This window comes from Pagrus major, chromosome 13 (assembly GCF_040436345.1).
Source record: "Pagrus major chromosome 13, Pma_NU_1.0".
Taxonomy (NCBI): Eukaryota; Metazoa; Chordata; class Actinopteri; order Spariformes; family Sparidae; genus Pagrus; species Pagrus major.
The window spans coordinates 22,306,306-22,449,229 of NC_133227.1; the positions used below are offsets into that span (position 1 = coordinate 22,306,306).

At 40.8% G+C, this 142,924-nt stretch overlaps 7 protein-coding genes and 1 long non-coding RNA gene across 14 annotated transcripts; 7 read left to right on the forward strand and 1 right to left on the reverse strand.

Annotated features, from left to right (window-relative positions):
- Positions 1 to 9,902: 9,902 nt before the first annotated feature.
- Positions 9,903 to 23,957, forward strand: jakmip2 (janus kinase and microtubule interacting protein 2). Of its 3 annotated transcripts, none has more exons than XM_073479406.1 (22): positions 9,903 to 10,582; positions 11,670 to 11,924; positions 12,026 to 12,268; positions 12,444 to 12,680; positions 14,561 to 14,659; positions 14,743 to 14,889; positions 14,985 to 15,125; positions 15,828 to 15,884; positions 16,787 to 16,909; positions 17,002 to 17,130; positions 18,228 to 18,311; positions 19,027 to 19,089; positions 19,336 to 19,434; positions 20,583 to 20,684; positions 20,939 to 20,992; positions 21,078 to 21,143; positions 21,240 to 21,308; positions 22,422 to 22,499; positions 22,737 to 22,787; positions 23,199 to 23,351; positions 23,509 to 23,574; positions 23,801 to 23,957. In XM_073479406.1, the coding sequence occupies exons 1-22, from the start codon at positions 10,454 to 10,456 to the stop codon at positions 23,849 to 23,851; spliced, it is 2,496 nt and encodes an 831-aa protein (XP_073335507.1). In that variant the 5' UTR covers positions 9,903 to 10,453; the 3' UTR covers positions 23,852 to 23,957. The 3 variants fall into 3 exon arrangements, with proteins under 3 accessions (XP_073335507.1, XP_073335508.1, XP_073335509.1); XM_073479407.1 differs by having other exon boundaries at positions 12,444 to 12,653; XM_073479408.1 differs by lacking the exon at positions 19,027 to 19,089 and having other exon boundaries at positions 12,444 to 12,653.
- LOC141007080 (uncharacterized) lies at positions 10,544 to 21,299 on the reverse strand. Its single transcript, XR_012179997.1, has 3 exons — positions 21,216 to 21,299; positions 11,019 to 11,098; positions 10,544 to 10,585 (listed from the first exon to the last, which is right to left on the reverse strand). It is a non-coding gene; the product is annotated as an uncharacterized lncRNA (long non-coding RNA).
- Positions 23,958 to 36,814: 12,857 nt separating the features above from the next.
- On the forward strand, positions 36,815 to 85,744 carry dpysl3 (dihydropyrimidinase like 3). Of its 2 annotated transcripts, none has more exons than XM_073480107.1 (14): positions 36,815 to 37,185; positions 60,015 to 60,103; positions 62,583 to 62,767; positions 64,317 to 64,481; positions 64,831 to 64,892; positions 66,938 to 67,018; positions 68,603 to 68,671; positions 70,187 to 70,307; positions 71,977 to 72,133; positions 73,330 to 73,471; positions 74,517 to 74,687; positions 79,003 to 79,182; positions 81,259 to 81,430; positions 85,594 to 85,744. In XM_073480107.1, exons 1-14 carry the CDS (start codon positions 36,841 to 36,843, stop codon positions 85,686 to 85,688), a joined length of 2,034 nt encoding a protein of 677 aa, XP_073336208.1. In that variant the 5' UTR covers positions 36,815 to 36,840; the 3' UTR covers positions 85,689 to 85,744. The 2 variants fall into 2 exon arrangements, with proteins under 2 accessions (XP_073336208.1, XP_073336209.1); XM_073480108.1 differs by having other exon boundaries at positions 81,259 to 81,412.
- Positions 85,745 to 88,691: 2,947 nt separating this feature from the next.
- On the forward strand, positions 88,692 to 95,688 carry zw10 (zw10 kinetochore protein). 2 transcript variants are annotated; one of them, XM_073479917.1, is made up of 16 exons: positions 88,692 to 88,868; positions 89,668 to 89,802; positions 89,895 to 89,996; positions 90,143 to 90,220; positions 90,614 to 90,782; positions 90,996 to 91,151; positions 91,397 to 91,594; positions 91,696 to 91,832; positions 91,942 to 92,124; positions 92,257 to 92,480; positions 92,980 to 93,051; positions 93,157 to 93,326; positions 93,501 to 93,631; positions 93,744 to 93,875; positions 94,155 to 94,357; positions 94,967 to 95,688. In XM_073479917.1, exons 1-16 carry the CDS (start codon positions 88,764 to 88,766, stop codon positions 95,085 to 95,087), a joined length of 2,316 nt encoding a protein of 771 aa, XP_073336018.1. In that variant the 5' UTR covers positions 88,692 to 88,763; the 3' UTR covers positions 95,088 to 95,688. The 2 variants fall into 2 exon arrangements, with proteins under 2 accessions (XP_073336018.1, XP_073336019.1); XM_073479918.1 differs by having other exon boundaries at positions 90,614 to 90,773; positions 90,999 to 91,151.
- A 2,346-nt stretch (positions 95,689 to 98,034) lies between these two features.
- LOC141006658 (G protein-activated inward rectifier potassium channel 3-like) lies at positions 98,035 to 100,972 on the forward strand. The gene is made up of 3 exons (XM_073478884.1): positions 98,035 to 98,220; positions 98,391 to 99,591; positions 100,776 to 100,972. The coding sequence occupies exons 1-3, from the start codon at positions 98,035 to 98,037 to the stop codon at positions 100,970 to 100,972; spliced, it is 1,584 nt and encodes a 527-aa protein (XP_073334985.1).
- Positions 100,973 to 101,873: 901 nt separating this feature from the next.
- Positions 101,874 to 113,022, forward strand: pom121 (POM121 transmembrane nucleoporin). Its single transcript, XM_073479513.1, has 13 exons — positions 101,874 to 102,508; positions 103,498 to 103,707; positions 104,273 to 104,422; positions 104,770 to 104,850; positions 104,987 to 105,158; positions 105,254 to 105,342; positions 105,422 to 105,501; positions 106,075 to 106,196; positions 106,293 to 106,392; positions 107,826 to 108,101; positions 108,663 to 110,417; positions 110,840 to 110,938; positions 111,503 to 113,022. Exons 1-13 carry the CDS (start codon positions 101,934 to 101,936, stop codon positions 111,601 to 111,603), a joined length of 3,810 nt encoding a protein of 1,269 aa, XP_073335614.1. The 5' UTR covers positions 101,874 to 101,933; the 3' UTR covers positions 111,604 to 113,022.
- A 1,289-nt stretch (positions 113,023 to 114,311) lies between these two features.
- tbl2 (transducin beta like 2) lies at positions 114,312 to 119,642 on the forward strand. Of its 2 annotated transcripts, none has more exons than XM_073480055.1 (7): positions 114,312 to 114,500; positions 116,328 to 116,449; positions 116,650 to 116,834; positions 117,237 to 117,388; positions 117,803 to 117,929; positions 118,533 to 118,685; positions 119,028 to 119,642. In XM_073480055.1, exons 1-7 carry the CDS (start codon positions 114,374 to 114,376, stop codon positions 119,485 to 119,487), a joined length of 1,326 nt encoding a protein of 441 aa, XP_073336156.1. In that variant the 5' UTR covers positions 114,312 to 114,373; the 3' UTR covers positions 119,488 to 119,642. The 2 variants fall into 2 exon arrangements, with proteins under 2 accessions (XP_073336156.1, XP_073336157.1); XM_073480056.1 differs by lacking the exon at positions 114,312 to 114,500 and adding an exon at positions 114,980 to 115,037.
- A 2,401-nt stretch (positions 119,643 to 122,043) lies between these two features.
- mybbp1a (MYB binding protein (P160) 1a) lies at positions 122,044 to 135,722 on the forward strand. Of its 2 annotated transcripts, none has more exons than XM_073479446.1 (27): positions 122,044 to 122,276; positions 122,753 to 122,848; positions 123,348 to 123,431; positions 123,520 to 123,594; positions 124,364 to 124,471; positions 124,664 to 124,854; positions 125,362 to 125,529; positions 125,806 to 125,923; positions 126,516 to 126,805; positions 126,926 to 127,036; positions 127,125 to 127,250; positions 127,454 to 127,660; positions 127,824 to 127,932; positions 128,115 to 128,208; positions 128,622 to 128,782; positions 129,086 to 129,196; positions 129,402 to 129,590; positions 130,281 to 130,454; positions 130,619 to 130,776; positions 131,035 to 131,169; positions 131,258 to 131,336; positions 131,926 to 132,057; positions 132,168 to 132,236; positions 132,898 to 133,011; positions 134,618 to 134,719; positions 134,823 to 134,947; positions 135,148 to 135,722. In XM_073479446.1, exons 1-27 carry the CDS (start codon positions 122,100 to 122,102, stop codon positions 135,491 to 135,493), a joined length of 3,849 nt encoding a protein of 1,282 aa, XP_073335547.1. In that variant the 5' UTR covers positions 122,044 to 122,099; the 3' UTR covers positions 135,494 to 135,722. The 2 variants fall into 2 exon arrangements, with proteins under 2 accessions (XP_073335547.1, XP_073335548.1); XM_073479447.1 differs by having other exon boundaries at positions 122,062 to 122,276; positions 128,619 to 128,782.
- The last annotated feature ends 7,202 nt before the right edge of the window (positions 135,723 to 142,924 follow it).

Genomic DNA, 142,924 nt, shown 5'->3' on the forward strand with positions numbered 1-142,924 from the left:
TATTATTATATTGTAAATTTTTTGATAAAATGTAAGTCAAAGGTTAGTGGGTTTTTTTTTGTTTTGTCACGTAGAAGCCTCCATATATCTGACTTGCGATGACTCAAGGATGAAATGAAATGATCAGATGTTGGTGGTCAAAGGTCACTGTGGCTTTAAAAAAAACAACATTTTTGAACATAACTGCAGAAATACCGGATACTGAGTTGGTGACACAGAATTTTGGTGCCCAGCATGAAACTGTGGTGATTGCATAGATCTTCTGTGAAGCATCCATATTTAAGAATTTGTAGCATCCTTGTGTTCGATTAAAATCAGGCTTACTGGACAAGAATGTGAACACACAGAAGGAATTTGACTCTTTATTTATATATCTCTGTATTGTAGATCAAAAATTTGCCTGAAGGGGCTGACAGAACGACATCAGTCAGAATTCAGTCGTCCACCAAAAGCTCATTAGTTTTGCTGATATTGAGCTTCAGGTTATTGAAGCTCTCCATCATAGTACTCCTATGATCTATGATGTACTCCTCTGTAAAAATAGTGTCTAAGTAGAAAAGTATGTTTCTCATCGGAAATTATTCACATATACCCATCAGTATAGTAATAACTTCCATTTTGCTAAAAAATAAATTAAAAAAATACAGTCATTCACTTTGATTAAATTCCTTCAAAGTCTTTTCTGAAAATATTATGAGTCTGGACAGACATGAATATAAACTGCAACTCGACTGGTTGGTGGAGGCATAAAACTACAAGGGGGTAATTCTAGTTATGTAATAGATCAAAAGCATCAATCATAACCAGATTACATATTCAGAGATGCTTTGCCTCTGGGCTTTTCTCTCAACATTTTGCCATTTGACCGGATAGAATCCAACCCTCACTTTCCTAAAATTGTTCTACGGCCATATCTGCTGACATCAAAACGACTTCAAATGAATGATAGCCTTTGATAAACATATAAAATACACGTCACGACGACTCAGTACAGACTCATAACTCAATACTGAGGGTTCGTGTAGTTGCTTCCTACATTTTTTACCAGTAGCCGTGCTTGTTCTTCATCCCACATCTCAATTCTGACCTAAATTTTATCTACTGCTTCATTACAGTGCTACAGTGTCTTGCCTGGCTGGCTGCTATCCTCACACCGTTCTAGAGGGCTTATGGAGAATCCAAATATGATCCCAAAAAGCAACCGAAGCTGATCTTATTCTTTAATCCTAACCCTAACCCAAGGCAAAATATGGCTTGCACAGCAGTTTGACTGGGTAATGGATGACAGATGGTAGGTCCTGATATAGAGAATGTTGGCTCTACGTTGAAAGATTTATTTTGGGAAATGAAAGACTGCATAACTCAGTAGCCCTTTGTTTGTGAGCAGAAAGGAAATCACCCACTTCTGTTTAATCTCAGCCTTTACATGCTCCCAACTGAAAATTAAATGCCCATTTCTGAATGTTAATAACTTAATATAGATGTAAATTGCCCCTATGTACCCCATGAGCAAAATTTGGCAAAAACTGATGCAAAATATTCCTAAAGGCAGCATGAAAAAGATGTGAAGTCTTTCCCAGAAGAGCAGAAATGTGTGTCCTTAAATCCAATAAACCATGAAACATTTCCAGGCACTGAGTACCATCAGACTGAAGCAGACAGGCAGCAGCAGGGCACGCTTGCTTTTTCTGTTCCCATCCTGTGAGACTCTGGCTGGAAAATCCAGCGCTATCACCCAAAATTGATGTCTGAGGAGTCAAAAGTGGGTCATGGTGCCAGTGTGCTTCATGTGAAAGGCGAAGCAGCAGTCAAGCAACCCATCAGAGAAATGTAAAATATTCCCTCTCAGAAAGAGACTAAAACAAAAGGAAAAGAGAAAGTGAATATCCGACTTCCATTTTTAAAGAGGCCACAAACACGAGTCTCAATAAACGCTAACGTTTCAGTGTCAGCTTTGCTATCACGTTAGCAGAAACAACTTAGGTTTGCAGACTAATGATTTCAATGAAGAATAAACCCTCTGTATGCCAATGCTACCTGCCTGGCACAAAATGGCAGACAAAGTTAGCGGCTAGCTCGTGAACATGGTGGAGCATTTAGCTGCTAATATTTCTTGGGGGAGATGGTTAAAGGAAAAGTTCTCCCAAAAATGAAAATGTAGTCATTATCTACTCACCCTCATGCCAATGGAAAGTCAGGTAAAGTTTTCGTAGTAAAGAACAACTGAAAAGAATATAAAATGGCTCCATACAGCTTTGTGTATTCTTCTGAAGTCCTCAGATTATAAATTGATTTGTTAAGATATTATTTACACTCTTTTTCAGCCATAATCTCCACTGTAGCTGCTAAGCTACAAGGGCTAGCGTGCGCCCCTGTCTGGAGTGGGTGCACAAGCTCGACGCACATCAAGGATGGAAATAACATCTTTACAAATCAGTTTGGTAGATCTGAATTTTCTTTTTTCACTTTTACTTTCGCACAAAATAAATCCTTAAAAACAAAGGACTTTTGCTACAGCAGTAAAATGACATCAAATCAATGCTAATGTTGCTACATGTCTGGTTGATGTAGGCTAAGTAGGCAATGGTTTGCTAACTGGTTTGCTGTTTTCAAGTTTATAAGATGCTAACTGTGTTAAGAGTTAGCACCAAAGGAAAACTAAACAATGACTAAAGCTTCAAATAATCACCTTAATTCAACAAAGCATGTTTCTTTTCTTCATTTGACCAACTGTTCTGCTGAGCGTTCGCTAAGTGGTGCTTGGTGAGCTAGCAGCTGAATGGGTAAATCCTTGTTGTTGGACTGTTTTTATTTGATTTTTTAAAGCATAATTGGAAAATATGGTTGAGTTTTTCAAATGTAATTTTTTTTGGCGAATTTGTGTGCCAGAAAATGAATACCACTCAGCTCCCTGGCAGATGGTACCGGCATCCCTACGGCAGACATCTCCAGCTAACTCAAACAGCTTGCTAATAGTTATAGTTATACGACGCACTAAAAACACTGGCTGTGTCCGAATCACTCACTGCCCACTGTATAGCTGATAATATAGTGAGTCTGCCATTTTGTAGTGCCATCTGTATGTATAGTGGGAAATATTATACCCTATATAGTTGACTCAAAGTAAGTCTTAGTTCATACTGTGTTCACAAGTACACTGTTTATGTTGTTTGCCCATATAGTACAAGCATCAGGCTTTGTTCACTCAATGCCCACATTGTAGGGACAATGACAGTTCAAATCCAGTGTGTAAATAATAAAAAAAATCAACAAATTTATGCAATGATTGCATCATTTGGCACAAATTAGGGTAATTTTAGATGATTCTTCAAGTGATGACAGTGCGACTCGGTGTTATCTGTTTGATCTGCTCGCTGGTTCTTCGAGGAATTTGCAAGATCCAGATCAACTTAAATCCTTTCTGGCATGACAGTAGTAACTTCATTAACTTGTGTCGGTCCGTATAAAATGGTCTTCAGTTTTGTCAGATGGTGCCATTTCCTGTCTTGACGAGCTGTTGGGTGAGTGTTTTGTAATGTACTGACACTAACATATTTCTTATTTTTTGATATAGTTTCTTATTTGTTATTCTCTGTATTGATGTTGACTCATGATGTTGCTTTTAGGGAGATGCTGTATACGGTGACTAATGTTGTGGTAAATGCACAGTAATGGCAGTCTGTCTTTGTGCCAAGTTTGGAAAATGGCTTTCTTTTTTTTTTATGCTTTGTCTTTTGGTTCAGAGTGTGTTGTTATGTCATGTTAAAGTGAAATCAGTCTGCAAGTTGCTTAGACATTTGCTACAATATCAATATGCATGTAGTTTCTAAATGGCTTGCAAACACTAGGTTATTTCTTAAATGTGGAGGGAGAAATTAAAATAACACATATTGCTTTCTGTAGAGAAAAATGACGACAATTGCAAAGTACAAAACTGTGGGGCAACTAGGATTTCAATAGTTGACTTAACTTAAAAAAGTCCCCAAACCTCAGAATTACCAGGTAAACAGACAACAAGCTATAAAGTTTTAAGAAATTCACTTTGTCTCATTTTACAGTGTACGGTTAATCAAGCTCGGTTTGAAGCCTGTTATGTAAGAAATCAGTTGCTTTAAGTCCTTTAATTTAAACCAGAGATAGCACCTGCTTAAATATCCTGTGTTTAAATATTTAAGCTTTTCACATCTGAGTGCTGAGTAAAAATAGTCGGGGAGAAATAGATATTAAGAGGGATTTCTGCTTGGACAATGCAGTAAAACTGACCTTTCTCCTGACCTTAATATCAGTTAAGTATCCAGAGAGCAGAGTGATAAACAACAGTGAAAACAATTCCTTCAAAAATAGAAATGAAAGGTTTTAGAGTTGAGGCAACATCCGGTGCATGGCCCAGTGTCACCCGTGATGCCCATCTGTGGGTGTGTTATGTCCGTTTGACTAGCCAGAGGATTATTTCCCAGTGCAGTCTGAAAATGGAATAGGACAGTAATCAGATTACCTTGGGCTCACAGCAAATTCATATCTAGTCTAACCCTTCAGAACGGTATCTGGCTGCTGTGAATGGTTTGTAGGTTAATACAGTATTAGTAGTCATGGTGAGGTGAGGTTGTCTATGCATGACGGACCGAGATGAATATAGATGACTCAACAGTGAATCATCATCACCCCCAGTGTCTGTTTTTTCCCTTGTATTGTTTGAATAATTGTTTGTAAAATTACATTTTTGTATGTATCCAGTCCAGTCGGTCCAAAACACAAAGATATTCCCTCCTGCCTGGAGTGGAGAAGAAGTGTTATGAAATGTATAGAGTAGGTTGAAAAAGTGTCCACCGTCTGCTAAGAATAGCTTACTAGCCGAGGCAGTTATTGGGTAAACCTCCTCTTTCTGCTGCAGCTGTGTGTGATGAAATATTAAACAGTTGGAGAAGGGAGTGCTGCGTAAGGATGGAAAGAACAGGTTCTAACAAACTGACCGGGATGGGATGTATGTATCCAGCATTTAGAGTGGTGTACGTTATGTTATCACATGTGTTACAACACCTTCTGTAAATGTGCACAATATGTTAACATCTAAACCTCTGTAAACATCTTTAAACTGCTTTGCGCAGTGAATTTAGTACCATTTTGCATCTTAACAATAATAGAAGAAAAGGCAAAGTGTCACTGAGTGTGTTTAGATTTTTCAAAACAATCCATAATTAGGGATCCTACATATTTATATTATTATTTATACCTCAGGAAAATTAAACAGCATAGACAGTGATTTAAATGACCATTTTTTAAAGCTAATTTGACATTTTTTTGTGGGTAAAATCAAAAAGCTTACCATGCTGATGAAGTTAAGATTTCAGAAGCTATGACTTTGGTTGTACATTACAGGGGTCCCCGTGAGTTGAGTTGATTTCCAGTACATGGTAAGCCAATACTGTGTTCATACATGGGCAGTAATAGGCAGATTTGTTCCAAAGAGAATGCATGACTGTGTCAGTATTTCTTATCCTTTGGGCAATATCTAATTGAGCACTGGTCAGGTGTTGTAATGCAGACACAATGTGTCACTTAATGGTCACATGTTCAGAGAAAAGGCAGCCTGAGGGGCAGTGTGGTCCTGTTTCCAGCTTATCAAGATATAGGATGGAAGATCTGAGCACAAGTAAAGGAAATATAACTTTATGTCAACATTTTCACAAACTCCAAAAGTTAAAACAGAATAGGCTAATAGGTGTATGACAAACATTCAAAGAGTAACTCTATAACAGCATTTCATATTTGTTTACACTTTCTATATTTGCATGAGTTGTACTTAAATAACTCCTTTAAATATGCACAGCTGCCCCCTTTGTCTGCTCTCCCTTCATAACAACAGACACTAACACAGATAGGCCTACGCAGGTAGATAAAATGGTGTAAACAGGACTTAAAATGAAGGTCAAGAGACCCAGGTAAGGTCAGGGTGAGATGATTGAGGTGTTCAAGCCAGGTTGAGCCTCAGCAAACATTTCTATTGTCATAGTAGAGGAAGCAGATGTTATAATAGTAGTTTTTTCTTCTTATTGAGGACAAATTTGGTGTTAAATGCTGCTTACATTAAAAGATATGTTTGCTTTTCTGTCTTAAATATCATCATGAATTTAACACATTACAGTGGCAATTAATTTTTTTGTTTTGAAATTAAGAAATGTATTAGTTGCTGCTAAAATACTGTATATTTCAGTGTGTAAATGCAGCTGTACCGTGCCACAATGTTAGGACTAAACTTGCAGCACTTGGTTGCATATTCATCAAAAATGTTATTGATTAAAGGCATTAGAGTCTGTTTGTCACAGTCCATTACCACAGTGTTCCACATTGTAAATCATGTCTGAAATTGTTACTTTGCCCCTTTTACCCACATGATGTGCAGACACACACAGTACAGTATATACAGTTGCTGATCAAGTGCTTTACATCAGCTCTTCTCTGGACAACTTCCATAAGTGAGACTTAAAAAGAGCAGCAGCGCTGTTAGAAGGCCACGTAACACTGTGGACTAAACGTGGTGATGGTGACTGCTTCATCTCTAATCTGCATCTCAAAATCTTTTAAGCGATGTTATGTCATCCCTTCTCAGATTATGACGGGCAAGATCCGACTCCTCCCGAGTCACTGTGGCTATGCATCGTGGTGTGCACGATCACTTTCGTGTCAGTTTAACAGTAGAGTAAGGAGACCCCATTAATAACATCTGATTTTAATGTTTAAGCACATTCAAATTGAAATTTAAGAAATATATAATAAAGTGACAATTAAAATGAATGAGCAGGCACTGTAATTATCCTGTAGGTTCGATTGCAAACGATTGCAGTGAATTGTGTTCGAGCTTCAAGTATTGAATGAGGCCAGTTGTACCGCCAGCAAAATTATTTAGATCTGACATTGAGGCAGGCTGTCACCAGCGCTCACAGCATCACAGTCTCAGTGGCAATTTAATCAATTGACCGACCCTAATCAGCTTAATGCGCGTCATAATCTGCCAAAGTCAGATGTTTCCTGGAAAGAACTTTGGAAATAATATTTAGACGATACACATTATTAGCTATTGCATGTCTGTCCGTCCTGGGAGAGGGATCCCTCCTCTGTGGCTCTTCCTGAAGTTTCTTCCATCTTTTGATCATCATGCGATTGTGATTTTGGGCTATATAAATAAAGCTGATTTGATTTTGATTTGAAGTATCCACTCATATATTGGAGTTTTAAAGAAAGATCCAGGGGGTCTTTATATACCTAATATGCCCTTGTTGATTTCCAGTGGAACTTCTTTGAGATAAATTATAACATCTAGAAATCCTTTGCATCCCTCATGAAAAAAGTAAACTAATTATATAAAGTCTGAGAATACTTGACTATACTTGTAGCCAGACTGATCATCACTACACTTCAAGTATGTTAATGATTAGTTAACCTAAAGTTTGCTATTTTGAAACAACTAATTTTGTACTAAGTTTATTTTAGTTGTAATTAAATTGTAGAAAAGCACAATTTGAAGTGTATGTAGTGTACTTTTATGTGCTAACTTCAAGTAAACTTTGTACACTTTTAGTATATTGCTGTGTATGTACTTGTATACATGCTTGATTAGTTCACTTTAAGTCTTCCTTGTTGTAAGTGCACCGTATTTGTAGTATACTAAATTACTACCAAAGAATATGGTTACAATTTACAATATACTTACAACAAAAAACATGTTTTATAAGTGCACTAAAATACCACTTAAAGTATTGTTGAATTCATATATTTGTTTTTAGTACATTGAAGTTGAACTTAATATCTTTTTGAGGCACTTTCTAAATATATTTTAAGCACAAAAAGTAAAACTATGCTTGTAATAAGCTTTCTATACCAAATCTATATTTTTAGTACAATAACGTCTGCTGTTTTTTCAAAAGGGATCCAATTTGTGACAGTAAATATTCCATGTTCAGCGACCTATTAACTGGAGTTGACACCAACTGGACACAGTTTTCCTATAATCAGGATCACATTACACCTTCCTTTTCAGGAATCGTTCCAAGAAATTACACTTGCATATCAGTTCCTGTCTTGGAAAACATTAGTGTGAGCTCACATTATTCAGAAGTTCTAAGTTGCTCCACTTGATCTGTTCTGTTTTTCTGTCATTTTGTGTTTAATCAATAACAGACGAGCTCTGATTAGCTCTGATTAGCTCTGTCTAATTAGTTTACCCTACCAGTAATCAAAGGATTTCTGGTTCAGTTGAATATCGATGTCCAATTATATTCCAGCTGGAGGCTGGTTGGTAGAATATCTGCAATGACATTTCTTTTCAAAGTGCCCTGAAGCCTACACGCTGCACTTTGACTGGCTTAAGCGGGACAACAAAAAGCTTGTACTTCATGTTGGGACTGTTGAACCATATGTGGAGTTTGAAATGCTCTGTGGACTACAGCCAGACTTGAAATTACTGTGAATTTCTTCATTTGCACCTTTAAAACGCAATACTGCATTGAGCTCCTCCTCATTCATAATGCCGCTAGCTGTTACTCACTTTGCATTATTTACAATACATCACCCAATGAGCAGAGCCAACTAGTCGGCTATGTTCAATGGAAAGTTTAGTAACAGAAATAAGAGGACATAAAACACAGCAAGATAGGGAGGCCTATTGGAAAACAGACTCAGTTCAGTTGCTTGTGCAGCCAGATGATAAACATCTCACCTTCGTCTAGCAGGGTTTTGTGATCTGAGTCAACAGGTCGGACAAAATGTTTGTTCTGTGTCTCTTCTGTAGTACATGCATCCTTTCTTTTTCTGCCTCCATTTCACAGTTTAAACTCACCTATGAAGTATATTAAGGACACTTTCCTGGTGGGCCATACCATATCACTGCTGAATCAGTTAAACCTTATGTCGTGATTTTATTTTGAAAGTATAATGTTGATGAAGGGTATAAGTTTATAAAAAGTTCTTTCCATGACAACTAAAAGTCCTCATTTCCACACAGTGATTCTGGCTGGTTTGCGTCATTTACTCTCTCATAGTCTGTTCCATCCTGCTTATATAAGCTCCAAAGATGTCTGTCTGCAGTACTCAGCGGGTCGTTGGCTTTCATCTGACCTCAAGCTGTGGATGAGGAAAAGGCCAATAGTAGGGCAGGAAGGATTACCACTGACTTTGCATATATCCAGACAACTATTTGGTCCAAAAAACACTCTTCTGGTATTTTACGCATCCTTTTCGTTAAGCTTGGACGCAAACAAATGTCTTATCAAACCTTTACGTCAAAGCTCAGGAGTTAATCACTATGACCCGGGCACCGCACTGATACCTTTTTGCCATTTTTATTAATGGTTTACAGGGAATGCAACAAGGAGGGAGTCCACACAAGAGATTTACTTAAAGCAAAAGTGATTTATTAAGATGGTTAACACAAACCCTGATGCAGGCCGGATGTCAGCTGTAGGAAAGGAGAGAATGTGAACACATGGACCAGCTTTTAGAGCCTAGAAGGACAAGGGTGGGCCTAATCAGCTGTTGACCCTCCAGTGCATTTATGTTATGCCAACTGGAAATATTCTGGGTGGCGCCTGGGTGTTTTGTTTACAGCACAGTGAAGCTGGCCGATGATGCTTCTAACTCAATTGTTATGATGAGAGTTTTAGCGTTGATGTCACTCACAGCTGGTGTGAGCAGGGTAAAAGGAATACAGGCAAAGGGCCCAAATACAGAGGCTCAGTAAATTGTGGAAGTTGGCGCCTTGACACCGAGCAATATTCCCGGTTCAGACCAAACAATGCAGCCAGGTCAGGACTGTTGTATGTCAGCAGCTCCTCTCATAGATCACTCTGTTATTAAGTTGATTTTTAACCCCCCTGGTGTTTGCTTCAGAAACAAAAGGAACTGGAAATTCAGCTGTAGTTTATTAAAAAATGGCAGTCATTTTAAGATGGTATTAAAACCATAAGCCCTGATGTGACGACTCATGATTTATGTACAAGTTGCGTACAAATGCTGGCACGCTAACGAACATTTTGAAAAAGATACTTGTCATATGGAGCATGTTAGCATGCTGATATTAGCAGTTAGCTTCAAGCTTTCCAGAGCCTCTTGTGGCTGCTCTTTACTCTTTGTCTTGTTTAGATAAAGACTTGAGAATAAATGCCAGCAATCCTCTCGTCATCAGCCTGCATCTGTAATCTTTCACTGTCGCCACTCATCCTGCTCACACAGTGTTGGAGCATTGGCTCGTCCACATATACAGAAGGTCTCAATCATGCCACCTCTTCAGTGTGCACTATGTCTAAGTCTCTCTCTCCTTGTCTCTCCTCCATCCCCCAAGCCCTTTTGTCTGATAGGAGAATGAGGAAGAGGAGGAACTGGAAAACCTTGGGAGCGCCTTGGAAAGTTTCTGTGACGTCTCAATGAAAGCATCAGAAGAACCTCTCTAGTATTCGACTCAATGGCCAAGAAAGGGCGTACGAAGGGCGAGAAGCCCGAAGCGCTCATCTCTGCCCTGCAGGCAGCCAACGAAGATCTCAGGTCCAAGCTGACTGACATTCAGATCGAGCTACACCAGGAAAAATGCAAGGTACTGTACAACATAGAAACACATACATTTGCCCTGAATATTTCAAATATAGTGGGTCACATTTAATGTTAGCTTAGTGATTATTACTTTCACAAAGTCATAAGTCAAAGTGGCGAATGAATATTTTGAAAGTCAGTCAATAGATCATCAAATGGAAACTTTAGAGTGACCTTTGGATGTGTTGCATATGTCTAACCAGGGTCTCGGAGGTGCAAGTACATCTTGTGACATGTTACTATACATTGCATGTTTATGTTGTCATGCATATATTGTATGACATATGTCTAGTTAATGGAATAGTACACTGTGCATTCATATAGTAAGCTATTTTCTTTTACCTAAGCAGTTTACTTGTGCCCTTGTCCTTTACCCCCGGGATGATCAGGTTAAATATTGAAAAGCATGGTTGATGGTTGCTGACTGGCCACACACTCACCGGTTGAATCCAGCCAGCGACCTTTGTTGCATGTTGCACCCCTCTCTCTCCACATTTCTGGTCTGCATCTTCAGCTGTCGCTATAAATAAATAAATAAGACAAAAAGTGGTCGCCAAAATGTTTAAGATGGTGATATTCTTTAACCGACAGTAACATATCTCAATTATATTTGAGCTTATCATGATTTTGCGCTGTAAGTCACTGAGGGCATCACTCAGGCTACATGTTAACTGTTCTATCTCAAGCTGAATTCAAATGTCCACCAACCGTGACGTGTTCACTGTCATCATGTCAAGTCTGCGAGGCCGTGAGACTGTCATGTGATATTTGGATTCAGCTTTACTTGTGAGGGTTGTTGGAGCAATACATGACCTGAGAGTGAGACACATACAACTCAGGGGTGAAGAAAGCATGTTTTTGTGTTGAAACAATCATCTTATCTGTGTTTTATTTGCAGTTATGTGTGTCTGTCCTAAAAAGACATTAAAATTGCACGTCAAGGGCAGTAAATGAGGAGTGATCTCCTTCGTCCAATTAAATCAAAGAAAATAAAAACACTTTTAAAACATTTAAATCTCAAAAACAATGACCGAAGCCCTCTTGGAGTACAGTACGCCACTAATTCCTCTCCTCTGTCGCTCCTCTCAAAGGTGAGCAAACTGGAGCGCGACAAGGTGCAGGAGGTGAAGCGGGTGCGAGAGCAGGAGCAGCACCGTCACACTGCCATGTTAACGGAGCAACGGGCCAAGTGGCACGAGGAGAAGCAAAAGGAGCTCCAGGCTCTCAGGGAAAACCTGACACGGCAACACGAGCAGGAGCTGGCCCGCCACGCCAAAATCAAAGACCAGGAGAACCAGAGGCTCAAAGCTGCGCTGAGCGCCATGCGGGATGGCAGCGGAGAGAAGGTGAGGAGAAGATAGGGGAGTGAAGCTCTAGTAGTGTATAAAAAAAAAAAATTCTGCAAAGCCACGTCAATGGTCTTCCGCTTTCCTCCTCTCTTCTTCAGGTGCGCACTGCCTTGACCCTGGAAGCCAAGGAGGAGGCACGGCGCTTCTTTGACGTGGAGAGGGTGAGGCTCGTGCAGGAGATCACTGAGCTGAAGTCCACTAAGAAGCAGACAGACGAGGCTCTCAGCAACATGATTCAGGCCGACAAGATGAAGGCTGGAGACCTGCGTGTGGAGCACCAGCAGCACCAGGAGCAGATCTCCAAGATCAAGTGGGACTGTGAGAGGGACATCCGCAGACTGGTACGCACACGTCACTGCTGCTTAAGCTTACCTGACATGATCCAAAATGTTTGTGAGGCCCACTGCTCATGTTAGATGCAGCACAGGAAGTGGGACAGAGAATGTTTCTAATTTAATTTTTAACAGCAGAGTGACACAGAAATAATTAAAAAATGTCCTTCTGCTACCCTTCTAGGTGGATGAAATCAAATCTAAAGACCGCACCATCTTCTCTCTGGAGAAGGAGCTGGAGTCGACGTCGGGTTTCCTACAGAAGCTGCAGCTTCAGAAGGACGCCCTGGATGAACAGCTGTTCCTCGTCAAGGAGGCCGAGTGTGGCCTGGGAAGCCCGAAGAGAGAGATTCCAGGCAGAGCTGGTGACGGAGCGGAGCACTGTGGTAGCCCAGTAAGTAGAGAGGGATTACAAGAACGGGTTTCCTATCAAATATTAATATCAGCCTTTTTATTTGAGAGAGACTGGGAGCCTCCTTGCCTCCTTATATTTGATACATTTGAACAAATTTGAGCATTACTCAGTCTCCAAGTCAACCTTTAGGAGCGCACAGGCTCAGATTTGTGAAGCATAATTAGATTTGTGTGGACAGAGGGAGGGCAGTGTCATGAGCGTAACATGATTTGAGCATGCAAGAGTAATTGTGTAACCGCATCTGAGCCAACAAAATGGATTCTTGTACCTATTTTCCCTGTTAACATTCTTTTTTAGTCTTATTTCAGAACCAGATTGAAGGTTTTTATTTTCGTCTCTTTCAGTTTTAATGAATAAAATTAGAGAAATATAAAATTAGAGAAAAATATTTCTGAATGAGGCTCATTGTCACTCATCAGAAATTTAATGAGCCTGATATGTGTTTTGGTTTGCTGATCCAACTCCATGTAGGATCCAAAAAATGGCTCAAACAAATACAACTCCTACTAATAATGAAATGATCATAGGCTGTGGCTACAGCATTTTCTGGTGACGGTCAGGGGATCCGTTTGATCAGAATTTGGCTGATATTTGGTAGATAGTGCAGATCCACATGCCAAAACGATAAGGCACGTAGGCGTAAAACTCACATGTTGGCCTGAATAGTCCTATGTTGTACTTTCTTCCTTCTTAAGACTTTAATTTTAAATAAGATGTGACCCTGACATTCACATGCGAGTGTGTCCTGTTGCAGTTTGCTTGTCAAAAGTGGTTGGCAAGCAACATGTTGTTGTGTGTTTGCCGAGTGTTCAAAAGCTGGAAAAAAAACGGAGGCAGACTCAGAGAGTAAAAACTCAATCAAGACCGTACACTCCAAATTTGATTCTGCTCTTATGGTCTCTCAGAATTTTTTATGCTTTCTCAAAATCTTTTCTCGTAGGTCTACTTCCATAAAGTGAGGCAGCATTCATTCATGAATTGCCAGTCTCATGATCAGCTGAACAGAAACACAACAATCATCATGATTAAAGTGTGTCGGCTCGTGACCCAGTGTTACTGTGACAACTCATAAGATTTAGATTCAGTGTCCATGAGATACAAGCACATTAGATTCAATATGTCTTGACCTTCACAGATATGGTAATTCTATTGCTGTCTCATTTAATTTAATCTATTTGTTTTGTTGAAGTCAGCCTACTGCAACATGACACTAACACTGAATTCTAACTGGCTGTGGTCAGTTTGCTGTGACTAATAAAATTACTGAACAAAACATTTCATTGTTGTCTCGCCTATAGTAAGACAGTGATCATACATACATACATACATACATACATACATACATACATGTAAGGAAGTATTTCTGCACTGTAAAATCTGAAAAGTGACTTTACTTGAAAGAATCAAGGAAACCTATTACATCAAAATTACAAAATTAAAGTAAAATAGACTAATAATTTTATGCGATTAAAACGTTTTAGCTCGTTGGCTACCGGTATAGTGTAAAGATTTCAAGTTCATATCAAGCTACACAAGTTTCATGCCTAACAGGACCGAATATATTGGGAAAATATAAACATTTGTTTATGAAAAAGAGGTGGTGGTGTGCTCGAGGACTGTCTATATATTATCGAACTCAAGAAAAACGCCTGTGCTCTTGGAGAAAAGGGTCAGCACATGGACAAGGCTTAAAAAATAATTCAAGTGTTAGTGTTGATTAATGAAAATTCTGTGTTATATCGTATGCTTTGACACTGTGAAACCGTGATATTTTCTGAGATGGTGGTCCATTTTTGCATGGTTGAAAATCTACAAAGTTTCCCTTTAAATCATTACAATTTCTTTTTTTCTCTAATTACTGTTCTGTTTTTGTTTGTTTGTTTCAGGACCTGAGGAGAAACCAGAGGCGCCTTGCCGAACTCAACTCGACTATACGCAAATTAGAAGACCGAAACTCGCTGCTGGTCGATGAGAGGAATGAACTGGTATGACTTTCTTCTCTCGCTGTCTTTTTTCCCTCATGTGAGTTGCATTATAATACATCCCTGTGTCCATTTCTCCCCACCAGCTGAAGCGAGTTCGAGAGTCGGAGAAGCAGTGTAAACCCCTGCTGGACAAGAACAAGCTTCTGAGTAAGAGGAACGATGATTTGACTCAGAGTATCCAGAAGCTGGAGGACAAACTCAAGAGCCTGGTCAAGGAGAACCTTGAGATGGTCAGCACAAAGTCACATTGGCATCATATATTCATTTTGTACTTTTCTGGACAGGCTGATGGACAGGTGGATGTTGTGATCTTGTGTGTCCTCAGAAGGAGAAGATCAGCTCCCATCCTCCACTGAAGAAGCTGAAGTCTCTGAATGACCTGGACCAGGCTCACGATGACCAGGAAATAGCCTTTCTCAAGCTTCAAGTCCTGGAGCAACAAAGCATGATCGACGAACTGACAAGAGTATGTTTTTTCAGCATACTGGGTGTTCAAAATTTTCCATTTTTGCCTTGTGTCCTCTGATTTTTTTTCAATAATTTGCAGAGCAGGTACTTGGGGTCATGGGGGTTAATCCTGTAGAAACAGGATGGTACTTTACCCTTGTGAAAAAGAAAACTCTTGTAAAACATACACAGTAGAGTGTGAGGAATATAATTACTTGATTGTATGTTGTTATTTTCATGCCAGATGTTCTGCAGTCATCTTGTCTTTTAAGGACTAAATGTACTTGCAACCAGGCACTCTGTAGCTTTTTTACAAGTTCAGTAAAGTCATAATAAGTAATAAAGACTGCAGACACAGAGTTGGAAACCACATAATTACCACAAAACCACTTACATGTGAAATGAGAATTAGAAATGCTGAATTAGCAAACATAATAAGCTGTGACCAGGAGGCATTATGTGCATCATTTATTCGACGGTATGATGTTTTTAAAGATGGTAATAAACAAACTGCTGTGGTGGGAAAAAACATGACTCAACTCCATCGACATCTAATGATTCCTGACATCTGCTGTGAGCTGTATGAATGAGTTTGTTGTTTAGCAAATAGTTTTTTGATCAATTTTGGGGTCTTTTTTCTTTTATTTAATTTGAAAATAGGAGAAAGGAAAACTTGTTTTTTGTTAATCTTACAGTGGTGTGTCATCTTTTCTCTTTCCAGGACCGAGAAAAACTTCTAAGAAAGAAAAGGCATAAAAGAAGTTCAAGGCCGATAAAGGTACAAATGTGTAAATTTGTTTCCAGATATTTATCTTAAAGAGTTAGTTCTTAGTTCGGGAACTGTTTCTATATGAAACTAGTAAACACATTCTGTGACCGTGACATTTAGAAAACACAGAAAGAAATCTTTTTCTGTCAGATTGCCAATGAAATGAACTTATTTAAGAATTTGCTAATTTGGCACTGATGCAACATCCTCTCACACAATGTCCCGCCCACAACACTGTCTGATTGGTAACAATTACAATTAATAGCTTATAAACAATAAAATAATCTGAATCTGCAAAGCAACTAGAAAAAAAATGTATCAAATAAATGTAGTGGAGAGGAAGTGTAAAGTAGAAAATGGAAATACTCAAGTAAAGTACCACAAATTGTATTTAAGAACAGCACTTGAGTAAATCGTACTGAGGTTTATTCCATCACTGTCTGTTCGAAACTTTGACACCAAGATTTACATTTTTATTGCAAATGAATATCGGTCCCAAATATCGGTTTCCTTGGTTTTCTAATAATCGGTATCGGCCCTGAAAAAGTCATATCAGTCGACCCCTAATTTGTAACTTAATTATTAATTATTCTTCATAGTGCCTTAATCCTGCATTCTTTCTCATGGCCAGCAGGAGCGGCTCCACTGGTTTCAAAAATAAGTTCCAGTGTATGTAGGCTTATGAGAAAATGACCAAACTTCTCACTTGATTTATCACCTCAGTAAAAAAACATTCCTGATTAGTTTATCTTCTCAATTACTTTAATTAAGCAGGGTATGTTTCAGGTCATGGCTATGTTGTGATTAACACGTGGCTATAACGGCGTGTCCTCGGGTTCTCAGTCAAATCCAATCACCATCCTCCATCCTCTCCTTTAGATCTGTAAATCTTTCAACCTTCTTCTCTGCAGAGGCACATCGTAGTCGACACCGTCTTTGGGTACGATGAAGAGTCTATGGACTCGGAGACGTCCTCAGTGGCTTCGTTCCGCGTGGACAGAACTCCTGCTACTCCTGATGAGGATCTGGAAGAGGTGTGAACTTGTCTCGTGACTACATTTACAATTACGTCAATGTCCGCTCTGTTTTAATCCCTTTGACGTCTAAACTGTGTGTATCAAACAAGGGTCTAACCAACGAGGAATCGGAGCTGCGTTTCCGTCAGCTGACCAGGGAGTATCAGGCCTTACAGCGAGCCTACGCCCTGCTGCAGGAGCAGAAAGGAGGCATTCTAGATGCTGAGATGGAAGCAAGGGTATTTATTTAACCACTACTTGTATTTTAAAAAGATGCTAAAGGCTTTGAAACTGCTAGAACAGTTACATATTTTAAATTTACCACCACAGACACATCTAAAATATCTAAGTTTAGAAGTCCAGAGAAAGTAAATGTATAAAAAGTCTGAATAATCATCAGTTTTGTTGGCGGTAGGTCAAAGCGAGGTCAGAGTACATGCATCGTGTCATATGGCTGCCACAAGGCCGTGGAAATTGAGTTGTGCAGAATGCGATTATCTCGAGGCTGAAACATTCATCCTAACACATGATTTTAAAACAGCTTTGCCATTTATTCTATTACATAAGAGCAGTCTTTTCAGGACCATGTTGATTCTTATCATGTAGTTATCAGGGCAATGTTTCAGCTTAATGCTCAGTATTACAGAGGACGTCAGTGTTGAATCTTATATAAATTCTTTACCAAGGGTCAGAGTGGTGAAATACCCAAAAGTTGAGGCAACCAATCGTATACATCCATGCACATATCAGCCAATGGAGCACCTACAAAGGTGGGTTGGTTATGTTGTCGTGTAGCTTCAGGCCAGACTGACAGAGAGGTAAGGGGACCCCATTTAAGTCAAGCCAGTTGTTGTTCCTGAGTTTCCTGTAAGAACATAGAGGAGCTCTTGAACTTCGAGATGTGAAAGAGGGAGACACACTTCAGTTACGGGGGTATTTGCAGCCCAAACGTTAACAAAATACCCAAAGAGCTTCTAGCCGCCAGTGCACTTTGAGACATAACAGAATGCATTTCAACCGCCTGTCTCACACACATCAGATGAGCTTAAACCTAAATCAATACATCTGTCTACAATGGTCAGATAATGGTCCACTCTTTGCAAGGAATCCTTTCAGGCTTCCAGTGTATTTTCTTGCCACGTCTGTGCATAAACACATTGTGTATCGGGCTGTGAGTGCTGTCAGAACACTCTAACGTGCACCAGAGTGAACAGATCCAGAGTTACTTTCACGACATGAAGGCTTAGGTTACTAAAAGAAAAACAATAAAACTAAAAGATAAAAAACAAAGTAAAACATTGCGGCTAATAAATGTCTTGTTTCATTCATGTTTCAGGCCCAAGAGCAGCTCCAAGCAGACGTTCTCAGGTATAAAGCCAAAATAGAGGACTTGGAGAAGGAACTGACCCTGAAGGGACAGGTAAGGACACACAAGCAAATACGCATGAATGAAGGCAGATTGATGTACTTATAGGATGGAGCACAAAGCAACAGGAACAGCTAACAATATAATTCAATGCACTATATTCGTCATGCCATAAGGATTAGCTGCACAGAGGGAAGGTTAACTGTGTACATGCATGTTGGTTGATATCTACAGAGGTGAGAGACTTATTCAGATCCTTTACTTCAGTAATAATATGTAAAATCAATGTTATATAATGTAATCTGGAAAGTTACTAAGGCTGTCAGATGAATGTAGTCAAGTAGATTTGTATCAAATAGGGCTGCACAATATGTAGTTTCAGCATCGACATTACAATGTGCGCATGTGCAGTAGTCACATCGCAGGACGTTCAAGTAAGGCAAATCAGCTAAAACATGTTGTGCTGTAACTCACACGGTTCCCATTTTCTATGACTCATTTACAAGATACGTCTGTCTAATATTGCAGAATTTAGTCCGACTTAATGGATCATCAAGTATGTTATGTGAGATATGGTGTATTTCATTTTTTTAAAAAGCCTAATTATACCTCATTAGGATGGAAATATATAACAAATAAGGCTGAATTAAAAGTCAGCAAATCAATATATGGATAGATGTATCAATTATTCACTCCATCAACATCTCAGGATTCATACTGTCAGACCATCATGGGACAAGCTGTTTCATCTGTCTCTGTCCTCTATCAGGACTCCAAATGGGTGGAGGAGAAGCAACTCTTCTTACGAAGGAATCAGGAGCTTTTAGAGAAGGTTGGACTCAGCTTTATTTGTTTTCCGATAATCTTAACATGTTTGCGATTGTGTAGATTGCAATGTTAAAACAGAATCTGATTTGACAGCCTTGAAAATGTTTCCTTCAGTTTTGACTTCTCTAATTGCCACTTTATATCTGTCATATAGCATTAAAATATCATAGCTACAATCTACTGTATATATGTGAACAACAACTCCTTCATGTCTCTCTATTAATTCTTCATCTTCTCTATTGTGCTCCAGGTGGACAAGTTGGATTCAGAGTGCAGTCGGGCACACATGGAGCTACAAGACTCTAAAGACCAGAATGAACTGTTAGAGTTTAGGATATTGGAGCTGGAGGTGAGTCACGAAGAGTTTCCTACCAAGCCTTTGTTAAAGAGAAATCTCTATGAACGTTGTACTGTTTTTGTCTGCTAAAACAAGATCTTCTCGAAAATGAAGTCAACCAGAATCATCAGATCTTGGCCAAAAAACAAAAAGCTGCTGGTGTTGATATCTCTGAACTCATTTCCAGCTACAGTGAACTGTGAGTTCCCCTGAAGTGTCTCAGAGATTATGTAATTTTGAGAAAGAACAAACACTGAGCCATGTTATAGGATGAAGTAAAAACTGTACATTGTGGTGCTTGTTTCCTCCTACTTCCAATGAAAGCTAAAGAGCAAAATCAAGCTTCACAATGGGAGTAACGTCACGTGTAGCGGGATGACTTGTGGCTGACCCTTGCACACGCCTTGACAACCGACTGATAGTGGTGTTTGTGCTGCAGTGCAGCCACTGGCAGCAGCCTGAGGGCCTGAGTTGCCACCTAGTAAGCAGAGAGGAGAACAGATCTCTCTGATGTAGAGGAAGTACAGTAAATATGGGCGGTCAGCATTTTCATGGCTGAACAAAGCAAAGAGCACCACCTACTGAAACTTAAAGGAACAGTTCACCCAAAAATGAAAATTCAGTCAATATCGCCTCGCCCTCCTGCCGATGGAAAGTCAGGTGAGGTTTCACAGTCCACAAAACATTTCTGGAGCATTGCAGCATTCTCCTAAACAACTGAAGTAGATGGGGACTTGTTTTAAAAACATAAAAACAACATAAAATGGCTCCATACAGCTCACCCAGTGTAATCCAAGTCTCTGGAAGCCCAGAGATTCCAGATTGATTTACAGAGACGTCATTTACACCCGTTTTTACACTGAAATCTTCAACATAGCTGCTAAGCTTAAAGCCTCCCACATCCCGTCTGAAGTGGGTGTACAAGCTCGACCGCGTGTCAGGGTGTAAAAACTTCCAAATCAATTTGGGATCTGCAGCATTGGGATGAGTAGATGACTGATTTTTAAATTTTTCTTGAGTGAACTCATCCTTTCAACATCAGTGCTGAATGGATAAAATATATATATATTTTTGTAACCTATAAGGATATCTCAGTCCACTCGTGATGTCAGTCACAGTTCATTCTTTGTGTCATAAAATGTAAACTTCTGTCTTTGTAGGAGCGTGAGAGGAAGTCTCCTCCATTCAACCACCTGAGAATGCATCCCTTCTCTGAGGGAGTCAGTGCACTGCAGATCTACTGTATGAAGGAGGGGGTGAAGGTATGCAAGAGGAGAAGAACTCCTCTGATCTATCAGTCATTAATCATAACGTAGAGGATCACAGATCCCACAGTACTTATGATGACAGCAAACTGACAGCTGTGAAGTTCCTCGCTTTCATATTCCCTGTTTAAAGATCAAGCCGTGTCGTTTGTTTTTAGTTTACAAGCAATATTGATTTACACTGGACTTCTTAAAGAGGAGAAAAGTATTGAATAAAAAGTTATTTGTATGCTCCTCTGTTTTCTTTACAGGATGTGTGCGTACCAGATCTCATCAAACTTCTAGATATCCTCGGAGACAACGGGGTAATTCATTAGGAATTCAGCATATCAACATGTGATGCCAAAACATGCACTTTATTAAATCAAGGATTTTTTTTCTTTTCTACAGAACTTAAGAAATGAGGAGCAGGTTGCCATCATTCAGGCGAGCACTGTTTTGTCACTAGCAGAAAAGGTAAGTCGCACTCCCCAACGTGATGACATGTAACCATGAACAGACAGAATAGTTTGTGCTGTGCCGACTCACATTTTGCTGTTTGTTGCCCTTTAGTGGATTCAACAGATCGAGGGGACGGAGGCGGCGCTGCACCAGAAGATGATGGACCTGGAGATAGAGATGGTGAGCCACAACAATCCTGTCCAGAAAAATACATTTTGTTTACATGATTATGCCTTTTTGTTTACTTCTCTCCTGCTTGAATATACATACGTTCTTACTTTTAATGGCTCACAGCAGCTCTACTCCGGTGTGATTGTCACATGTAGCAAATACAGTGAGGACGATGGAAAGACACAGACGTAGGCACGGCAAAGAACAAAAAGCAAGCTTTAGTAGAATTAAATACAAACTAAACTAATGAGGGGATGAGGGGATGAGGTGATGACGCGAGACAGGAGTGGGGGGCAAATCAGGCTGGGCAGGAGCACAGGAACACAGGTGAGCAGGAAGTGGAAAGTGACTACAAGACACAAGATAATAAAGATAATAAAAAGAGAGTGAAGCTGCCATTAATGTTCATCAAGTAGCCTGTTGTGTTTTTTATTTTCTGTTTATAACAATAATCGAGTTCAAGGACTTGGACTAGAATTTCCACATTGATTTTTCATTGAAGTCTTATTGTGAGCTAATGACATTAAGCCTCATAACCAATGTTTCCTCAGATGTAATCTTCATCTTGCAGGATGAATCTTACATTTTTGCACTTCCCAAAGTATGACCTCTTTATGCAAAACAGATGTTACCCTGGTTAATCAAAAACTAAAGTGGAGAGATTAAATTCAGACCAGTACACAGGCAGGAACACAGGTAACAGGTTCAGATAGCAGAAACTCAAACACTTCAACAAGCAAAAATACAACGTGGCTATTTAGTATGAACTGGCAGAGTCTGAGTGGGAATGAGCTGGTTAAATACCTGCAGGGCTGATGAGGGAGAGTGGAAACAGGGGAGAGAGTGGGCAGATTTGGCTTGTTAACTGCAGAGTTGTTGAGGGCATTGAGTACAGGTGTGACGGTCAGGTGATCACATGAGGAGGGAAATTGGGGGACATCTGGTGGACAAGAGGAGAATGGCTATAAATGTGTTTGAGACCAAGAGGCAGACTGTGACCGAACCGATCTAAATGCCAGTGGTGTCACAGTTGTCTTTTTACATTTAAAGTTGCAAAATAATGATAATAATATTAAACGCTGTTTTCTCCTAACCGCTGTTTCTGACCTGTTCATCCTATAGGAGATGTTCTGTAAACAGAAAGGATATCTAGAAGAGGAGCTGGACTACAGAAAACAGGCCCTGGACCAGGCCTACATGGTACGTTTGTGTATGTGTATCATATATAATCACTCTGTGGGGCCGAAGTCAGAGTGTAAGGACTCATTTACCAACTGGAATCAAAGTCCCACCACTGTTTCTGATTAAATTTTGAGGTTGAGACTTAGTTTTATGGTTGTGGTTAGAATCAGGACATGATCATGTGAAGGATTGGGGGTTATTCAAGTAGCAGATTATATTAAAAGTACTATAATTCTTTTTTTCTCCTCCCGACAGCAAATCCAGGAGTTGGAAGCCACGTTATACAACGCCCTGCAGCAGGACAAGGTGATTCATATCACGAGATATTGCAGCCTTTTTTTTTTTTAAACTTAAACACAAAATTACAAGTTGTTGAAGTAGAGGGCTGAGGTTTTATCCAATTATGATATCAATTTAGAAAAAGGTCAAGAAATGCGTCACAAACAATCAATATTAATTTGTTTTTGATGTGCATACTTTCCACTCATCTGGAACATCTGCCTTAATTAAATGAAGTCTTCATGACTGATTTATACGGTTTCTTGGAAATGAATGTGGCTTCAAGGAAACATAAAATTCCTAGATATCTTGTGATTCCTTGATATAAAAAAGTGTATGTAAAAACAGTAAGACCAGAGACAATAGCATGTGTTGAGAAGTGTTTTTTTTTTTTTTTGTTAATGGTATCTGCTGTATCTGATGATCTTCTTCATCCAGGTGATAAAGTACGGCGAACCCCTGGATGAGCTTCAGAAGGACGAGCTGCGGACGGCGGTGGAGAAGCTGAGGAGGCAGATGCTGAGGAAGAGTCGAGAGTACGACTGCCAGATCCTCCAGGAGAGGATGGAGCTGCTGCACCAGGCGCACCAGGTCCGTCTATGTCTGTACCGTTGATAGATGTGTGTATGTGTCTGGAAATGAGAGACCTAATCACTCATTTTCAAAGGTGGTGTTGATGGTATTTTCCTCCGCCTGCCTCTCCTGAAGGAAACCCATTTTTATCTGTTTTCTTTCTGAATATTTGCAGAGAATTCGTGATCTTGAAGACAAGACAGAAATCCAGAGGAGGCAGATTAAAGACTTAGAGGAAAAGGTACGCTGTGTTTAATGTCTTTCTGTAAAAAAAAATAAAAAAATTCTCATGAAAGTAAAGAATGACACAGTAGATGCTTACAAAGGTAATATTAGGAAGTGTGGTTTCAGTGATATTGTTCCAGTTTCCCTGTACAGTGATCCCTCTGTCTGTTACTAACATAACGCGAGTGTTCCTCTAATTCTCTCACTTTCTTTGTCTCCTCTTCGTCTCTTTCTTTCTCCAGTTTTTGTTTCTGTTCTTGTTCTTTTCTCTTGCCTTTATCCTTTGGCCTTGAAGTCTGTGGCGTGTCCCGTAGCAGAGGTGAGTCCTGAGGGCTTTGAGTAGAAAGGTTCAACCCACTGTCGTCTCTCTTCTGGACCTCGGGTCAAATACATTTCTGTAAAAGCACAATCTGCACAGTGTTGTTAGTCAAGACTAGGAACACAGCCTCAACTGACCTTGAGTAGTGCTCAGTCAAGACGCATTTCTGTAGCATTGTTAAGACCTCTGACCTTCAGAATAAATGCAGGGAATTTCTGATTATTTTAAAGAATACTTTTAAAGTAATCTGGTTTGGTATTTCCAATTAAGAGAAAGCTAATTATGTTTCAAAAAGGAAACATCAGACCAACTACAAACTGTAAAATGGTGACACTTTGAGATAATTTTCCCTTTTTCCCCACAATGTGACCACTTTCCTGAGGCAAAACTTATTTGACCCGGGTCTGCTCACCCCATGCATTTACTTCCTTCATGTTGTCGTCACTTAAAAATATCTAACTGTCATTACTTCTTTCTCTCTGCATCTGTCCACTCAGGCATTTCTGTTAACATTCATGTGTTTTTCCATATTACATGAGCATATCAGTTTTACTTATTGAGGCAGAAATCTCAGAAAGCAAATAGTTGCATTAACATCATCATCCCCTTCTCTCTTGTGTACTTGTTTGTTGACACCTCTGTTTCTACATGTGTTTTTTCATATTATTCTGAGGTAATTGGTCTTACTGGAAAATGTTTACAGCCTGAGCGATATCTCGGAAATCAGGTCCTTCCCTAACTCTAACCTTGTGTTTTGATGCCTGAACCTAACAGGATTTAACCACAGCATTGTCACATTATAAATCATAATTAGATTGTACAATGTGCACAATAATGAAACAATGCACACCAAATCTTTTGCATTTATAGGTAATTCAGCCACTTGGGGGCAGCACAACAAGCTGTAAAAACACCACTGATAAACTGAAATACAACCTTACAAAGTTTCTGTATGTCGTGTCAGTTGCTTATTTGCACATAGCAGAATTAGTATTCACTGTGAGTCATGTTTCTGAAGAATTAAAGTCCAATAATCAATCGACTTGGTGCTGCGCAGGTAATGTACAGAGAGTTTTTTAAGCTTAGCTCTGGGAACTATGTGGTCGTCAGCCCTGTGAATGAACCGTAACAGTGAAGTTGGGAGCCATAAAACCAAAACAATGAGCTCAAAGATGCTAAAATGTTCACTAGAGATTAGAGAAAAAGATATGTCCAGTTGTGATTCTCTGTGGGACAGAAGGGCCACTCCCAAGTAAAAAAGAGAAACTAACAATAATCTAGTGATATTTTATATATATTTGTCTGAATTGAGCCATTATGTATTATAAGTACCTTTACTCTGGGTACTTTAAGTATATTTAGATGCTAATAATACTACTTTTACTTCAGTACGATTTTAAATGCAGGACTTTTTGTCATGCTGAGAGCAAAAAAGGTGGACCCACATACAAGAGACAGCAGGCAGACAGATCAGTTGTAGAACTTTATTTCATAATAAACCACGTGAAAAGGTAAACTGAACAGCAGCAACAGCTGAATACAACAGTCAGCTCAACAAAGGCTGAACTGATGGCTGGATTTAAATGCAAACTGAACTAACGAGGGGATGAGGTGTAGATGGAGAGAGGCGGAGAAGCAAAGGTGAGGGGAATCAGTATAGAGAGCAGGGAAGGAGCTGAAAAGCTGGGAAAAACACAGAGCAGGGCCAATGAGGCTGATGTGAGTCAGGTGTGGAGGAAAAATCATGATTTCTAAGTGTTACAAAATGTGCAGCGTATGTTATATTTGTTTGACACCGTCTCCTCTCTCTCTCTCTGTCTCTCAGGTGGTGTGTCAGCTTGGAGATCTTGTTTGTGATTGCAGTGTTATTTATTTTCTGGACAAGTGTGGAGCAACGTGCGTAGCGGTGGCTGTCATAACATCAGTGACTGGTGTCAGTATAGGTGGACGTGTCGTGTGTTGGGCCATGGACGTTCGCACTTCAGATTTTTATTCTTTGGTTATTTTAACCGGGTGGGAGGGGGTGGGGTTCTCAGGATGCTGCCCAGGAGGGCGGTGTTGGACACAGACACACAGTAGATGAAGACACACACACACACACAAGCATACAGACAGTTTACGCGTGCATGCAGATGCAAACACACACGTACACACAAACATGCTTTGACAAATCCAAACCAAAGCCTGGGAAATGTTCTCTCTGCCATGCAGGGTAATAATATGTCATTCACCACCTATAAACAGACAGAAAACTCAGAGACAATGAGGCAAACAAACAGCCACACCACAACTTCTCTTCTTTTTCTTTTCCAAACCTGAAAAGGACGTTCTTCACGAATGCAACCTCTCGGAGAACAGGAGCGAGCCAACTCAGGGCCCATGAGAGCAGAGGCCGTTTCAGGTCAGATTTTTAAGAAGGAACACTCGGGACGTGCTGTGTGTCCTCGCTGTTCCCAGAACGGTGCTTACACAAGACTGCTTGGACTCTCCACCTGGAAAAGGACACTGCAGAGACTAGTGTGTACAGACACTAAACGGGGGATACAGGACACTCAGGTTGACAGGTAACAGACTCGAGAGAAGAGAGAAAGAAAAGATTGCCGCTCTGGATCTCCACAGAAAAACCTTCGGATTGTTAAACCGCTTCTTAATTTGTCTTAAAAACCAGCAGACTGTAAGAGCTTTAGTCTCTGGTTATCTTTCTTTTTTACAGCTCCTGCCACTCAGATACTGTGTCCCAAGATTTCCACTGAGACAAAACATCCCGATCCTGTACTGTAATATATACATTTGTTGATATGTACATGTGTCTGAATTATTTCATGTAGTCTCCCCTTTTTATTTCTGTGAATAGATGCACTTTTATTTTACTCTGACGCAGCTTGAACAGTTGATGGCAGTTTATAAATGACTCAAAATGGTATAAATTGCATTGTTTTATTGTGGTGACGGCTGCGAACATGAACTTTATTTCCTTGAAAATTATATCTGGAATATGAATGTGGAATAATGGAATATTTGCCTCCCCGTTCCTCTTTTTTCCCCACCTTCTATCACACACAGTATACTCTATTTATTATTCTCCTGTCTCAAATGTGTTGCTCCGGGTGACCAGCAGGGGGTGCTGGTGTCGCCGGAGCGACCTTCAACTCGCCCTTTAAAGTCTTTTAACAAACTTGTAAATATTTTCAGAGTATCTTGCAAAATATCTTAAATCGGCTCTGGTTGGATGGTTTGAATTTGAAAACAATTAGGTCATCAGTATTTTCTTGTCACACAAAATATGGAGAAAAAAAGCTCAATTCATCATATGAGAAACATTAAAATACTGCAGGTTCTCTCTCTACCCCTCTTTTTTTACTAACAGAAAAAACAATGTCTTTGATACTAACAACCTTCTTTTGCTAATCTAACGTATCCACTTCCACAAAATGAAACGGGAGAAAGTGAACGCAACGCTACACCTGCCCCACTTCTCTCCACTCCCTGCAATATTTACTAGGTGACCGTGCTTGTTCCCCGTGTACCTGAGCTGGTGTATCTGCCATCATACCCACCCCTCCGGCTCCACTCACAGGTCTAGGGTATCCAAGCATCTCATTACATAGCAGCTCCGACCATCACTTTACCGAGGGGGAATGACTGAGACTATTTTTGTGCAAACTCAGCTAACTAGCAGTTGCCTTAAATGCACTTTCCCCCCCTCTTTTTATTTCCAGTTATTTTTTCAGGCGGTTGATATTATCATGTAATCTAATGTATATTCTTTTTGTTTTTATTTGACAGATGATTTTTTTTTTTTTTAATCTTTACCCCGTCCGTCTTCCAGCGAGAATTTAACCCCTCCTCCTACTTCTACGTCTAGATTATTAAATAAACTGAAAAAACGAGCAATGCTGTAAAAAATAAAAAAAACATTCATGGCCTTTGACCACAAAGGACAAGTTGTCTTCTTTTCCCATCTTTATTACAAGTATGTTTGGTAATCATTTCTGTTGAATGCAAGCATTTGTTACGCTTCTTATACATCTTCCATTAGTTCACACAATTTTCCATTTGTAGGTCGATACATTTGATTCTTTACAGCTGTCAAAGCTGCTAAAAAACATTAAATACGTTCATATATAACTTTTTTTTTTAAGAATTAATATTCAAAATGCTCTACATCATTCTGTTTAAAGTGATTAAAGGAACAGTCCCCACAAAAATGATTATAATCATCTACTCTACTTAAAGCATTAACTTGTTGTAAAGTACAGCAGATAGCCAACTTAATGCTTCGTGTAATAACTGATTACATGTGTGAGATTGTCCACTGATAGATGAGCAGTGTCCACAAAACATTTCTGGAGCTTCACAGCAAAACGGTGTTGCAGCATTCTCCAGAAAAAAAAACTGAAAAAGGGCTCCATACAGCTCATCTGGAGTAATCCAAGTCTCCAGAAGCCCAGAGATCCCAAATTGACTTGAAAAGACATAATCTAGACCCTCAACGTGCGGTCGACGTGCTAACACTTTTAGCTCAGCAGCTCCAGTGAAGATTTTTGCATCGAAAAGAGTGTAAATAACTTCTTCAGTTGTTCAGTAGAATGCTGCAACACTGTTTTGCTGTGAATCTCCAGAAATGTTTTGTGGACTACGACTTTCCATCAGCATGGGAGAGGATAGATAATGACTGAAATTTCATTTTGGGGTGAACTGTTCCTTTAAGATACAGTACGACAACTTTCATCTATCTTCATTATCTTCTGTGTCCTATTTCTTATCCGGCTTTCCAAAAAGTGTTGACATATTATTTTTTTGTTTAGAAGCTTTTCATCACACATTCTTGTTGCCCAATCGTCATGGAACTGCAGATTTTCCCATTTTATCTGTTGTCTGAGCACTTCAAGTATTTTACATCCACATTTATAAACTATGGCATAAAAGTTCATCCTAAAAGTTCATTCTTGACCTTGGAAAGAGGCAGTAATAGCGATTCTGGAGCTTTCTATCATTTTTAAGTGCTCTGAGACATGGATCTCTTTAGTCATCTTCTTTTTCCAAGGTCAAGAGTAAACTTTTAATCTCATCTGTCATTAATCTCAGTTAACCGGACATTACAATATGTGACCTATTATTGTTTGTGTTGCCCTTTATAGTCGTCTCCTGTCAGTGTCTGTTAGTATCTGTCGTCCGTTGTCCCGGATAATGGAGTTCTGCTCTGTTCAGGTCACGAAGAGGGAAATAGGTTCGGCGCTGTGGCTGGTATTGGTTATTCTTTCATCTGATGCACATGTTTCACTTAATGGACAGAAATAGCAGCAGGAGTAGCTACTGTACAGTCCATCCTTTGCTGTTACATGTCAGTATTATTCATCAATGCAGATATCGTTAAAGTTTTCACACAGCTTCATTCATAAAAACAGCTCAAACGTACAAGTGCTCAGTGTTATGGCACGGTTTTAAGACTTGTGGTGTATTACGAGAATCATGAAGGCTTCAGTTGTCTCAGGAGCTTGTAAACTAGTGGGCTTTTCCACATTTTTTTTTCTTTCAGTTATGCAGCACATAGAGCAGAGTCAGTCCAGGATAACAGTCTGTCTTTTCACTTTACTGTAGTCATGACTGTCCTCGCCAAGCCAGAAGAGAACCAGGGTCGAGTCAGGTTTTATTTTGTGGACCAGCCCTGCCAAAGGATGTTTGTTATAAAAGCACTTCTATCTGTCCTCCTCTCAGCCCCCACACAGAGGTCACTCAGTGATTATATTGTGCTCTGGCTGAATAACTGCCTTTTAAAACCGATTTAAAAATGTAAAAACATGCCATGAAAGACAATTTTTATCTGCAGATTCATTTCAGTCTCTGATGGCGTGTTTGTTGTGTGCACGTGGAAACAGCCTCCTGTGCAGGAAAATCTACCGGAGATGCTTTTTCAGCACAAACCTTCAGCTTAAACCCATTTGACACAAATCAGAAACATGCTTTAATGATGAGTCATTCTGCATGACATGAAGACTGCTGTGCCATTGTGTGTTAGATAGCCGGCCTCGCTGTAAGGGATACAAGATTGAAATGACTGACAACACATCCTTGGAGGCTCTTTAACCTTATTTCAGCAGCAGCTGGTCAGCAGCCAAACCGTCCTAGGCGGATGCAGCTGCCCGGTCTGCTCTGTTCAGCTGCTTAGCAACACTGACTTCATATCTTATACTCCTAATAATCATGTGTGGCTGGCAACTCACTTGTTAGCTTACTCATCTTTTTAACTATAATGAGGGGGGAGATTAATTTCCACAACAAGACAGCAAATGGATAAAAGCATTAACAAAATTGCCAGTTTGCAATGCAGAGTGTTAAAACAACTTGAAGGAGCAAAAATAAGGGACTTATTACAAGCTGAATCTGTTGGCAGTGCATCAGCATTGCGAGGTACGGTGCAAAGCAGCTGAGGTGTGTTTTCTCCCGCAGCTTTTCTTCCTTGCTCATCCGAGCATCCCAAAAGGGCCCTGAATGTAAGTCTTTGTCTTTCCTGATCATCCTGGGCATGCTGCCGAAGGTTCACTGCTCCACTACTGCTGTGAATAATGAGGGGAATTGTTTGCAGTCATTGTTTCTTAGTTTCTAAAAATATACAATAATAAATTAGTTTCATACAGGGGCTGGAGGGGAAAAAAGTTAGAATCAAATGAGTTTTTTATTTTTCATTTTATTTTAATTTCAGCTGTCAGTTCAGTTTAGTTTCAGTTGGTTGCTGGAGTGGGATTGCTTGTTTTAGTTTAGATTGTTATCCTCGCCAAGGAGGTTATTCATCAACAACACTTACAGCAGCTTTAAGAAAAGATATTACAACATAAAATGCAACACTTAATGAAAGTAATTGACTCAAAGTCATGTAGACATCAATCTCAATATGCACATGCATATTGAGATTGATGCCTCCACACGTGCGACTAAAATTAAAGACATTTCCTGTATTTATTTTTTAAAATGCTGTACAAAATATTGTTTCAGTTTTCTCTAAAGTCTAGATTTTATTTTTACTTCAATAAGCTAAAATGTTTTTCTTCCCACCTTAAACTTCATTTTCATTGTAGTTTAAGTAAATTATAATAACACTGAGCCAGAGCCACCAAATAAACTGTAGCTGTGAGGGCATTAAATTGTATCCTATCATTCAAGTGGCAGACTGGCTGACTTGGTACGTAGGCTCAAATACAGGTGTGCTGTGAGACTAAACCCACAAATCTCATGCAGGGTTGATCAAGAGTATCTGCGTACATTTCTTGTTTTGCAGTTTATACTTCATCACTCATTTTATGAAACAAGTTTGAACCAGTGCAGATCCCACTTGGAACTCGTCAGACATGGTGCATTACGGTTTGATTAACTCCTGCTGACTCGCCTGTGGAACAATGGCCCAGTTACCCATTTCTTTTAAGGTCTCACTCGCCGTGAGGCCCTTTGTGCCAGATCCATGAAGAGCATTCGGCGTGAATTTGCCAAACTGTCCTGTCTGCCATCACTCCATCATGCCTGGATGAACATGCACTTAGGCCAGTGGCAACATGAGAGCTATTGACTTATGGGGGACATTCATTTTAACTACCTACTGTACCTTACATCCATTTTTAATATGAAGATTGGCGATAGGCTCCTGCTTTGTTCCTGCACTGCTGCTGTCGTTGCTTTAAAAGCCTCATTAAGTCAGAGCCATATCCTGTTAGAGAGCTGCTTCCCTCATGCAACGGAAATATATTTATCATATATGTAGTTTTAATGTAGCAACGTTATGGGTTTTTATTTATTAGATATGTGTCAACTGCTGTCCATGTCTTTGCCCCGCTTTTACTGTACATGCCTGACATCATGTTTTAAACTTGTTTCTTGATTTTAGGTTTCTGGGAGCTACAGATGAAAACTATCCTGTGGGTTTATTCTGTCATAGTAACAGTAATCTTCATTAATGTGCACTGTCCCTGAGAAACAAGCTAGATAGATAAAAAATAAATAAATAAGTTAAACAAGTATTTCACCTTGTAATCACACAAATGAAGAGCTGACTATAGAGGCTAATGTTTGAATTTGATGTCATCTTCATAAAGTATGTATTGGAATTTATATTTGATAATGTACCTGCGATGAATTACTGAACATATAATATGATATATTATCTATATATTGACCATTATACCAATTATTTACATTTTTCATATACTTTAAAAAGGTGCTATACACAACATTAAGATATCTAGTGATTCCAACATTTGCTAAATACCCATCATCACACCTCATTTTGAGGTGGAAAAAAACAACCCATCTAATGATTTTTTGTTTCTTTATGATCAGACGGGCTTACTGTAACAATGAACAATTGAAAAACTCACCCAAAATGATTGTATTTATGGGCTGTAGGGGAGCGCTACAGCAACAGGTCAAGATTATTTTTATGTAATAGGCCAATTCCTTAAAGGGCAGTAATGTGATATTCTTATGATGAGCAGTGGTGGCAAAAGTACACACAAGCTTTACTCGAGTAAAAGTGTTAAAAACTGTAAGGAGTAGAAAGCACAGATATCTGTGTTTATATATAGGGAGTAAAAGTAAAAAGTTGTCAGAAAAATAAATACTCAAGAAAAGTGCAGATACCTGAAAAATCTAACAAAGTACTTGTACACCTCTGATGATGTGGGTGGGCTGACAGTAAAGGAATGAGCAAACTTGAGGTTAGTATGCGATTGAAGTACCTTTAAAGATATTTCTTAATCTTCTTGAGCAGGTACGGTGTGGAGACACTGTGAGGTGTATTATAAAGCAGGAGGATGAAAGAACCGGATGAGAGTGGAGAGGGTGAGTAATCCCTGATTTAGAGGTAAGTGCTCAAAACCAAGTGCAAAAAAACCAAAAGACATGCTGTATAAATGAGGACAGCTAACAAGTCAATTATTTTATCAATACAAAAAAATAGTATTGCGTTTTGTTTTTTTTAAGAAACGGCACACAGAGGGGAAAGAACGGCCATCATGACATCACCGACATTGAAAGCCAGACAGTGTGTGCTGATGGCTCCACTGCCCTCCAGTCAGTCTGCTCCGTCCAGACTACCGTTAAAGGGTACAAACATCTGCACCAGCCTCTGAGTGCTGTCCTTGATCTCTCATACAATATATCTGTCTTTTGAAGTTGCCTGACCTGGTTGGTGTCAGTGAGTGAAAATCTAAAGACTACTGTCAGCTTTTTTAGTTTGTCCCGTTTCTCTCAGCATTATTTACTGTCTAAACACAAGCAACATACTGGAGGGAAGGAGGACAGGACAGACGGAGACTCCTTAGGTCACCATACTGGAGAATAACAAAGGCGGGATATTTCAGTGGGATCTTTATGCTTTAATCACATTCATGTGATGTGGGGAAATTTGTGCTGGCCTGACAAGTCGCTGCGCTGGATGCCAGCAGAGCCACAGGAACAGCGACAGTGGTATTTGGAGAGGAATGTGTGGAAATAGAGCTGCTTATCATATTTTACACAGCTTTGGTACCACGAAAAATATCTGCACTCAGCCATCCTTAGAGAATAAAGTGCTCGGTCACTCTTTTTTTCCTCCTTGCCTGTGTATTTGAACTCACGGGCCTTCTCTTAGTGTCAGTAAAGAAATCTTCAAATCTGGCAACATTTTGAACTACAAGAAAAGATGCCTGATACTATTGATACATTTGCTAGTTAATTCTTCTCCTCTGTCTCACAAACTGACAAACAAAATCAGTCATTTAAAAGTTTATGTTTGGTTGCCGTTGCCTCTGAGCATAACAGAGAAATACTGGATGCTGGCTCGACTGCCGTGCCCCATGACGTGGCCTCCTCGGCAGCCAAGGCTTCATTTCAGTGATGACAACCTGTTAGATGAGACCTGAGGATGTCCCCTGTTTGATTTCACTGTAGCCTACAGTGTGGCTGACCTTGAAACTCCTTCTCATCTCTGTGGACTCTCTGTCACACTCATACACACACACACACACTTAGCACTTCAATGGGATCTGGAGGGCAGTTATTTCTAATCCAGTTGATGAAAACTCCCACCAAGCCTCAATCTCACAGTGAAACCTAAGGCTTCCTCATACTGTGTCAGGGATGATATGAAAAGTCATCACCAAAACAATTGCAATTCATGATATTATTCCAATAATCATCAAATATGCTTAAAACTCTGAAAATGGCACTAAAACATACTGGAGTCACGTTACTTTGTGGGGGGATACAAAGGGCAAACTGAGGCTTAAGCCGTGGTGACAGTGCCAAGAAACTGCAGGCTGCTCTTGTGACAATTCAAAATATATCAGGAAATTAATGTTGGACTTCAACTTATTGAGCTAGACAGCTTTTCGGGTCATTCGTGTTACAGTTGTGATTATCCCGATAAAAGAAATCTAAGAAGTTTTTCAATCCCTGTTAATGATAAGATCTTATCCTCACATCCCTACCAGGCACACGGTGAACAGGACAGAACTGAAATTATTCTTTCAACTTTTAATCCGTATCAACTTGAGCTGCAACAATTAGTCGATAAATGGTTTGAAAGAAACTTAATCATCAGCTGTTTTGACCGCTTCAGTAAATTTTTTAAGCAAAAATGTCAAAACATTTGCTGGTTCCAGGTTCTTAGATGTAAAATTTGCTGCTTTTCTTTGTCGTTTATCACAGTAAATAAAGAGTTTTGGGTTTGGAAATTGTCAGACATGGTGCATTGCATGATGGGAATAGTGAGTAAATTATATTGTTAATTAAGAATCTGTGTTCTTTTGTTGGACTGTTGATGTGACTAAAGACTGAGATCATAACCTACATGATAAATAGACACAAAGAACTCACCTTGAAGTCTTTCTCACTCAGTGTTTTCCAGTCTTGTTCCTGGAGGCCTCCTGCCCTGCATGTTTTAGGTGTTCCCCTGCCTCAACACACCTGATTCAAATGAATGGATCGTTATCAGGCATCAGCAGAGTTTGACGATGAGCTGATCAGGTTAATCAGGTGCGTTGGAGCAGTGAATCATCTAAAACATCCAGGAACAGGATTGGAAAACACTGTTCTCACTGGTTTGTAGAGGACAGAGAAGCTTCATTTCACCTCTTGTTCTTCTGGAGTATAAGAGGAGGGAACAGCCTACAAACAAACAGACTCAGTGTGACTTCTTTGACCCCCCTCATACTTGTGAAACATGCTGATACATGGCTGTTACATAATTGTATTCGAGTGACGGTGTTGACTCCTGTTTCCTTTTGTTACCCTCTCCACTCAGCAGTCTCTCAGTTTGAGTCCTGCTGCCCGAAAGCTGCTTGTCTCCTGCTGGCCATTGCTGACACGATCCTGTCTAATTTGTGCTTGTGTAAGTGAGTCATCACCCCGGGGTGTCGCTGCTGAAGGCCCAGATGAGCACTTGAAGACACATCAGCTGTAGCCTGCTTTGAGATGAGGTGTTATCGCCTGGCCGAGAGGTTTGAACACAGGTGTGGCGACATATCAAACGTCTTAAGTGGTGCTGAAAGGACAGCTCCGTCAGTACTTTGGCAGTGGTGTAATGTAACTAAGTATATTACCTTAAAGTACTGTACTTAAATACACATTCAAGGTACTTTTACTTTACTTTTTATGCAACTTCATACTTATATTCCACTACATCTCAGAGGCACATATTGTACTTTTGCTGCACTACATTTGTCTGACAGCTTTAGATACTTTTCTTCTTGTCCAGTGAAAACCATGTGTCTCCAAATGTGTTGTTATTGAATATTTGTGATAAACTGAATGATTAAAAGTTCCTTTTATGAGTTTGGAAAATTCTCCTACTTCTTAAGCTACATAAACTATTTAAAACCCTGCTGGATTTGCTGGAAAATGCATCAAAAGCTGCTTTGAAACAGCAGAAAACAACCAAACAACAAAATAGTAAATGAACCAAAAAATAAAGAGAATAAAAGGCAGAGGAGGCATTTTCTGTTTTTTTTAGCTCTTTGTTTTTGACATGGCTGATACCCATGGTGAACATTGATCCAAAAAAGTTGAAAACAGGCTGTTTTTCTTACACCATGGAAACTTGACGTCCCAAACCACATGCTGATCTTATAGTAGTAAGTAGCAAAAAGGGCACACATTGGAAACCTGCTGCACACACCTGTGTACACTTGATTCATATAAGGTCACAGACTATTGAAACAACTGAATATTAGGATCCATACAGCTCGTCCTAGTGTAATCCAACTCTCTGGAAGCCACGAGCTTCTGAACTGATTTGAAAAGATGTCAGTTAGAATATCTTTTAGCCAAAATCTTCATTTTAAAAGCCTCAGCATGCACCCTTTCTGAAGTGGGTTCATGAACATGACCGCTCGTCGTTGGTTTAAATAACATCTTTCAAAATCAGTTTGGACTATCGCGGCTTCTGGAGACTTGGTTCACACCGGATGAGCAGTATGGAGCCATCTTGTGTCTTTTTTGGTTGTTTTGTTTTTAGGTTTTAAAACAAGTCCCCATTTACTTCAGCTGTTTAGGAGAATGCTGCAACGCCGTTTTACCGTGACGCTCCAGAAATGTTTTATCGACTAAGAAACTTCACCTGACTTTCCATCGGCATGACGGTGAGCAGATGATGGCTGAATTTTCACTCTTGGCTTAACTTTTCCTTTAAATCAAATAGCCTACTTTACTGTATGTCCATGGGAGAGGGTCATCTGGCCCTCTGGTTTTCACTGGCTCATTTAAAGTACAAACTTAGCCAAACACATACAAACGTGTATTTTAATAAACTCATTTTAAACCTGAGATAAGCCACCTATGCACCACTACAGTGCCACCTCTGGCTTTAACTCAACTCCTGCCTGACTGTCAGCTCAGGCTTCCTCACAGCACGACACACACACACACACACAGGCACACACACCACTTCAGCACTAGTTTCCCCGTCTTTCTCGGTCACTTGTGCACGGCTCCAGCATGGCAGAGCGCAGAGGAAACCGGGACAAGGCAGAGGACGACCTGCCGGTTTATCTCGCCCGGCCCGGCACGGCCGACCAGGTGCCCCGGCAGAAATACGGCGGCTTGTTTTGCAGCGTCGAGGGCGCGTTTGAGAGTAAAACCATAGACTTTGATGCCCTGAGCGTCGGCCAGAGGGGCTCCCGCACCCCGAGGACCGCCAAGCGAGAGACCGGCCAGGAGGCGAGGAGCCCGGCCAGTGAGCACAGGAGCACCCCCGGTGCGGAGAGGCAGAGAGACACGGCTCAGGTTGAGATCCGGAGCAGCTGCGCGAAAGAAGTGTTGCAGAACCTGGGAGAGGAAAAGGTAAGAAGAAGAAGAGGAGGAAGAAGATTGTAACTTTAAGCTGCAGACTGATGCAGCATGTGTGAATGACAGGAGTGGTTCCTGCAGTGTGTGTGTGCATGCTTGTTGTACTTTTCCCCCTCTTTTGTTGTTTTAAAGAGTGATATTTAATAATGCAAAATCGTCCATTAGAATATCAAACAAAAAATATGTATGAGACGGTTAATAATCTGCAAGATTAACTGACTCACAACTGCCTAAAATGACAGTGATGCTGTCAAGCTGGGTGGGCCACACCTAAATAAAACCTGGAAATCCATTAATCCACATTCACATTCACGATTAACAGATAAAGAGGATGGATTGAAGCCCAATGCATTTGGGATATGTTATTAATGAAACCCTAAATTGTGCAGCCACATCACTGTATGGCGTGTTGGATTACGTATTGGGAAATATAAAGCTGCCAAAGGAAATTGTATGAGCAATTTAACTGCACCGAAGAATAGATACAACATCTTGCCAAGTAATAAGTGAATAATGCATGTCAAAGAGCAGGAAACTAAGAGTTAACAGCCATGAGTGGAGTTGGAGTGAAGCAAATGTAATTTCTCTGCTAACAGAATCAGTTTTTTAAGGTATGCCTGTTTGGCAAAAAATGGCTGGGAAATGAGAAAGACTTAGCCAACATCCAGTTACATTTGTTCATCGAGTATAATTCTTAAACCCCGGAGGAATAGTGCAGCCTGTGTGGCGAGACAGTAAGATTGAAGCAACCAAGGCCACAGAGGCACAGAACAAGGCTGGAAAACCTCAAGGCTGGACAAAGGAAAAGTTCTGTCATCGCTACAGGCTCCACTGCAGACATTATTTCCTTCTGTATTAGTGAAACCACAGAGCTGGCGACCGTGACGCTGAATATAGTACTGAAAACAAATGCAACAAGTGTTGACCACATATTTAGAAACATATCGGCCTGCCAGTATTGTGTGACAACTGTTGGTCCATCATCGAAGCAACAAGCTGAAATGAAAGCCATTGAGCTGATAGAGTCTGTGCATGCTTAGTGTAGGTGATGTTGTTTCACACAGGTTAGAAATGTAATACTCATGAAATGCAGCTGAGAAATTTGAGCATTTTGTTTGCTCAAAGCCTGCAGTGCATGAACTGGGAAAAAGAAATAAAACACCTTCTATAGCATCTCATTCAGAACAGCTTCACCTGGTACAACTGCCTGCTAAAGACATCCAATTAAACTTGTGCAGACACATGATACAGGTTAAAACAATTAAGCTGAAGGAATGAACATTAGAAACCATAGTGATTCCAGTGAAGAAGCAACAGTACGGCCCTCAGGTGGCGGTAGAGTAACACTGTACTTCAAATTATATGAAAATGAATCCGATCTGACTCCAAAATCAGACTCTTTTAAAGTAAGGTATGGTCAGAATTTTAGCTTAAAACTTTCAAAAGATGAACTAACATTAAGTGAAAGTTTGTCATAATGTCAAAGACGTCTTTGTTCTGTGTTACAGAGATTATCCACTGAAGTTAGCATGCTAACCAGCTAGCCCTGGCCCATCCTGTCTCCTAACATCACTTATAGTCCGATAGCCGCTGTAGTTTTAGCTCTTGCTACATTTCACAAGCTCTCTTAGCTTTAAGTGTAATAACTGAACAAAATAAACTCACAAAATGTCATGAAAGGAAAAACTTACTCTGTTTTCCTTACTAAACAGGAAAATACAACCGTACACCATCTGAACTAAGAAAAAATGTTTTGTCTTCCACAATCACCTCTGGTTAGGTTGAAACACATCCTGAATTCACTAAGTAAGATGTGAAAATATTCCGGTTCTACAAACCTTTTAGCCCGCTGATAATGGCTGACTCTTTTTTGCCTGGCTCCTCTGCGCACCTCTCCCATCCTGTCTTCTCGTCCCCAGAATTGAAGTCCCGGTCAGAGCTGCTGTAAATCACCTCCGTACTTTATACCCTTTCCTGAAAGTGGCATCTGTCGGTCTCGGATGTGTTCAGTCCCAGTTGGGTGTCCGTCCGTGTTCACCCTCAGGCTGCAAGAGATAGCTCACTTAGCTCCACAGCTAACTGAGCCAGGAGCTAATTAGCTAACAGTAGTTAACTACATCCAAAGGCAGCTAGCAAAGAGCAGCAGTTGACGATTATTCGGGTGATGGTGCCCCCATATTTTTGGAGCTACCTTAGAACTCTGACCATATTTTACAAATTAAACCTTTAACTTCACACAGTGCTTCCACTTTATTAGATATACTTAATTACATTCAGCGCAATGTAATAGAGCAGACCTGAAAAAATCCCACTTTAGGAAGAACTTTATGATTTTTGTTCTCTTTTTTGTTGAGGTAGAGGTGTTAATTTAGCTATGTAGTCTCTTTGGAGACTGAAGTATGAGGTTCTTGTAGTAAAGAAAAAAAAGAGTTTTCAGGTGGTTGCAATGACTGTTGCAGCGTACCAGCAACAGGCTGACCTTTGTCGTATGCTTGAAGTTAGGTCAGGTTTAGGTAAGAAAACTACTTTGTTAAGTTTAGGAAAGCATCTTGGTTTGGCTTAACATAGCTATGTTACTCATATTGCTTCAGTTACCAACATGCCGACATTACATAATATAATGTAAGTTACGTCATGAACATGACTTTCATACAACACACAAACAGCGGTCTGCTGGGTAAAAGTCCTGTGCTTGTTTGACTCAACCATTCCTCCTACATATGTGGACTTTGTTGTCTTTTCGCCTGACATCCTCCTTTGCTCCTTTCCTCCTGCTGTAATATGTACAACAGCCACTAGAGGTTGCTGCCAAACAAGAAATGTAAACAGGGGTCGTAATAAGCTGCTTTTGCTGTCGACCTTTATGGTCGCTTTTTTGATGAGGACAAGCTGTGGTTGTTTTTCGGTTGGTTCAGTTGATTATAATCAGCATGGTGGTGCATTGGTTAGTGCTGTTGCCTCACAGCAAGGTTTCAAATCCCACTGGGGCAGGGCCTTTCTGTGCGTAGTTTGCATGTTCTCCCCGGGCTTGCATGGTTTTCCTCCGGGTACTCTGGCTAAAATCTGGAATTGGTCCACGGGTGTTCAGGTTAACCCGTGCCCACTGCTCCCTCAGGATGGGTTAAATGCAGAGTACTGGGTTCACTACGTTGTACATTGTATGATATGTGATCGAAGAAAGATTCCTCCTTCCTTAATTATTATGCAGTTGAAGCTTAATAGAAGGAACTGAATGGTTTCTAGGGCGTGCATTTCAGAGTCACACAGTTAGAAATAATTGTAGAAGAAGTTGTAAGAAGTGGATGAGAGTAAAGTCATTGGTAGTAGTTAGAGTCCCATTATGCAAACCTATAATCAGTAGGTGATGTGAGGGAGGATGTACGTGTATATATGGCACCATAGAGAGGTTAAGAGAGATTTTTTCACCGCAGCCCCACTGAATGAAGCGGAGCAATGTGAAGCAAATTATAAGTCTCTGTTACCCTCCACCGACACATTCAGTAATTAGAGGAACTTTGACGAAGTCAGCAAACAAAACAATGCATGTTTTTTTTTTTTTTTAACTTTATTTGTTGTATTGTCTCCAAAAGGATATATCAACAAAACTGATTTCTGATAGTAAAGTCCAAATGTGGAAGCACTTTTAATCGAGTTTAAAGTTTAGAGTGTTTTCGAGTTGTATATAACTCAAAAAGTCAGGGCAAACAAAGTGTATGGAAGAAAAAGAGGGAGAAGTACGCGGTGATAACATCTGTATGTGTTACCAAGCAGGAGCACTAAATATTTACTACATCCACCCTGAAATAACACTTGTTTTGAATAGAGAAGTTGGTTCTTCACTTGACTGAGATCACTCTCTGGGCACCAAAAATGATGATTCATGTCTCTCACTCTCTCTCTCTCTTTCTCCCTTTGGCACACACACACTCTCATCAACTCACACACACACTCACCCACACACTCGCAATTATGGCTCAGCAGAGGAAAAGACACCATTAGACAAAGTGAGGTTGATTACTCGTTAGTCATTGCAGGGCTGGCCACATATTGGCACACACACACACGCACACACACACACACACATAAAGCATGAATGGAGCAAATTGATTTTTATAAGGAGCAGGAAAGAGTTAAACGCTGTGGAATGATCTGATGTAATACAATATGTCATAGATTACAGTCAAATAGAGTCCAATAAAATTTAATTGGCTGCTCGGATGCATAAATGTATCATCAGCCTGACGTCAGCTCTGGTCCGAAATCAGCAGCTGTGTTCGCTGTGATCATGTTTAGTGTGTGTTGCTTTAGAGGAAACCAATGACAACGCAGTGTCTTACGGTATATTAAAGGGTTATCAATGAAATTCTGTTTTTCTTCAGTGTGTTTGCACAATTTACCTTTTTTTTAAGTATTAGACAATATTTTAAAGCAACATTATGTAGTATTTTGTGCGATTTTGAAGCTTAACAAGCTGTTGGCAATGAGAATAAAAAGACAGTCTGAAGCTCTCTTACTTGGTCACTGTCTCTTTTTCTCTTCTTAGTTTCTTAGGTTCATCTGTAGAGGATGCTAGCTTTGGTTCCGGTACCTATTCTGGCCTTGGGCGGTGTAAAGCTATCACTAACTTGTAGCTATACTACGCAGCAATTGCAGGTTACTTTCAGGAAACTCAGTAAATCACTGTGAGTTGATGCAGAGCAGCTTGAGGACATGATGGGTAAACCAGACGACATCTTTTCATAGAATATGGTCCAGTTTCACCAAAATCTACCCACTCACCGAAGTAACATAGGGAGGAAACAAGCAATAGAGGGGTGGAGTGGCTGAGACAGAGACGCTGTTCACTTTATTACAAGTCACTCTGACAACATGATTCATTAAGCTATCATTTTAAGGTAAATTAATTACATAATGTTGCTTTTAGTAGTTCAACATCTTGTTCTCAAAAGTCCCACATCATCACTTAAAGTCTGCGTAATCATTTTCTGTGACTGTCAGAGTCCAAACACTTTTAGGCCATTTGATTTAAATCTCCCTTATTGTTCCTCAGACTTGAATACTGCTGCTGTTTCTGCTGTGGTGGCAGATCTCTTATCTGCCGTCTCCCAACATTGATTCAGCTTGCGGGCAGAAGAGGTACAGGCCAGTTTGGGGAATGACTCAAGCCACACAGCTCTGTTTATTTCCGGAAAAAGTTCACAGTGTAGTTTGAACTGTTTGTCCTTATAATGCACGCCTCGGTGATTCCTGTGCTCTTATTGATTCACAGTCTGACAGTTTGAGACTGGGCTGGTGCACGCACACTAACCATAACCTTGTTGAATCCTCACATCCTCATCACAACGTTTTACTTTCTCTTCTGAATCTTAAATGCAACCTTTAATAGCCTTGACAAAGTATAAAATGATGTCTTTCCTCTAAGCATGTATGTTCGGCAGACATCTTCTGTGTGGCAGACAGCCAGTTTCCCCCCATGTGGCCTCAGACTGAACTGCAGTATTGCACCTCCTGAGGGAGCAGATGATTCAGCACAAATCAGCATGCAGAGAGTCTGACTGTGTGCGGTTTTTTTTGTTTTGTTTGGAAACAGTTTGAAGACATCAGACTGACACCGGCGTCGGGACATGCTTACTCTTCTGACAGTCACGGTTAACATGAATGTTTTCATACCACTACTGACAAGTGGCAAAGCTGCCTGTTTATGCTGTTTGTCACTCTATAATGCTGGAGTTCTTACGTGGTAAAATCACTTAGATGTTCAATAAAGCTTGTGTTGATGTTGGAGTAAATGTAAACAAATACGATCATAATTATAGATTTTTTAGGTTTCCTCCCGTCTGGGGAGCTAATGAGTGCAATCAGCTGCTGTAATAGAGTAAAAAACGGGGAGTGGTCCGCCAGATGTCCAGAGGAGCTGCTTTGGGGATGAACCACCCCCCCCTTCTTTGTTATCCTGCAGGGTGGTGGTCAGACTGGGAGGAGCAAATAATACAGTGACGTTTAAGCTTATCCATATGCACACATTTCATATTTATTTATGTATTTTTAATTAACCCCTGTTAAACCAGGTCAGTGCATTAAGAATCTATTTTTTAAGGGAGATACATGAAAGAACAATAAATAAACAACAACCAAACATAAGCATAAGTTGCATTTAAACATAGAAATAAATGCACAACGTTGACATCCAAAAGAATATGCCTTTAATTCTCTCAATTTGGATTCAAAAGCTTTAAATGAGTTTAATTCTTTGGGTTTCAAGTCAATCTGAGATGTAGCAGAATACAGAATTACACATCTACCTACTGTATTTATGTGAGCCATAATTATATAAAGTAAATTATGAAGGCATCCTTCAGGGTAGTTATTAAAAATGTAGTTGGTAGAACATGATTAAAGACACTGGAAGAGAAAGAGAGCATCATTAAAGGAGTGAACCACCAGTTTTACACATAATTGTCAGTCATGGGGTGTATTACTCAGGCTTGTCCTTTTGGAAAATCTGTATCGCGAATATAACCCTGATGAGCTGGGCCAGATCGAGACACATGCAAGGATCTACGCTCACCTAAAATAACACAATCTCAAATCTAAGACTTAATTTAAATGTTCATAATTTTCTTTAATTCATTTATGTTTTCTTAGCTTAGCTTGAATGTGCAGGGGAAAGTAATAAGTAGTGAAAGTCAGTCCGTTCAAATATCTAGATTTGAATGAGCAAAGACACATTACAATGAAATGTAAAAAGCAAATCAATAAAATGTGTAATGTCGGGTAATATTTGTCCTATAAATACATGGGTAACCAATTGTGTATGAATACAGCAATGTAAAAAGACATGCTAAAATATGTATCTAACTAGATTAATGAGCATAATAGTAATAATCATGTGGCAGTTATCTTGTTTTCTAAATATGAAAAAGGTTATCTCAGATTGGGATTGGACACTTGGGCGGAACAATGAAAAGACACTGTTGCATTATGGGAAATGAAGGATTCAGTTATTGGAGGTTGGACTCTCAGCCTCTGTTGCTTCGATGTTGACCATCTTTATTTAATTTTGGAAAAGCATCACTAAAGTGCTTTAACTCCTGCCAGATTTATCCGACTACCCACGTCATTCTTGTGCTTGTGCGTGTGTTGACTTTTTCACCCAGAAAAACTCATAAATGAAATCTCCTGAGCATGAAATTCAAAACTTTCCTGCACTCGCCAGTTTCAAAAAAAGTAGATCTTTTGCCTTCCTAAGGTATAAAGTGATCACACATTAGCAAAGTTATTAAATAATCATAGTAATGTGTATTAAAGTGAACTTTTCCATTAAGGGTCACCAAGGCGCCCAGTGTGCTGGTGAAGCAGTGATGACCTGACAGAGTCTTTTCTGCATCGTTGATCTGTCTGAGTCCTGTCTGTCTGTCACTGTCAGCTGGTTAATGTGCTCTGCAGAGGTAGCAAGCCTGCAAACTTCAAGTGTGTTTGTTGACGCTTTCTCCACAGCCTGGGAATGCTGAGGTAATGCTTTACTGACTGACTGCCATGAAAGGACATGTCAGCATGCAGGCGCCGTGTCCTCTTGTAGCCAGAGGCAGGAGGGAAACAATCAGTACGCTATTGATTTGTATGAAAATATCTGTCTTTTTAAAGCGTATTTCCTCCGAATATAAACAGTTTTAGATTGCAGAGAAAGGTTGAGGGTGAGATGCTACATTGAGATGTTTATAAGAAAATATATTTGGTCATTATGTGCACTTGAAAACATTAACACAAGGTGAGCTAGGCATTGTGAACTCACATGTATGCACACACATGTAAAGCATCAACAAAAACAGATACCTGATGCAATGAAAATTAAAATACATACATGAAAAATATTAAATGATTGCCTTTTTGATCGCTCTAAAGCTTTACCCCTGTGTTATGAAGATATATGATGGTTGAAATGTCACAGGTAGGTTAATACTTCTGCATTCTGAAGATAAGACGGGGGAATTTTATTTTGTGTGTGACTGATTTCGGAAGCATCTTTATCCGAATTACATTTTTTGACAGTTTTTCCCCAAAATTTGAAAAAACAAACCATTGAAAGGTTTTACAATAAACATCTTGTTTAGGCCTAAAAAGATTAGATATGCAGCATGGATATTAATCAGATTTTTCAACATATTTTGCACATAAATATACCAAAACTTAACTAAAAAAGAGCGACTAGTACGAGTAAATCTCTGTCTCACTTTAAAACAATGATGAATGAGTGTATGATTTAACAGCTGATGGTCGTAGTGTATGTATTTTAATAATAACACACACACTCGGACATGCACAGGCACACCCTCAGTCACGTGCCTCCTCATTATGGGTGCATTAGCGTTGAGGAGGGGAGACGGTGGAGGAAACGACTAGTGGAGTGAGAGGAGGGGGGGATCCACTTTAGGTCCAAACAAAAGAGACACATGGCTGGGTGGGGACATGCAGAGACAGGGAGAGAGAGAGAGAGAGTGTGTGTGTGTGTGTGTGTGTCATGGTGAGTAGACATGTGGGGTGTGTAGTGTGGTGGGCAGGCTCTGTGACAGCTGCTACACCATTTTGCACCTCCTCTGTTTCCAGAAAAACAAAACACAGAAGTATTTAGGTAATAACTAGTAATGGTTTACTCTCCTAATTAAATCTCATATGTTTATGTTTATATTTTATCTGAACAGACTATCAGAGCAATATTATTATATTCTATTCTCTTCTATTTTTTTACATTTTAAAAGTCTATCGATACAGCGTATGTCTGTGGTGTCATTATATACCAGTGTTGACCATAATATTAAAGATGAAATATTGATATATTGTTAATAATACACATATCATGTGAATAATCCAGCGCAGAAGATCTTTTGTTTATTAGTTCATTTGGATGCATTTCCAATAATCATCATGTGTAACCAAGGGCGTTGAAAAGTGGCATAAGGGCTTAGATGAAAAGACATTTTTTAAATGATCTTTAACATATGCAGATTTAGGCGATGTAATGGGGGATCTGTATGAGGTCATAGTAGATAATTACAGCAGGAGAAACACTGCATGGCTGCGAATCAAAAGGGCATATCCTAGGCTTTTCATTGTCTACAAGATATTTAGCATAAAATGCACAATAACATTGATCAACCAAGTAGCATCATCCATATGCATGACATCCAAAACTCTTTGTGTTAGCTTTTTCGAACATTTTGGGGGAAAAAAAATGCTTTTAAAAAGTGATGGGGACAAAATCTGCCAATTAAAAAAATTGTGGGGACGTAAAGGACACCCATGAACGCACTATTCTTTTTGTACACTTTTTTTTTATAGTTATGGCCGTCCACTCTCTCTCCATCTCCCTACGCTCACATTTTGAGACAAAACACACAATTAAAGCTGATTATTTTTCTTCAGTTAATGCTATAATATCGTTATCATGAGTCTTTTTGGCCACAATAATCATGTAGCGAAAAATCTAGCCCTGTAGTGAACCGTATTTCAATGGTGGATTTTAAAGTAGCCGAATAATTTTTATACAATGACAGTAATTTCTACCTTGCACTGATTAGACACATTCTGTTGCATCTTTAAATCAATTTAAATGCAGCTGCTGTTGCTTCACAAATGCCTATATATTGTTTATTTGTTCACGCACTGTATTATGAAATGTATTCTCATACTTACTGCTGCTATTGTGATCTGATTTGATGACGTTGATGTCTTGTCATGTCCTTCATTCTGCTATTTTGACTCTATATTGTCTTGGTCTTACTTGTAAAAGAGACTATTATCTCAATGTGACTTCCTAGTGGAATGAAGGTTATATATTTTGCTCTTTCCTTTTGGTTAATGGTGCTACACCCTCTCTTCTAATCAATCAATCAATCAATACTGGCCTTCCACTCTCATCAGTGGCAGTGGCACGCAGACACAGAGCACAGTGGGTTGATTATAAACCAGATTACTTGCTACTGAGGCAATAAAAAAAAATCTCAGCTATGTCATCACTGACTTATATCTGATCATATGTATAAGAAAAATGTGTGACAGCTCAGTAATGCTGACAACTGGCCTGCCGTCTCCACTGCGCCCTCCGGTGGAAAGATTGCGCCACCGCACCCTCTTCCCCATTGAGGGAGGGGCCGGGCGGCTGAGGCTCAGACGCTCCTATAGCACTCTGCGAGGCACTTTACATCGCGCTGACAGAGGGGCGACCATTCCCTGAAGCTCCCATCCAGGCGAGGCCCGCTGCAGCATCCGTACAGAGGGAATAGCGCTTCTCCGAGCTTGATTTTTAAAGGTGGAACCGGACGAAACATGTCTTATCAAGGAAAAAAGAACATCCCAAAGATCACAGTGAGTAAAAAAAGGAGTTATTTATGCCTCACTGGCTGTGGGAACTTTGATGCGCGCTGTTGCAGATCTCTGCATCAGTGTTTCTCCGTGGTGGATCATGTATATAGAAATATATATATATTTACAGCTCCAGGCTTGCATTGTTTCCTCTCTTATTGTCACATTTGAGGGCTGGAAAAAATGCGCACTATGAAATGGCATGACTGTGCTGCCATAGTGACAGGCAGGCAGCGAGATGAGGCGTTTTCTTAAAGGTGTCCTGCATCTTCTTTGTTGAGGGGATCCATGCGTGCTGCGAGCCGGCTCGCCCAGAAAAAAAAAAAAAATCACTGTAATGCTCATGCAGCGCAAAATCTGAGAGTTTACACTCACCTGATTGTACTTTACAATCATTTTTAAACCTAATTTGCTCGCATATCATTAAAATAATGCATTAATGACATTCATAGGGTTTTAATTTCTCCTGTAGGTCACTTGCATTTTGCTAAAAGGAAGAAACAAAGAAAGAAAATTCCATTTCAGTGCGATTAAAATCACGTTTTAGCCATTTTGGAGAGCGTGTTCAGCCCTTTCTCTGATGGAGACTGTTTCAGGCCTTATTGATCACTCCCATTCAACAGTGATATATATCCAATCTTCAGTCAGACTTTCTTGCCATTTTGATGCCCATTTTTCCAGTCGCATGCCTTAAAGTATCCTCAATGATGCTATAACCTAATTACTCTATATTTTCATGTGGCTTTTATCTGGCCACCAATCAATCAAAAGTCAGCCATGTGAGATAATGTGCGGTTCTTGTACATCGGCTCTGTATTTTCCTCCGTTTTATTTCAAATGTTAAGAATGAAATGTGTCACCTGCAGACTACAGACATCCACGGGCTGCTGTTAATGTTGCAGCCTGGTGCAGAGGAGAGTGGAGGAGGAAGAGGAGGAGGAGGAGGAGGATAGGTGGGGAGGGGGACACACACGCCCATTTGTGATGAGCTGTTATAAGCCGGCCTTGTAATGGGTCGCTCGTACTGTAGTCCTGCATCAGGAGAAGGAGAAGGGAAAGATTCAGACTCCTGTCACAGCATCTCTCAAGCTGGTGGCTGGTGTGTGTTACAACTGCAGAGAAACCTCTCCCACTCCCTCTCTTTCTCTGTGTGTGTGTGTGTGTGAGTCTGAAATGCCTGCCTTCCAGTCTTCATTGTTGCAGCCAGGCTGCAGTCAGGGGTGTGTTGCTCGGCTGTAGGAGACTCAGCCTTTGTCTCGTCTCTTTAGGTGATATTATACCAAAAGGGTGATGTGGGGGAAGGCTGGGGTGGCTTTGGCCTGTAGAGGTTCATTAATGTCATTACCCTAAAAGTAGGGCATGTCTCTAAAATATGCTAAAGTGGGCCAGAATTTTCCATGGCATGTTTTACACTGTCATTGAATGGATGGAAATTTTAATTTAACCAGCCCCCTACGGAGAGAGGGGTGTTTTTCTTTTTTTACATTGAACTGTCTTTCAACCCAATCACCAGAATAAATGTTAGGAAAATGTACATTTCTGCAAGCCCCGGATATGTTGAAACTTTACATTTCTCAATGTTTTTCTATTTCATGTTGTGAAATTGCTTTTCCTTTGGTCTGGTTAGGTGTAAGCACAAAAACACTTGGTTAGGTTTAGGTAAAGATCATGTTTTGGCTTAAAATGCAATCGCCACAAACACGTCTGGAGATGTACGGAGATATACTGAGGTCTCGTCAGAAACAACTGGTTTTGTTGCCTGGAACATGGTTGGACATTTCCTGACTCCTCATCAGAAATTTCAAGTTTTGTTGCCAGAATCATGGCTAGAGATGTCCTGACTTCTCGTCAAATATTTCCAGTTTTGTTGCCAGAAGCATGGCTGGAGATGTCCTGACTTCTCATCAAATATTTCCAGTTTTGTTGCCAGAAGCATGGCTGGAGATGTCCTGACTTCTCATCAAATATTTCCAGTTTTGTTGCCAGAAGCATGGCTGGAGATGTCCTGACTTCTCATCAAATATTTCCAGTTTTGTTGCCAGAAGCATGGCTTGAGATGCCCCGACTTCTCATCAGCAATATCTGGTTTTGATTCCAGAAACTGGGCTGGACATGTCCTGACTTTTGCTGAAAAACGCCTGGTTTTGCTGCTAGAAATACAGCTTGAGATGTCCTGACTCCTCATCAGAAATATCTGGTTTTGATTCCAGAAACATGGCTGAAGATGTCCTGACTCTTCATCAAAAATATCCAGTTGTGTCATGCTTACAAGTGCTTGCAAAAAGGTTCACTGGTTTCACACCTTCTTGCCGATAACTCCACCATCATCCCCTCCACCTCCAGATGTCATATACATGCAATATGAACATGATATGGCATGTTTTGAGTAAAGTCATTATTGTACGTAGGCCTATAACATAAAAGTGACCATATCAGTGGTTTGCAGAAAACATTAACTGCCACCATTTTATCCTGGTGACTGGGCTGCTCTATAAGGGTAGAGTTTTGAGCTGTTAAACTTGCAGAAGGCGTCACATTTATGTCAAAACACCCACATCCACAGACAAAATCAGTAAGACTCCCAAGGATAAGATCCGTCTCCTCTCTTTGTAGTCTGATACTAAGGCAAGAAGTCACACTCTGGAAAAATGCACAACACGAGTGATTTTGTGCAATTTGATGCCCTCAAGATACATGTAATCTGGGCACTGAAGTTACATTTTTCAGCTGGAAGATTTGTGTTGCCCTGAAAGACAAGCTCCACCCAACATGTAACCAAGATGTTAACTTTACTGGCATTCAGCTGCTACCACAGCACAAAGTATCTCATTGATGTCCTTGACCAAGAGCAGAGATAAAATGGCTTCACATCCACACTGCTTTACCACTTTGATCAGTATTTGCTCACAACATATCATGAAAGCCGTCTTTTTTTCCCAGCAGATTGAAGTTATTATGATAACATAACACAATCTGGCGGACCTTTCTGAAATAATACCTGTATCAGCCACTGGGGGCAGCAAACATGGCTTGAGCTACTTTTCAGAAGTACAACAGAAAAACATGCAAACAAAACAACCTGAGAATGAGATTCAAAAATCAACGATCTGTATCAAAACTGTTTTAAGAGTTTCCCTACATTACATAGTGTTGCTTTAACTGTCCATCTTAATGGACACACATTTGCTTGCCTCGACTTTCTGTCTCTCTCTCCCTGCTCTGTTGACTTTCTTCATCAGCAGTACGTTTCATAAAGTTGCCCAAAAGTCTTTCAACTGCGATTCCGGACATCTATCTCTCAGACAGATAAAAAAGTAAAACATACTGAAATGGGTCGGCAGATAGCCTGGAGGTACGATCCAGCACTACAATAAAGTTTACTTTGTTTAATCATCGACTTATTACAGTTATTAATCTTACAGACACATTACCTCATCATCATGCATTCTGCAAACAGCTGTGTTTAAAAAAGAAAATAGTTTTAAAACTGCTATCACTTCCAAAAGAAGTGCACGCTCTTGCCAGATCATGAACAAGAGGCAATGGTTTTCATACCACTTTCTTCCACAGGGGCCGCCAGAATCAATAAAAATGAAATTAGCTCGTAGCTGCTTTAATTTACAAAGGAAAGTCACAGTTTTTAACAACCAGTTCAAAGTATTAAGGTAGTATTAAGTATTTATACTAAGTATGAAGGTACATAACCGTCCTCCCCTCTCAGACTTTCTGTATTTCCATGCCTGCCTGTTCTATTCCAGCTGTTTCCTTACGTCTACTCACTGCCAGAGTGGCTCTGTCAGATTTCTAGGTGTGGTTCTTCCCTTCTCCCTCTTACCCACTCACAGCAGCCTCAGTGTTGTTCCAGGCGGGTACATGTCATCAGTAATCCCCTCCAGCTGGAACGGGCATCTGTGGGCATGAAGCAGGGCCAGCAGACGGTGGCTCTGCCCTGGAAATGAAACCCGTTCCCCCCTGTTGTCGCGCCACAAAACAGTGGGCGCAAGTGGGCTCGAGTGCAAACAAAACACCCCGTTGCCACCCAGATGGCAGGAAAACACAACCCCTGTTTTGGTCTGTCGTTTGGGATGTGATTTGACACACTTAGATTCCGTCACGCACAAACTGACACTTCTCAGATCTTGACTGAGAGAGTTTATAATTTAACCTGTCTGGTTTAATCAGATCCATATCGGGTTGCTACCACCACTCCCGTCTATCACACGATCAACATTCCAGACGAGCACAGTTTCTCTTTGACCGTGGCTGGCAGGAGACGCCACAATTAATTTAGATTGATACATCTCATTGTTTTCACTTTTCCAGAATGTGAAAAAAAATCCTGTGCAGTTTTGGGTAAAGAGTAAATATTTGCGCGCGCTAGGCAACAGTGCTGAAGCAGAGGCCCTGGTGCACATTCAGGATGACTTCCCTCTTCCACTGGTTTCCCGCCTGCCTCCCCACTGCTGCCTCCACCCACACAAGGGCTTCCACTCATGTCCTCTCATCGGCCCCCTTTGGCCTGTTTTGTGGCCGGAGAGTTTTCCAGGACCATTCCCACTTATTAAGCACAAATGAGTCGCTATTAGTAATCTGCATCCCACTTTATGAGCGCTTCTCCCTCCAGTCTGGTGGAAATGGAAAAAAGTTGTCAGTGCATATCAGCGTAGTAGTACAAGAACAACATCCTGCCGTCTATTTTTGATTACTGCTGGCTTGTGTAACAGAAAATGACAGTTTCCTGTGCAGGGAGAAGTGGTTTATTTTTGGATCTTTATTATTTAGGAGTTGAAAGACAAGATATTCTTTCCACCTGAACTTTACTTAACCATAAATTCAATAGATGAGCCTGTCAGCACTAGAGTGAAGCTGCAGATGAGGAAGGTAAAAGGGCTTCATTACTTTTCCAATGACTTCAAATTATGGAAGAGTAAACCAGCACACAGCAGATCTACCACATTAAGTTAAACTCAATTATTATAATAAACTTGTTACAGACCTTTTATAAGCATGTGTGTTTGACCCGAGTTGTGTTGTTTGCGTGCTGTTTGTGTTAATCCTCCTACAACTGTCCCAATTTGTGGACAGCTGAAGGAAATCCTGCACTCTGTGACTTACTCTAGTAAAACACTAAATCCTCTAGTGTTTACCCACAGCCAAAGTCATAAGAGTGGGTCATACTGTGGTCAGGCACACACGCAAGCAGATACACAAATGGTTGTGAAGATGAGTAAGAAATATTTGTGATTGTTAAAGCCATAAAAATCTCTGGTTTCCCCCAAAATAAACACTCACACATATGTCAGATTAGTATTTATTATGGGCAATGGTGGCCTGAAGGTTAAAGAAGCGAGCTTATCTTGTCTCGGAGGTTCAAATCCCCAGACAGGCAGGATAAACCTGGGTGGGGGAAAGTGACAGACAGCGCTTGACTCTCCCTCAATACCACCACTTAGGTGCCCTCGAACAAGGCCCTTAACCCTAAATTACACTGTGGTAGTACTGGGCCGCTTCCAGGTGTGGATGTGTAACTGTGAATGTGATCAGGGCGTTCCTTGAAAACAAATCATTGCTCTCAGTGAACCATCGCTGAATAAATAAAACAAAAGATTATCCATAAAACAATACAGAGCTCTGACAAAAGTGTTGCATTTCCATGTTTAGATCAGCTGAAACATTTTGTGATTTCTTTGATTGGATGTTTGTTGAAATGTAATTTAATCTTTTTTAAAGGAGCTACAAGGAACTTTTTTTTTGCTTTGATTCTGGCGCCCCCTGTGGACAAAATTAGTATGCACCGCTGCTCGTGTCTTGAAGATCTTGATCTGGCTAATGTACAGACCACTGTCAACCTTTGCCTGGGAAAATGTAAACATAGGCTCTTTGGGTCTCCGTGCCGTAAATCATTTAATCTGAATTAAATCTGGTGGCAGGCACTAAGAATAACTCGCTGATGGTCTCTTTTGCTTATATAGGTCATATACAGATTCATATATAGATTCATTTAACTCCACAGCTGTGTAGGTTTTGGTGCCTCAGTTGGCCTGTGTAGTTTCTTTTGTTTTTATAGGCTTGTAAGGGCTTGGTGAATAAACACGGGCTGCACAAACATTTCAGTGGTCAAATTTCTGCTCCTTTTTCTGTCTGAACTATGCAGTTTATTGTTCCCAATATACAGCTCATCTAGTGAGTTTATTTTTCTCTTCCGAAAAAACTGGACGCTGTACTGGAGACATGATTGACAAATGAGGACATGGTCAGTGACCCTGGAAGGTCAGAGCAAATCAGGATCAACCTCAATATTGATGTCTTGTGTTGATATTCTAAACCAAGATCAAGTTGTGCACTGATACAAGATCTAAATTGTATGCTAGTATAATTCTTTGTGGCCTCATTATGCTTTATTTTCCATAATTTTTCATGTCTCAGTCCACTCTTCAGGGAAATACAGTTGGAAATGAGATCAGATCACAAAAACAGGGTCGATTCAAGCTGTTTCTGTCATACTTTTTTACAATGATAGCTTTCTGACTTGACATTAACAAAATCTAAAATTTGAATGAAACAAAGTACAGACTTCTGCCTATTTAAATGAACCTCTTTATCAAGAGATTGCCACAGACTCTTCAGTCTGACTGTACCTCTGCCTCTCCCACGTGGCTGCTCTTCAGTGCTGTCGCTGCTTATCCTGGGAGACAGAAAATCACTTTCACAAATTACATGTTTGGTCAATGTCTGGTCAATGGGTTTAAGTTTAAGAGTTGCCTCCTCCCATCCAATCCTGAATCATTCAATCTCTGAACACATTGAGGTACTTTTCAAAAATCCAAGTTTGCTTCGTAGTATAAATTACGCCAAAATACAACAACAGAGATGCTTTGTGATCTACAGTTCAGTGAACTCGGTGAATTAATATTGTGTCTTGATCAGGCGGACTATAACCGTATCCCTTATGATAGAGTAATTACTAAAACAAGGTAGAAAATACGAACAAAGCTGCAACCTCCAGGGCTGAAAAATGAAGCCAACATGGAAGTGCCAAATCCTGCAGTTTCTGAAATGGCCACTTGAGGTTGACTCCAAAAGTGAGTCAATCCCAATAACCCCCATATTAAAACGCCCAACTTTACCACATATATAAAGGGGTTTACAGCCTGGTACCAAAAACTGTTAAGGTTCTTTAAATGACTTCCCCTTTCACGACAACTCTCTTATTTAGATTATATTAAGACTTAAAGTAATTGCCAATTTTTGGATTAGCTGGCAGTTTAACAATTGCAGTAGCAGTTGGCAGGCGCCGCCAAGACGGTGACGGCAGTAGCCACAACACTAAGCCACAAAAAGACTCTTCAGAAACCCAGAAATGGGTGACGTCATGGAGACTTAATCTGTGTTTTTATAGTCTATGATATGATCTGGTCCAGATCAATGTCTAACAAGGATTCAGACGGAAGTGTGGGCAAGAATCAACTGAAATCAATAGCCATTATGGTTTAAAGCAGAGGACGTCGTAGCAAGTCATCGGTGTCTATGCTCAGATTTTACATCTGCCACTACATGCGCGAACAAAAGCAGGAGACATTCCTACAGAGTTGAATTTCACCACATTTAAGAGGTTATCATGTATCGTAGTAGCTCCTTAAAGCATTCCTTGGTCAGTACTAAGTTTCACATCACACATATGCACACGGTGATGTTACACTTATCAGATCCACCATCTTGAAACAGTGGTGGACATCCAGCCCCATCTCAGACTCAGGACTCATGTGAATACCACAAACAGCCACTGAGTGCCATTAAACAGTTCTTGCCAAAGCGAGGGCTGCAACAACAATCCAAACAGCATTATGACTGCGGTATCCTTTTATTATGTGGATGGTGCTGTCTCGTTAATGTTGTAACAAATGGTTAGGTTTACTTTCATAACCACATAATAGCACAGATGGTTTAACTCTGTCACTGTTACACAGGCACAAGAGTTTGAGTTCAGCTACATAAGGAAGAAAATTGCTATATAGTGAAGTTGTAAAAATGTACAGTGGCATTATTGGCGAAGGTACATATCCACAATTTTCCCACTTTCGGGAAAAATACATTTTGGCGTATGTGGTGTCTCCTTTTTTCTTGTGTAAATAGTGAAAATAATGTAGAAGTGCTGCGAAATCATTTTAGGAGAAAATTACAGAACCGTGCATACATTCTAAAACAATAAACAGTTTTGTGTGGCCGCATTGGGAAACAGTCTGCTGTCACTTGTTATAATTTCTCTTCGGTGTTGTAAGTGTAACATATTGCTGCGTGCGGTCAAATGAAATGAGTGTTGGCCAGCGTGGTGTCATAGTTTCCAGGAAAAAGCCAGAATAAATGCTGGGTCTGCAATTAGATTTATGAAGTGTGATAAACAAGTGTTAATGAAAAAACTCCTGTCTCAGATGAGGTGTCTTTGAGGGAGCTCGACAGTTTAGATTTCAGTCATGTGTTGTTGAGATTCTTTGACAGTTTTGCCACACTGGTTGCCATTCAGAAGATCTGTGCCGTTATACTTTATGAATGATGCTGGCATTAAACTTTTCAACATCTATTTTTCCACCGACCGGGAATGAGTCAGGTCTGGTTCTAAGCTCGTTATGTGTTTCACTGGCAGATGCACTAACTGAGGACTAAGCAGACTGACAGTTGTTGGGATGTAATGCAAATGGAAAACTATTGATTGTCAAATGATTGTGGTCTGTTGCTTTGTGTAATACGCCAGTGGGGAGAGTGGGTATGTGTGTATGTGTGTGTGAGAGAGAGAGAGGGAGAGAGTGGCAGCCATTCAGTTAGGCGCCCAAGCATGAGGGCACACCCCTCACTGCAGTATTATAAATCAGTTCAAAAGTCTTTACTCGTCTGATGCAGTTGATGAAAGCAGGTCTGTGCTGCTGACTTTCACTCTATTCCTAACGTATAAGGGCTACAACTAAGGATTTTTTTATTATTATTGATTAATCTGCAGATTATTTTCACAATTAATCATTTAGTCCATAAAATTGTGAAAAATGGTGAAAAATGCTCATCACAGTTTCATAGCCAAAATTGACGTCCTCAGATAACTTCCAACAGTCCAAAACCCAAAGACTCTTCATTTACTGTCATAAATGACACAGAAAAGCAGCATTTAAGGAGCTGGAACCAGCAAATGTTTTACATTTTTGCTTGAAATTTCTTAAAGAGATCATAGGGGTCCTAGTAGAATAGGTTTACATACTTTAATGTCCAAAAAACACATTATTTTTCTCATATGGTGCATTGCTGCAGCTTCCTTTTTCACACTGTGTCTTGAATGCTTCGTTTTAGCTACAGAGTGAGACATCTCGCCTCTGTTCAATCTTCGGTGAGAGTTGCACATGCGCATTACTTAACGGGCAGGATGTAGCCAATCAGAGTAGGGCGGGTCATGCTGAGCAAGGTAGTGTGATCTAAAATAACGCCGCTGCAGCAATAGCAACTGCGTGTCTGCTGACTTACTGGACCATATATACTCGCCAAAAACGGATGCTTTGAATTGCAGCCAACCAGACCTATAATCCCAAAGCATCAGTATTTGGCGAGTTGGGAATGAGACTCAAAAATCAACATTCTCGTAAATTTAAGCAGTTAATAGATTATGAAAGTAATTGTGAACTAATCAATTAGGAAGCAGCAAATCTTGGATAGTAGATCAGTTCTTCTAAGTATTGTCAGTGCTGGTAGTTTATGGATTTTGGAGTTAATCCACATCAGATTTAGAATCGTACTGCAGTATTTCCTTGAAAGAGGTGAAATGAAGTTATGATGAGAAGGTAAAAATGAGAGTAGGAAGGAATTGTCTGTGAGCTAATGAGTGACAGTTTCAGGGCAGCGTGCTCTGCAGGATGATCTATGCTGCTGCTGCGTTCCAGCTGCTGATGACTGTGTGTTGTAATGTGTTGCTTCAGGGTGTGGTTTCTTTCTCGGGAAGGCTCTGGGCACTGCTTCTCAATACTCCATCATCATCATCATCACATACACACAAACACTAAGACGCAAGAATATACACATTGCGTGCGCTCATGAGCTCAGCAGTTATTGAGCTTGTATCATTTGAGCCTCGTACAAAACTCTTTTATGCTTTTTGCTTTTTTTCTGAAGGAGTGGCTGCAGTTCATTAAAGTGATGAAACAATGGGGCCACAGCCAGGGCTGTTATACACTGCACACATGGGCTGATGAGAAAATATGGACGTCTGTCCTTCTTAGCAGGGCGAGTCCTGCTTTTTTATAGAGTGTGAATGATTTACTGAGGCTACACTAGTTAACTAGTTAAGCCATTAAGGGTGGACTCACATAGATACGTGTGTATCTTCAGAACAGTGCTTGGTTTATTTGGCCTTGAAGAAACCGTTTTCTTTCCTACACAGAATATAAAAACTATTCATGACGGGCTGTAACTACTGATTATATTCATTATCGATTCATTTTTCTTTCATTTAATATATAAGTATTGCTTGTTCTGTTCCAGAAACACCCAAAAACATTCAAATTCAATCAGGTACACCTGCATGAACATTTACATTTAAGTAATTGGTTTATCCCTGGAGTTATCATTATTGTATCGATTTACTGGCTGGTTTGCGAAATGCCAGAAAGCAGTGAAAAATGGTGTCTTCAAATAGCTTGGTTTGGCCCAAGCCCAGTCAAACACCGAGGCTATGTTACAGTTGAACGTATATCCATTAGTTTAAAAGGGCAATATGTAAGATAGCGGCCCTGACCTGTGTGTGTGAGGAGGGGGAGTTTTGGATCTTTACTCTGGTTATATTATCTATTTGAAATGAACTGATGCGACTGTCTTCTTGTGGAAAGCACTCGGCTGAGTAAAGACATTTTACAACCCGAGGTAGAAGCGATCCGATGGGACAATAGCTGGGTACTCGGCTCCCTAGTGGGAGTGGGAGGTCACTCTCTTAGTACCATTATTAACGCATTCTCTGCCACAGAGCCGTTCCTCTACTTCATCTTCACACAGCAAATAGTTGCTGCTATAATGTGTAAAATCACATATATAGAGCCTTTAAACAGTTCAGATCCCCAGAACTCAACCTGCACTAACAAATCCCCTTTGTCAACGCTGCCCTCCGCCCAGTTGGACAACCAGTTGTTCACTGAACTAGCTATCCAACAAGTCAGCAAAACCAGACGCCCAGTCTCCCCTCCTCTGTAGTCTCCCTGCAGTCAACCGGTCGCCATGACAACGGCCTGCTAGAGTCAGTCCTTGGTGCAACGCCCAGATCACACCATATTACGAGATGTGACGTCCCTCAGATGTGACAGTGCTCTGTAGTTGGGGATGTGTCTGAGGATTATTTTCTCATGCAGATTAAAAATATCCTGCCTCATGAAATGATCAATAATCAATATTGGCGACTGCACTCGGTCTGTTGGATAAATGGATTATACTGTGAAAATAACATCCGCAGTTTGTTGGATTGTTGCATAATTGCAAAATCTGGATGAACAGGGTTTAGATGTTAAGCCATGATCAGTCCTTAAAAGCAGCTTCAGTTCTGCCTCCAACAGCAAACTGTCATCCTCCCAAATGTTATCAGCATGTTCGGTCCGCTGCAGGGGATGGAAGTGACAGTGAAAACTGCTTTGTCTGTCTTTATGAATACGTTCCAGCTGCTGATTTTTTCATATGCATTATTATTCGATGGACTCATTAAAGGTGCACTGCGTAGTTTTGGGGAAGAAATGTTGATCAGAAGAGAAAGATCTTAAACAAACTAAATAAACAAACTGTCTTTGTTTTCATGACTGAATAAACTGAATAAACGGACCTTAAAGGACAACACAGTTTCATACTGTTTTACTTTGTTTATTTGGCGGACCCTGCCACCTTTCTAACTTCAATGTTCTGGACCTTATTTTCCTCTGAGAACAACTTGTTTATTTAGTTATGAAAAGAGTAAATGTTTCTGAGTTTGTATTATTACCTTATAAATATTTTAAATCTTACAATTTTGAATTTGAATTTCTTCCTCCTTTAACAGGGATATCAAGAAAACGTCAGTGCAAACACAGGGTTGCCTGCCAGGGGAATCAAACTCTTAACTGGGCAGGCAGATCTGCAGGGCGGTGCACAGCTAAACGGTCTGTGGTGTGTTTACATGGGACAAGACTGACAAACAAGCCCCGTCTCTTCCTCGCCAAGAATGACTAAATGAATGAATGAATGAAACATTGTTCATTTCCTCTGGGAGGGAAAAAAGAAGGACATAATCTTATAACAGAGAAATAGAGAAACATTGTCCCCCTCTAAATATAGAACAGAAATGGTCTGGCAAGGTAGATCGTCCTTCACTTGCACTTCACTTGACGGTGTTTCGAGCAAAACTGGGTCTTTGTTGGGAGGAAGTTGCACTGAATAATCTTCCCCTCTTCTTGTCCCTCCCATCTTTTTTTCTACAGAGCGACAGGCTTCTGATCAAAGGCGGGAGGATCGTGAACGATGACCAGTCCTTCCATGCCGATATCTACATGGAGGATGGCCTCATTAAGTAAGTCCTTCACTGTCCTCCTTTCTGCTCTGCTTTTATTCACTCCAATTTGCTTTCATTTCTCGAGCACCACTCAGGCTCATTGTCCATTTGCGATCTTTCATTAAGTCTCAGCTGTTACCTCTGCATCTTTCCTATGCAGATATTGAAATGTGTAATTCTTCTCCATGTGTGCCAAATGTAAAGTAAGACATCCTGGGTAGAGCTCAAGCTCATAATCAGACACACAGAGTCCTTGTTTTTAGGGTTCACCTTCACCTTCACCTTCGTCGGGTCAAAGATGAGGTATCGTCCCCAGTTTTATGTTCTAGTGTGAGCGAGTTCCCACCCCTTCCAGACAAGTTTGAATTCCTCTCTCTGTGTCTCTCTGAATCAGTCTGTCCTCTCCGTCACTCTCTTTCCCCCTGGTTCTGTTCCCACTTGATTTTCCAGTTACAGGCCCTTTGTCCCCCCTGCCACTTAGTGAGGCAGCTCAGAGAGTGGCACCCACAGAAAGTCTGGTGTTGCATAATAAACACCCAGATGCCTGCTGGACCATGGGGCTGCTGGCAGACTCACAGAGACACTGTGGCTTCTGCCTGTCGGTCTGGCCTCCTCTATAAAGTCTGAACAACAGGATTTTTGGGAACAACCGGGGTGAATGTTGATGTGTTGACATGGTGACAGTGTGCTGCCTCAAGCGTGACTGACTCTGTTTTAGGGTCAGTCTAAAGCCAAACAAACTTATTTTTGCTTGCAGTCTAAGTTAGAAAGATTTCTTTCTAGCCAGTAGTTTATTCACAGAACAACAATCCTATAAGACATAACGGAGATATGTGAAATGGGACACCCTGATAAGCTATCTGAAGTTTGAGAATAGGGGCCCAGACGCAACACATTGTCTAGATTTCAAAAAGTGCATGTATTATATGACATTCACTACCTACAAAACACCCTAGACTAGCCAAAGACTGGAGCCCTGACCTAAAAAAAAAACTACTAAATGATCCCAATAAATTGAATCCATCTGTCCAAACATTGGTTCATTAGGTGAGATACAGTACGTAGACACATATGGCAAGTGAAAATAACAAAGCAACTTAATTTAATCTTCTACATATTTTAGTAGTAACTGCCAAAATCAATGTTGAGATATTTGTTAGCAGCTGCTTTAAATTTAAATTTAATTTTTTTTTTTCAATTCTGACCACTTTACATATTTAGGGTTGACTGAGAAAGCGACCACCTCCTGCACATTAGTTGAGGAAATGCTTGCTGGTATCACTTGTTATCATCTTAGAGGGAATTCAGACCCGGTATTAACATCCGTCCTGAGTGATCCGATCACAAATGGACGGCATTGACATGCGTCTCGACATGCGTCTCGAGTGACCAATTGTGATCGGATCTCACTTCCCCACTCTATATGCAAATAAACTTGTACATCAATGGAACAAAATGGATGCAGTGATTATTCACACAAATAAAGAAATATCCTCATGCATAACATTTGCTGAATTAACAAGAAGGCCCAAATAGTTAAGAATTTGTCAGAGGCAGCATTTCTCAAAGTTATAAAGTTTCTCCAAACTCAACAACTCACAAAATTGAGTGATTTTTTAAGGGAGTCAAAGAAGTTACCTGTAATGGCTGTATTAGTCAAATTTGACATGTTTCAATAAAATATTGTATTCTTTTATAAGTTTTTTGTAAATGATGAAATCAATTGAAACAGCTTGGTCAAACAGCTGCATGTATGACGCACTGTAAACACAGAAGCTGACAGGCTTGCAACAAACCAACGGTTTTTATAAGAAAAGAAACAACTTAATGTATTGCATTTTAATGCCGAATCTATGAGAAGGCATGAATGGTTTTGAATTTGTCATAGCTGTTTTGCAATGTTTGTTAAGTTTCTCCTCATGCAACAACTCTTAAAATCTTAAAAATTGTAAGGGAGTCTGGGGATTTACGGTTACTAGTTCAACAATTAGTTGAAACAGTGTGTGTCACAAACATCTGCTGCTAACATTAGCAGGTTAATAGAGCCCAAACATGTAATTTACATTACAGAACCAGATGGAAATGAGTCAGTGAGTAATCCATTCTGCCTGTTGTCATGGCTTCTTCTTATTGTTTCACGGAGGATGTCAGTTGAGTAGGCGCTCTTTCAATGTGGCCCAGGAGACACGTGTATAAACACTGCTAAATGACTGTGGTCTGAGTGATCTGATTTCAAATGCATCCTCAGTGCATTTTTAGGATGTTCACACCTGTGCTTCTGCTGTCTAGTTGTGATCGGATCGCTCAGAATGTCTTAAGATGTCCGAACAGCCTCAAATTTACATGAAATGAGCTTAATTTGAACATGACAGTGACGTTCAAGATTCAGGTTCCAGCCTTTGCCACTGCATAGCACAAGTAGATTGTTGTAAACGTCATTTGTGGATGCAAGATCATATCATCATTCATTTATGAGAACATTATTTTCCCTCGACAGGCAGATCGGCGACAACCTGATCGTGCCCGGTGGTGTGAAGACCATCGAGGCCAACGGGAAGATGGTGATCCCCGGTGGCATCGACATCCACACCCACTTCCAGATGCCGTACCGTGGAACCACAACTGTGGATGACTTCTCCCAAGGAACAAAGGCTGCTCTTGCCGGGGGCACGACCATGATCGGTAAGGGCTGCAAGAAAAGGTCACTGAGTTTCAGACAGCATGTAAAGCTAAAAAGAGGGGAGACCAGGAGGGGAAGGAGGGGAAGGAGGGGAAGGAGGGCCCCAACAGAGGACAAGAGAAAGGGATGTGAAGCAGTTTTGGGCAGCTTTCCAAAAGAGGACCATACAAAAGAGTGAGTGTGAGGGGTGGGATCAGGAAGGGGGGGGAGGGCTCTGCTCCCACGGAAATACAACACCGGTGTGTGTCTGCATGCTCGTCTGTGTACAGTGTGGGTTTATATGTGGGCTTCATGTAGCTGAGAGACGCTATCACAGCCAACAGCTGGTGGGCACCACAGTCTCATTAATACCATTAACTTCTTTAAAGCTGGCTGCTACTCTGCTGCTTGTCTGCCAGTACGTTCAAACAGACACATTCACTAACAGGCGTGCTACTGTACTAAGCTCTATTCATAGGATCCATTCATGGAGGGATTATATTCTAGTGTCTGATGTGTGAGAGACTAGTTTGTATCTCTGTTAATTGTACATGTATTTGTCCGTTTCTACTAACTAACTTGCGTTTGTGCAACGCTGAACAAACAAGTAATTCAGATGGCTGATAGTAAACAGGAGTGGGGTTTTTTTATGTTGTTGTTGTTTTTCAGCTCTATCCTATTAACATGCAAAGTCCATATAAGCAGATTAGGTCATCCTTAATGAGATAAAGAAGACAGTCAGGTGGTGAGCCAGCAGGCAGCCTTATTGTATCGCAGCTGAGAAAGACGGAGCGGGATAGTTTGTGCACAGTGATAGCGTTGTGTACGATGAGGATTAACTGTCCATGAATAATTTCAGTGAAAAGAGACACAAAATACATACAAGGGAATATTCATCCTCCAGGCACAAAGGCAAAAGCTGTACTCTCTAGTCTTGAATATACACAGTAAATTATATATAACAAAAACGTTTAGCAATGTTTTTTGTTATATTTGTACTTTTATTTACTTGAGCAGTAATAATGCCTCATAATATGATTTCATGTGAGGACTTGCTCACTCTTTTGAATATCAATCAAACTTGCTTTGGGTTGTTTTGATAAGAGCACTCACAATTTCACAACGTGTGTTTTTATTGTGCACTTCGGGGGAATATTAATCAGATCTTTACAGTGTATGACATCCGCTGTCCTTAGACCCTCGATTCAAGTAAGGAAAACTTCCTAAATACTAAATAACCAAAAGCAAAAGTTGGAAAACATTCACAGTTGGAGTGGCCCCTAAATGTACCAAGGGCACCCACACCCTGACAAAGATGTTCACAATGTAATGTGACATCTGACAAGGTTGGTCCCCAACGGCTGAGCACTGCAGGAACTCAGGCAGACAGCTGATTATGCAAGATCAACAATACAGGCAGAAAGTGGAAACACCAGCAGACAGATCCTGACATCACCCTCTCTTCACCTCAACTCCACTCCGTTCCCTCTTTGTGACCTTTTCTTTCTGCAAACTTCCCCTCATCACTTCATCCCCTCTGTCCTCTCTCCTCTACCACCCGTCCCCCTCCAGTGGACCATGTGATCCCAGAGCCCGGCAGCAGCCTGATGGAGTCCTACGACCAGTGGAGGCAGTGGGCAGATGAGAAGGCCTGCTGCGACTACTCCCTCCACGTAGACATCACCCACTGGAACGACAGCGTAAAGCAGGAGGTGGATAACCTCATCAAGGAGAAAGGTGGGCAGTGATGGTGCAACATAACATCTAATTAAAGAAGGGATTGTGTAGTTTTCCACGTTACAACGTCTAATTGAAGACAGCATGAAAATAAAACTAAAATGCTTCCTTTTTCTATCGTTATATTTCAAAGTTGCTACCCTGGTTACCTTAGATAACAATGAAATTTGTACAAATTTGAATGAAGTTCAACTATTTCCTGTAATTAAATGATATGTTGCAGGGAAAGATAAACACAAACTTTGTAACTGATGAATAAAAGACTCAAATCCCACCTTAACATTTATTTTCATTTCCACCTTTTGGGGGCTTAAAGTAACATTTTTCACATTTTACTCCTTTGTTACAGGTGTGAACTCTTTCCAGGTCTACATGGCTTACAAGGACTACTACCAGATGACCAACAGTGAGGTACAATAACTGTGCACACTTTAAGGATAGGTTCTGTGTTTAAACAATACTCCCATTTCATATGTACATTTAATCAGTTTAGGAATCAGGCTTTGCTCACTTCAGTTAAGAGATGAGGAACATATGCCAGAAACCAATGGTTAACTTCCAAAGTCTTTAAAGTACAAAACTCCTAACTCCTAACCTTTTGTGTTATCATCCTTCCAATGAAGCTCAGCAAGGAAAGTGTGTCAGCGGAGACACAATGTTAGATTTTTTGTACTTAAAAGACTTTAATTTTGCTACGTCAGAGTTTTGCCTTAATATTTGCACAGAACGATAACCGTGGAGCCTCATCACTTAGATTGGAACTGCATCTCTTCATCACTCTTCAACAGAAGGGATGTTCAGAGTGACCAAAAACTCTTTCGATGTACATACGAATATAAGAAAACAGGTAGAAAACCGATAATAACCAGAATGCAGTGCGATGACTGAACTAACAAATGGTCCGTTTGATGGGTACCATGCTAGAGCTGGGCTGTGCTTGGTTTTGGTTTGTCTTTGTTTTAGACATACTGTAGAGGTTACATGAAAAAGGACCCAATCGTAAAAACACTGTGAGGCAGGTTGAAAAACTAAAAGGGAGCTGAAGTCAATAAACCAAAATCCAAAAATGCAACAAAGGCAGGCGACAAAAAGCTATCAGCAAAAGGCGGACAAAGGAGAGTCTAACAAAACTAAAGAGAAATACAAAAAACTCTCAGTCAACAAATCCGGATGAAGCTCGGGGGAACAGGAAAGGATTGCAAAAAACATGAGGCAGAAAAAGAGAAAGACAGACTTAAATACACAAGGGAGGAAGGACTAATAAGAGACAGATGAAACTAATAACTAATAAACATGACACATGAGGATAAATCTATCAAAATAAAACAGGAAATGACTCCGACTGTGACAATGAAGCGGCCAGCTGGTATCTCGTATTACAGCTAAACAGTACAATTGAATTAAGCCCAAACTTTATTTGAGACTCACAAGGGAGGCAATAGCAATGAAAAGAAAGTAAATTAAGAGATGCAAGATAAAACCACAACAAGTCATCACAACAGTCATAGACTAAAATATGTTTCTGAAAGCATTTTAGGCAAGAAAAAGGCAGCGCAGTTACAGAATGTTGGTTCATATTTGATCAGGGATGGTATAGAAGTCAGATCTTTCTCCATCTGACCTCTATACTCCTTGTGTCCCTGGAGGAGTGCACACAAAAATGCAGTAGTAAAATCTGTTTTTTTAATCAACATCCCCGGGGACAGCCATTAGTCGTCCCGCAGACGACAAATGCACTACAAATCCAGAATATGGGGAGGTTTTATCTCGGTTTCACTCAGTGTGTAATTTAACCATCATGATCTTATTTAAGCAATCAAATAAGAGCAATTTCAATCAATATAATCGATAAATGCTGACTTCTGAGAAACTGAGAAGCAAGAGAACATCGCAATGGCTTGGTTCTCAGACACAGTGTCTCAAAAAGTGTGGAAATTCTGTCCTTTGCAACTTAAACTGTAAAGTTCTTAATCTTTTTTTTTCTCCCTTAAAATACCCCGTCCTCATGTAACTTGTAGCCTGGGATGTAAAGTGTGAGTTCATTCTGTAAGTTAGCTGGTAAATGTAGGGAAACAACAGTAAGGACGGTGTGAGGCAGGACTTTTCTTGTTTCTCATGCAGCCGTGGCTAATTCGGTCGGTCAGAGGAGCACATGAGGAAACTGAAATAGTCCAGCTTGAAAAACTGATGTCATGCAGCTCACTGAGGAACTGTGGCGCAGCAACATAACAACAACTGCAGCTCATCCCACATGAGTTTAACCGTTTTCTGGAGACCACACACAATAATTGCAGCGTGTCGCGGTAGACATCATGTAAATTGTGGGCTTCTTTTAAATTGAGGCTTGAGGGCGACCCGTCAGATTAAAAGGAGCGTCTGATTCTTGTGTAAACAGCCGGGCAGGATTTTAAATATAAAAGCAGGGCCATTGTAATTTCTGTGTCTTCCTCCTCCAGCTCTACGAGGTCTTCACCTTCTTGGCAGAGAGGGGAGGCATCGCTCAGGTCCACGCTGAGAATGGCGAGATCATCGCTGAGGTAAGAATAAAGTTAAATAAACAGCCCTTTTTCTCTTCTTTCTCACATTCTTCACTACCCTCTCTCTTAAATTACTTGTCTTGTGTCCAACTCTGCGATCTGTTTTAGTTGAGTGTGATGTATTTCAGTTTTTTTCAGCCTTATCGCAGTGAATCTCCTCTACCTGCAGACTAAACACGCTGTCACCGCGGAGAGGGAGAATGTGTTTCCCCTAGGACAGTAATGTGGGGGTGTAGTATTCACAGGGCTATGCCGGATTGTGGTCGAATGAAAGTGAATGAAGCGTAATAGTTGGTGGATTGAGAGGGTTGGTATTAGTCAGAGCTCTGGAGTCTGTCACTGTGTGTGTGTTGGATCCGATTCATCACAAATCCCAGCTCTCCTCTCCAGTCTTCAACCAGCTCTTTGAGGGAGTCTGATTTCCATCAGCTTTAAGACCAAAAAACGTCTGAACTTCCCAGATTATGTCATGACCTGACTTTACTTCAGATCTCCTGAGACAGAGCGGCCTTGTTTGGACGTGTGTGTGATGGATGTTGTTAGCGCTGTAACTAAGTGACAACCATCAAGGAGGAGTGCTGAAACCACTGCGGAAGTTTCTAAAGCTGCAGTTCCTCTTGTACATAGGAGATGCTCGCTTAAGAAAAACTGACTTTAATCTCAATAGAGAGCCGAAGTCACAACCCTTTCGCTTTCCTCATGGGACGTTGTTTCAGAAAAAGACTTATCGTTTTATGCCATGAGCTACACTTGTGATGCATTTCAATTTAAAAGATCATTTTTCAATTTGAGATTGTCACAGTTTGTCAGAAAACTAATGAAATATAAGAAAATATGTAATTACCAAGACTACACATCTGTCAGTTGCGTTGGTGACGTTCACCAAAACCCGTTACTTAAACCTTGTAGAGCTGCTCCTGGATATTAGCAGCTCACAAAACTGACAAACTCTCCTCTCACGTGACTGCAGTTGTCAATATGGCCAGATTTATTGTGATTTTCACCTTTTTGTCTGCAGCCACCTGATGCCACTCGTTCTAGATACAGGTGGACCGTTTCAGTGGAACTACTTGAGTTGCTTCATAGGTGTCCGTATATCAGGAATTAATTGACACCCTGCAGCCAATCAGAATCAAGTATTCACCCAGATTGTGGTATAAGCATAGTTCATGAAGTCCACCTTTCCTTTATCTTAATGACGGCAAAGTTATCATTAGCCAAAGTCAAAACGGTCAAATTACGAGGGTAAACTCCAGGTTGAAAAATACTATAATCAGAGACGCTATGCTTGAGTGTCTCTGTGCATTTACTACAACCCAGGAGGTAGGTCTACATGTATACAAAGACCCTCGACAGCCCGTGGATTCCCACATCCCTCCTCCGTGTGTGGCCTGACCCAGATGACAAAACTGTTGCTCATAGTCTTCACACAGGCACAAAGAAGCAGAAACAGAATATCATTTGGAGTGTGACCAAAAACCTTACATCAGCCCGAGTACTCAAACCACTGAACACCAAAAACTCTACTGCGCATATCAATGAGCTAAGCAGCTAACGGCCTACTTTTCCATGTTTGTTTAACAGGAGCAGGCCCGCATGCTGCAGATGGGTATCACTGGACCAGAGGGACATGTGCTGAGCAGGCCAGAAGAGGTAGCATATTTGTTTTTATTGAAATATTGTGTGTTTCAATGTGTTTTAATGCCTTTTTTTAATCATTTCCCTTAAATGATTGTTATCTCTGTGTTGGTATGTGTAATATAAACATGCGGCCAGTTTTGGGAGGAACCTTGAAAATGAGATTTTGATCTCAAAACACAATCCTGAAGTCCAAATTTTATAAATAAGTGCAAACAGCACTACGAACATGTCCACATACCCTTACATCATCCACGATGGCGTTCTTGGACTGATCGTCACAAACACATTGTTCTCGTTACACACATGTGGTTTCCAACACATTAGAGGCGTTGGGTGAAAATTCTCCAGTTCCCCCGATTGTTGCCGCTAATGTTCCTTCAACAAACAGAAAAATGAGAGCCACACTCTCGTCTCAGCCACTTGTCTGTCTTTAGCCTAACTGGGTTTTTTCCACTCTGTGGTGCAGTGGAGCGAAGCTGCCCCAGCAGTCCCATAGTGTCACTTTTAGTGGAGTCTTAAGAATCAAAAGCTCGGTAACATCCGTTAATTGAGCCGAGGCTAAGTTGGATAAGTGTTTTATCAGCGTCTGGTGTCCCGTTTGGTTTTAATTTGTCAGTTATTGGACCCAGGTTGAGCTCGTGAAAGAAGAGAACACAATCAGCCGAGGTGTTTGCATCACCTTGCAAGTTACAAAACATATGCAGGAGACTATCATCCCATCTGGACACTTGGCTTCCAGCTGGCAACTTTTTCACCATTTCATACTGAGAGTTGTTTTTTTGTTCTTGTTTGCTGACTTAGAAATATGGAAACACAGAAATGGATATTTCACAATAAAATGCCAGGTGCTCTCTGGTGTTTGCTAACTTTATTGTGGTTATTTTCAAAGTCTTCCATTTAGGACTGCAGATACATGAGGTGTTCACATCTGAGTTTATTTTAGCTTTTGTTTGCTCAGGTCATGCATTTACTTTAACCCTCAAAGACATAAGAGGGGACATTGAAGCAAAAGTGACATTATTTCAGAGAAATGTATTAGCTGCTGAACATGGACAACAAAAGTAGCTTGGCTGCAGCCATTGCCCGTTGGCCAAGAAGAGGAAACTATGTGGTTTCCTTGATGAATCAATGCACTAGAACTTAATGGTATAATCATGTTTACTACGGAGCGTCTGAACGCCAAAACAAGACATATGGGATATCACTGAAATGCTGAGAAACTCTGCTTTATGTGAGTTATGTGAGCATATGGATAGAATTAGCGGTTCAAAGGTTTTTCAACATTTTAGAACAATAGCCATCTTTAGCTGCGGCCGTCTGTCTGGGTCTTTGAGGGTTAAACTACCAGATTATGATGTTAAAATTACAAGCTTCCACTTGTCGTTTTGGTTCAAAATGAATTATTCAAATAATACAGCTCCAAAAATACATAATTTGCAGTGGTTAAGATACTTGAAGTTTATTTGAGTAAAACTCTAATGGGAAAACCATTTCCAAGTCAACCACTGTGTCCTGTCCCTTCTGTAGCTGGAGGCAGAGGCGGTGTTTCGTGCCATCACCATCGCCAGCCAAACCAACTGTCCTCTCTATGTGACCCGGGTCATGAGCAAGAGTGCTGCTGACATCATCTCACAGGCCCGGAAAAAAGGTAAAGACTATGTGTTTGTATCCAATGAGCGTTTAATAAAAACAAAATCAGGCGGCTAGTAGCGATGAGTGAGTCCATTTTGAGGCGGATAAATGAGACTGCCTTGGGAGATGAACTCTCCCACCATGTGAATAACAGCATCACCAAGAGCAGATTGTGAAATAAGAAGTTGGAAATCGGATTAAAAGGAGCATCTTACCTCGGACAGAAAACCTCTTATTTCAGATACTTTGTGTTGACTGAGATTTATTTAATTTGTTTTATCTCTGAGCATTGAGCACGTTATTTTGTGGCGATTGCAGTGCCTTACTAAAGTAGTACCCAAAATGTTTTGCTTGTGACCCTTAAAGACAAACCAATGTCTACTTGCCTTGTCTTAGGCTGTTACAGTTACATAGTTTTATGGACCTGAAGTAGTGAAATATACAATATTTGACAAATAAAAGCACAGATTAGAGAAACTCTGATAAACAGATGACATTCTGTGTAGGAACACTGTTTTTTTTAACTTTCCCTTGATAATGAGCTCGTGGCCATCATGATGGGTGCCTTATTGCTAGAGCTCAGCGATATGGCCTTAAAATAATATCCCAGTATTTTTAGGCTATATAGGCGACATATATCGAAAAAAATCAAATATCATCATGTTTTTGACCAAGTATCTCAATAATGATATTATAGGGATGTTTGGTACCATCACAAAATATTAACACAATTAGCTTTTTGATCAATAATCAACAGTAATGTGGATATAATGATTTAGTGGGTAAAGTAAAGTATTATAACAAGTAGAACAGTCTGGTAAGTTCAGAAAATTACATCACTTTACTGTAATGCAGCCTCTAAAACCAGGAAAATGCAACAATTGTGCCATATCATAATGATATCCAAAATCTAAGACGCTGTATAGCCTCATGTTACGATGATCATATGATACGAATATGAAACTACCAGTACCACTGTCTGCACCTATGCCCTTATAAGATGATTTCCCTGTCTTTTCCTGAAGCTGCTGATGTACACAGTCGTTAGCTCTGCTTGACATAATGAAAAAAGATGCTACTCTCGGAGGAATTTCCAGTTTTGTCATTCAGGTCGTCTCTCTGGTTCTGCTGTCACACAGACCATCCCTCACCGTCCTAGAATAGAGCAGAAGTGAGCCGAGGGGCTGCCTGGTCGTGATGGATTGTGAAATATACAGTTTTTGAGAATGTACAGCAAAAAGAGAGAGGGCAGAAAAGAAGAATGTGCGTTTAGGTGTCTCTGGTGACCTCAAAATGGCTTCTTCTTGCAGTCATGTGCGCCTTTTAGGGTCATTAATGAGCTTGACACCTTTGTTTGGATCTGTTCACAAGCTTTTGGGGAGAGAGGAGGGATCCTGAAGAACAAAAGGGCAGACAAGAGTTAGTGACAGGAATCCAAAACTGGCTCATCGTGCACGGAAGAAAAGCTCAACTACAAACGAGCTGAAGGTGATGCTTGGCTTTTCAGAGATTAGGCGTGGTTCCTCTCCTGCACACACTCTGAAAGCTTTTAGAGAGATTAAACTGCCGACAGTTTAATCAGGCTTGATTGATGTGTTTTTGACAATGCCAAGAATCACTAAAAATAATTTGATGCGCTCTACACTGGATACTTCAACAGATTTCTGCTGTTATTTCTTTCCCAGGAAATGTTGTGTTTGGGGAGCCAATCACAGCCAGCCTGGGGACTGATGGGACACATTACTGGAGCAAGAACTGGGCCAAGGCGGCCTCCTTTGTAACATCACCTCCTCTCAGCCCTGATCCCACCACTCCAGACTATCTGAACACACTGCTGTCCAGGTACGTATCACAGCGCCTCCCTCTGGTTTGGTAGCTGACCTGTTTATCATCTTGTGCTTAGCTGGGACATGATACGACACAGTTCTATTAAATGTTTCACACGATATGATGTCATCTGTTATTACTATAGAGTGCATTAAAGCATTGCAAGGCAACGCAGGAAACAGCACATTTAAACAGTGTACTCAGTTGTCTCAAACTCATGAATTCTTCCAAGCCACAAACTGCTTGTTAGTGACCTACATTTAACAGTTAAAATTTTACGACTCAACAAATAAACCATGACTGATTTCATTACTTACTGAAGTCAAAAATAAGCCTCACTGACAGACACTGTGCCCAATAAAGATCTTAAGCTTGTAAATATGGCTTGTAATAAATGTGCCTGAAGTGCCAAGTGCCTATATATAGATATAGATATAGATATAGATATATAGATATAGATAATAACTTACCTGAAATTGAATTCAGGTCAACTCTCACTAAACTCAGCACTCACCAGAGCGCCGGTTCCCTCTCTTCTTTTTCCCCTCTCCTCCCTGCAACGTTACGTTCATCAAGTAAAGTACATTTCTCCTCCATCTCCAGTCGGCAGTCAAAATTAAAGTGCATAAACACCAACGGAGGTCACCTTCGTGGATCACTGCTGTGGTCAGGTTGATTAACAGGAGTGAAGATAAATACACTTTTGAATCCCAAAAGTTAAAAAGTCATCTCTGAGCTCTCTCCCCGTTTGTAAAGGACTCCAAATTAGAGCAGAATCCGATGTGAGTTCTGGTGTTTATTCCTCCAGAAGGTCTGACTCTGCATCTGACTCTCTCCACCATAGCCCTCCCCACACAACACTCGGCAAAAGTCTTTTGTTTTGTTTAGATGAGAGACCCCCTCGCGGCAGAAATGACGTATTATGCGGTTAAATGAATGCATGAAACTGGAGTTGTGGGTTTTTGAGTTGCTTATGATAAATCCTGGCGTACATCGTCTGGCAAGTGAGTTAGAGCGTCACATGGAAACTTGTACTGGAAGAAAAATCAATGGCTCAAGGCATTTTTAAATCACTAGCAGTCCTTGTTCTGATAATATCCCGTTCAAGAAAATAAACATTTTTCCTTGTGATTGCAGAACTTTGCTGGTGTACAAAGATTTGTGCTGATATAATTCCATCTTAATTTTATTTGTGTTTCTTTGTCCTCCAGTGGAGACCTGAGTGTGACTGGCAGTGCTCACTGTACCTTCAGTGTGTCCCAGAAGGCCATCGGCAAAGATGACTTCACTCAGATCCCAGAAGGTGTCAACGGGGTGGAGGAGAGGATGTCCCTCATCTGGGATAAGGCTGTGGTGAGGACTACTTCGGTTTATATTTTTCTTTCTCCTTTTTTAAACTTTAGAAGAAGGAGAACAGAAAGTAAACAAAAGAAGTGAGAGATTCATTCTAGTCTGTTATTTTCATCTTGATTCACTCGCTCTCTAACCTCTTCCCCTGAGCAAAATCATTATTTTTTTAAGCTTTGTTTTAAAACCAGTCAACTCGAGTCTCTGTTCTGTTTGCTGCTCAGCTGTCAAATCCACATCTCTCTCATCTCTGCGGTTTCTATTTTTATATTGTATTTTTATAACTTGTTCTCTGTCTGCCTCCTTTTATCTTGCTTTCACTACTTCTCCTGACATTTCTCTCCTCAGCTATCAGTCCCTCTTCTCTCCAGATTTATTTCACTGTCTTGTTGTCACTGTCTCTGCCTTTAACTTTTCCTTTTCTATCTCCACATCTGTCCTTTCCTTCACCCTTGGATACAGCACACTGCCCTCATTTATTCCCCTTCCTTCTCACTCGTTATCACAAGCATCGGTGTGCTGCTAGCAGACACAGAGCATGCAGGTCTGTACAGCTGAGGAGTGCTGAGCTGCCTGTAAAAATGTAGATAGGCTTTTAAAAAGTGAGGAAGTTACTTAAAAATTCCAAACTTGAAATGAACGCAGCCTTTTGAGATGCTAGTAGGCATATTTTTAAATTTTGTACAGAACCAGGGTAGCTATTTTCATCCCCTGTTTCTAGCCTTTATGCTAAGCTGAGCAAATCACCTCCCAACAGCCGCTCCACAAATAACGCGCAGACATGAAAATCGTCTCGATCTTCTCATCTAACTCATGACAAGAAACCAAAAATAAGACATTCCTTTACCTTCGTAGTATCTGACATCAAGGCATTTAAAATTGACATTTTTATCAGTGGGATTTGGAATGCACACCACAAGAAAACAAAATAAATCTAAATATAATCCAGTTAGAGCTACATACAGTATATACATATATATCATACTTTCCGTACAAGGTAAAAGAAAAATAAATTTTACTATCTCCTGTTTTGTGCCTGTTTCCCTCCCAGACTACAGGTAAGATGGATGAGAACATGTTCGTGGCCGTCACCAGCACCAATTCAGCCAAGATCCTGAACCTGTACCCTCGTAAGGGTCGGATCGCCGTGGGCTCTGATGCCGACCTGGTCATCTGGGACACAGACTCCATCCGCACCATCACTGCCAAGACACACAACTCGGTACGTACTGGTCAAATTTCACTTAGATTCAGCACACACAACTAATGGGGTTTCCCTTTCACTCTACTGAGGTGGACATTTAAAGAAACAATTCAACTTTCAACGACTGAAACTAGATTCTCTTACACCTTTAATCTTACTTGGTTAGATAATGCTGTTGTTGTTACACCAATCTGTATATTCTGTTGTGCAGAACAACAATATGATTGTCTTAATATAAGAGCTACTTTGAAAAAGAGAGATAAGCGTCTAAATCTGTGTGTGCATGTGTGCAAGAGACAGTGAGATAAAGAGAGAGAGAGCGAGAGAGAGGTTTACGGAGAGAGAGAGAGAGAGAGAGCACATTTTTGAGCAGCTTCCAGAGAGCTCTCAGTTCCTCCGAACGGAAATGAAGTCTCAGTGGATGTTCGCTACTAATACGACTCGCACTGCACATGCCACATGACCAGCCCTCGATGTAAAGTTGAGCCTCACTAAATCCAAAAAACCCTCAAATATGGATGATTCAGATGCAACATTCTGTCAGTGATGCAAACATTTTACAAAATGTTCCTGTTTGGACCAATCACAGGGAATCTATGTGCTGTATAATCAAGAGATATTTCCTTCCTCTGTATCATTTTCACTTGAATGATTCACTCAGAATGTTTTCATGATTGGACGACCATTGTGGGTTCAAAAGAATTATGCAACAGTAAATACTGATTCTTCAAATTCTTTCATAAACCCCAGAGATTTGGAACATCTGTATACGTTGCTTGTAGGAAAAACAGCTCATCTCAGACAGCTTTAGTCAGAATACATTTGATTTCATGGGAAACATCTCAACATGCATTCTGAGTCGGGATAGATGAGAGTAATGTGGTCACCGTTTACTCCATTGGCCTCCTTTGTAGTCCACTTCTTTGACTCAGATTGCGTTGCAATTTGGGGCCCAGTGATTTAAGGTCCTGATCGTGGATCACAGCCTGAAGACAACACAATTGTTATATTTTACAATTTGGAAAAATCTATCGACCTGGCTGCAATTTAAAGGGTAACTCTCAAGTCTTTGAAACCCCAAAACCACACTTTACCACAACAAACAAACCGATCGATGCAGCCTTGGACCAGCAACTACCATGTTCTCTAATGTAAAATTACTGTTTTTCTTTAAGGAGTCTGGTGGCTTTGAACAGAGCAATACACCAGCTTCAAAAAGGATCTTAATCTTTTACAAGAAGGTTTAGCTCCTTAAGGATCCTTTCCATACTGTTGTCTGACACATAGGAAAACTATCTGTGCCTGACAGTGGCAAAAACAAGCATTTTTGGTTGACATACTTTGATGGGCTCAGATGCATTCAAAGACTATATTGCAGGCAGACAGCCGAGGCAATCCACTGGACAAATTCCCAAACTTTTTGCACCTTTAAGTCAATCCAAAATATTTAAAAGATGTATCAGAGTTATCCTTCAACAACATGAGTAACAGACCAGCTTTTGTCTGCAAGTACTGCTTTCCTTTTATCCTCAAAGGTCTTTCTAGTTGTGTTACATACGTGATAGAACATTTCCACTGATTTTCTTTATTGACAGTCTAGACTAGATTTTTCTTGATATGTGATTCAATAACTTTCATTAATAACACTTAATGACTCTGAAACAAGGGAAATGACATTAGAAACACGTGAAACTGTATTATCCCCGTGCAGATGTTTTCTGTCCTCCCACTGAGGGTCAAGACAAAGGCCTTACTCACACACATTCTCTCTTACTCACACACATTTTACATAAACTGTGTGTACAATAGAGCACATCTGGCACATGTGAGTAATGAGCTTTCTGCCATTACACAGATATTAGAGGATCTCAGACAGACCAGTCAGCAGCAGAGGATGTGTCCACACAGGAAATGAAGGCTTGTACAGAAGTACAGAGTCAGGAAAGAATTTACAATGTATAAGTATATATAAGTTGTCCCAGGGCTGTAATTATAACATATATTGTGGGGGACATATACCCCCCAAATATTCAATCATGCTCAAAATATCTGGCCAAATATATTCATATTAATTTGTATTTTTTTTAAAGACCGCCATCAGAAATAATCATCAGCAAATGTAATCATAGTAATAACTAAACTTAACAAAATGCCATTTTTATAGCTACCGGTTCTAGTATTACAGTGTACTGTAGTTCTGGGTGTGGTTTGTCCAAGTGGTGTTGCCGTACCCCAACAGAAGCTGTTGTAAGACAGAAGTGTGTCTCTATTACAGGGATGGCCAAATCATCATTTATGCTGTTTTATTTTTTGTTAGGCTTATGTAGGATCCCTTTTTTTTCTTTATTATCTCAGCATATAACAAGCGACAAATTGTGCAGAGAGTCAGTCAATCAAAGAAACTTGGGATCCTTCTACAGAAGCACTGAGAGGCATGTGAAACAAAATTAAAAAGTTTATCCTTGCAAAGCATTTTTTCACCTTTTTATGTCATAAACACAGGAGAGACAAACATTTAGATTAGACTTACAAAATGCATCACTAGAAAAAAAAAATTCAGTTGCCCCTGTAGCCTTCCGTACAATTTTGCATCTTAACAATACAACACAGCACATACTTGCTTTTGGCTTGTCACTTTTGGCCCTATGTATATATGTATTACAAAGTGAAGCTAGTTGGTGGATTTTAGTAGAAATTGCCTTCTTAAAGGGCCTAATTGCAGCAGTTTAGCAGGAGAGAAATAACATGACTCTGTCTCCAAATGGAGGAATGGAAAAGAAAGAGAGACCTGGACTAATAATACGCCTTCTCCAAATGTGGAGTACATCCACTGAGGATCCGCGGGTTCTTACATAATGATGTCACCCTTTCATTTCCTGCCGGCCGCCCTTCCAGATAAAATAAAACAGAAGAGAGCAGAAGCCTTGAGCACGGCAGCTCCCACTTTCCAATAAATCTACCTTAATGGACAGTCTGACGGCAAGCCAAACAGCAGCGCCCCTGTTTACCAGCACACTTTGTTAAGGAATGCCTTCCCCAGTAGAGTAAATATGACTTAGACTGTGCTGCATCTTAGTTTGTTATCTGTGAGCCCACATCTGGTCTGGATTGCTTGTTGTTGTCAACGTAAAAAACACTTAGATGCACATAGACAAGAACAGGCAGCAACACACACACTCTTGAGACACACTCGGCTTAGTGATGACATCATGTTTGGCATGCAGTAGGTCTTAGTTATGTCCTGTTCTGGCCTGAATTTGGACGGCAGCAGAAAACAGGGCCGTGTGCAGAGGAAATCAGCAACAATGGAATGAGGGGAGGGGACCATCACAGATCACAAACATGGAGAGAAAAGAAAAGTTGGCACAAGGGGGAACTGGAGGAGGATGAAGAGGGCGAAAGGTTGAAAAAATGCGAGGGATTACATAAATCAAGCAAGAATGAGTGAAGGGGAGAAAATCAGATATAGAAAGAGGGGTAAATGAATGAAGGAGCGAACAACTGGAAAGAGAAACGTAAAGAGAGCGAGAGGAAGAGAAAGACAGCAGCTGGATGATGGCAGCTGTTTGTACATGCCAGACAGACAAGTGTAAGGAACAAGGTGATGAATGATAAAGAGAAGGAGAGTGTGGGATTAAGTTTATGCCTTTGCTCCTTTTCCCTTCATCCATTCTCCCACAGCTCCCCCTGTTGTTGTCTTCCTCTCCTCCTACATCTCTTCATCGGCCTTTCAAGAAAGGGTTCAGAGGGGGTTAATTTTGGTTTTCGTCTCCCCTCAGAATTCAATTTGATCGACCGATTACGATTTGATTTAATTTTCCAAATCAAAAGCCCCATGACAAATTAATTGAAAACGCCACTCTGTCAATTTGTTTGAACCTCTGCTCATCATTTGTACATTGAATTTGTTCCCTTTTGTTCCTCGTTCTGTTAATTTTATCCACCTTACGAACATTTATATGAGTCATGAGATGGCTTTAAAATGTCAGGCTTGTTTGGCAGGATGCTCTATGGAGGGCTTAACATGATTTGATGTTTTCTGTGGTGCAGTGTAACCGAGAACTGTACTTAGGCAGAAATTTGAGCTACTTGTACTATACTAGAGTATTTCCATTTTGTAGAACCTTTTACTCCTACTGCAGTACTTTTTACTCCACCATATTTGCCTGACAGCTTTAGTTACCCGCTGCTTTTCAGATTACAATTTCCTTCCTTTGTGATAAACTGAAGGATGAAGTGTTCCGTTATGGGTTGAGAAAATACTTCTTTAAAAATCCTCCTGAAAACATTAATCACAACATTAAACACTAATCATTTTGTATTTGTGTTTCAGGCTGCTGAGTACAACGTGTTTGAGGGCATGGAGCTGCGTGGAGCCCCACTCGTGGTGATCTGCCAGGGAAAGATCGTTCTGGAAGATGGAAACCTGCATGTGACCTCCGGTGTGGGGCGCTTCATCCCCTGCACTGGCTTCCCTGACTTTGCCTACAAGCGTGTTAAAGCCAGGAAGCAGGTAAATACAGGGTTACACAACAATTATTGTGTTTAGGCAGATGTCAAGCTTCCCTTGCAAATTTTTCACTACAAAATGAAGTTGAACTGCTGAATAGATACAGACAATCCACACAGGAACAGAAGGTTGATGTAAAACACCATCATAGTACCAAAGAAAAAGATGAATAACACAATGGAAGAAACAATATTTCTCGCTTAAGATACTCACACTTACCGAGTGACACACTTATTAAGAATAATGTAGGGTGGAAGGTAGTGGTCAAGTTTTTTTTGGATTGTAATCCAGGAAGTGTGGGAGTTTGGGCTGAAATAGAAGCTGCAATGGGGGGAGAGAAAGGAGGGTGGAGGCATTGAAGTGGGATGTGGGGGAGATACAGTCAGTCTGACATCAGCCTCCAAGGTTCAGCCACAGGGCGCTGGCTGCGCTTTTACACTGCAGTGTTAAAGGTCTATGCAGTGAGGGTGGTCGAGGCTTTGTCATCATGGTTTCTAAAAAGGATGTAGCAGGTTTTGGATTCGGATAACTTTCCAGAGAGACCTCACACACACAGCAAAGGATTTCCCAAAGATTCCCAAATTAACAATTTACTGTAGTCTCACAAGGCCGATCTGATTCTAAAAGCTACTGAGGAAGGTTGGTTCTTTATCTGGAAAGACCTTTACAGTCTCATTAACAGCCAAATGTCAACAGGAGACTAAAATATCAATGTAATTACAGTATAAAATCTATAGCTACACACATAATATTCCCAATTATGTCCTTATTAGTACATAATTGCCTGAAATCACTTCATATCTACAGAGAGAGTCCACTATGTTGCACCACCAAAAGATTAAACCAAAGACAAACCGAACACTGGCTCTAGGGAGGGCCCTTCACGTTTTAGCGCCATTAGCGTCCACCATAGCGGAGGGTAAGGCGAGGGATGTTCAGTTGGTTGCTGCCTTTAAAGGTCCATAGTGAAGGATTTAATAGCATCTAGCAGGGAGTTTACAAATTTCACACAACTGAGCACCCCTACACCCACCCTTCCGTGTTTGGTTTGGCCTTTCTGAGCTACCGTAGAAACATGGTGGACTCTGTGGAAGAGGACCTGCTCCCTCTGTAGATATACAAGTATAAAAGAAATAGTTTCAGGTGATCATGCGCAAATGAAAACACAAGTATGATTAGTATTATTTCTGCAAGTAGATCCTTCAAAACCCTACACACTGGACCTTTAAGTGTTAAATCAAAATGTTAGTGTTGCTTGTTGTAAAGTACACAAACCTGCATCTTCAGAACCACTTAAATAGATTTAATTGTTTGCTGTGAGACACAGCAGCTGTAACCTCGAGAAAAATAATTGAATGTAAACTAATGGAAGACTGCTGAGAAGATATTCATTGCACTCATATTCTTGTTAACCACAAATGCCTCTATGAGCTGGCTGTACCTCATCAGAAAAACAAAAACAAAACAAAACAAATCAAAGAGGATATACTCCTGTCTCCTCCAATCTATAAAGAGATGAGCACATTTAAGCTTTTTGATTTATAACAAACTCGTAGCAGACCCTGCTTTCTGCTCTCTTGCCGTCTTACTCGTGGGCCAAAAATCTCGTTGTCCAACCATTTCCTAATTTGCAGCTGGCTGGCGATGAGAAAATGGAGCTGTAGTAACAGTGTGCTGTTTATCTTGGTAGCAGTCGCTGTTATGCTTTCTTCATTCACAGATGTCTCTTTTTAACTCTTCCAAGATTCCACTGAGTCACGCCACTGACAGACACACAGACAGACAGACAGACAATGGCTTCTTCACTACGAGCATAAAGTTTCAACTCGCTTTGAAAACATACAAACATTCGATGATTTCTGCTCCAATCTGCTTACTTCTGTTTGTGTGTCTGTGATTGTGTAAATCTGAAACTGGTTCTTGGCAGGAAAATACGTCTCTGGAAAATGCATATGTAATTCAGACACCAACAGTTGCACAAACAACCGTATAATGCTTAACAGGTGTGGAGCTGGTTACATTTATTTCTCTCTCCACCACCTCTGTCTCCATCCTTTCTTCTGCTTCTTTGTCCTGTAGCTGGCCGTCCTGAGGGCAGTACCCAGAGGAATGTACGACGGCCCGGTGTCTGAATTCTCCATGTCCCGTGGCGGTACCCCCTCGGCCTCGGCACGTACCTCTCCCACCAAACAGCCCGTCAGAAACCTGCACCAGTCTGGATTTAGTCTAGCAGGTAACCCTGCACCCTGCGGTGAGCCCAGCTTCTTATTAAACCCCCACCCTTCTATCACCCAGTCCTTCGTTTCATCTGTTTTCGGTCTGTATGTAGAAACATCAAAGTATTATGCATGTGCATTAGTCGATCTACACGCCCCAGCCCTTTCATCTCAACACTTGATGCTGTGAAGGACAACAGTCATGTGATTTTTTAGCATGTTGTTGCTTCATGAATGATGCATTCACAGCCCATGGCATTAAGCATCAGGCCTGTGAAGAGTAATCCAATAATCTCTCATCATCCTGTTTCATACTTGATGATGTGCGCAGTATGGCAATCATTTATCTGCAGTATATCACGCTCCTTCATAAAAGGGTTTACACACAGTTTATGTAATATTCTGTCTATTTATGCATGTCATTAAGTTGGCTGACTTTGCTCATTTGAGTTTTAATAAGCCACACTTTGAACAACATTAAGTTAAAGTTGTCTGTTGTTCAGCTTTTGCTTTTAGTGTGGTCTGACATGAAAATGACCCCAAATTAAAACCATACAAACTGTACTTTTGAGCCATACTCATGATGTGAACTTTTACATTTTTGTAGATGAATCAGCATTCAAGACTTTTTAAGGCCTTTTGTGTATTCCAGTATTGTGCATTTGACTGAGCAAATGGTGCTTTCTCTTATCCTGCTCTCCTGCATGTGTTTTATACATGGATGCGGAAACTAGGGCTGCTGAGGGGGGCCTAAAATGAGGCATAATAAAAACCATCAATAGCTAAAAAAATACAGAGATTACTTTACTTGCCTTAATCAGATGACGGAGTCACATTTCACTCAAACATAAGAAGAGTACAGACAGTTGACTGACAAGACGATGCCGGAGGATTTGTCGTAGCAGTGAAAAGAAAAATTGCCTATTTGGCATTATTTTGGATTCTGGAGGTATGCGGCCTGCCGCCTGCAGCTCTTCATCAAACAGCTCCTTCTTGCTCCATAGACTAAATAAAATTACTCCCTCACATATTTGAAATTGATCTGCTGCCAACGAATGCAGAAATTGACCATTGTTTTGCCCTGTAGACGCATTTTTGATGAACGATAGCGGTAAGTGCTAAGTACAAAGCATTTCCTGTGACTAACCTACTTCAGAATAAAAGTCAGCTCGTGTTTCAACAGTTAAATTCTGGTAAAAAGCTGGTGTAGCGGGTTTTACCAGTGTTGTCACAGTCATGTAGATCATGAAAGTTGCTCTTCAGTTCCGTGGTTTATCAATCAAGTGTATAAACTACACAGCCGACTGGAGTCTCTGTTAACAGTGACAAACAGTCTCCTCTACGAAACATCTGTATCCTCATTAAACTATGAGGCTGTTTGTCCCTGGCATCAACAAGCGTCTTTGGCCTGTCAGTTCACACCTGGCACTAGGCGTCTGGACACGCAACTCGGGTGACCACTTGTGATCGGATCTCACTTCCCCGCTTTATATGCAAATAAACCTCGCTGGGACAAACTAACACGATGCCTTTTACACAAAGAAAGAAAGCACTTAATGTGTAACACATGCCAATTTCACAAGAAGGCCAAAATAGTTAAGGATTTGTCATAGATAGCCTTTCAAAATGTTTATAAAATTTCTCCCGATGAGAATTATTAAAATTGAGCAATTTGATAAGGGAGTCTGGGAACTTCTCTCTCCCTCGTCATCTCCTTGCTGTCGTTGACTGTAGTTTATGTGACTGTTGACGTTGGTGTTTTAGTTTGTTCCCTGCTGTTGTGCAAAACATTCTCAAATTGTTGTAAATTGTTGTTAATAACTGTTAGATATAAGTTTTTCTGCTCATTCTAATTGATATGAAAAAAACATGAATGTAACGCACCGTTTACAATGACGTCATTATTTAGACCGACCCCTCAGCACCCCAAACTTCCTGCATCCAATAAATATAAAAGTATATATGAAACATTTATTTTGCACCCGTCAACTTAATCTTGCTAGCTACTGACTCATGTCTAAAATGTGACACGGGACACTGTGACCTCTAACTGCAACCTCTCTAACATTTATTTCCACCATTGCACTTGTAAGTCACGCTAGATATGAATATTGGCTCATTGCCTAAACCGTACAGCATGCAAGATTTCAGTGCAGGCATCTGGACACGGTCTATTAAGAAAGCCTATCTAATGTGAGAGATCACAACGCCCTGTATTCACATTTAACATCTGTTCCATTATGCTGAGCTGCTGAGTGACACCCTGATTGTGCTCATATGTAAGGTCAGCATTGGATTATCTCAGATTTAGAAAAACCAATGTGAGAAATTGTTTTTGTCAGGAGACCAAACGGCGAAACTTTGCACATGTGGTAAAATAATGAACAAGATCAGTCAGTGTTTCCACTGTTTTATAATCAAACAGAGCAACCGTAGCTGTAACTATAGCTACCAGTCATTCTGCCCTCCCTGACAGACTAAATGTGACCATGTGTGTGTGTGACCTTATATCAGGAATAGCTACCCTGTCTAACTCAGCATGGTGTTGGCTGTCTTTGTGATTGCATGTTGTATTTTGTCACGGTGGTTAACTCAGAAAAGTGTTGAACAACTTATCTTTACAAGCGCAGCTGATGTGCGATACCTCATCGATGAAAAAAGAAGCTGACCTCCGCTGGAAAGAATTTCCATATTTGAGAACATGACTTTAGAGGGAGTGAGGCTACTCCTTGTTTCCCAGGCTTTGTAATGGCTATGTGTGTGTTTAAGAGTGTGAGTATTCTTGTGTGAGTCACTCTCTTATCTATTTTAGTTTTTCCACGGTCGCCACCTGCAGAGTTAATTTACTCGTCTGGAAGGAGATGCGAAGGATTGTTTGCTTAGAAACAGTGCATCATGCTCTGACATCATCTGACTTTCCATTTATATATTCAGTGATAATGTGTTGCAGCCCTGGCTCATCCTTGGGAAATGCTTTATGTCAAACTGTAGGCGCTTTTGTTAACGTTTTGGCAGCGCTCAAGCAGCAAACGGTCGGCTGAAATTTGCCCTCCCCTGTCATCTCAGTGACACATACTGTAAATCACAGGCAATAATGATGTGTCTTGAAAAACCTCTAGTGCCTGGAGAGTAATAATGTGTGCGCATGACAACAAGAATTTGTGTGCTATGACGGCATAAAAGCTATTCTGAGCGGAGTAAGTTTGGGAAGATTGACAAATGATGCTAGTTTCCAGAGGAGAGTGAAAGGAGTAAATCTTTAGTGTCCGTGTAGGTCTACAGGTCCGTTAAGGTGGATCCTTCTTATTGTGCTATTTGAAACATTTCATATCATTTTAAATAATACCATTACAGCTGAGGACATTGTTTTTTTCTTTGTGATAATTTCTCAGAGCAACATCAATGGAGCCAGACAGATACTTGATTTTTGGAGCCAATGCAAATATCAGGGAGTGAAAACTTCCAATATCGATATATTGGCCGAACCATATGTAACCAAGGCAGGATATTTTACAGTTAAACCAGTGCTTTAATTGGGCTGGTACAGTTTGCTCTTTGGCGTACTGTGACTTTTTCTTACTCCTTTTTGCTGTCTCAGCATATCATGCCAGGGAAGTGTGAAAACCTCTTCCCCGCGGATCATCACACAAGTCTACAGTCCTCTTGACTTAATTGTTGCAGAAGAAAACGACATCCTTCTCATCCAGGAACACATAAAAGGATACATGTTATAAATTTATAAGGTGTAATGATCAACTCTGTGTGTAGGACAAATAAACAAAGAGCGGAGGAGCAGGATTGTGCAGTGCGGAGAAAGCGTAGTAATTTAATAATCATGAATTACCCCAGACATCTTTTTCTGCAAAATAATCTTTTAAAAGTACGGTATCATATCGGTGCATATTAGACAACATATAGGTTGATACTGATTTATCTGTGATTGGCCAAAATCAGCCAATAATATCGACTTAACGATATATCGGTCGGGCTTTTAACATGAATACAAACTACAGTCTTTTAAATGTCTCTCTTTTTTCAAAAGCTTAGCTTTTGAATTTTGAAATTGTAGCTATACATTTTAAAAAACATTTGACATTTGACAACAACATCAAAACATTCAATTCACTCTTTTCTTCTTCCCCTTCATCCTTATGTGCTCTTTTAACATGTAACTCACTCCACCTTTCTCTCTCTGCAGGTCCCCCCACCCCAGATGACATCCCCATCAGGCCCGCTGGCCGGCGTATCGTAGTGCCCCCCGGTGGCCGTTCCAACATCACATCCCTCAGTTAAACAGCAGGAGGACGAGGGGACGCATCCACGAAAGGAGAGCAGCCAGAGTGCAGGATTGAGGGGGGGAGGGAGAGAGGGAGGGGAAGGGGAAGGGAGGGAGGAGGAGATGCATAGGACCATAATTAGTTAAAAGTTAAAAAGAGCAAAACACTGAATCCTCATGCCTTACCTGTCACAATGCTACCTTGCTCAGATGAGAACTGTATCCCTTTTCCTTTCCTACAAAAGAAAAAAAACACCACCAAAGCACAATACACATTAGTCGTCTTAGCCTCACTCCTTCTCAGTATGTAATACACCACAAATACAGTGAAAAACTCGTTCACCTGGTGCTTTGGTTAAGGGAAATAAAACTGCATATCACCACTTTCAACCGAGAAATAAAACTATGCTTCTAAAGGAAAAGAGATACGGCTTTGCTCAGAATGATGCTATGGTTCTTTCATCCTGTTCGGCTTTCAATGTCACCCCGTTTTCAGTAGCCTGCTTTATAACACTAGATCCCACATTAGCCATGTAATATCATGCAGTACCATTGGTTAGCTCTAGGTGGCATTGTATGTACGGTAAATGTAATGTAGCTTTGTGAATGATGTTGTTGCAGCCTGTTTGGGTTCACTGGACCAAGTAAAATGTATTTATCAAACCTCAGAGAGGGGAGCGCCGTCGGACGTGGAGCTGCATGGACCACACTAACACGGGTGACGTGATCCACGATCCTCTGGCCTCCCTCCTCTGAGCTGCTTGATAAATATCATCCCCATGATGTACTGACCGCATAATTATTGGTGTTAAAAAAAAGGAAGATAGACGCATCTGCTTTAGAAAAAGAGTTTGTGAAGAAAAAAAATACATATTTGAAAGGGTTTTTTACTATTCTTTATCCCCAAAAAGGTTTCTGTCAGTTTTTTTAGTTCCTGCACTCAATCATAGCTCTTTAAGAAATGAACATTGTAAGAATCCGTCCTTTGCATTTGCTTCTAGCTTATTGCCTGCTCCTGTCATCCTGAAGTCATCTTGTTGAGAAGGAGGAAAAAAACACACATAAAAACTTGTTCACAAGAAGCACGATTAAACTGTCCCTTGTAGCTCAACCGTAACTAGCTTTGCAATTGAGGGCAAAGATAAATAAAAAAAAAACATAAAAACAGATGCAATGAAATGAATAAGTAACAACAACCTGCTTTCAGATAACAGTACTTCACTTCTGGCTTTTTACTTTTTCATTGCTGACAAACTGAGCTCTCACTTTAAGGACGAGAAGATCGAACGCAGTCCTCTGACCAATAAATCAACATCAGCCTAAAAATAACAGTTGGTCCAATTCAGTGAAACACTCTGGATCTGATTGTGTTGGAGGTCTTTAGAGCTCTTTTTTTTACGTCTCTGCTGTTTTCTGACGAGGCAGGGGGTTTTGGTGCAGTAAGGGAAGCTTTTATTTCGTCGCTGTCCCACTGTGGGGGGAGGGAGGGAGCGAGGGAGGGAGGGAGGGAAGGAAGGAAGGAGATGGCGATTTTTATTTGGCAGTGGTGTGGCAGACTCTGATGAGGCAGGCACAAGTGGTGGTTTGTTGTATTTATGTTAGTTTGACGACCTTTGTTATTGTTTTTATGTTATTTCTTTTTTACTGTTGTATCAAAAACCCAGAGATGGCAGGTCAAAAATAAGGTGTGTTGTGGAGGTATGATTTGTTTCCTGAATAAACATGAGTTGCAACTGAAGGTTTGAAATCTCTTTTTTTATATTATTCAAGAGGAATGTCAACATTATGAAGAAGATTTAGGTTTATGTAAATAGTCTTTATTAAAGAATAGAGTGGTTCTTTTAAGAATGAGACATAATGTTACAGGCTGTATATGATCTTTCAATAAAAGAAGGCTACAAGTTATGTTGATATGATAATATATTGTAAATTATGATCAAAAATTCCCTGTTTCATGAGTTACCCGTAAACTCTTTTACATTTGCATGTGTGTAAGCATCACATCTACATTTTAAATAAAAATAAAATAAGGCTGCAGATATAATTTGCCTGAATAGCATTGTAAGCCAAACTGCATACACCATGTCTTCTTCATGTATCCATCCAGGCAGATGAACTTCACACATCAAATCTCTCTAATTTCTTCATAAACCAGAATTGCTTAAAACCAAAGAGCACCATAAGTCTGTATCAACATGTTTTCTGTGTGTTTATATGACTGCACTTACCACTTTAGTGAGCACTATATCTCTCTATTGATACAATGTATGAACAGCCCATTAATTTAGACAGTGGCTCACTATATGACTGACCATAGAAGCAAAAAAGATTATTACTGCATAGATACTATAAATAAGTATGCATAGGATACTCTACAGTGTAGACATACTATGTCCTGAGTAGCATTGAAATATACCCACAGTACAAAAAATATTGTTATATTATCATTTAATTATGTATTAAAATATAGCTTTCTTTGATGTTGCAGCTGGTAAAGGTTACTGGGCCTACATATACTGAGGGTAGCCTGTGGGATCCCTGGGGACCATCTGATATTACTTAATACATTACATCAGAATGTATTTGTTGATTATATTTTTGTAGGCCTACTATTAATGTCAATGCAAAGTATGTCTTCAAATACATGTAAAAGTACAATATATGCCTCTGAATGTAGACAGTAGCAGAAAATGGAAATACTCAAGTACAGTAAGTACTATAAGGACTAAATTACAGTCAGCCTACTTTCCACCACTGCTGTAGGAAAACATACTATTATATATTTTTATTATACGTGTAGTCGAGGTGCCAATAAATATATATTGTGTCAATATTTGCCAAAACTGCTCTAAACTTAGTCGCTGCTGTCTGAAAGCATTCAAACAAGTTGACAGCGCCGATGAACCACGTGATCTCAAGCTAACCAATCCAAACAACGGAGGCCACGTGTACTAGCCAATCAGAGGCAGAGGTGGGCGGGTCATGCCGTCTCCATAGTATGATTCGTAATTCAGGCGGCGGGTCTGCGTCCTCGGTTGTTGTTGTGCTGATGTGTCACAGTTCTGTACAACATTAAAACATTATTGTACAGCATGGCGTCGTTTGTGACCGAAGTGCTCGCCAGCTCTGGCAAGCTGGAGAAAGAGGACCTGTCCGGTAAAATCAGCAAAATGTCGCGCAAGGTGGAAGATACAAAGGTAATCCACTAGCTAGCATAGCATTAGCTATGCTTAGTAAAGTTTCAGCTAGCGTTAGCCGTTAGCGCTAACAGTGAAAGATATGAAACTTAAATGATCCTTTGATTAATATTAGCTAGACTTTAACAGGGCTCCCTTGAATAACACTTTGCTTTAAGTAAACTTTAGCCACAACATTAGCTTATATCGGACTATCAAGCTAGTTTGATTTAGTGCATTAGATGCATTTTCGTTAGCAAGACTGTTAGCGTTAGCTAGCCATATGTGGTGCAAAGTGGTGACAGCTGACTCCATGGCTCCATTGTATTCAGTATAACTACAACTGACGACGTTAGGGTATCTGAAACATTATGAAATTAGCTTTATATTGGCAGTACTAGCGCTGTCTTAAGTTTCATATTATTATATAAGTATATATTTTTTTAAAGCAGACACTAAATTACTTCCCAAAAAGACTAACTTACTGACTTGAGCTTTGTTGTGCAGGAATCCTGTGCATGACTGCTGTCTAAAAGACCTTTTAAGAAACAGTCAGAGGTGTTTGAGGGTCTAAATTAGTTTTATCATAGGTAAATGTATGGACAGTAGTGCTGCTGAAATGATTGACCACCAAAACATTGCCTGCAATTGTAAGAGCCATGAATCATCATCAAACAAAATTGTAATTATTCTCTGGGTCCATCCTCTCAAATGCGATGTTTTGTGGGTATTCTGTTTGATATTACTGTCAGTGGAATATCATTGATTGACCACATTACAACTGATAGAGTAACTCTGTTTTGTTGTGTTTTTTTAATAGGAAGAAGTATGTGAAATGATAAACAAGAAGTATTCAGACTTCCTACCTAGTCTTCAAGGAGCAGAGGAGCTGATGGTACAAGTTGATGAGGTCTCCAAAGAAATGGATGTCCTCAAAACCTACATTGACAATGAGGTATGTGTGAAACTGCTCCCAGAAAGAGCAGAACAGGTTGGCAGATTTACAGCAGTGCTGCAAGTTTTCACTGTTTGTGTTTGTGGACACAGGTGCAGCAGAATCTACACGTGGCTGTGACTGAGTATGCAAAGCTGAAGCAGCAGCTGGAGAAAAACACTATTGTCATACAAATGCTTGGACACCTAAAGGAGGTACATCATGCAATACATGGCATTTTTTCTCAAAAAGAAAGTCTAGCTCTCAGAAATGGATTAGCAGAGAAACAGTGGCATTTTGAGCATCCATAATTTACATGTTTGAATGTTTCTGAGGCTGTTGTATCTTCTTTGTGACTCAGTTTCACAGTGCAATGGAGGAGTTCAACAAATCTATACAGGACAAGAGGTTTGTCGATGCAGCCAAACAGCTGGAACGGGTAAGAGCTGCTCACATCATGTCCACACAACCTTACCTCCACACTGAACTAGAGCTGGGCAATTAAACAAAAAAATGACATCATGACACAGTAAACAAGCTAATTTCTAGATCCATCTGTATATTTGATACATTTCTTCAGACAAAAACTACCCCTGCAATACATTTAGTAACACAAAATATAACATCTCATCCTACAAACAACAAATCACTGTCAGTCAGTGTTGTGTGAGTTATTTCCAAAAAGCAGAAGTTATATCTGCACTTTTCACCTTCCGTTTTTTTGTTTAATTAAGTGCAAAGTGGCTTTAGCTTATTGCCTAATGTAAATACTGTCAGAAAACAGGCCACTATCCCTGCCACGCACTGATTGATAGGTAATTTTTTTTCCCAGGCGAGGGCCAGTGTGGATTCCCTAAAGGGCTGGAAGACTTCCCAGCTCCCGCTGCTCAGTGCTCTCAGTTCTGAGTTGACAGTGCAGAGAGAAAATTTAATTTACCACCTGGGAGATGAATGGAAGCGCCTCGTCATCTGGAGATTACCGTCTTCAAAGGGTAAGACTTCAGAAAACAGTTTTTGGATACATGTCAGATTTGCCAATACAACTTTCTAAACTATACTAGCCACATGTGGTGCATATGGTGTGTGAACCTTATGCTTAAAAAAATAGTTTCATCAAATAAGAAAAACGCAACAGTGTTATCTTATAGGCACATGGGACTTTACAAAATCTTGTTTTCGTGAGTCATTGGTAGTAACTGTTGGATGTTTATCACCAGAGCCTGCAGGCCTGAAGTCCTTCCTGAAGGTGGAGTTGAACTTGAGCCATGCTAGCAGTAAGGACGGTGAACCAAAACCTCCTGCTCTGCTGTGCTCTGTCCTACAAGCTTTGGCCATCCAGGGAGACCTTCAGCACAAGATCAAACTCTTCAGTAAGAGCAAGAAACACTACTGACTGTTAAAAACTGTTTTTCGTACCTCTCAGACACTTGATTCCAGTTAATATGAAATTAGCACTGCTTTTTTTAGAGAGCCGTGGCCAACAAATGCACTGAGCAGGATGTTTTCTAGTTAAAAACTATAATGGACACATTTTCTAAAGCATTTTTTTTTTTTTTTTTACATTTCTTCGCTGCAGTTTCTTGTCACTTACCGGCTTTCTGTCATTGTCATCCAGGTCAGGTGCTCTTGAAGAACATGTTGAAGCCGTTGGTGATGTACCCGTCGCTGTCAGTGAGTGTGACAGAGCAGCAGGATGAGGGAATCGTCCTGGCATTACAGTGCTTGGAAGAGAGCAACGAAGAGAGATCAGCTCCTTCACAGGTCTACAGCAAACTGCTACTGGTGCTCAAGACACTACACGCACACCTGCTAGGTACAGTGCGGCTGGGCTCATATAGAAATGATAAATCGTGCTTTAAGGTTGCTACACAATGAGTTTGAGAAAGGCAAGTCACATCTTCTGAAATTTTTCAGACGTGTCCATTGGGGACAAAAAGCTGTCGGCCATTTTGGGAGAGCTGATTTGGGAGGAAATTTCCCAATGCATCATCCACGAGTGTCTGCTCTACTCCATCCCCACCAACAGCAGCCAGCTGGAGAAATACAACAGTGTAAGAGCCTAACAGCAGTTTGTGCAGTGTGATGATATTGTTTTTGTCGTTGTTAGGTTACTGTCTGTTGATGACTTACATTTTTATTCAATATGTATTTGTGTTCAAGGTGATCAAAGAAACAGAGGAGTTTGAGAAGTCTTTGAAGGAGCTGGAGATTCTGCAGGGCGATTCCACAGACCTGCTCAAATATGCCAGAGATGTCAACTGTCACTTTGCCAGCAAGAAGTGCAAGGATGTCATCGTGGCAGCCCGCAAACTCATGACCTCCAAGATGCACAACACAGTAAAAGTATGTGTGAGCTGGGGCTGAGTCACTGCATTAATAAAGGTTCTGGTTACAGCAATCAAACGCTGCCAGAAAACCTTAAAAATACGATTATTTAAGTGCTTCTTTTTGTTTTTTCTGATCTTCCTCTGTTAGATCACACCAGACTACAAGCTGCGCCTTCCCAAGCTCCCAGCTCCAGGTCCAGACGTGAAGGTGAAGCAAGAGACCACAAAAGAGGAGATGACGATGGAGAACTCAAAGCAGCTGTCGGCATGGAGTCTGTGTTTGCCCGCATGTCGCATCAGTGAGTCGGTGCAGCAGCTGATGGAGCTGGCACTCAACACGCTGTGTGAAGCTGTTGGAAGCTCCACATATTGGTACGTTTCAGTGCACAGAGACCTAACTGAGCTACTATTGATCTACTGTGATGATCCTAACCTTTGAACTCCTGAGTAGGCTGCAACTAACAATTTATTTTGCTGTCGATTATTTTCCATGGTTCATTGTTTGTCTATATATCTATCTATGTTTTTCTATATAATGTCACAAAATTGTCCAACCAACAGTCCCAAACCCAAAGACTCTTCATTTACTATCACTAATGACAAAGAAAAGCAGTAAATCCTTAGATTTAGAGAGCAAATGTTTGATATTTTTGATGGAAAAATTACTGAAACCATTGATCAATTATCAAAATAAGTAGTTAGCAATTAATTTTCTTGGACTTGGATTAGTCTCAATGGACTAATCAATAAAATGACTAATCGTTGCAGCTCTACTCCTAAACAGAGTCCAACTTCACTGTATCATGTAGTTTACATACTAATGCATGATAAGTTTTGTAAATTGCAATCAATTTGCTGTCGTTCTTTTTAGTGCATTACAGCTATTCTTCACTGTGAGAAACATCTTCCAGCTGTTCTACGATGTTGTACCAACGTACCACAAGTAAGAATGCTTCCGTCATATATTAATAACACATAGCAGATCACACCAACACATTTCCCATGAAGGTGTAAATGGTTTCTCTTGTTCCTCTGCTACTCCATCCAGGGAGAACCTTCTCAAGTTCCCTCACCTGGCTGCCATCCAACACAACAACTGCATGTACCTGGCCCACCACCTGCTCACCCTGGGCCACCATTTCAGAGCTCACCTGCCAGAGCCTCACAGCGAGGGCATAGCAACATTTGTTGACATGGTGCCTGGATTCAGGAAACTGGGTAAACTAACAGTTCTACAACTGTCGGCAACATTGACATGAAATTTTGGTGCAGATATTAATTTCCAAAACTACTGACGTGATATTATTGGAAAAAAGTCACCATTCGTTTTCGTTTTCCAAACTTCAGATTGCCTTGGAGTATGCTGAGCACACTTTTGTGATTTTCCTCCAGGTGCCCGGTGCTTCTTAACACAGATGAACGTCCAGAGAGCCGAACTGTTGGAGAGGCTTTCCACCGCTCACAACTTCTGCAACCTGGACGACGAAGACAACTACATTGCAGCCAGCAAGGCAGTGAGACAGGTGAGAGAACAGGCCATGAAAATAAAATGTTAAGTTGTTGTGATGATATGATTCAGCTTGTCATCCAGTCATTTGTGATCAGCTTAGTGATCATCTGTTTGCTTGATTGCAGGTCATCCATCAGCTGAAGCAGCTGGGCACAGTGTGGCAGGATGTCCTACCAGTCAGCATCTATTGTAAAGCCATGGGCAACCTCCTCAACACTGCTATCACAGAAGTCATTGCCAAAATAATGATGCTGGAGGTTTGTATTTTTTCTTAAGTCATGATCCCTTTACTTAAACATGGAACTTGGCTCATAGATGACAAATTCAGCAGCACTCATTCCATCATTGTTTTATCTTTGTTGCAGTCCAAGGTTGATAAAATGCCCAAATTTGTTAATTTCAAACACAAACAAATGACAGAAAAGTCATATCATCTCGAAAATGATCTACTGTACACACACATTGTTCTTTATCTTTATTGATGACCAATAAGGATTTTATTTATATGTTTATTTTTATCACTTAACTATCTACAGGACATTTCCTCTGAGGATGGGGAGCACCTCCACACTCTGTGCCAAACCATCATCGAGGAGGGTCCGCTGGTCTTCATTCCTCTGGCTGAAGAAAACAAGAACAAGAAATATCAGGAGGAAGTCCCTCTCTATGTGAAGAAGTGGAGCACCTTCAAGGAGCTGGTCATCGTGCTGCGGGCCAACCTGCAGGAGATAGTCGACAGGTAAGAAGGAAAATTGACAATAAAGGAAAAAATATTCAACTGATGATGAATTATGTCAATTAATAAATAATTATGTTTAGGCTTTAAGTTATAAAATTGTATAAATGTGTTTTTTTATCATATTCATTCTGCCCTTTGCTTCTTTCCCAAAATGTACCTACAGCAGAATGAATGATGTTAAAGATACTGAAGAATCTGGACTTTAATTAACTCATTTAATGGATAATATATTGTTTTTACAATTATTATCTGTCTGAGTCAAACATCAAAAATACCACCAAACAAGAAGTATTATTATTACTAATTAAAACTCATTGTACAACTGTTTTGTGATGCTTAGATGTAGTCCTCATGACAAGTAGATGCACTTTTAGCATTGAAAGAAGAGCATCTGGCTACTATGGCTATTGGCTGTTGTGTTTTACACTTACGGGCCACCGTAGATCCCTTCAATCAAAATAATTTTCAAGTCTGTATCTATTACTTGATGAAAGATATCTACAACTAAATAATGACTTGTCCTTTATAAAACAAAATGTCTCTGTACAACATACTTTTCTTCCATCGATGTGTGTGATTGGCTGATGTATCTGTGACTCCTCTCCACAGGTGGGCTGATGGTAAAGGTCCGCTGGCGGTGGAGTTCTGCAGTTCAGAGGTGAAGAATCTGATCCGAGCCTTGTTTCAGAACACAGAGAGGAGAGCTGTAGCTCTGTCCAAAATCAAATAGAAACTGTAGCACTTTTTCCTCCTGAGGAAAATATAATTCATGCCTTTATTCATTTCCATAATCTGTTTCATTTAATATATACATTTAAATGTATGTAGGCAGAACAGTTTGTCAGAGAAGTGGTCGCCCGGTCCGATGGCGGTGCTGTCACTGAGGGTCTAAGCTGGTTGTAATCAATCTGTGGGATATGTTCCTTCTCAGACTTCAATTAGTCCTACAGAAGATTACATGAAGGCTTCTTTACATCAGCTATCAGTATAGCTTTGTGGGTTTACCACTACAAAGCCAACTGTGGTTGTGTAACCAGTGGCCCGCCATCTGTTGACATGTGATGTTGTACCCAGGGTTAACTTGGCTGCACATTGTTAATCAAACTTCATCTGTAGCTTGTTTCAGAGGTCTCAGCCTTTCTGTTCTGATGTCACTTCAGGAGACAGTTTGTTTGAACCTAACCGCCTTTAACTGACCATTTAGCTCTAACAAAGAAACCCTGGACCAACGTCTCTTGTTAATAATTTTCTTGTACAAGCCATGAAACTGAACTCTTCTGTATTGTATTTATTGCCTTTCCAAATAAACCAAAAGTTTCAACCTTTCAGAATCGTTTCCAAAGTGTTTGTTTTTAATGAATATGATTGTGGGTTTTTTTTTTTTTTTTGGGGGGAGTATGCCACCTTCCCAGTACTGTTTTTTTATGCTGTTTGGAACAAATTGCAACTGCTTATACTCTTACATTTCTGTGGTAAAATGGACATTGCAGAGAATTAAAAAAGCAGAACTAAGTTGAAAGTAAATTATGACATGTAATGTGAGCTTTGGAGATTCTGGACAGAAACATGCTTACTGTTTCCCTGTGTTTCCAGTCTTTATGCAAAGCTAAGTTGGCCCTCTCCAGGCCGAGCTTTCATACTGTACGCATAAAGCAATTAACGCTTTTCCAAAATTAAATATAAAAATTAAAATATTTCTTTAAAGGGACACTGAAAGTAATACTTAGTGTTAAAGCTTTGGCATGTGTTTGTGTGTATTTGGATGCAAATAAAGACCTGACTGGTTTGACGATTGATTCTTCAAGATGAGTAGAGAGACGACTGACATCCAAAAGGCAAACAGTTAATAAGCTTGTTGTTCATGCCGATTGCTGTTTAAATGTCACTTTGATAAGCTGACCTGATGTGATGGCACTTAAATAGATCCTCTGACCACAAAGCTGTCAGAGCCACCTGCAGTACTTTGAGTTGAGTGATGTCAGAATTTGCTCGGGGGAGGAGACAAACAGCTGGACGGTCACACAGCAGCTCCTCACACACTCCACGTCTTCTCCTTCATCTGATCAAACTTCACCCAGCAAGTAAAGTTCTGGCAGCTGTTTTCATCTTGAGTCATGATTAACAGAGGTATGTCATTACTTTCTGTTCATGTTGAGATAGATGTGTTATAATCAGTTGAAGAAATCTGAAAATAGAAGTTATTTTACTTTTGTAAGCGTTGGATTTATAACAATCATTTTAATACTTCTCAGCTGCAACAGTCCTATTGCAGCTTCAATGTTTTCAAGTTTCAACTATGAATATAGATCAGGAATATAGCCCTCTGATCTCACAACATTTCCATTTGTTTTATAAAATGTTACCATCATGACAGTAGTCATTTTATCTTGGTGTGTAATTTACAAATAATTCTAAGGTTACAGCTAAAGATTATTTTTATTAGATTAATCTGCAGATTAGTTTCTCAAAAAATTGATTAATCAGTTGGTAGGGAAGGTAGATGTCTTTTGTTCTGTCTGACCAACAGTCCAAAACTAAAAAAGATATGCATAAAACAGGCAGCAGATCCTCACACTTGAGAAGCAGAAATCAGGTAGTGCCGGGCATTTTTGATTTAAAAATAGTTGCCGATTGATTTTCCATAAATCCATTAAACAACTTGAATTTTCTGCAGCTGGAGAGGATTTTAGTCAGTGCACACTAAAAGGTCAGCTCAAGCATAAACATTAAATTTGTCGATAATAAATGTTTTGTAATGGGGCGTTTTTCTTAAGGAAGTTCCTATTTACCCAATAATTAGTATTTAATTACATAGTTCTTTCCCAGAAGCTTTGCTCAGTGGTTACTGTTTAAATTTTTATCACATCTATCTGTAAAAGGTTTGACATATTTCATCGTCCATATGTCAGATGATACAAAAACTAAACAAATCAATGCACCAATATATACATACATTCAGGTACTAAAACACACTAACATAGAGTAGTAGAGTAAAAGATAATAATTAAGTCTTTATTTCCTTGTTTGTCTTTTAATAACTAACTTTATAAAAAGCAGTAAACCCTGCCCAGCTGACCCCTTCTGGTGTTATGATAGAGTAAACACAGCACTGTTTAAACATCTTCACCAGACACAAGTGAATTTACCACAGTTCATTTGGCCACATCTGGACAATACTTTCTTTAAGCCTTCTAGCAAATACAGTCAGTAATCTTTTCAAATCCGTCCTGTTCCTTGGTGTTTCTCCGATTAATTTTGAGGATTACTGATAATCCCTACATGGGAAACAAACTGTGGCAGTGACCGAGACACTGATCAGCCCACTTCAGACTGATGAAACCTCATGCTATACTAATAAGGAAGTAAAGTAATATTTGCTTTGGGAACATCATCACTCAACGTCACAGCTTGGGCTGATACACAGATGTATCTCAGGGTTTTTTTCTTTGAAGGGCAGCAGAATATAAATAAGAAGTTCAGTGCCGTCACCAATTTCTTAATGATCATCACTGTATTTTTCTCCATTTCCACAAACCCAAGCAGCAAAACAAAAGAGATTTGGTTGCCTTGTGACTCTGTAGCTGCTGTTGAAAACTGAAATATTTGTTTTGATTTAATTCTATTGCCCAAACAGAAGCCAGGCTGGAAGGTTAATCAACATCTTGAGGACCTCAGCAATGATCTCCACTGTGACGTGCAGCAGAGAGACGCTACCAAACGTTCACCGCAGCGGTCACATCAGGAGCACCGTCGGGATCGAGCCTCGCAGGAACTCCATTCCCCCAACGCAGACTCTTACTGCTAAACATCTGCTGGCATACCTGCCCCGACCGCAGCAAGAGTCAGTCCCTTACACTTACAAGGTACAGCTCTCTATGTTAAAGTCCCCCTACACTCAAAAATATGTTGATGATGACGTGATGTGATCGTTAGAATTAGACAGCCTTCAATAGGACTCAGTTATGAATCTACTTGTTGTTTATTTGGTGGTTTTCACACTTTTGCATTCCCTGAATATTTTCCTTTATTTCAGGTTACAACTGAATCAATTAATGGTTCCACAATGACAGAAAGAACCTCTCTCATCAACAGTTTGAACAACGGCTCACCACTCCCACACACTCAGGAGGCCTCTCCCTCCCGGTCCCACGGTCCCTGGAGCGAGTCCTCTCCGGCTCTGACTTTGGCTAAGCAAGAGCCCCCCCAGCAGCAAACAATCCAAGTACCACCTCTGGAACCAGTGGAAGAGAACCCAAAACCTCAGCGTTCGCATCGCAGCAGACACCTCAAACGTTTCAGCTCCAGGTGGCAATCGAGAGGCTCCACTGGCAGCAGCAATGCTCCCGTCTCTGCATTAGAGAAGCTGCATGTTGCAAAGAGTCACAGGAAGCGCTGTAAGCTGTTGGGTGATGGGGACTTGCTGCATGTCGCTGCCAGCAATCAGCGCCAGCGTTATGTTACCAAGGATGGCAAGTGCAGGGTCAACCTTGGACCAATCACAGACAAGAGTCGCTTTCTCTCTGATATCTTCACCACATTAGTGGACCTCAAGTATCGCTGGTTCCTTCTTGTCTTCACTATGTGCTACATTCTCACATGGGTGGTCTTTGGTGGAATCTACTTCTTTGGTGCCTGGTTGCGTGACGACATTGCACACGTTGATGATCCAAAATGGAAGGCATGCTTTCAAAATGTGGACAGCTTTCTTTCAGCCCTGCTGCTGTCATTAGAGAGCCAGAGGACCATTGGGTACGGCTCCAGGATGGTGACAGCTAACTGCCCTGAGGGAACCATTATCCTGATGGTCCAGTCCATCCTCGGCTCCATTATCGATGCTCTGATGGTGGGCTGCATGTTTGTTAAAATCTCCCGGCCACAGCAGAGGGCCCAGACTCTGATCTTCAGCAAGCACTGTGTCATTTGTGAGCGTGATGAGAAGTTGTGCATGCTCTTCCGCATTGGGGACCTGAGAGCGAGCCACATGGTGGACGCCAAGATCCGGGCCAAGCTGATTAAGTCCAGGCAGACCAAGGAGGGCGAGTTCATCCCGCTGGAGCAATCAGAAATCAATCTGGGCTACGACACTGGGGGAGACAGGCTGCTCCTGGTGGAGCCCCAGACCATTACCCATTACATCAATGACAGCAGCCCCTTCTGGGAGGTGGGGTCCGAGCGTCTGAAGAGGGAGACCTTTGAGATCATTGTCATCCTGGAGGGCATCGTGGAAGCATCAGGTTTGTAGATGTATTTTTAAGTTTTGTGCTGTCCTCAAACTGAGCAGCTTTAAAAATATGCATTTTGAGGTCCTCGAAAAAAGAGTTGCCAAATGATGCATCAAGTAAGAGGTGTGGTTGGATGGAAAGACCATGGCTTCATGCTTCATCTTCAGGATACAGGTCTCTTCTAGCTACTCTGACTCTCTCCGATCACAAACACACAACACAGCTGCTGTCCTTGACATGTCTTTGTTTTGCATGACTGGGATAGCAGGTCTCGATGCTAACTGCTAACCAAAGCTAATGGTAATTTCTGGGATGCTACACTGGGACCCTCAGTTGGATTACTGTTTTCTACTCAGGCAGTGCTCTGAAAACACAAACAGTAAGAGATTTAAATGACAGTAAATTAATGTAGACTTTATTCCTGCAGACAGGGTGCTAAATGTAGAGTTCAGGATTGATCAAAACCTCACTGCTAATGAGTAACCCTGAGGAAGCTCGACGTGAAACGAGTTGTTCATCTCTTTGGGAGGGGAAGGGACTTGACTTGCCTTGACTCGGACCAAATGACTTGAGCCACAAGGCCAATAAACATGAAAATTATGGCAGGCTTAGCTAACTAATCATAAACATATATATTTGCAAGCTAAACTTGCCATGTTAATCATATCACATTACTTACTTTTTCTGTACAATCAGGGACATGGGAAGTCAGTCAAAGTTGGGGGGTGATGAAGGGTCAGTCTATATAATGATGTCATATTAAATGATGCGCTGCATTAATGTTTTTTGTATTAATTGAATGGCCAGGATAACATGTATCTAATAGTTATTAACTATAATTCACAATAATTGACAGAGGTTTTGTGCTACAGCAGGCAGCAAACTTTGTGTGAGGAGAAACTTCATAAACTTTGTGAAGTCTGAAAGTATCTTAAGTAAATGTTCTTGAAAAGCTTAGTTTTTCTAAGCAATACTGCCAAACAAGACCAAAGAGTATTCTTTGAAAAGTTCTGTTCTTATTGGCTGAAAATGTTGTTCAGCTGTGGATGGAAAGCCAGAAATACAGAGAAAATGTCCTATTTGAAATGAATTTGCTTTAAAGTGGACAAAGACAATTAAAAGTGTGTTACAATACATTTCTCCTGATATGAATGCTGCTGATTGTAACATTTACATGATGCTTTGTTGTGTTGCAGGTATGACATGTCAGGCAAGGACATCCTATACCGAGGATGAGGTCCTCTGGGGCCACCGATTTGAGTCGTGTATCTCCTTGGAGAAAGGGGCTTTTCGTGTGGACTACAGTGCATTTGACAAGATCTTTGAAGTCCAAATGTCGCGGCTCAGTGCAAAAGACAGGAGCACAACAAAAGAACAAGAAGATATGTTTTAGAAAATGTTGGCTAAACAAACAGTTCTTTCTTGTACAATAACATCATAATGAGCAACTTAAAGAGATTTTGATATTCCTTGATAAAATACAATCATACATCTTGAATATTAATCTCAGGGCTGCCAGAATTTCTGTTGTTCTGTCATATATAAAAGATTTGCTCTGTTTTCTTATAATATGCCTTTAAATCTGTGTTGCATTATGAAATGTTTGATGTTGTGTTTAAATAATATTTCAAAAATAAAAACCCTGAAGTGTCCTGCTGAACCCAATTATCCATGGTCATTTAAAGGCAAATGAAATAGTAGGTTGGTGAAATAATATTATCTCAAAGGTCCACTTACTTACTGGCTTTTCCTGGATCTTTCAACTCTTGAGGGTCAAACTTCACAGTCTTCATTCATCAAATGGAATTAGCTTGGTTGATATCATGTAACATAAAGATCAAGCTTCAGTCCTGTGGTTACGGTGGCCCTGAGGGTCAAAACACAACGCAATATTTGTGTTTTCTGAAATATTGTGCTTTCTGAAATTTTGTTGTGATGTGACCCTCAAGGCCACCGTATTTTGTGGTCATTATATTATTTAAAACATGCAATTGCATACTCAATATACAGCAGGCTGGTACCATGTTTTGTTATAACATATTTCATTATTTAATTAAATATTAGTGATGCATGAACATAGCAGGTAGAAGTGACCAAATACAGCTGTCAGATGAGTATATTGTTGTTGAAGTATGTAAAAAATAAAATTCTTGAGTAAAATAAAAATACCTAAAAAAGTACTGGCGTACCTCTGCAGCCACATTTTACCACTGAATATTGTTAATACATTTTGTGGAAACTGTTAAATTAATGCGACACAAACTCCAGCCCGCTAGGGGGCGCTGGTGCACCAAAACGCCGAGCGCTTTAATTCCACAGAAGAAGAAGAGACAAGACCAACAGCATGATGGGATATGAGAGTCCTCCGGCGGCGCGCTGCCGCCATGTCACCTAGAGAGAAACATTTAGCGCTTCTCTCTGCTTTAGGCATAGTTAGTTTTGCTTTCTATTATATTCCCACTTTTCTTTACGCGACTTTAATTATTGCAGTTTGTTGTATTCTGTGTTACTATCACAGCGGAGAACCGCTTCCCGCCAGGTTAGGCCTGAATCCGCGGGCTGGGCTGAACGTCCCCGCCGTTCTCCGGCGGTGGTTGGTGGGCTGGGGGCTTACCGGCGTGTCGGTGGCCGCACGGGGGAAAACCAAGAGTAGCAGAAACAAAAACCCCGGACTCCGGGAGTCAGAGGGACACTTAAGAGAAAGGTTCGTTGAACCTGGGATTTATCGGAGGGAAACCTTGGAAAGTGACTCTTTTCTTTTCAGCCCTCGGGATTTCCTCATGGGGAGTTACATCGGGAAGCCCGAAAGTCCATCCGCCGACCCTGGGAGGCCGAGAGCAGGGAGAAATCCCCGAGAGCAGCTGCGGGAAAAACTATCCAGACCCAACCATGCTGTCTGTACACCGAACAGGAGGCTGTCATTTGCTGGGTACGTTCATAATAAAATCACGCTACAACTACCAACGCAAGCGCTCAGTGTGTTTGGAGGCGGCGCGTTACCGTCAGTGGCGAAGAAGATAAAGGTTCAATTTCTTGGCGGGTTTTAATTATTAACTCCTGAGCCTTTGGAAAGATCATTGTCGGCACGATTAAATGAGGAAAACTATAATAACTTCTACTACTAACGTTATGGCAAGGTATTGTACATCATACATTTAGAAAAAGTAACTATCAAGTTCTGAACATTATACTTAATGGGAATTTGGCTTGAATTTGATCTGACCCCAGAAAAAGAGGCAACTATATCACTAATTTTAGTTAATAGCTTAACTTTTCTGTTTCCCAGAATGCCACTGATAGCCCCAGAAAAGGTCTAGCTTGTTTTTGTAAACTGCTGATACTACCGGGTATATTGGTCCTTTGAGGCCACTGTAAGGAGTAATACAAACATGCACAACTGGCAATTTGTGTCATGTATCCCCTCTGCATTTTACTCTGTGTTTTGGTCTCATACTCTTCCCTATGTTTGTTTTCGAAATATAATCCAGCAGCTGATTTTAGTTTCAAGGGATCTTTATGTGATCTGAAAGATGTCTACTGCCTGCCTGCAGAGATAAACTGTATACCTGTGGCAAAAAACAGCGTTTGAACCAAATATTTCCATAGACTAAATGGAAAAGTTGTTTTCAGCCCAGGCAAACTTTTGATCATTGCGATCAGACAATAGACATCTTTGGCATCACACAAGTATCTAAGACGCAACCATGTGCTGGATAACAGGGTTAGGGTTAGTAAAAAAATTAAGCTTTGCACTTTTGCTTTACCTCCTCAGGGTTTTGTAGGTAAGGCTACAGAGGGCTGATGTCACAAATGAGGCTCTGAATGATGTAGATGTGTGATCTTAATCTTGGCTGTTTATTACTAATTGGAGGCAAGTACGTGTATCTATCCTTGCATCATATTGTTTTTTCTCCTCAGGGAGCCACTGGGCACAGTGGGCAGGTTCACCATCACCCCCCAGCGTCACTACCCCCTGCAGCAGCCGGGTGCCTCATCAGTGGGAGTTCTACCTCCTGTCAATTGGGACGGCTTCAGGAAGAAAAATGTCCTGAGTCCTCGCAACTCTCCGGCTGTCCTGAGCCCCGTCACTGTGAAGATCGCCCGGCCCGACCACCACAGCACGCCCAGGTCTCTACATTTACACACACTTAGCCTGCCATCATGCCTGTGTTTTTATGAGTTTTTATAACATATATATATAGAAATAAATCGCACACATTGTATAAAATCATTGAATCAGCTTGAGTCATATTTATCTTTGTAGTCATCATGTTTTTTATGGCTGTGTGGCTGTTATAATTATGCAACCGCTGTGATCATTTGCCATCTTTCTCTTCTTCTGAAACTGTTGGTCACACAAAACAAGTATTTTTCAAACTTATCTGGCATTATTTGACTAAAGGATTAATTAATTAATCAATAAAATATTAATAGATATTTGACTATGAAAATAATGTATTTGTAGCCCTTTAGAAGTAACAGTAACGTAACTTTAACAACATTAACGGTTGACGTGATGTTCACTATAAGTAATTACCTCCACACCTAAGAGTTTATCTCGACCGTTGACAGGTCGTTTTAATCACTTTCTCAGGTCAAGCTCAGTAAAATCCTGGTTCGTGGGTTGTGCTCAACTGTATCTTTGCTGTTTGGAGTGTTAACACTCACCAATTGTAACCTGTTCTGTTTTTAGTTTTGACCACTTTAGTGCTGCAAGGCTCCCCAGGGCCCCTGTAGACCCCTGCTCCAGGGAAAGTGTCCTCAAGGTTTTGAAGGAAAGCCGCAAGAGAGACGTGGAGGATGACGACAGAAGCTTCATAACTGAGCAGAGAAGTAAAAGAAGGTACCTGGCTCAACTGAATTAAATCAACTGAACTGAATAACGAATATCCAATATACTTTGCATATATTAGTGAATCTCATGCTGGCTCTCTTTGAAATTGTGCTGTCATGTCTGACTGAAGCCTTTGGGAACATTAACGTTAAAGACACGTGCGTCTGAATGGGGAAACGCATCAATTTAACAGATAGATAAAGCCACACATTCCATGTCTGAAAAAGGCTTTAGATATTTTTTCAGCTTTTCTCTTGTAGCACAAAACAAGACGTAAGAGCATTATTTGGTTCATTCACCTAGTCAGTTATGTGTTAAGTGTTATGCATGTTTATAATCCATTTTCATTTCCCAAGGCGTAACGACAGTGGTGGTAGTGCACATTCTGCTTTTGGGCCTCTTTTACCAAATGGAACACCATCACAGCTGGTCCCTAAGTGAGTTTAACTTTGTGTTCTGCTCTGTTATTCATTACATTGTTAAAACTTGTCTTTGAGTTTTACTGACTGTAATTGATTCTATGATGCTCAGTGTAGGGCGGCTGTCTAAATGCTTTCCTTTTCCATTCTTTAGGCCAGGAAGCCTGAAAAGAGGGATGACTTCATTGGCGGAGGAGTCTATCATGAAGAGGTCTCGCACGTCCTCCATCAGTTCTGCCAGTGGTGCCCATGCCCCAAGAGGAACCCCAGGGAGCACAAGAAACCCTATCTTCAGCTCCTACAGCTCTACACTAGGCATCAGCCAGGTGACACTTACCTACTGCATGAGCAGTGCACCGTACATGTCTCAGCAGAGATCAAGTAGAGGTTTTAAGCTTAATCTCCATGTTTACTGTCACAGTGGAAGAAACGGTCAGCAGCCAGCTCCCCTCTGTCCAGCCCTGGATCATCTCGATCTCAGACTCCAGAAGGAGCATCAAAAAGACTCAGGTATGTCTCCACTGGTTTCCTGCTCATCGTCCATATTTATTTTAATGATACAGTTTTTAACTTGTGGTTTCATTACCAGAGAGGACGACGGGCAGTCTCCCAGCTCAGCATCCTCGGTGAGGTCAGACCAGGCAGCATCTGAAAAGGCACCTGTTACTTGTAAGTCTCATTAATCTCCAGTGGCTGTAGAAAAACAAAAAACTTAATGGCACAAAAACAAAGTATACAGACAGATGTGGACCACAGATGGTTTATGGTCATTGCTCTAACTTCTAATTTGTTTTTACGTTAGATAACATGAGGACAGGGATTTGACTGTGGCACTGTGACTGAATGAATGTAGCTGGCGGCAGAATAACTGAATTTTATAAAGACAAAAATGAAGGAACTACTTCACACCTGGCTGATAGTTCAGGGTTGGTATTTGCACAGTAGATGCTGATGCTTAATCCACTCAACAGAGTCAGTATTTAATGCTGATCCAGCGGATCAGATCAGTGCAAAAACCTTCCACAACTTCATCATGACAACAGATCTGATGATTGAAGGCGGGATCTAACTGTAAAAGAACACCAAGAACAATAATGGAAATATGTCCAGACTTCAACATTTTATCCCTGTAAAAGACTGATATGTTTTATCTTAAAAACGAATTACAATATTGTAAATAAAACAAATTGAGTCCAAATAGTCTGATTTAGATTAACTGTTCATTATGTGATGATGTTGCAGCCAAACTGACGCCAGTCCCCAGGGTCCCAGTCACTACCTCAACAGACTCTACTGGTAGTGGTGGGAAGAGGAAACGAAAGATCCAGCTGGTGTCCAGCCACCGGGACGATCAGATCTCTCTGGTAAGGAGTGCCACATTATCAGACTTCACGCTCCCAGATGCCCTTGTTCATATAGTCGATCACTCTAAATTACCATCTCTGTTTGTTGATTTGCAGCCCCCGCCTCCAGAGCTGGGCTACACCATCACTGTGAAGGACCTGGATGAAGAGAAAAAGGCTGCCATCAGTAAGATCCAGAAGGTCCTGGAGACACCTGGTGAGCAGAAGCAGCCATTAAACAATATAACTCGTCTTCTATTTAACTTCTACACTGTTCGATAAGTTTGGGTAGGTTTCCAGGTCTATGAGCTTCAACCGGTTTGAATTTGTGCCAGCTGACTTAACCAGCAGTTATAGGGTGGAGAGAACTAGCAGCATGTGGCCAGTTAGCAGGAGCCCCAGAATAGCCGATTAGCTCAGTTCTATTGGTGGTGTGGTGCTTATGTCTTGTTTTGTTGTATTGGAGTTTTGAGTTGTGCACACAGTGCCACTATACTACTAAATACGAGTTGATGCAGGTTATGCTGCAGCTAACTAGCACTGCATGCTGATTTTGTACCCTTCAGTGAGAGGCCTCCTTTTGAATCGCTGCTCCTGTATGCCCTTAAAGTCGGTGTTTAATGCTATGAATACAAACTCAACACTTCCTGTATCTGTTACAAATAAAAAGCCCTCTAACACCTCTTAACAAGGCTTTTATTGTGTAACATTTGCAGGAATGTGTTGCAGAAAACTCATTGACTTGCTTACTCACATACGTAGTGGTCTTTTCTCCAGTTTTACTCGCTTAAATACTACTTGCTGAAATCTTATTTTATTTATTATTTTGATGTTAATCTTTAGAACATGGAAAGTCGAAATTGTTGTGGGACATAAAAACATGATGTGTCACAACGACATGATGGACTGTAGTGCTGCTGTCATTCATGGACTCTCCTTATGTTGCTCTTGGCAGCAGCTGAGTCATGTGTGACAGCTACTTTGAAATTACCGGTCTGGTCAGGTATTAAACCTAATATTAATCTGGCTTGACATTTATTTAATTGGCCCAACCCTACTGTTTGATTCATGCTCTGCTGTTGCACTCCACTCACACGTACTGACTCAAACATTGTCAGAGTGACAGGCTGCCATTTATTGTTAATTAAACCTTTGAAAAATATCCTGCTGTTGCCCACCGCAACTCAAGACTCAAAAGTCAAATTAAGAAATGTTCAGCTTTCTGCAAATCTGTGTACATTCCCATTCTGATAGAAGCTTAACACACGACTGGGACATGGAAACGCATCGTTAGGGAATTTAAAAAGTGGCAACATGAGAAAATAACTGTCCAGTCTGAGCTGAGCATTAGAGGAAAGAGGCAGCCTGCCAGTGTGAGACCATATGTGTGAACAAGGTAAATCCACAGATTCAGCTGAGAACCTTTCCTGTTGAGTCATCTTCCTGGAGTGTTCAAACTTCATAATAGATTTATGCTTCTAAAAATTAGATGAGATTTCCATTTCTGCTCGTTTCTGAGATGGTGTTGGAGTGACTGCTCCTTTTAGGTAGAGTGTCAGGACAATTAGACTCGACTAGTCTCATGTAGCTGTTGCCTGGATAAGCCTCGACCCTGACCTCTAGACATTCTGTTAATTTTCCCTCTTTTAGCTCCAGAGCCAGAGAAGTCTGTCTCTCCCCCAGCCACCTCGTCCACCCAGCCTCCTTCCTCTACCAGCTCCACCACCACCCTGAGCAGCCTTCTAGCAGCTCCTCTGCCCACGTCCTCCAGCTCAGTTATTCCAGTCATCAACCTGGACCCCAGCCCAGGCAGCAGTGTCAGCACAGCGCCTGCAGCACCTGCAGCCTCCAACCCGCTGCTGGAGGCTCTGAAAATGAAGAGCAGCATTCCTGCTAGCTCCGCACCTGCTGCCAACACGACTACAGGTACGACCACTGAATTGAAGATATTTCCACAGGAAGTTCTGAAGTCTTACATTCATTTCCAGAAAATGTTCTCTAACTGAGATGTCTCTGATAGAAAGATGAGCACTAGGCTTTTGTTTCACAGTACTTACGGGTCATCACTTTCCTTCACAAAGTTTTGAGAGTGATTTAATTGTTACAGCACTGTCCAACATTAGACACACATATGTGCTTCCCTTAATGAAATGTGAAGACAACACACATGAGCTGAAAATTATGTGCCACAATAATTCATTTTAAAACGGAAGTGGTCAAACTACAGAATTGCAAATGGCATTTTTAAAATCACGTTTACACCCAAGATTTTTTACTACAGAATAATCTTTCTCTTTCCTAATTTATATTATAAACAAACAGATTTAAAAAAAAAACATCGAACTCACATAATTGTCAGTCTGTGTCACATTTTATATATCTTACATCCAGAATGTCCCAAATATCTCATAACATGTTTTGACCATCCACATTCTTCTTTGATTCTGACATGTTTTTCTCTCCATAACTGGCTTGTTGTGTCTGTAGTGTCTGCATCAACCACACTGGAACAACCAAGCGGCTTAACCCTGAAGATTTCAACCACAGTGGCCCCACAGCTCCCCCCTGCAGCCCAGCCTCAGTCCTCCTCTGCTGGGATGGAGCAGCCCTCTGCCTTCACTCAGGTGCTGAGTCAGGTCTCCAAAGCTCCCAGCAGCACTACACCTGTAGCAGGAGCAGGTCTGTTCGGACTGCCGAGCCAGATCAGCACCCCCACTGCTTCTTCAGCCTCTAACCTGGTCACTGCTACTGCTACTGCCCCATCCAGCATTTCAGGATCAGTCGGTAACACCAACCCTCTGCTGGCTTCAGGGTTCAAGCCCATCTTTGCTGTCACCACCACCACCTCTTCAGCTACATCAACCCCAGAGAGCAAACCCTCTGTCCAAAATTTCAAGTCCATTTTCGGAGACGCCACTGTAGCTGCTGCCTTTGCACAGCGTCCATCCAGCACAACCACCAACCCCACCTCTACAGCTTCTTCAATTAGTGCACCCTCACTCTTTGGATCCACAGGCAGCACCACAGTTGCTCCACCTGCCTATCCTGGTATGACCACAGCATCCACTGGTTCCATCACCGCCATGCAGCCCACAGCCCAGCCAGCTGTGACATCCCTCTTTGGAAACTGGTCAGCACCATCCTCAACAAGTACCAGCTCAGCCACAGTGCAGGCCCCTAATACAGGGAGCACATTTCAGTTTGGAGCTGCTACCACCACTACGTCAGCTGCAGCTCCTCCCGCTGCTGCTGCTCCCGCTGCTGCTACCACAACCTCCAGCAACGGCGCATTCACATTTGGTGCCACACAGCTAGACCCTCAAGCAGCCAGCCAGAAGATGTTCGCCTTCAGCCAGGCAGCACCCAGCCAGAACACAACCACTGCGTCATTTGGAGGCTTTGCCATGGCCAGCACAGCCTCCACCACTGCTGCCGCCACCACCCAGTCTACTTTCTCCTTTGGAAAGTCATCATTTCCAGCGCCAGCTGCACAGTCAACCTTCGGCTCATCTGCAGCACCGGCACCAACAGCTCAGTCAACATTCGGCTCGTCGGCAGCACCGGCACCAACAGCTCAGTCAACATTCGGCTCGTCAGCAGCACCGGCACCAACCGCTCAGTCAACATTCGGCTCATTGGCAGCACCGGCGCCAACAGCTCAGTCAACCTTTGGCTCGTCTGCAGCACCGGCGCCAACAGCTCAGTCAACATTTGGCTCATCTGCCACATCGGCGCCAACAGCTCAGTCAACCTTTGGCTCGTCTGCAGCACCAGCGCCAACAGCTCAGTCAACATTCGGCTCGTCAGCAGCAAAACCCTTCACCTTTGGAGGCGGTGGAGCATCAGCCACTCCTGCCTCTAACCCAGCCCCGGGCCCTTTCCCTTTTGGGGCAGCTGCTGTCACCTCAACTTCCAGCTTTGGGACCACAGCAAAACCAGCATTTGGAGCCAGCTCCACAGGTTTTGCTTTCGGTGGCACCACCGCTCCGTCAGCTGCACCCTCAGCTGTGCCAAACTTTGGTGCTGCAACTCAGACTCAGAGCTCCTCCTCAGCCACCTTCACATTCGGCAGTGCGGCTCCTCAGCCGGCTCCCTCCGGCCCTGCTCAGCCAGCACCTGGTGGATTTAACTTTGGTGCTGGTATGCCATGCCCCCAGTTTGGAACACCAGTCGCCAATAATCCTGCACCACAGATGGGAGGCTTCAACTTTGGAGCTGCTGCTACTGACAAACCAGCTTTTGGTAAGAAATGATGACAACTGTTTTGTTTGCCATTTAATATTTTACAGAGGATTTCTATAGTGAGATGTCTAAACAAGCCACAAACACAATTTTGGCTTTCGGTTATCGAATCTTGACATAGTCGGACATTTGCAGACAGACAATTCTGGGGCAACAGAGTTTGCTATTTACACAAAACCTGCATGTTCTAATGAACTTTCCTCTGATTCCCAAACACCTGTCAAGTCAAGTCCTGGTGGGAGATTTTTCTCATGGTCTCATTTTGATTCTTGGTTTTACACAAGAAAAGTGAGAGCCATTTACCATTCTCTTGGTTAGAAAGGTATTTTAATGTTGCTTCAGAAACAAACAAACTAGAATTAAATGGCTTAGCCACGGTTCTTATTTTAGTTTAATCAAGTTGTGCACTGGTTTCTCTGCAGGGACGTCTACCCCATCCTTCGGCCAGAGTGCTCCTGCAGGACCAATTCCCTTTGGAAGTCCTGGAACTCCAGTCCAAGGCTTCAACGCTGTTCCTTTTGGTAAGTTATTAATGCTGTTTTATGATTGTGGTGGTGATTCTTGAGTCCAGCTGAGCTTTGTGCAACCACGACTATTTCGTCCATGCTTGAGTGTTTATCCACAGCAAAATAAAAGTTCAGGGCTAAGATTTTTTTTTTTTTACTAGTAGCACTGGTGCCTGCTCCTTAAATTTTAGGAGTATCACTTAAATTGGCATGCAACGCAAAACATTCACATTCATATTTTTTTAGTGAAGTCGTACTTTAAGAGTAAACTGTGTTTAAATAGTGTTTATAATCACATGTATTAGTCAGTTATTGGATTCCTTGAGATGCGGACTCTATCAAACAATAACATTTAACAACATCTAAAGTCTTTTTCAACTGTCCCACTGAATTTTGCACCATTTTGCTCCCTTAATTTAATTGATTCACTCAGCTCACGTGCTGAACACTAGAGAAGTTGGCTTAATCGCCCACAAAATGGATAAGAAACTGGCACAGCTTACTACGCCTAAGATGAAGAAGTTAAAAGAAATTTAAATGTCCCGCCCTAACATGTTCTGTGTGTTTTTTTTATTTCAGGGTCTCCAGCGACTCCCTCCTTCTCGATTGGAGCCGGATCAAAGCCCTCTGGAGCACGGCAGAGGCTGCAGGCGCGGAGGCAACACAACAGGAAGAAGTAACCGGCTACATGTCCAGCACCGCTTTTCAGAGGACTTCAGCTGTTGCTGCTATGGCTAATCTGGCTAACGTTGCTCTCTTCTAAGCCCAACTTCCCCCACCCAGGCCGCCACATTGCCCTCTGCTTCCTGCCCCTCCTCCTGTGGGTTGTGCTGGCCCGAAACATTGTGTTTGCAGAGGAGTTAGAAAGAGCACAGCAGCTTGCTGAGTTCATGCTGCCTGGATGACTACATGACCCAGTGAGGGAATGTAGCAGTGAGGAGACAGAATACATAACAATGCACTATACTTGAAGAGGGAGAAAAGACAGTCGAATAGTTTCATTCTGAACAAAAGCATATCCAAAGTTCTCTTTCCTTTACAGTATGTGGACACTCCCATTGGTTTGTCTTAAGGAGAAAGCTGAGTCTGGCAAAGACGTGGAGCCTCGGCTCAAACATTTATTTTTTTACGTGAAGCGCTCACTGGTTTGTATGTTACCGAATATTTGAGTACATTATCTGAATGTGTCTGAATAGGGGGAAGTGCACAGTTGATTCAGATAAGGTACACAACATGGCAGTGTGTATGTAAAGTTATGAGACGTTTGCATTTTAAATTATTTTTTTAATTGGCTCTCTGACCCTGTAAATGAATGATGTGTTTCTGCACTTAAAGGGCAACTTTAGTCTTAATGTAGGTTGTGCAGACCCTTATGTTCTTGTTTCATACTCTGTCATTGCAAGCATTCCCAGAGTCCTCCTGTGGACGGCCTTTTTTTGATAGTGATTGCCAACACTGATGTAATTAGCAGGTCAGTATTTAGTTAGGATGACTGCTCTTGACTTGTGCTGACAAACCAAAGCCAATTCTTCAACTTCATGCCTGTGAAAAGAATCTGTGATCTTTATCTCATCTTTAAATCCTGAGATGTGTTTGTTTGTGCCAGACTACCTCTCTTTATTCCAGGCACTGAATCTGTGTTCATCCACTGAAAGATCAAGAAGATCAATTAGATTTTACCTTTAACTACTGTTATTACAGATTTACCTTAATAAATGGTGAGTTTTTGAACATCTGCACAGCAACACATTATCCCCACCTCTGAAATATCACTGTTACAATAGATTACACCACATCAATGTAACAACAGATTTACGAGAAATACAGTCTGTCAAATTGGAAACCCTTATCTGCTTGTTAATAACAGTTACAGTCACAATGTTGCAGGGATTTTTGTAGTCTCTAAGGTGTTTTGTCAAGGAAAGATGACAATAAATCCATTTATGTTGGCAGTCAGAGTTATTTTATCAGAATGATTTCTGTCCTCAGTAATGACCTCTTTTTGTGAAAAGTAAGCAAGTATCTGAATCAGTTTTTGATGGTTAATTTTGAATTAATAAAAAGTGAATTTTGGATGTGGATGTTCCAACTAAAACACATTCAACTCTTCAAGGTCTTATTCCTTTACTTTTCTCCCATAAGACCATGTCCCAACTTCTTAACAGTATACTGTAATAACAAAACTAAACTTAAAACCTGCTTAGAATTAGTACGTAGTCTGGATTTGGGACACAGCTCATCTAATTTGTATTGTATCTCAGTTTTTTCTTGTTTAGATAACATATTTTTGAATAGTGAGCACACGGGGGCAACACATTTGGTTAATTAATTGATTGACAGAAAATATATCTGAGTTTACTTTGATAATATGATAATTAGCCATTTCTTATTTTTCAAGCAAAATTACAAAACATGCACAGATTCCAGCTGCTCAAAGAAGACAATTTGATGTTTTTCTTCTTCACATTGTATGAAAAGGGGGAAGAAGGCAAGTAATTTAAGGCCAACTTCTTGTTAATTGTATTGACAAAACAATAGATTAATCGAGAAATTAAAGCACAGATTAATCGATAATGAAATAACTTGGTCACAGTCCGACTGTGAAATCTACCTTTGCAGATTCATGTGGGGAATAAAAAACAAAACATTGCTAAAAGGGGTTAAGAGCTATAATGTAATTGACTGAACACACAAACTCAGGTGATTTAAAGGGGCACTAGTTTTGGAGAGGGAATTCAAAGTCAGAATTTCAATATTTACAATATTAATGAGGTAATAATAGAAAAACATATATTAGTATATATTTATTACATAACTGAATAAACAAGCTGTTCTCAGAGGAAAATATGGTCCCCAGAACACTGTTTGAAACTAGAAAGGTGGCAGGGTCTGCCACATATAAATACGGTAAAAGTATGAAATTGTGTTGTCCTTTAAGGTCAGTTTGTTTATTCAGTTTATTAAGTCATGAAAACAAAAAGTATTTGTTTATTTGTTCAGGCATTTAAAAAAGCAAATTAAGATATTTCTCTGCTGATTAAAATTTCTTCGCTGAAACTACTATCCACTCCTCCTGGTCGATGACCTTTGACCTCTCCCCAGTCCTTGTTATGATTGATTTGGTCTGATGTTCACAGACTGCCTGGTGTCAGTTTCTGTTGTTCATTCAGTCCCTTCTCCATGAACCTTTGCTGTTTCCTAAAAGATGAAAAAACTAGCGAGTAGACATCGAGTTAAGATTAATTTTTAAACTACTATTAACAATGATGCTGTGCGGCTCCAGTCCTTTAGGTGGCGGTAATGGCGGTCGTCTCGGTTTGCCGCACAATTTAAGCGAAGAAGAAGGAAAAAGGTCGCGAAGAAGAATCGAACGCATGCGCAGTGCCCCAGTAGTGAGTAACAGCCAAGTGGACGCTAGCGGTGCAAAGTACGTGGCAGAAAGCTTTCGATATGGAGTTAGTCGCACTGGTCGCCCTCACTTTGCTACTGGGTGCGCTGGTTGTTCTGGTTGCAGTAGCGGTGGGCAAACGGAAAGAAGAAATACGAGAGGAACTAGAGCAGGCAGCGGAGTTTGCCGGTAAGAGCCACACTAGCTAACGTAACTCTAGCCGAAGCGGTGACTGACGGGGAGGGCGGTGAGTCACCAACTATCTCCGTGGTCTTTGACACGCGCGTTGCTCCTGCTGTGTTCATTCATAACGAGAGGGAGCAGGAGAGCGGCGTGTGTGACAGGCCACTATATCCACTATAACACTACGGGCTTTATGAAGCGAGTAACGAAAGCTAATGCAACTTTGAGCGACTGTCGTGTGTCGTTGGCCAGTCGTCAGATGCTACATGTGACTGACCAGTGGGGGGTGACTGCTCCATGCACTACCTGTTAATTATGCAAACATTAGATAAGCGCTCCTTTTGTCGCTAATCGTCTTCTGAAGTTGAAAGCTAACTATTTACACTACTAAAAACACATATCCATTTAGAGTTTGACAAAATGCAGAAGGGATTTTTTAAGAGAAGGAAAAATAGTAATTGATAATATTGTTATTACCTTTCAGAGCCTCGGTTTGCTGTCTGTTACCAGATGCTACAAGCTAATGTTTGTTGTCTTGTAAGGGTGGGTATCACAGAGTAACTCACGATACGATTCACAATACGTTGCCCACGATAAAGAGAGTATCACGATACAGCGACTGTGGCCCTGGCCGATAATTGGTGCCGATATACAGAATTTTCTGAAATCGGTGTCTGATTTTTCTGTCGGGTTGCCGATAAAATAAACTAATTTAAAAATGTGCTACTTTGGCTCTGATGCAACCTCCTCTCACACAATGTCCTGCCCAAAACAATATCAGATCGGTAAACACGTCACAATTGATAGCCTATAAAAATAATAATCTCAATCTGGAAAGTAACTAGTAACTAAATGTATCAAATAAATAAAGTAGCAGAAAATAGGAATACTCAAGTAAAGTACCTCGAAATTGGACTTAAGGACAGTACTTGAGTAAATTGTACTTGGGTTTATTTCATCACTGGTTGTTCAAAATTCTAACAAAAAGATATTCATTTTTACTGCAAATAAATATCGTTCTCTAAAAAAGCCATATCAGTCGACTACAAATACTTCTGAAAAAAGGCTAGAGAGTCTTAGCATAGTGCCTTGACTGCAACCTGTCTTTGTCCGTGTTAGCCATTATTCCAATGTAAAATTAGACCCCTGCACTACCAGATTTTTGGGGCCAATGCCGATATTAGGGAGTCAAAAATTCCAATATCTGCCGAAATACACACATTTTTTGCAATGATCCTTAAAACAGGGTCTTCAAATGCTTGTAACAAATATATGTAATGATGGCAGGATGTTTTATAGTTTAACAAAACACTTCACTGCCTAAAATGACATCAGAGCATTGATAAAGTAAACTTCATTGGGAATTTAGTAGTTCCAAATTACCTCAAGTATCTTTTTCTGCATTATGATCTATTAAACAGAAGTTTTTATACTGCCGTGTAAAGGACAGCATATGGGCCGATACCAATATATCCATGATACGTCAATATTGGCCAACCAATATATCGGTCAGGCCCTATGTAAAATAGTCATAAACTATCAGAAAGCAAAACAGGTCTGGAGTTAAACAGATAGGATTCCTCAATAAATTGTTTTTTAATCTGTGTAAATTATATTCACAGAAGTTTACACCACATAATAAAACATATACATAATTTGTCGCCACTGTATCGATATTTTGTCCCACTCATATTGTCCTGTATGTCAGAGACCTTCTACAACAGTGACAAATACAGAATCTTTGAGACTGTAGTTAGTCTTGGACATGCTTGGCCTGTGCTGCAGTATCATAAATTCAAATGTTCTTCAGTGACACTGTGTATTGTCTCTCAGCTGAAGGTAGTGTTGCGAAGGGCCCTGCATCCAAGAAACCAAAGCAGGAGAAGCAGCGCAGCCGCAAGGACAAACCATCACAGCACACGTTCAGCCATCCACTGTTGGCAGCGTCACTGAAGGTAAGCTAAGACACACAATGAGAATGAATACGTACGCTTTGTAAGAGCTGAGGACTGCTGTTGTTCAGGGACATGTCCGTTTGTTAAGAACACCTCAGGCCCTGTCTCTATTCAGTGTTGCTACTTGAACATACTAGATACTAGGCTCTTTCTCTAACCTCCATTGAGCATGTGTGTATTTGTGTCCATGTACATTTCAGAACCACAGTGCGAACGTGACATGCCTTGATTTCAGCAGTAACGGGAAGTACCTTGCGTCATGCGCTGACGATCGCACTGTCCGGATCTGGAGCACAAAAGACTTTCTGGAGCGGGAACACAAGTGTCTGAGGGCCAATGTGGAACTGGATCACGCCACACTGGTCCGCTTCAGCCCAGACTCCAGGTCTCTTCTTCTCTACTACTGAACTTACGCAGACCCTCACTGACATAAAGCATTCTGACTTCCCCCAAACAAACCTTGTTTAGTTTAACTAAGACCAACTTGAAGCAGCACTGAGAGATAAAGGATAAAGTGAGGACAGAATGACCTAATTTGACAAAATTTGTACAAACATCAACACAACATTAGCTTCTGAACCTCCACATCAGAAATTTTAGCTATGAACTATTACTTTTTGATATTGATTCATTTGTTATTTCTCTGTGTTTAATATGCACAGCACACACCAGTAATTGGTTTGTTTGTCAAGCCAAAATGGCACTGGTTCATCTTGAGGTCATTTTTGGATACAGGCACATGTAAGTCCCACCACCTCCTTCACTGACTCTCACCTTTTCACTGCAGGGCATTTATCACCTGGTTGGCGAATGGAGATGCTATTCGAATCTTCAAAATGGTGAAAAAGGAGGACGGTACTTTAAGCTTCAAAGCGGCTCCTGAGGACTTTCCACAGAAACACAAGGCCCCCATCCTCAACATTGGCATTGCAGAGACAGGTATAGAACACACAAGATGTCTTAAAGTCATGCATGAATTCTTAGTTCTTGCTTTTTTATTGATACAGTATGTTTTTAGGGTGAATGGTATCAGCAGCACGTAAACACACAAAAAAATAATTAATTTATCGCTCTGAATGACACCTCTACACCCAGTGCTTGCTCACTGTGAGAATGAGGCTGTGAACAATCGTAGCAGCCTTGAGGTGTGTATTTAAATAACTGCAAACAAGAAAAACAGGATGTCTTTGAACTGAGATCCTGTCTGCCCAAATCCCAAAGTGAGAATCACATGAGCAGAATTACTGAAAATATCTTCTATCGTTATCTGTATTATCCATTATTAATTATCTTCGTATCTAAAATCAGTTTGTTTGATGATCGACAGGCTGATTCTGTTTCTCCTCTCCGCAGGCAAGTTCATCATGAGTGCCTCCACTGACACCACCATTCACATCTGGGACCTGAAAGGAGATGTACTGGCCTCTATCAACACTAACCAGATAACCAATTCTTATGCTGCCATCTCCCCATGTGGCAGGTCAGTCCCACCCCTCCATCACCACAGATCTTCCACTTAAAAGATCAAATACGGATCTCTCAAAATGATTTTATTTTTTTCAATGTCATACAATAATGAATCAAAGCAGATTTAATGTTCCTTTTAAGACTGTAATAAACAGAAAAATAATCTTTAATGTCTTTTAAGTGAAAACCGGTATCATGATGAGAACATGATGTGTTTTAAGACACTGTGGGTTTTCCCCTCTTGAAGTATCATCCAGACATTTAATCAGATCTATTGATGGATCTATTTTCATGTCCGAACTCTGTGATTCTTTTAGCCAACATACATTCAGAAGGTGTTCAAGACTTATATGCTTTTTTTTTTTACATTTTGTTTTAAAGTAAAAATATCCCTTTTATTTTTCAGGCCAAAAGTCCAAGTATTATAATCATTACTCTTCAAAATAAGAGCTTAGTTATAGTGAAGGCCATCTCTGCAGTATTTCCAGTTATTTTTTTAGCATACTGTATTAAACATCCTCATCACTCAGTAAAAAACTTCTCCAAAAACAGGAAAACAAACGACATAATCTTTTGTATGTAATTGTACGCACGCGCTTTTTGTCCCTGTGCTCAGATTCGTTGCTTCATGTGGCTTCACTCCTGACGTGAAGGTGTGGGAGGTTTGCTTCGGGAAGGGAGGAGAGTTCAGAGAGGTGGCGAGAGCTTTTGACCTGAAGGGCCACTCTGCAGGAGTTCATGCATTCGCCTTTTCCAATGACTCTCACAGGTAACAAAAGCTTTTCTGATTAAAATACAAAGCCAAACAGGTGGTTAACACTGTTGTAACTGTCCTGAAGGTCTGGAAACAGGAGGAAACAAAATTCAAAAAATGGATCTACCTTGAAATTACCATGTCACAACAAACACCAAAGTATAACACCCATATGTTTTGGTTTACTGGGGGTTATGTGCAGCCTTCGGTGGTTGCCTGGCAGCATTAGTGATGACAAGACTCCAGAAAGTTACTGCCCTTGGCCAAGAAATGGTTGTAGTAAAATGACAAAAAGTCAGTTTTGCACTCTGTTACACTTCATGTAATTATATTCTTATCTTTCTTTTAACTTATCAGAATGGTGACTGTCTCCAAAGACGGCACGTGGAAGCTGTGGAATACAGATGTGGAGTACAAGAAGCAGCAGGATCCATACCTCCTGAAGACAGTCCCTTGTACATCATCAGAGGGTAGCCGGGTTGCCTTGTCTCCAGACGGCCGGGTGGTGGCCATCAGTGACGGCTGTAACATAGCCATGTTCAACGCTACCAGCGGCGAGCTGGAGGAGGAGTTGCACGGCATCCACAGCGAGGAGATCACCGACCTTAGATTTGATATTAACGGACGCTTCTTGGTGTGCAGCGGCGACAAGGCTATCCGAGTGTTTCACAATGCCCCGGGCTACCGGGCAGCCATCAGAGACATGCAGGACATGCTGAAGAAGGCCCAGAATGAGGGCATGAAGCAGAGACTGCAGCAGCAGATCAAAGAGGCTCAGAGCACCCTGGACACTGTGCTGGCTGGTCCCGTCGACTAAAAGAGCCCCAAGAAACTACACTCTGATTGTGATGTCTGACTCTTGACTGCTAATCCTTTTTGCAACCTCAGCTCTCTCTCTGCCACTAAATCTGGTCTGGAGTAATGGAATCTGCATGCAGTTTTAATAAAGAATCTTTTTATGCAAAGATAAAATAGTTTGAGTTCAGAAGTTTTTATTTTTCCTGCTTCATGTTCAGTCATATCTCGTGTATAGATAGATATTTTATTGATCCTGAGGGAAATTTAGATTTAGAAAACTATATGTTCCCTGACCTGGCCTTTTAAGTCCCCCTCCAATCAAAAATGTGTTTTGCTTATTGTGATTTGGGGTTTGAGCTTTAGGGTGGAGAATTGTGTTTGTGTAAATTTTCTAACTAGAAGTCTGTTTTCACATTCATCTGCTGAAGGGGGAAAGAGCTGAACATGTGTATGTCATAGCTGATTTGTGATGTCACAACTTGTGTGGAAGCCAATTTTGGACCAGTATGACACACAAGTTTGATGTGGAAACTTCCTCCAGTGCACATTCACTGAGAATGGACTTTACAGTGAAGTTGTAGAGATGTTGTTCCACTAGTTAAATTTGTTAAAGTACAAAATATTAAACTCATAAAGGGATTTTCCAATGAGAAAGAATGAAACCATATCAGACACAAATCATTCAAGAAGTAATTTTTGTGTCTTAAAAATGTCTGGAGGGGATATATAAGTCTAAATTCAATTTAGTTTTCTCATGACCATTAAAATGTCGTGTATACAGCGCTGTAACATGCACTTTACAGGATGATTACTAGGTGGAATAGACAACATCATGACTCCTTAAAGAAAGAACAAAACATTTGATTTCAGCACTCCTGTATCTGAAAATATAAGTTTAAGGCATAACAAGTAATTTCTGCATCTGATGGGTTCTACCTCTCACTCACTGGAGTCACTCTGCTAATATCTTCAGTAACTTTACTCTTTGAGTTGTGCAGTCAAGCAAAATCATATCAAATTGTGACAAACAAAGTCTAGCATCAATTAAACAACAGTTAATGATCCTATGTGTTTAATTAAGAGGGATCTTTTGGCAGAAATAGAATAATAAAAATCAAAAGGATGTCTTCATTATTGTATAATCGCCTGAGACTATGATTGGTGTGTTGGGGTTTTCAGGTGGCTGCAATCAGCAACCTCACCACTAGATGCCACTAAATCTTACTGATCTTTTTAACACAGTAGTTCCCAAATGGTGTGCCAAAAGGCAAGTCCAGGTGTGCTGTGGGATTTTGTTACAACCATAGATTATTATTGCAATATACAAGCATACAACAGGTAATGAAGAAGTGTTTTGATTTTCTATATCAGTCCTTTGTACATAGACGTATATTTTATACACTAAAAAAAATCTTTAAAAACCAAACATAAGCGTGTACAGACTGATTAGATCACATGTTATAGAGGCTATTTTGCACTACAGATATGAATACAAGGTACAAGGTAGATTTATTTATCATTTTTTAAACAGCATTTAAAAAATTAAATTAATACAGGTGTACCTTAGGATTTTGGCTTTCCCTTGTTGGTGGGGGAAAGTTTTAAAACAACTTTAACGCTTTGAATGTCTCAGTGGTTCTCAACCTGGGGAGCGGGCCCTCAGGGTGGATCTACTGTAGGGGGGAGGCATTGATGAACAGGGGAAAAATAAAAACAGGAGTAAAACCAAGTTGAATTAATATAATTCATGAAAGGCAAATAAATAATTCACTGATGCTCTTCATTCTGACCTGTGTTTCACTAAAATAAAACTTGGATCTGTGGATCTAATAAATAGTTTCTTCCCTGATCATTGTTCAAGATAAATTAAAAGGTAACACTTTATAAAAAACATTACTGAATAGTAAATTCACTGTAGTTAATTGCTATGTTTTTGTTGTTAACAAACTAAATGCTTCATAAACCATTCATTAAAGGTGCACTATGTAGCTTTGGGGAAGAACTTATAATAAGAAGAGAAAGATCTTAATTGACTGAATTATTTTATCCCTAAACAAACGAAATAAACAAACTTTTGTTTCATAACTGAATAAACAAACTGACCTGAAAGGACAACCAAATTTAATACTGCTGTACTTTGTTTATATGTGGCGGACCCTGCCACCTTTCTAGCCTCAAACAGTGATCTGGGGACCTTATCTTCCTCTGAGAACAGCTTGTTTATTCAGTTATGGAAAAAAATAAATATTTCTAAGTTTGTATTATTATTATTATTATTATTATTATTATTATTATTATTATTACAATTCTGATTTTGAATTTCCTCTCCAACACTACATAGTGTCCCTTTAAACAATTGCAAAGGTTTATAAATATCAGTAGCAACTTCATAATGGCCATCCAAATAATGTTTATAGATGAACTACACAATATGTATCAACCACTAGCCTAACATTAGCTTTTTACTTTCCCCGTCAGTTTTGTTCATTTGTGTTGTTCAATAAAGTTTTTTGTGTCTGACGAAAAAAAAACCCAAAGCGGAAGTGTTGACCCGGAAGCAGTAGCTGCGCAACGAGGCACGTTTTTCCTCCCGCAGCAGCATGGACAGCGGTTGTGTGGCTGTGTGATGAGATGTCTGTAGAGATGGTGGAGGTATCAGTGAAAGCAGCCGTGCCGGTCCGGCCCGCCGGGGTCCTGCAACAGAACCGCGTCTTCCTCGACTTCTTCTGGGACTTGGCTAAACCGGATCAGGAGGTCCGGTTGAAGGCGATAGAAGACCTCATTAAGTACCTGAAAACCAACAACAAGGTGAGGCAGGCTCAGATCAGTGTCTGTCACTGAGAGTATGTAAACCCAGCATGGTTGTCTTATGGAGTCAGGATAGTAACAGTAGTAGGAGCAGCTGTGGTAGTTGTAGTCGTTTGTTAGCTTAAATACAAGCAGCAAAACTACACTAGACACTTACTGCTGTAGCTCATTGAGTCACGTTTTAGTTTCATGTATAACAATCAATCATACCAGCTCATTGAGATGATGAAATGATTTAGAAAGTAACATTTGTGAACTAAGAAGTGTTTACCTCTGGAATATAATCTTAAAGTAGCATTAAAGGGAAATTAATGACACATGAAAGCATCAAACATGCATTTCAGATGAATTAGATGTAAAGAATTTGAAATAACATCATCAAATATTACAATTAAATTGAATGTAAGCTAATGTGTTTTACTGTACGCAGCAGTGTCTGTGCATCAATTCGTGGTCTTTCTCTCTGTGAACTGCAGGCAGATGAGTTGGAATACACCTTTAAAAGGCTGGTGGATGGACTGGCTCACATCCGAGAGGCTGCCAGGCCCGGATTCAGCCTGGCTCTGGGACAGGTGAGTGGAGACGACTACCAACACCAGTTTAACCCAATCTAAGCATCATTACATTTCTTGCTGACTTGTATTTATACAGTGGGGTCTAAAAGTCTGACACCACATTGAAAATGTCTGATATTTGTCACGTAACCCTGGAAATAATCAGAGTAAATGAATGTCTGAGAAGTCAAATTGTTACTCATGTACGTGTTTTGTGCTGGTGATTGGCAGGCAGGAAAAAGACTAGGTTACACCCACATGTATGTAACATCATCTTTTGTTATCGTATCGTTAACGGTATCAACATTTTTGTAACAATACCCAGCCCTGCTCTTCCTTTCAGGCTAACAACTTTAAGAACATGTCACAGATATTGTCATGTGATTTATCACACACCCCGAATGACGATCGACACTTAAATAATAAGGATTTAATCAGTGAAACTTATACGCTTAGATGAGGTCTGGATTCTGAGTGGAGTGTTGGCTTTAGCATGACTTGAGTTTTTGTTTTTCAGGTCTTAAGTGCCTTCGAAGACGTCTCTTTGCAGAGTGTACTCAACAGAATCAAAGAAAAGCACAATCTGCAGACGGTGAAAAAGGTGAGTGTGTGTGATGTTTTTCTCTCTCAGCTCTGAAAGCTTTACGAATGAGCTGTGCGAATGTCGAGGTTTTCTCTTGTTTTTTCAGAAACTGGTCAGAAGTGCTTTGTTTGGAAACTTGTTTGGCGTCCTCGCCCTTCATCAGTCTGGCCGCATCTCTACAGTGAGTATAAAAATACATCTCTGGGCTGTCTGCTGTTAAATTGCTTTGTGGGTAATGTTATGTGTGCTCTTGGCTTTGAGAAGGAAGAAGAATGTGTGGAATAAAAAAGGCAATATCTCTGTTTCTGCTTCATCTTGTTTAATTAAACTTTCCATTGGGAGTCTGACGGTGATATAGAAGTGGGGTGACAAAATGACATTTCTCATTCTTTGTAAAAATGTATTTTTAAGTTATGCTCAAGCTAATATGAGCCTTCAGCAGTGTGAGTTCAGGGAAATCCTCAAAAATATAATAATAGCATCATTAACGTGTTAATGTTAGACTATAAGACGTTTATGAGCGCTTAAAAGAAACTTGTTATCAGTTTATTGACTGCTTAAGAATATTAATAAAGGATCAAGCCTAGTTAACTGTTAAAAAGTGAATTATTGACTCCTAATAACTGCATAATAAAGTATGTATCTTAATAAAGCAACAAAGATCATAGTAAAGGTTTAATAATAATGACACAATGGGTAAGTTAGTTAAACTTATTAAGTTAGTTTCTTACAAGTGCTTATAAATGACTTATAATCAGTTAATAAACATGATGCTATTATTCACTTCATTATTCGTATTCATGCTAATAAGCATTTTAGAAGGACTTATTACCGATTAATTCATGTTTATTACAAGGACCGTAATATAAAGTGTAATAGAAGGTCGCTGTGAGTGTGAGAGGAGTCTTGTGTCTTGTGATCTCTGAGCACTGTCTTGTCTGTTTCTCCAGGAGCCGCAGGTGGTGTTGGGATGTGTGCAGCTCCTCCAGAGCCTCAGCCAGCACAGACAACACCTGAAGGACCTGCCCACCAAGACCATGACAGACATCCTCAATGAGGTGACACCTGCTGCACAGATACACCTTTAATCTTACAGGGGCCATATATCTGTCATAATAATACATACACATACAGTTTTAATTTAAACTGTTCCCTATATCCTGAATTTCACTTTTTATCTCTGCAAAAATTAAAAACACATCCAGCCATTTCTTTCTCAAACTAATGCATGTGTATGTCTTGTCCGTCAGATCTCAGAGGAGGTGTTTGAGGAGGTCCTTCTCAGTGCCCTGCAAACTGACCTGGCATCAGCCTTCAACACTCCCGAGCAGCTGCAGCTGCTGCTGGTGGCGCTGCAGCGCTTCCCACAAACCCTCAAACCCAAGAAACTCAAGAAGCTGCTGGGCTCCTCGACCATCATCAACGCAGACAACATCCCCAAGTAAGAACACTGGGATTGGCTTGTTTGTGGGCTGGGAGTATGCTTGGATTCAAAAATTTCAATATTTTAAAAGAAAAAAATCTTTGGTCACATATGTTTGTCTCCTGGCGTTGAAATGGGCAAGAATGAAATAGCCATGATCAAAACATATAATCAAAGTTGATTAAATCAGCTGGTAAACTGAAGATAGTGATGATATAAATTGCATTTATAGTAACAATCTCGATGTGATGTGGTGAATTTTGGTCTAGATACCTTGAAAGTGCTTGAAAAGTGCTTGAATTTTGCTCTTAAAAAGCTGCACCAGCACAGGCTTTCTCCCACACACATTCTTTTACTTTAGCTTTTTGAATATACCCTTAACTTTTAATATTAGCTTCTATTCATCTACATGATCTCAGCTCTTCCTACACTTATGCAAACTATATGTGCCAGTTTTCTTGCTACATCTCTTAATTAACAGCTCCAGTGTTGAAAATCTAAGCGACATGTGCTGTTGTGTGGCAGGTTGACAGAGGTATTGAAGATGGCCGCCCAGTCAGTGAAGAAGGAGTGTGTCCTTCCAGCGGTGGTCCTGGACCTCCTGAAGCTTTCTCTCAAGGAGGACAGCTTCCAGCTTTTCTGGAATAACGCCATCATCAACGGCATGTTGAAGGAGCAGCCGGGGCCAGCACAGTGAGTACTCAGGCCTTCATAGAGGGAACAGGGGGGCTGAGAAACACTGATTGTAACACCCAGAGCTCAGAGTTCAAATGGTTGTTATAGTCCTTGTTGCAATCATTATTTGGAGTTATGTACGACGGCAGAACTCAGGTTTTTATTTTGATTCTTTCACTCGTAATGGCAACGGCTGCTGTCTTTTTCCTTTGATTCAGCACACTATTTTATATCTCATCCAGTCTTGTTTCCAGTTGACTACATTGTGCTAACATGTTCCCCTCACTGTCTCAGTTACCTGAGCTTCCGTCTGCTGGGAAGCGCCCTGCCTCTCCTGTCTGTAGCCCAGCTGAAGACGGTGTTGTCTGGAGATGTGATGATGCACTACGGGGAGCACGTGGTGTCTGCTCAGGTCAGTGTCTAGTCGTCTGTAAACATCAGGTTACACTCTTCAACAGGGATGATCTAAGGCAGCTTTAGCATAGGTAAACATGCAACCAGTTGTGTTTGTTTGTTTACAAAATGGACCAGTGGAGAAGCCATGACGTCCTGATGAATGAGCTCAAAAACAAATGAAATGTCTTCACATATATTTTTCACGGCCTGGCAACCAAAAAGTTCCTCCTATAAATGGCTTATAATGGCTTTCTAAAACATTTGTAATGACAGCTCATTAATAAAGGGTTACTTATTAGAAAGTGGTATCAAAAAGTTGCAGTCTTAGAATGTATCTGCAGAGAATTTGGATTGCTGAGGTCAGTGTTTTTTATTTCTAAATTAACTTTTTAAGGTAAGTGTGGTGATTGGTCAAGTCTGCCAGTTTTATGGAAACACTGTGGGTATTGAACAAAATTACGAGCTCTCAGTAGAGCGTTAATTGTCTCTTATTGGGCCTGTATCAGTAGTATAAGTACTTGAGTTGTCTGTTTATAGGGGTATTGTCCCATCCCTGATCTGTCTGTATTCATTTTGAATGGGTCTCATCCATCGTTTTTCTCTTCCAGAAACCGGACCGCTTCAAACTAGCCCCAGAGATGGACACCTACGTGTCGGACTTCTTGCAGGGCTGCCAGGATCCCGACAAACAGCTGGCAGTGATGGTGGGCTTCTCCTCACTGACCAACCAGGGCTACCCCGTGGTGCCGTCGGTGTGGAGGGTGGTGCAGCACCTTCAGCCCGCAGCTCTGCAGCACTACGTGGAATGGCTGAAGAAGATGTTCCTGCAGCCTGAGCTGGACAAACTGCTGGACTTCAGCACTCGCAAGCAGAAGGACAATCAGGAAGGAAAGGAACAGTGAGTGTCTATGATTTGTCTGATAATCTCAACTCTGGTCCTATCTGGTCTGCTGACCCAGAACAGGAAGATGATGGAATGGAAACTAGATGACTGTAACTGTTGATTGTCTTTTCTCAGGAAGGAGAACTCCATATTCCGCCTGAGGAAGTGGATTGTTTCTCGGCTCTCCTCCATCATTGATAACCACCAAGTGAAGAGGCAGGAGGATGTCATCATGGATATAGCCAGGTGAGATCTGCCGTAGTTGAGCAATGTCAAAGTCTTAGTGTTTGATGATTAGACGGCCATCAGCTGGTGTTGTTTGTTTCTCTTCCAGGTTTGTCTTCTTCCACGCTTTCTTCAGTGCCAAGAAGGCTTCAGCCGACATCCCAGAGACGATGGAGAAGCTTTCTGTCCCACTGGATGATAGAACAAGAGGAGTGCTCGTCAATTCTTTCTTTGGGTGAGAGATTAAATCTTTTCTATTCTGGCTCCAGCTGGCTCCTAAATATCAGCCGATGATTACTGTTATTTCTCTTAGCCTTGGTTAAAAACAAGTGTAAAGATGACATTAGAAGACAGAGGCAAGTCTGGAACCCTGTTTTGTCCAAAAGGCTGTTTAGTTGTCTTGTTGCATCACTATTTGTCTTTCTGTCCTCTCTCCAGACTCCTCCTGTCCATGCACCACCTGCCGCAGACTGAAGACTCGTCCGAAGACGCCGCCGCCAACCAAAAGCGGCCGCTGGGTGTAACGGCCGATGGCACCATGTGGATCTACCACCTGGTCCAGTACGCTCAAGTCCTGCTTAGCCAGCCAAAACACGCCCAGAGCAGCAAGCCCTTCAGCCCTGAGCAGAAACAGGCCTGGGACAGGTAGGACGACAGACTCTCCTCCAGCCACTCTCACAGAGATAGCAATATAGGTTTAAGAAATAATTCAGTTTATTACAACTTACACCCTTGTATCTGTTTAAGAAGTGCCACTAAATGAGGTAGTAACATTTTTGATAACTCCTTTACACACGTATTCCTACAGTATGCTGGAGTCGGTGTCAAACCTGAAGAAAAAGGCAAAGAAAGGCCCTACTGCAGAAAACACCGCCTTCCAGCAGCTCTTCCTGTTGGTCGGCATGCACTTCTTCAAGGTACAGCATACCTGAAGAGCCGTGATATACAGTAGTAGCACTGTTTCTATGTTAAAATTGCTGCCTTGATGTTGCTGTAAACTGTAGTTTAATCTCAAATTACAAAAACACCATCTGCTGACCCAATGAAACATTGCCATGGACTTAAGATGAATAATCAACAACTGTATTTTCTCCTGAAGGCCCCTGAAGAGCTGCTGGACATCATGAAGGACCTGCAGAGCTGTGTGGACAAAGCTCAGGAGAAGAAGGCCAAGAAGAAAAAGAAGAAAACAGGTGAGGCCTCTCACACGATGGTGACGATTCTGTCTCCATCATCCTTTTATGGCTTAATATTCCATAAGGACTTGATAAACCTTGAATCTAGGAGCTCAAATTTTGATTTTAGCTATTAATTTACGCACATTTTCATAGAATTAGAAATAGAGATAGTTAAAGTTGAACTAATCAGTATTTTTAGATTATCATTAGAGCAGTTTCCCTCAGATCTAGAGAGTTTTTTTAGCATCTTTCAGCTCATTGATTTGATTTTATATCTCCCAAATGTACTGTTTCGGTTCACTCTCATCGCCCTTATCAGCTTGTTTCCAGACACAGCTGTCCGTAAAAGTTTATACGGTGATATTATGCCAAAAACATTAAATGCTGCCTTAAAGTGTGTGAATGTGTTTGTCTTTTGCTTGAAGCAGTCACAGAGCAGGGGGAGGAGCCTGAGTGGGTGGAGGTGATGGTGGACATCTTGTTGTCCCTGCTGTCCCAGCCGAGCCGACATATCCGACAGGTCTGCAAAACGGTCTTCTCCTCCGTCTGCCCCAACGTTACTGCAGCAGCCCTCACCGCCATCTTAGATGTAAGTAACACTTACAAGGTCATTCATTGTCCGACAGTAAAGCAAAGTCAATTTCAGCACTGTGAAGTGGATTAAGATAAACCTGTGATCTTAAAACATAATTTTAGTCAGAAATTGGCCCAAGTACAAATCCAATTACTTCACATTTCTCCCCTACACAACCAGATCACATTAGAAAATGGAAGGATGGATGCATCTCTTGCACTAACAACTTCTAATTGTATTCAAAGTCACTTGGGACATGTATGGTGCAGTGGAAGCTTTGTAAGTGATTGTAATGATGGTGTTTCGGGCTCTGTGTAGGTCCTGGACCCAGAGAAGGATGAGGAGGACAGTGCTGTGGTCGTCACTGACGACAACAAAACCCAGAAGAAACCAAATGAGGAAGATGACGAAGACGATGAGGAGATGGAGGTCAGTTCTTCTTTTACATATTTATTTTGTCATCTTAACAACAACATCCTCTTATACATTGTGTGACATTCTACCCAGACCCCATTTGTTCAGCCTTTTATTTACTGATTCCACAATAAGTCTTTACTGTTAAAGTCGAGCTTTTGTTGTTTCAGAAGAAACTTTTGATTCTGAAATCCTCAAACGTGTGTTTTTTCTCTGCCAGGAGGAAAAGTCTGATGGATCAGACGATGAGGATGAGGACGACGACGATGAGGACGATGAGGACGAAGATGATGAAGATGGCGACGATGATGACGCAATGGAGGAGGAAGAGGAGGCAATGGAAGAGGGAGAGGTGGACCAAAGTTTCCGTTTGGAGCTGATGAAGGTCTTGCAGCAGCAGAACGCTCTGGTGTGTTTCCCGGTTTTCAGCAGTTTGCGTGTACAATAATAAGCATCACTGCTTGTGAGAGCATAAACTCATTAGGAAACCATTTGCTAAGGTAATAAATCAAGTGAGAAGAAGGGTAATTTTCTCATAAGCTTTCGTACCTTAAGAATTCTATTTGAAACCAATTGAGAATCAGAATCAGAATCAGAATCAGCTTTATTGGCCAAGTATGTGAAACACAAACAAGGAATTTGACTTGGTTTTTCTTCGCACACAATGTACATAGACATAGACATGAACATAAACAAACATAACAACATTCAACTAGAAGGAACAAGAACAACAAAGAACAGTGAGTTAAAAAGTGTTCAGAAGTCCGGACTATTATAAATATATAAATATATATTTAAGTATATTTATATTATATTATTTACAGTGTGGATATGTGTTGTTCAGTTATGTACAGGTAGAAATATATAAATATATATATACATATAAAGTCGCCCCCTGTTGGCCATTAGAAAGAATGCAGCGTTGTAGCACTTCACTTTTATTTATTTATATTATAACACTGTTAGAATCATCATTAATTAATCATGAGGTAACAGAAGCATGTATGTCAGACCCCAGTTCACCAGCCGTGATCAGGCCACAGCAGAAACGCAGTGTCACATTGTGGTTAAGTCCTCTGTTGTGCTGTCCATTATTCAGGCCACAGAGGAGGACGGCAGCGATGATGAAGACATGGATGATGAAGCCATGATGGAGCTGGATAAGAGCCTGGCAGCGCTGTTCTCAGAGCAGAAGAAAAAGACTCAGGCCAAGAAGGATGAAAAGACAAAAATACAGAAAGAGAAGATGCTGGTCCGAGACTTTAAGATCAAGGTACCTTATCCTCAGTCTGTTCTCTGAACCCGTAAACACTGTGGAAAATATGCTAGTTTGCTTAGTTCAGAGTATAAACACATGGAAAAGCCCAGCTCCATCAAAAGTTGAAAACATACACCTTCTACTGCCCACAAAGATGTCTCACTCCCTTGTTGTTGTAGGTGTTGGACCTGGTCGAGGTGTTCGTGGCCCGGCAGGCTGGCAGTCCTCTTGTGCTGGGTTTGGTGGAGCCTCTGCTCACCATCATCGACAGAGGAATGAGCTCCGACAGCGACCAGCAGGAGCAGGACTTCCTCCGCCGAGCTGCCGACATCTTCAGGTAATGCATTTTAACAGATGTACTTTGTTTGAAACACTCATTCCAGATTGGGTCCAGCACTGTGATGTCCCCTGCAACAGACCCTTTCTGTAACTCTCCTCAACCAACAATCTGACATTTGCACCCATCATACAAATCTTCCAACAGGGTCTGGTGCTGTCGGACTCAACTACAGCCTACACTTATAAATGGTGTTGGCATCTATTGATTAAAACTTGGAATTAATGTTTACGTTGCCTGTTTGTGTGATTTCTCCAGGAACCAGCTGTGCAGGTCTAAGGTTTACTGCAGGACTGTTGGTGACAGACAGGGGGAGCTCCATGACCTGCTGGACAAACTGATGACTAAAACCCAGAAACTATCAGACTCCTCAGTCGCCCTCTACTACTTCAGGTACAACTCACTTTCATAGGATTTATATCAACAGAGGAAACAGAGGGTAATATTCATAACATGACTGATAATTGAACTGTCCTTGCAGTGCTTCTCTGTACGTGGTGAAAGTGCTGCGAGGAGCTCCACCTGCTGAGACCAAGGACGACAAAGCGGAAGCAAATGATGTACGTTTACACACACTGATTCATTTGTCACCTGTTAAGATCATTGGTAGTTAGTCAGGAGAGAGTAAAACACCAGAAAGTCAATGTGTTAATGTCCTAATGAGGCGATGTGTGAGGTGACGCTGCCACAGATGGTAGAAATGACATTTAAAATAACATTTACTGAAAACGGATCATGTACAGCACTTTGGTCAACTTTGGTTGTGTTAAAGTGCTTAACAAATAAAGTTGGATTGGATTGGATTGGATACACAGGTCAGACCAAACTTTTCTGTTTTCATTTACATTGTCCTGCTCTGCACCAGATAAATTCCAGGTCTGTCCCTGTCTTTTACTGGGTCAGGAAGTGGGTCAGACCTGAAAACTTGGCCCCCTTTCAGCCAGAGTGTCTTTCGCACAAAAATGTATTGCTTTTTGATAGTTGATGTTTCATTTAAGTTGTTTTCTGAGCAAAATTGCCAAACATTTGTGGTTCTAGTTCCTTTAATGTGAATGTTTGCTGTTTTGTTAGTCTTCTATGCTTTTCTTACATTCACTCTGTGACTGCTCCCTGATCTGTTGTTTGATCTTTCACCGTGTGCACGTGCAGTTGAGTTTCATGGGCAACTTGGATGTGGATCGAGTCTCCGCTGTCTTCAGAGAGGCTCTGAGCACCTTCATGAGCAAGAGGAAGAGCCCTCTGACCACACAGATGTTCACAGACTTGTTCAACAGATTCCCGGTGAGTACAACGACACATCTCCGAGGTACAGAAGTTAGTTCAGGTCATCATGCAGACAGAAGCTATGTCTCTACTGGCAGTATCTCATTGAGCTTGTGTGTTATTTCTAGGTTTTGTGTGTGAACCTGTTGGAAGCAGCGATACAGCACATCACATCTGCGGTCCGAGTGCACCAACAGGTAAAGATCTATCACCCTTTTCTACAGCAGGAACCTTTAAATCTAGACTGTCTCCTAATACACTTAGCCTATTAAATGTAAAACTCTCTTTCCTTGACATAGCTCTCAGTCTCAAAGGTTGGGGACCCCTGCAGTACGGTATTGTTTATAGGACAAAACATAACCTTACTGGTCATTTTTGGGCAACTGTATAAAAGGCATACTACTGACTGAGTCCCTCTTCTGTCAGTATTATGCACCAAACTACCAGAATCACAACTAAGCCCCTCATCTTGCATTAAGTCAAACAGCTGTGTAGAATCAGCTTTGCCTTGTAAGTGGGGAGATTTATCCACCATTAGTCACAAAGGAGGCTTTTGGTATATGGTGAAAATATATGACATTACATGGCCAAAACATTAATATATTTGATATAGTCCTAACACGCTCCACCGAATCAAATCTCGGTAAAACATTTCTAACCGTCCACCCAAACTGCACAACCACAGAAGCTGAGTCATAACAACCTGTCAGTTATCAGTAATTATTTGAATACTTTTGACAAACACAACAGAGAACATCCTCCCTCCATCGCAGCTGCCAGATAATCATTTAATCCCAGCCTTTTCTGCTATTATGTACATCAGACTTCCTGTTGATGGACCTTGTTTTGTGTGTTCAGGGCCAAGCGTGTGTGCTGGTGTTGCGGGCGATGCAGAGCAGGGATGTTCAGCAGCTGCTGAGCGGCGCTCCGTGGACGGAGCTCTGTGTGAAGGTTACGGGTCAGCTGGCAGCGGTAGGTCGACACGGATCTGCATCTCAGTCACATCACAGATTAACACTGAACACTATTGTGTGTAAATATTACTGAATATATTGGAGCTGCATTGACACACAGGAAGTCAAGAAATTGAATAAGTGGTTTAGGTAATTTTACAGCAAAACAACATCTTGAATACTTTCCTTTCCTTTCCCTATACCCAAACTCAGGGTATCTGCACATATTAATACCACTGCTCTCTCTTTCCTGATTAAAGTTCAGTAAACCTCTGAACAGATTAAAAATAATTTTCTCTGTGTAAGGTAGCATGAGGCTATAACTACATGTCAGTTCTTCACTATAATTGGAGACGTTCATGCACAAATATCCTTTAGGCTTGTGCAGATTTTAATTATTTTGTTCTCGGAGGTTTGTGAAATTGCATTCTGCCATGATAAACGATAATTAGAGGCATTGCTGCACTCACTGTCCTCTGTGTCTTCAGAACAGCTGAGGGTAAAGACATGCATACCAGTAATTACATGCTCCTGTAATTCTTCACCAAACCACCTCACCTCTGTGTTGCCCCGTCTTTTTCCTCCTACAGAGAAATGGACCTACCAAACAACACTTTTGCAGTTGCCAGAAAATTGTCGTTAACGAGAAGTAATGACAGTGCTGCTCTCCTTTTAGAGATTTTTAAAACATATTTAAAAAAACAGTTTCATCCAGGCAATGTTTCAGAATGTCTGCGGTAGAAAATGACTTTATATTGCTGAATCACTGTTAAATCATCTGTTGCATAACTCAAAAGGGGCACTGCAACCTTTGACGTGAGAGGAGGTGCAGACTGTCCCGTCATTAAAATCAAAACGACCTTTAAAGACCTTGGAGTGTCAGAATTTCGTGAGATATGCTCAGTTGAAATCGGCTTTGACTAGATTTGTGTTTTTAAAAGAGGACAAGAAAGCTAACCAGCGCCACAAACATCCATCTTTATGACCTTGTTCTCATGGCAGTCTGGGTATGGCTAAGCTACTGGAGAAGGGGATTAGTGAACTGACTCTGTGCAGCTTCTAATGTGTGGATACTGTTTCCTAAATATATTAATTTAAAGGTGCACTATGTAGTTTTTGGGAAGACATTTTAATCAGAGGAGAAAGTGTTTTATGCATAAACAAACTAAATAAACAAACTGACCTTTAAAGGACAACACAACTTCATACTGTTTTACTTTGTTTATATGTGGCGGACCCTGCCACCTTTCTAGCTTCAAACAGTGTTCTGAGGACCTTATTTTCCTCTGAGAACAGCTTGTTTATTCAGTTATGGGAAAAGATTATATTTCAAAGTTTGTATTATTTCCTCATTAATATTGTAAATATTACAATTTTGAGTTTGAATGTCTTCTCTAAAACTACATAGTGCTCCTTTTAAGATAACCGAAATGACTTCTTCATTCATCAACACCTTACATTACCTCCACCTGTTTAACATTTACTGTATAAACATATAATAAATGGTCTTTAACCCACTATAATATAGTTGTATGCAGATATAAGTAGTCATCACTTCTACAGTACATAGTTGATGATAAAAACAACGCGGACATCAGTCTAACCACGGCATCTTCTCCTCTCAGAGTCTTCAGCAGGTCGACGAAACAGAGAGCAAGGTGGTGAAGGAGAAGGTGTTGAAAACCCTGGAGCTCTGTCAGTTCCTTGTCAAGCACGTTAACCAGCAGGTAGGTGGACTGTTGACTGTGACGATTAAATCATGAGAGGTTACTGGTTGATGTGGTTTCAGTCCAGACTAAAGTCTGTGCTTCTCTTGTCTGTGCTGTGTAGAAGCTGTCTGTGGACCTGGAGCCCCTTAAGAAAATCCTGCAGTCCCTTACCAGCGTGATCACTTTCAAGAAGACCGGCAAGCTAGAAGACACCTACTGGGCCGTGATGAAACACTTTGGAGTCATGTGAGTTAATATGTCAGCGTCTCTGGAGTTACAAGCTCTGGAGGAGACTCTCATGCAGTGTTTGCATGCACATAACAAAACAGGGAGGAATCGGGTTACACAGATAATAACCGGGTTTATTTTAAACCCTTGTAAACATGCAGCATTGTATTGAAGCCATTTTGTTGACCTATTATTTGTTTTCATTCTGGCATTCGCAGGAAACCCAAAGTTGAAAAGACAAAGCCTGACAAGAGCGCTGAGCAACAGCAAGTTTCCAAGAAGAAGAAAGGTTTTCTACCGGAAACCAAAAAGCGTAAAAAGCGCATGAAGCCTAATTTAGAGCCAGCAGGAGAAAAGCCGACCTTCACAGACAAACAGGGAGCAGACAAAGGACAAGCCAAAAAGAAACATGACAAGAAGACAAAACAGAAACGACAGGCCGATGGCGCGACTGCTTCTCAGCCCAGCCCAGCCAAGAAGAGCAAGACACAGTCTGAGAACAAGGCAGCCAAGAAGAAGAAGAAGAAACCCAAACAGAAGAAAGAGGGAGGAGGGAAAATGTAAAGTGGACACTTCTATTTAAATGTTAATTTCTTTTTAAAGAGGCTGTGTTTGGTCTGTTAATTTTCTACTGTCCATGCTTCAAAAAATATGTTGTTTTGTTTCAGTATGAGATATTATTATACATATTGAAAACTTGTGTGAGAAGTGAATTAATATGGATTATTTTTCTAATATGTGACTGTTATTAATTAGAAAAACAATAAATTCATTTATCTTCCTGGAAAATCCATCACAACTCTGCTCCTACTTCGGCTTCTGAACTTATGAGTCCCAAGTCACAGGTTAGTAGTCGGTAGTCACTTTTTCCCTATCAAAGAAATATCCGACTTACCGTACTTTATAAAGAGAAAAGACAAGGCATTGGTGCCTGTCAAACAATATTAATGATCAATTTATTTAACCAGTTCAAAAAGTATTACAAAGAGTTGTGAAAAAAACATTTGTGACACAGTCATGGTCTAAAACTCTTCTTGTGTGTTTGACAAGTGGGATCAAGCTTTGCCTTTCATTAACACTTCCTTCAGGTCTCTATTTTTAAGGCTGATAAGTCCGCTGATAAGTCCACTGTCACAGCCAAGATCTGAAAATACCATGACTTTAGTGTTGTTACTTCTGGCAAGATTGGTCCCTAACGCTCTAAGTGAAAAATCTTCAGAGGATTCACTTTAAACTCAACAAATGCATGTTAAACAGTTTTCACTTGCTACAGGATAAACAAAGGTAAAATATGCAGCTTAGTGTCTTAGTAATGTAGTAAAAACCAAGAAAAGACTATTTATTATTACACTCAACAAAAATATAAACAGGACTACTTATGACTTATATTTATGCACACAAAGAAATTATTTCTTTTGAATGTTGAGCACCAGTTTGTTAAATCCTTGAAAGTGAGCATGGGCAGGTGTGGCATATCAAGATGCTGATTAAATGACATGATAAGCATTGGACTGGTCACAGTAAAGGAACACTTTTGGAAAAACATTTACTAGGCACAGAAATATGGATGTCTGCATCTTGATATGCCACATCTTTCCTGACAGGTGGATGGATGGATCATCGTGGCAAAGGAGAAGCACTCACTTACAAGGATTTCATACTGCTCAAAATCTGAGATGAATATTGTGGATTGTTCACAGTAAAAATACAGAATGTAGTGGGACTTTTATCTGAGAATCTCTTGCTTTTTTTAGTTATAGAGCTGAAGCAAAAATGTAATTTGTCACTGAATGGCATCTTGTCTAGATCTGCCAGGCTTAATGATTGTTATGACTAGACTGAACCATTTCTGAAAGATCTGGGAGTACCTGAGTCTGAAGTCACCTCTGCGACACAGTGCCCGTTACATAACATTACATAACATTCTTATTAGGAAAAATGTCACTGTCCTCAGCACAGGATTTGATGTTGCGAGCCTTTGTGCTGCACACTACAGTGAGCAATCGCACAGAACCCTAATTCAGCTGTCAGAAAGAAGATGCAGTGTCCCACAAATGGATTACTATACAGGACGTGAAGGTATGCAGCAATAAATCTACAGGAGTGCCATGCAGGCTGCAGCCCCATCCATCAGTTATCTCATATTAAAGCCCCTCTCCACTTCAGGAGCTTTCAGTGGTGGGTATCAACAGGAACCATCTTACATCCAACAGAAATGAGCTACTGTACACTACCTGCCCAGCACCAAACTGCAGCCAGCATTAGCAGCTACATGGTGAACATAGTGGAGCATTTAGCAGCTACAAAGATATTTCACTCAGGAGTTGGTGGAGACCAAAAAATTAAGAAGAATTAATTTTCAGTCATTATCTTTTCACAGCAGTTGGGTGAAGTTTGGAAGTCCACAAAACATATTTAGAGCTTCACAGCAAAATGACTGAGGTAGGGGAGGATTTCTTTTAAAACTTCAACTCTCTGGAAGCCCTGAGATCCTGAATTGATTTGAAAAAGACATTAGATACACCCCTTTTTGAGCTTTAATCTTCACTGTAGCTTCTCTGTTCTTCTAAAAGTGTTATCATGCACTCCATCTCAAGTGGGTGCACGATCTTGACCACCCATCGAGGGTGTTAATAACATATTTTAAAATCAACTCGGGATCTCAGGGCTTCTGGAGACTTAGATTACGGCTGGCTTTATACTTTATACAGATTTTTTTAGGAGAATGTTGTTTTGCTGTGACGCTCCGGAAATGTTTTGTGGACCACGAAACTTCACCTGACTTTTCATCAGAATGGGAGCGAGTAACTAATCACGGAATTTTCCTTTTTGTGTGAACTTATCCTTACAAGTAGAGTGAACATTGAACTTGGATAATCGCAAACATGACTCTGAATGAATGATAATGTTGCTTCAGATCCGCTTGATGTGTAAAAAAACAACTGTTTACCCACAAGTTCACCTTGGCACTGCACTCTGGTGGCCAAAGATTTAATTCATGCAAAGTTGATCCTTTTATATTAACATTTAAATCAGATTGTAATTAAACTAGCTCTGTCATGGTCCCAAAAGTATGATATCGGGACCCCTGCGACATTCCCTCTGGCACCAACGTAAGGTTAATGATTCCTCTAGTGAAAAAGAAATATCAGAATCTTAACTGGCAGATTGCCATGAAATTGACTAAGCACAATCATGTTCCGCAAATGATGTATTATATATTTTTTTGTAACCCCATGAGCTTTCCTTACATCTTGGAGCCAAAATCTCAACTTTGTGCAAGAAACAACTGGAAAGATGAAGGTCGGTTATTTGCGTCTGGCAGCAAAGACCACCAAAGTCATTAGGAGTCATCCTCTAAGCACCATGAATGGTGTGGATCACAGTGGTGGACTGACCGACATGCAGACTGAAATCGCCAGGCAATATAGTGAGACACTGAGAGCAGAACGACTGTGAATGTTTCAGACGGCTCAACAAAGGATCACATTCAAGAAGTTCAGAAGTGAAGTTCTCACCTCAGAAAAATGATTCAGGCTTTGAACAAGGCTGATTTGTTATGCCTTCTTTGGCTTACAAAGCAGAGGAGGTACTTGTCTGAGTTCCTGGCACTGTACCCTCACAGCCACAGCTTGAACCTGCAGTAATGACGCCTATAAACAGACACTGGTGGTGACAAATCATCCACCTCGAACCCTGACAGCAGGGGTGAGAATCGGAGCAGTGGTGTCCTCTCTTCCTGACAGTGAACTGTCACTTGTCATCATGCTGAGTTGAGATATAGAGCGCAGAAGCAATCTACTAATGCAGCTCAGTGGAATAATAAGAGTGAGCTGTAAAGTCGAGGGCAAGGTCTCATCAATATGAGAAAGATGTGAATGCAGGCCTGATTCATCCATTCACTTTATGAAATATTTTCTTTCCATTGGATTCATGCTGTTTATCATGGACGGTGAATTTCTCCAATATATGCTCAAGTGAACCGTCAAGTGTTTACCATTTTAGTATTTTGCCTTCACCCATGTTGCTTCATGTTGTTTTTGTTAAAGTTTGCCCCTTTGGAGTCTGATGCTGCACAGCAGGCAGGCTGGCAGGCTGCTGGCAGGGTGTTAATTTTGTATTGAGTGCAACCGGAAACCCACTAATTAGTGCACCCAGTAGTTTACTTGCCAGGCCTTGTAAGAACAATCTGAGTTGAGCTCTGCCATGCTCACTTGGGAGTAAAAAACAGTGACTACAAAATGTGTTCAACAGATTAAATTCAAGTGAAGCTAAAAATGTAAATTGCTCCTGAGGGTGGCACGAGGGGAGAGGCGAGAAGGGTCGATAAATAAGAATTTTAACAAACCACGTTTCTTTTACCTCTTGTGAGCACAAATGCTCACCAAATCCAACCACAGCTCTTCCTTTCAGATTATATGGTCCTGCTTAAATGTCCACGAATTGTACTAATTGTAGACCAGTTGCCTGAGGCAACACACATATTTCACACAGCGATAATATTGCTTTAATAAACAGCCTCAGAGGACCGAATCCACTCACTGGCCAACCGATATCCCTTGAAAAAGTCTATCTGCAGCAGTGAGGAGCAGACCTCCAGAGACAACAAAACCCGGAAAACTGGCCTCATTAATTCTAAATTAGGCTATACACAATAACTAGGCTATTCCCAGAGCAAACTTAAATCCCAAGTCTCTGTCTCCCTCTTTCTAATGTAGCTCTCTATGTGTGACAATAAATAACAGCAGTTGCGACCAATGATCACCATCATCTCATGCATTCTAAACCCATGATCTCCATTATTAATAACCATTGACCTCTATCCGCCACTACTACCACACCCAAACACTTATTTCTGACCTCCATCATTTTGATAACCATGACCTCCATCCATTCCTAGTCACTGAACTTCAACCATTTCTACCCATAGACCTTCATCAGTCCCTAGCCCCTGACCTCCTTCCCTTTCTATCCACTGACCATCCACTTCTGGCTATCGATCTTCACTCACTCTCAACAATTGACCTTCATCCATTCTTAGCCACCGACCTTTATTGGCTACTATTCAACTCCTCCATTGATTCCTCAATGGCCTTTATATGTCCCTAGCCACGGACCTCCTTCGATCACTGGTAACTGACTACCATTGACATCCATCCATCTTTTACTAACCACTGACCTCCATCTATTCTCGGCCATGCACCATTAATTCTGACCTTCATCTAGTCCTAGTGACCTAGCGCCACTGACTTTATCAATTTCTATCAATTTCTAGCCACTGACCTTCATCCATTCCTAGCCATTGACCTCCATCAACTCTTAGCCAAAGACCTTCCTCCATTCCTAGTCACTGACCATTTTTTCCTAGGTGCTAACCTCCCTCCATTTCTATTCACTGACCTTCATCCTTTTCTAGCCATTGACCTTCATCCATTCTTAGTCACTGACTTTCATCCATTCTTAGCCTTTGACCTCTACTGACTACTGTCACCAATCCTACCTCTGACTCCTCTCCTGACCACTGACCTCTATTTCTTCTCAGCCATGCACCATTGACTTTGACCTTCATCCATTCCTACGACCCACCGCCACTGACCAACCATTTCTACATCAATTTCTGGCCACTTAGCTCCATCCATCCCTAGCAACTTACTGCCACTGACTTCAATCCATTTTTAACCACTGAACTCCATTGATTGAACTCTTGCCATAAACTTATCCATTCCTAGCCACTTATCTTGGTCCAACCCAAGCAAGTTACTGCTGCTGACTTCCACCCATTTCTACTCATTAACCTCCATTGATTCCTAGCCACTAAAATTCATCCATACCTAGCAGCCCTACGCCTTGGCCTCCATTCATTTGTCCGCTCACCGACTTTCTTTGATACCACACTGACCATCCTTGGCTCCACTGACCATTCATTCCTAGCCCCCCTGATCTTAGTCCACACCTAGCTATTAACCTCAGTTCATCCCTAGCGACTTACTGCTGCTGACTTTCATCCATTTCTAGTCATTGACCCCCATTTATTTCTATCCACTGACCTCCTTCCAACCCTAGCCACTGACCTCCACCCTTTCATCCATCTCTAAATGCCAATATCCATCTATTCCCCCTCCACCTCCATCCATCCCTAGTCACTCACATCCATTCTTTGCCACTGACAGCCAGAGAGATTCATCCCTCATCCTGCTTCACCAGAAAGAGATATTCCACCTCCCCCAGTAAATAAAACTCAACTCCACCCTTAGCAGATGGAAAAAGTGTCTCACAGCCTGGTCAAATGGAAAGAGGGAGCATTTCCACAGGATGGCTGGAAGGCAGAGGGACTTTAATTACATCTGGTGAGGACTGTACCTGCTCTCAGTTGCTTAGAATTACATCATTTACAAGACACTCATGTCTTTTCCATTCTATCCCTTTATTTGTTATTTTCTGTATGCTGAAAACATGTTTGACGTTCTCGATCCAAAATCTATAAATTGTTCTGGTGAAAAAAACATATGTTTGAATATAGAATGCATTAGTCATCTTTCACTGGCTCACTTCCAATTTCCCTGCGAAGATGAATGGTTCCATTCTGTTGCACTTATGCCAATGAGATAAGATAGACGGGCAGTCTGTCAGTGCATCTCCCAGGGCTGGAGCCTTGCCAAAGACTGCTTCATATTCCCAGGCCTTTTCTTGCCGGGGACAATTAGGAACATGGTGTCCTGGTACCTGGCCAACACACTGACTGATGCTGATTCACTTCCACTGACCTCCAATATGACAGCCTGTGGCGCCATTACAGGGATACGTTGAGATTAAGAATGGTACTTCTATGGATAACCTTCATGTCAATAAATCACACTGAAAGATTGATAGGGTCTATACGGTAGGTTTTGTTCTCTAAGCTGTGGTTCTGATTGTGTATTCTACAGGCAGTACATGCTGTTCACATGCTCCCATATAGCTTAGAAATTGTTGAAGCATGACATGGTTCTCTAGTAGCTAAATGGTCCTGATGCAGGAGAGACTGCAAATTCAATGGATCCCTCTTAGGAAGGTCATTTGTACTTCTTTAGTGGAACGGCTGACGAAATGAAAATCCATCTAAACATTTGCATAGCATCAAATGTCATCTATACTGTATAACATCAGCTGAATGGTTCAAATTGTCACTGTGTGGCTGCACATTTCCTTGAGTAGTAGCATTCAAAAGACTATGTTTAAGGTAACCGACACATTCAAAGGATTAACATAAAGTATTTATTTATAAACTTCGAATATTACATATTTTCCTTTGATAAGGCAGGTTATATGAACTCCAGAAAGATGATGTTACTGTAAAACATTCCAGCTCTCATAATGGCATACATTTACAGTGAATTCATATGATAAATGACACAATAATTTCTATTAGGCCCACTATGATACAATATGGAGAATCAAAAGAAGACTGGCTTGAGCTGAAACCCTCTGCTGGAAGGATTCTCAGTTTATTACATGTCAGAGAATACATTAGCTATAAATACTCAAAAAGGAAAATACTGTATTAGCGCTAAAACTTACTATCTGACACATTAAAGAAAACAATCGTATGTGCATAACTACAGCAAAAAAGTCTTGCATCCTGTCAGGCTAACTAGAGCTACCTACAGATGTCTAGCAGACATTGGAGGACAGTACTTTATGCAAATATGCTAAGTCACTTAATTCAAGGAAAAAAGACTACGCATACAAATAAGCCATTTCTACAGCCTATATGCAGCTTTGCACTGCCTAACAGCACCACAACATCCATTATAGTCTAACTACATACTGGTAGTGTGTCAGAGGACATGCCAAGGAAGATCAGCGAGCCATTATGGTCTGTGTTGTGTCACCAACTCTTAATAATTTAACACAACCGTGTGTCACATCCCGAGGAGGGTTTAAAGTTTAAACATCTTTGAGGTTTAAACAACGTTTTAGGCTGGGGAAGAGGAAGAGGTCCAAAAGTCAAAGCAG

Bases quoted from the DNA above. Each gene is read 5' to 3' on its own strand.
- mybbp1a (XM_073479447.1), top strand. From the start codon at position 122,100: ATGTCTGTAGAGATGGTGGAGGTATCAGTGAAAGCAGCCGTGCCGGTC. The intron at 127,661-127,823 runs GTAGGACGACAG...GTATTCCTACAG, and splicing joins CAGAAACAGGCCTGGGACAG to TATGCTGGAGTCGGTGTCAA. The intron at 132,237-132,897 runs GTAAAGATCTAT...TTGTGTGTTCAG, and splicing joins CGGTCCGAGTGCACCAACAG to GGCCAAGCGTGTGTGCTGGT.
- pom121 (XM_073479513.1), top strand. From the start codon at position 101,934: ATGAGAGTCCTCCGGCGGCGCGCTGCCGCCATGTCACCTAGAGAGAAA. The intron at 105,502-106,074 runs GTAAGTCTCATT...ATGATGTTGCAG, and splicing joins TGAAAAGGCACCTGTTACTT to CCAAACTGACGCCAGTCCCC. The intron at 108,102-108,662 runs GTACGACCACTG...TTGTGTCTGTAG, and splicing joins TGCTGCCAACACGACTACAG to TGTCTGCATCAACCACACTG.
- tbl2 (XM_073480055.1), top strand. From the start codon at position 114,374: ATGGAGTTAGTCGCACTGGTCGCCCTCACTTTGCTACTGGGTGCGCTG. The intron at 117,389-117,802 runs GTATAGAACACA...TCCTCTCCGCAG, and splicing joins CATTGGCATTGCAGAGACAG to GCAAGTTCATCATGAGTGCC. The intron at 118,686-119,027 runs GTAACAAAAGCT...TTAACTTATCAG, and splicing joins TTTTCCAATGACTCTCACAG to AATGGTGACTGTCTCCAAAG.
- zw10 (XM_073479917.1), top strand. From the start codon at position 88,764: ATGGCGTCGTTTGTGACCGAAGTGCTCGCCAGCTCTGGCAAGCTGGAG. The intron at 90,221-90,613 runs GTAAGAGCTGCT...TTTTTTTCCCAG, and splicing joins CAGCCAAACAGCTGGAACGG to GCGAGGGCCAGTGTGGATTC. The intron at 90,783-90,995 runs CAGAAAACAGTT...GATGTTTATCAC, and splicing joins GTCTTCAAAGGGTAAGACTT to CAGAGCCTGCAGGCCTGAAG.
- jakmip2 (XM_073479406.1), top strand. From the start codon at position 10,454: ATGGCCAAGAAAGGGCGTACGAAGGGCGAGAAGCCCGAAGCGCTCATC. The intron at 15,126-15,827 runs GTATGTTTTTTC...TTCTCTTTCCAG, and splicing joins TGATCGACGAACTGACAAGA to GACCGAGAAAAACTTCTAAG. The intron at 23,352-23,508 runs GTCCGTCTATGT...GAATATTTGCAG, and splicing joins TGCTGCACCAGGCGCACCAG to AGAATTCGTGATCTTGAAGA.
- LOC141006658 (XM_073478884.1), top strand. From the start codon at position 98,035: ATGATCTCCACTGTGACGTGCAGCAGAGAGACGCTACCAAACGTTCAC. The intron at 98,221-98,390 runs GTACAGCTCTCT...CCTTTATTTCAG, and splicing joins CAGTCCCTTACACTTACAAG to GTTACAACTGAATCAATTAA. The intron at 99,592-100,775 runs GTTTGTAGATGT...GTTGTGTTGCAG, and splicing joins GGGCATCGTGGAAGCATCAG to GTATGACATGTCAGGCAAGG.
- dpysl3 (XM_073480107.1), top strand. From the start codon at position 36,841: ATGGCAGAGCGCAGAGGAAACCGGGACAAGGCAGAGGACGACCTGCCG. The intron at 68,672-70,186 runs GTAGCATATTTG...TCCCTTCTGTAG, and splicing joins TGCTGAGCAGGCCAGAAGAG to CTGGAGGCAGAGGCGGTGTT. The intron at 81,431-85,593 runs GTGAGCCCAGCT...CTCTCTCTGCAG, and splicing joins AGGTAACCCTGCACCCTGCG to GTCCCCCCACCCCAGATGAC.